At 32.2% G+C, this 144,179-nt stretch overlaps 1 protein-coding gene and 1 long non-coding RNA gene across 2 annotated transcripts; both read left to right on the top strand.

The window, feature by feature from the left end:
• Nucleotides 1–7,506: 7,506 nt before the first annotated feature.
• On the top strand, nucleotides 7,507–7,977 carry LOC135128473 (uncharacterized). The gene is made up of 2 exons (XR_010280418.1): nucleotides 7,507–7,709; nucleotides 7,760–7,977. It is a non-coding gene; the product is annotated as an uncharacterized LOC135128473 (long non-coding RNA).
• A 32,598-nt stretch (nucleotides 7,978–40,575) lies between these two features.
• LOC135128439 (inhibitory POU protein) lies at nucleotides 40,576–128,644 on the top strand. Its single transcript, XM_064055347.1, has 4 exons — nucleotides 40,576–40,678; nucleotides 89,168–89,224; nucleotides 104,196–104,369; nucleotides 127,309–128,644. Exons 1-4 carry the CDS (start codon nucleotides 40,649–40,651, stop codon nucleotides 128,059–128,061), a joined length of 1,014 nt encoding a protein of 337 aa, XP_063911417.1. The 5' UTR covers nucleotides 40,576–40,648; the 3' UTR covers nucleotides 128,062–128,644.
• The last annotated feature ends 15,535 nt before the right edge of the window (nucleotides 128,645–144,179 follow it).

The raw sequence follows: 144,179 nt of genomic DNA, 5'->3' as shown, positions 1-144,179 counted from the left end.
AACAAAAAATGATTATTTACGACTCAGCAGATCCAGAAACAGCACGATAAAACAATAAACAATAAAACTTCTGGCAATTAGGCGATTGTAAAATGTGTTCCTCAAAGTTCGATTTTGGGGTCGATCCTTTTCTTAATTTATATCAATGATTTATCGGTAAATATTCACTGTCTTCGCCAAATTTTATTTGTAGACAATACAACGATTTTAAATGTTGCAAAATCTGACATCGATCTTGCAGATGCAGAAAAAGTTAGTTCAGAGTCGGTCAAAAGCTGGTTCTCAACAACTAAGTTAATTGTGAATGACAATAAGACACAACACTTACGATTTACCACAAGTAACGAAGTTGTCACAAATTCTGTGAAACTATTAGGACTTAATGTCACAGAAAACTTGTCTCCAAGATTGAAAAAAGTTGTATATCAGATACGCAAGTTGAAATTATTTTGCAACCACGAGACCGTAATCACCGTTTACTATTCAAATTTTAAAAGCCTATTGCCATATGGTTTAATTTTATGGGGATCATCTAGCCAGAGTGAAAGAATATTTAAAATTCAAAAAAGTGCAATAAGATAGTTGTAAACTTATTTATTTTTCAAAAAATTGGTATTCTTTCGCTACCAAGCCTCTATATGTAGAAAACATTATTACAAATGAAAGAAAACGCAGATTCCTTTTTAAAACTCAGGTAAACATAGGTATACAACGCGTCACTGTAATTTCTTCCATTTACAATTTCATTGCATATATCGAACCCAGAAGTCAAAAAAAAACAATAAAAGACATTTTCTTGCTCAAATGTTTTTATACAAGTGACGAATATTTTGCTTCTGTTAATATATCATAATGCCTTATTAATTTTAATTTTATTATATATAGATCCATATACAGTATGTCCCCGGATTGAGTTCACAAGAGGAAAAAAAACTGTATTTTCTATTTTACAAAAAAATGATATAGGAATAACATTTTTTGTTTAATTCAAAACGAATAAATCTGCAACTAAAATTTCAATATTCCTGGTCTATAGTATTAAAATTAATTTTTTCATATTTCTAAGTTCTTCGTTACTTTCAGTTTTTTCGATTTTACGGACACAGCCTGATAACCTTAAAATTGTAATTGCTGATTTATTCGTTTTGAATTAAGCAAAAAATGTTATTCCTTTGTCATTTTTTTGTAAAATAGAAAATACAGTTTTTTTTTCCTCTTATGAAGTTAATCCAGGGACGTACTGTATATGCTCTTTGTTTATTGTGTAAAGTATTTTTTCATGTATTTTTTTCTTTTCATGTATTCTTTTGTTTATTGTAACAAATCGATAACTACCCGACTTGTGTATGCAATCTGTAGTGTCAAACATCAATAAACTTATTATTATTATATTCTTGGCAAAAAACTTGACAAAAAAACGTAGGGGGAGATTCTGGAAACTCCGATAATTTGCAAATCGCTATCGAAATTGCAAATACAATGCAACAACAATACATGTTGCTATGGTTTTGAATTTGCAGATCCTTGCAAGGCCTTATCGAGTTTCGAGAATCTCCCCCGTATTTTTTTTCTCCTGCACGAAAAAACGAAAGGAAAAAATTGTCTGAACATACACACATAAGGAAAAGAGTGCATAAAAAATAAAATAAAATACTACAAAATATGTAACAAAAGACGTCAAAAAAATTTTGAAAAAGCAAAAATAAGACAAAACTATCAAAAGATGAAAAAATGTTAAAAAAACAACACCAAATTTAAAATTAATGCAAAATTCTGACCTTGAGGCTTCTTCTTCTGCTACAATTTAGCGAATCCCCTCATCTTCATTTACGAACTCACTGCAACAAAAAAACACATGAAATGTTTGTGTACAGAAAGAAAAATACGATGCAATTCAACATTACACAGGTTTAATAAGTAAATAATATTAAAAAAATACTAATCAGGAAAAGTTTTGAAATTACAATATAAATTTTAAGCAAAATTTTACAATTACACCACGCGATTCTTGATGAAGATGAACAGAAAAAAATATATATAACAGATTCAAAATACACCTAAAAAAAATTCGAAGAATATTTTTCTAAAAATTCGCTACCAAACAGGCAGATGGAAAAGAAGAATTGAGATTTTCACTCCATGAACTGAGCAACGTCCAGAAAACAAGAAATGGAAGTTTAATAAAAATAACCCTGCTACACTACGTTAAGAACATTCTAATAAATATTATACACTAAGGGTGGGTTTTTCCAAAATGTAGTTAACCTCTGGTTTCGTAATTTTTAGTTAACTTTAACTCCAAGTTAACTAGCAGTTAATTTTGAATGCGTTTTTCCAACAAATTTGTAAATTTGGTTAGAAAACTAACAGTTAACTATGATTTATATTTGGTATCTATGGCAACGTTTCACAAATCTGTTGTTTATTGTGATAAATGTCATTCAAATTCTTCTGGTGTGATTATTTTGTACAAAAATGAGTAACACAGAGAAAACAAAGCGGTGTTCTAACTTTACGAAAGAAGGGGAAAGGATTTTGACCCAATTGGTTAATAAAAATAGAAATATAATTGAATGCAAAAAAAGTGGCCAGGTAACATGGGAGCAGAAGGCAAATACCTGGCGTACCATTGCAGATGAATTCAATTCCACTGTTGGGGGGCATTTTAAAGGGGTCCAAATTTTAAAATGCAAATACGCCAATTTAAAAAAAAAGTTGCAAACGTTTATCTTTGTAAGAATTCTTTTCTATCCCATTTTTCAAAATGGTTTATACGTTCCCTTAAAACTCTTTATTTTCGTACAGGCACCTCCTCATCGTCGCTATAAACGTTAATATCGACGAAATCCATCATTTTACTGATGACAGTTTTATCAAATCAAACGTCAAAATATGAAACTACTAGTTAACTGATACTTTGAGTTTTGGTTAAATGAAATTAGAAGTTAACTTTAAACCGTTAGTTAACGAAAATGGAAAAACACTGCAGGCCTAGTTAACTGTGAGTTAGGTTAAACCGTAAGTTAACTAGAGATGGAAAAACCCACCCTAAGTGAATCAAACATACGTTTATTCACGAGAAGATGTTGATATCACGAGCACGCAGTGCGAGTGAGATCATTTCTTCGAGTGAATAAATATGTTTGATTCACGCGGTGTATATATGTTTTTATTCCATTTTGACGAATTTTATTAATAAAATTTCAATAAATAAAAATTCGAATCGAGAAATCGTGTAAACTGCGAAACTAATTTTCGTGACAACCAGCTTAACAACCAGTTGTTTACATTTTTCTAAATTTGTGACACTGGCGGCATTTGTGTTTTCCTAGACAAAAATGTCTGGAATTTTGGAAGATAAAGACGAAAACGAAGTGTTTGTACCCTCAGCAGTCCTAGACGAAGCTTTGGAAGCTATCAATAAGGTGGTGCCAGCAAAATCCAAGCATTCATATGAAAAAGAGTATACGAATTTTTGTGAATGGAGGAAACGAAAGCATGCAAAAGGAGTAGATGAAAGAATAATTTTGGCTTATATTTCGGAACGGTCAAAAAATGCTAAATCTTCATCACTATGGTCGTATTATTCCCAACTGAAGAAGATGTTATCTGTGAAGGAAAATATTGATATAAGCAGGTTTGTGACATCGCAATGATTAATATAAGGTTTAAAATATTCATTATTATAGATTTCATCAAGTGTCAGCTTTCCTAAAACAACAGTCTGTAGGGCACAGACCAAAGAAATCCAAAGTGTTCACGCTCGAAGAAATGGAAAGGTTTTTAGATAATGCTTCTGATGATGAATATTTACTGCAAAAAGTATTTTTTGTCGTGGGAGTTTTTGGAGGATGTAGAATGGGTGAATTGGTGGCCATGCCAGTTGATGATGTTGAAGACAGGGGTAGAGTACTTGTAGTCCAAATTCCAGACACGAAGACTCATAAACCCAGAACATTTACCATCATAAATGGAAGTAACTCTGTTCCTGCTATTGACGTTTTTCGGAAGTACAGAATATTACGGCCTGAAAAGATTTCACACAAACGGTTGTTCATTAATTACAAGAACAAAAAATGCACGGTACAACCAGTTGGAGTGAACACTTTTTCAACAATTCCCAAAAAAATTGCCCAATTTCTAGGCCTCCAAAATCCACAAGAATACACCGGTCATAGTTTTAGGCGTGCGAGTGCAACTCTACTAGCAGACTCTGGGGCAGATTTAACAGTTGTAAAGAGACACGGTGGCTGGCGTTCGAATACATAGAGGATTCTCTGAATAATAAAATCGAAATTTCGAGAAAAATCATTGAGCGATCATCAACAATAATTGATAATAGATCTGCCTTGAATCCCGTAGCAGGCTCCTCTGCGTCAAATTCCGTGTCACAACAAGAAACTAATCATCAAGACATTATTTTGCCCATTCATCGGAAATTTGATATAAATTTTAATAATTTGAATAATTGTAACTTTTATATTTCACACTACAATGACAAAGACTAATTCAATGTTAATATTTTTGGAGAAGAAATAAAAATCTGTTCTTAATTGAAACGCTTTGATTTCACTAGTGAATCATGAACTCCTTATGAAGGTTACTATGGAGTTAATAGTCAGTTTAAATTGTCAAAATGGAATAAAGTTAATTTAACCGAAACCTCAATAAACAATTCCCAATAAAGTCAAACATTGAAAACCACTGTTTCCAATTAAAATGATTGTCTGAGGCGTTTTGCTGATTTAGTGAACTTCTTTGCGTAAAACGTAAGGACGGTCTGTAATGAGTAATCTTAAGGAGATAAAAATCAAAATGGGAGATAATTTTTAAATAATTAACATTGATAAAAACCTATTAGATATTTCAAATTATTTCAGTCAAAAAAGGCCACTTTTAAAGAATAAATATCTGACGAGATATTAACGTTTGAGTTCTTGTTGAAAGAGACATGTTTATCAAGTCGTTAAATAACAGTTTGTACAATACAGCTACTTCTCCCTTAACATTCGTACTTTTATATCAACTTAGAATAAAAGAACTGGAAGAAATAATACACTTACCCTTTAAATCCTGATTCCCTTTCCTTCTGCGCCGATGATTGCAGACTCCTTCCTCATGGGCACAACACAACACTCACTATTCACTTTAAGCCGAAATCAAATTATTTTTAACAATAATAAACCACTTAAACAAACTAATTTACACCGCACACGCCTTCAAGAAAGTTAAAACCGACTGCGACTGAACTCCTTCGCATAACACGAAAAATGAACAAAAAATTCTCGCCGATACCTTATCTTATCAGATATTTTTTGCAGAGTTTTTATTCATCGATGCATCGCACACTACCTGAAACCTAATTAAATTAAATACTGCAACATCATTCATTATAGCAGAACAGAATTTTGGCAGTGTGTGTCCGAATAAAAAATTATGAATTTTACATACAATTCGCCAAAAACAAATTAAATAACTCTATTTAAATACGTCCCTCAAAAATATTTGATTGTTCGGCAGTTAATGAGTTAATGAGTAATGACACTACAGAGAAATCAGATATTTTCACTATTTCTGTCAAAATAGGTACTACGGTAAAATAGATTCATACGGGGTGTTCCAAAGGTCAAAGGGCAGAAAATTAAACATTCGCTGTAGACTGTAGAAAAAATTCTTCAACGCAATCAAGTATACCTTTAATCTAAAAGTATTTTCAAACATATAGTGTGTTCCGTTTAACTTATATACTAAAGCTGTATAGTTTCGGAGCATCAGTTAGAAAAGTATAGTCTGTCAGATACTACAAGGTTATATGGCTGTATTTGTGTTGGTTTAATGTACCAAAAAGTTTTAAGCGGATTACTCAGCCGTAGATATTGAGGTGGCAAGATATTCAGACAAATTCTTGATTTATCACGCTAGGATTAAGCCGGTAACCAGCCGCTCAAAAGGAATTATAAGATCCCATTCTTAAGTTTTATGGGGCTATATAACCTTGTAGTATCTCACACACTATACCTACTGTAATAATATCCATCTAGATACTTTCATGTTTTATCGACGTTTCATAATCATAACCCCCAGAATTAAAAAAAGGGTCGAATATTATTTCGGCAGAACTTACCTCGCCCTTAAAACAAAACCTGCCTCTTTAAAAAATTATGAAATTTGATATTGCGATTTTTGATTTGTGATAGCGTAGCCCCTGGGTAACTTCGAGTAGTTATGTTTATACATCGAAAGAATTCGACTAAGTATATCACGTACAAGCATTAGCGGCCGCATAAAAGAAAATGAAATTTGATTGATTTTGTATCCTTAAACCAGAGAAGTGGACCGATTAATACAACATAACGATCGGAAAGTTTGACATTGTCACAACTACGGCCTTATTCTGTCATTAATTCATTATACAAAAAGTTTATTAGCACTGCGAAACAATATAATTTATTAGAGAGATCCCAACAGAATTACGCAGAACACGCGTCAATAAACAGTCATAAATTAATTGGTAATTGCTAATAGCAAATCAAAGATTATTTACTTATTATTAATCTTAAAAAAATATATTTAAAAATAGAAAATACTTATGGTCAAGAACGTGCTTTGTAGTCACCTGCACCTTGCACACATCAAACTTTGTTTGTAGTTAATTAAATCTTGAATTTGATTTGAACATTTAAAATACCTATATTAATAGTTCCATTGTATATGCTACGATTTATGTATTTAGTTAAGCTCTACAAATAGACACGTCACATTTTGAAGTGTTTTAGGTTGACACCCTCCTCCTATAAGCACATCAATTAGTGGAGACACTGGGACAGAGACGAAAAATCTATATGTGACTCGAAAATACCATTTAGAGGCAATGAAGATTTTAATAAATTCATTAGTTAAACGCTATAGTGATATTTGGAAATGCGATTTAAGCATTATGAAAGGCTTAAATATTTACTTCTAACGCGGTTATCCAATATAATTGACCAAGTCATTTTATTAAATAGTAATCTGTAAGTCAAAAGGGGTTCGAATTTTATTAAACTTCAACTCACAGTAAAATTGTCCGGAACCCACCAAAAAACAAGACCGTTAATGTTTTATTTATTGCTCGTACACATGCATATTAATGACAACATTAATTGTTAAATATCTACAAAAATAAAACCAATTTTAATAACATAGGTTAGGCACAAGCCGAGATTTGAGGATTCTTATTTTCACTTATAATTTATACAGGGTAGGTTTGCCCAATGTCTGACCTTCTAATAGGTTTTCAGTATACAGGAAGATACCGAGGTAAGAATGTTTTAGGTTTATGTCCAAATGTTTTAAATAAACTGAAAATATACATTTTTCAGGTTTCAGGGAGCTTGTTCTATAGACTGAATGAACCACTTTAATCATGGTCAAACCATATAAGCATAACTCCTGATCGAACGATTTTTATCAAAGTAGCCATGAGGCTTTGATAATTTATGTCAAACTTGTCTTGATTGACAAGAAATTTGGCATTACTTTAATAAATTGATAGTTTATTTCACTCTTCGATTTTTCAAAAACACAAAAAAAGGAACATGAAATACTTTGACGCAACATCGCTAGGAGAGTTATTTGGCTCAGTAAATAGTAACGACGAAATACAAGCTCTATTTTTTGTTGGTTTATGTTGTTTGGGGGCTTGGGTGTTATTTTCTTGGCTGATTCAGGTAAGCATTATAATAAAGAAGAATTTGTGTTTATCTGTTAAATTTGCTAGATACTGAGAACGATTCTTTGGATTTGGCCATTATTATTGGTAATCGGTCTTTTATTAGCTGTGCCTTCGTTACGAATTCCTCTGACACAACGAATTATTCCCAAGCAAGTAGATGACTTTATGCAAATTATAGACAGGAGGTATAATGGTTACAGGAACGAAACTTTAAGTCAATAATAACAATATTGTATGTAGCTATTAAAATAGAATCAATAGTATTAATGAGTTATCTTCCAAAACACACATAAATTATCGTTCGCTTTTCAGCATCCAATTTACAAGTGCAATGAACGCACTCATTAAACAAGCGTAAAGTTTTTACATCTACATTAAACGAGATCTATTCAAATAAAAGATTTAGTTTTGTGTGTTCCATAACGTGTTCATAGCAAATTATTGACGCATGATTTTGTAATATCACAGTGATAATTTTCGAACCGAAAACGTCATCAAAATTTCATTAATGAGAGTGTACCTTTTGCAATTTAAATGACCTGGCATAATGTAACCCTTAAAAATTTTACTTTCACATTCGACTCTATGTTCCACCCATTAATAGCACAAACATTGCAAAATTCAACTATGGTGCAGTATTCTTCCACAGTTTTCACTTCAAATTAAATTTTCATTTTTAGTTTTGTTGTGCGAATATCATAAAGTCTGCCATAAATGGAAAACGTGTTTAATATAATATCGCGAGATTAGAACATTTGAGTGTCCGTGGACACTGGTGCTGTACGTGAATCGGGTTTTTGCTAGAGCAGTAAACGGACAGGAGAGACGTTTTCCTAGTTTCACTTTATTGACCGATATAATTTGACGTTTTATGAGGATTGTATGCCCTTACCAAGCTCATTTCAACTTAGTAACACGAATCGCTTTATTAAAATTGTATGTCAAATAAAAATTAAAAGTGGAAAGTTGGAGTTAGTATTAGATAGCCTTAGAAAGTAATGATCCATCAATTTTATAACTTCCAGATGTAATATGTTACTAATTTGAATTTTTTACTTTTTGAGTGTAAGCGGAAGCCATCCGGCGAACGGCTACTTTCATTTTCTTGATGTTTCATGACCCCTACAGTATGAAAAAATAGGTCTTCCGTTTCGTCGAATACTGCGATTCATTCAAGCATAAATTATAAACAAGGGTCCAACAAAAATTGGTTTGAATGTGACACTAGTACACAATAAAAAAAATATATACATATAGAAATAATTAGAACCGAAATTTAAAATAAATTTAAGGCTCTAATAACATAATAAGGATAAAAATAATTCAAATTGTTGTCCTAATAATAAATAATTCGAACAAATTTATGGCGGCAAAGTCCCAAAGCTGTGTTCAACATCAGCATGTTGCATTTTAATTTTGTCGACATTTAACATGAACATCGCAGCGGTAGTTTTTTTCCAAAGCCCACACTTTTAAATAATTTTTCATGTTAAATCACCACCTCTACACTTAACCCCTCGAGTACCAGTAATATCTGCACGTTCGATGATTGGGGTGACCTTCCGTCCTATTAATGCGCGAGTTAAATATTGATGGCTTTTATCCAGTTGTCACCCTTGTTGGTTTTTGTTTTGATTAATGCTTATTTCGCAACATGGTTTTACGTAACGCAATTGATTTATGCGAAACAGTATCCATGCAGTTGAATCTGAATTTGACGCACATACTAACTGTTAAAGTGAGGTTCACTTGCATTAGTAGACTTGTATAACCACAAATGAATGAATGTGTATGACTGTATAATGTAAATATGTAGACATTTGTAGAGACATTTTTGCTACACAAGTTTTTAAATTTTTTTGGATGCTATAGTTTTGACCTTATTGGGTCTCATCAGTGCAGACCATTCTGCCTAGTTAAATCTCACTAACATAAGGAAATCTTATTAAACACGTGTAGTATGGCGTGAAGCTCCTTTTTGTATAAAAATTCTCCCCAAAGACGTGTGTGACACTATTCAGAGGGTGAGAGAACCGCGCTCTAAATGCTTTACAAATATGTGTACACTACTAAACGACAAATAAAGGAGTTTTTCACAGGATGAATTTCAAGAAAGATTTATTATATTTTGAGATGGCGTCGTTAGATCGATCTGTGATCGGAAAGAACAGACAAATGTTGGTTAAAGTTTTTTGAAGTTTCTAACAAAAACGTTGATAGTCAAACATCGTTAGATGATAATGAGATACGATAAACAGATGAAAAGGGGAGATCGATATTTGACTTTGTTGATCACGGATTTCATGGATTAAACTGTTCAATATTGACCGTTTCGTTTTAATTCATGGAAATTGATTAAAATTTTTTATTGCCACTCATTCATACAAGTAAAAAGTGGTAGCTTCACTAAAATATTAACTGTCAATTGGAATGCCGTACACAAGAAGTATGTGAGTTATTTACGAGTGCAATGATGAATGAGTATCCAATTTAGCCTAGAAGACTGACGTACTTGAAAATTTCCAATTATTAATTAACAACAAGAAATTGTAACTAAATATGTTCTCCATGTTTCATAGATGTATTTGAATCAAAAGAGGATGATGTTTTTTAATTTGAGGATCGCGATACTGAGCCTATTTTCAACACTGATTTATATCTTATGTCCCACTAAGCAGATTTGGAAAGTTTTGTATATGACCCTGTTCATTCTACGTGCTCGTCAGTAACAGAACAGTGTACATTTTCAAGGAACTGACTATAAGTCCAGACCTGTTTGAAGTGGTAACCACAAAGCTTGAAGTATTTTCCAATTTTTAGTAAATAACATCAACACAAAAACACAGCTTTTTTCTTGTCAGTTGAAGTTGTCAGATACACCATATTATTTTATTTTTTCAAAAATGTTGGGTGTATTTGTGAGCAATTCCACAATTAATCAAACTGTTTATAGGGACATAAAAAATATTCCTAAACAGTAATTATAAACTGTGCAAACAGCAAAAATTATGTAACGCTTAATATGTTATTAGGGAAATATTTTGTAAAAACTTGATGGTCGACAAAAAAAACCCTAAGCTCCAAACTCTCCAGTGTTCAATTTAAACTTACTTACATACTCACATCTAAACATTAACGTTAAATTTGGGCGTATGAAGTGTCGATGTTTGTTATTCGGTTTTTCTTTTTGAATGTTTTTTAACTAATACTTGCTTTACAACATAGTTTTCGCAGTAAAATTGATTTGGGCGAAACAATATGAACACAGTTTAGTTCGAATTTGTCGCGTGGAGATTTTACGACAACTCGGAGGTGGAAACAGCAGTTTAAACCTCCGTTGTTTTTCATGAAAGGGCATTTATGACGCCTTTTAATTACAGTTTGAAAAATCTATAACCCATCGAACTGCCACTGATGCTTATTTTAAATGAAGAGCATGCGAATCAACTCTAGTTCACTTATGAAAAAGAATAAAACAATGAAAAGTGAATTTACAGTTTAGAAGCTATCTGAGTACCTTAAGGCTCCTCCTTACAGTCATTAAAATCTGCCGAAATACGGCAAAACGCCACTTCCAATATCATCCTTACTATAGCACTTGAAGACTTGTGCGACATATCTACTTGTTCGTGATACAAAAATCTTCATGGAAATAGTTTTTATATTGCATTAAAGGCTTTCGTTTTTTTAATAAAAAATAAAAACAGAAAAACTTATTTTTCTCTTTGAGCCAAAACTATAACGTATTTTGGCTTAAAAAAATCTGACAGTGTAGATAATATTATTGCTCACTTGGGACTAATAATTATTTTTTCGTTAAACTATCCATTTTTTAGTTATTGTTGATTAAAGCAAGACCTAAAAAGGGCATTTTTTGTAAATGTAGGCAACCAAACATTTCCTTTCGTCAAGAACGAGCCAAGAAAGTGTATGATTTACGATAGGGGTTGGCCACTATTGAGAGATTAGACGGATTTAAAACCATTGTTGAGAAAATATGCAAATGAGGTGACCGTAGTGTGTTCTACCTGAAGGTTGTGGAATCGTACAATTATGTAGGAGTATTATATTAATCTAATTTCAGAATAATAAATAAATAACCGAGTTTGGATTTTTTACAAAACTGCCTAACTTGTTTCAACAGCTATAATTGCTGCTGATCCCAAGTTAGACCAATTTCAAAATTATCATGAATCAATGAATATGAATAGAATAGAATAAACTTATTCAAAGCAAATTATGAAGATTAAATAGTTATTAGGCACTAATCGTGTGTATGTACTGAATTACTTATCCTTATATCTTTATATTATAACTTCCTCTAAATTTAAAAATGTAGACTGAGATAGAAATTTCTGTAACCCCTGGAAATGGAAAATTATTTGGAAAAATTTTATTTAAAAGCCATGCTCCCAGAAATTATTGATTCACGATGGAGTCGAAATCAGCAACTTCGTCCTATAATAAAAAAAGATTTATGATTTACGGACCATTATTTATTTTTATATCATTATATTTATTATATTCTATCTCAGTCAAAAAAATTTACATACATTTTTAAATTTAGAAGAGGCTATAATATGTATAAAGAATCTTCATAGTGTGCTTTGGAAAAAGTTGTTCTATTATTTTCTTTTTCAGTGATAATTTTAAAATTTGTCTAAGTTATTTCACATTTGGAATCAGCAGCAATTATAGCTGTTGAAACAAGTTAGGCAGTTTTGTAAAAAATCCAAACTCGGTTATTTATTTGTTATTCTGAAATTAGATTAATATGTACAGGGTCATTATAAAATATTGTAGTCAACTCACCTATGAAAAACAAATGAAATTTTTCTCGTGCCGCTAATCACCAAAATGATTTGAACTGTTTTGAAATGTCACGAACGTCCAAACAAATCTGTCAGATGTGTCAAAAATTGAAATGCCCGGTTCGCGGTTTAATTGCATTTTAAATAGACACGAAAAGACGCCAGGCCAGAGCATTAAGGGTTGCAGTGTTATCGGGCATTTGTGAACGCCACTGCAAACATTTCAGTTTCAAAAATTGTAAATTGTCAGAAAAACGTTTAAGGGCTTTGTCATGAATTACACCTTGGAAAGTCGATTGGAGTTGAACAGAATAAATCATCTGGTCTGTTTTGCAAAGAAGCAATAATTTTTCAAATAATGAAATCCAAAAAGTGAGGTTAAGTTTGTCGAAACCAATGAACACGGTAATTATTTAAAAAATTACATTTTTATAGGTACCCTGAAGGTAAAAATTGTGAAAAATCAAGTAATGGACAATGGCAGAGCAAGTCTTATCACAGTTAACGAACACTATGAGTACCTAATGAGTTTTTGCAGTAAATAATTTTGCCAAAGTTGTGATCCCGCGAAAGTTCTGTTTGTAAATTGTAAGGAATCGTCAAAATATTGGTGCAGACATGGTTTGTGACCGGTGCTTTTCTCTTGAAAAAACACAACTGAAATCCTTGATCTTCATCCCTTTCACAATAGGTGAAAACTGCTATGTCCAAACATTACCTTCAGCTTTGCAGTTTCTAGATATCTGGAACATGCCAGATCTGCATAACAGGAATGTCAAAGAGGTTCTACCCAAAACACGCCCACATGGCCATCCTAATATAAAGATTTTTCAAAATTTCTATAAGAAAAAAGATGAAAAAACCAATAAAATTTCAGGAGCATAGTGTTAAGAGTTCTGTAGCTGATTATGAGATCTCTTGAAACAACAGAATGTTTAATAAAGATTTTTAACTTTCCTAATAGTAAAATTACAATTATTACTAAACAGTAAGTTGAAGTAAGTTTTAAATTAAGAGAATGCAACTAACACCGAAAGAAAAATGAAAGTTACTGAAAATAAAAAACTTTATTGCAGTACCTACATACACTTTCTACATCTAATTTTGTTTATTGATCACATTCATTTACTTGAAAAAGTATCAGGCCTATGAATCGTCATCTGCTAACCACACACCAACCTTCATTGCGTGTGATGGTGTTTCTTCAAAAGCGTGAGTATTTTCTATACACCAAATTCTGAAGTTCTGTCAGTTGACATAATAGCCTAACAGATGAAACCAGGCTTCATCAGAAAAGAACGACAAATCGAGAATCCCGTTATCGTCCATATCAGCTTGAAACCAACTACACTACCCAACGCGGCAAGGAAAATCAGCTGGTCGCAGCTCCTGAACCAACAAAATCTTGTATGGATGCATATGTAACTTCTCTTTTACGATTTTCTGACATGGGCTGTATGGTACTCCGGACAGTAAAGATTTTTGACAAAGCTTTATTCGGACTTTGTTCCATTCTCATCCTTAAATCTTCAACAACGTCTTCACTAACTTGAGGTCTCCCCGTCGGTTTTCACTTAGAAATGCTACCAGTGTCGTTAAATCTGGCCATAATTCGCCATATAGCGTCTTCAAAGATTCTTCATCAATGACAACAGAACATTTCACTAGATACTCGTTTTTAGACGCCTCCACAGAGTACACTCCATCCCCATCCTCATTTAACACCCCATTACGGTAATAGGCATGATGATTGCGCCAAAGAACTATAAAAATCATTTGTAACACTGACCATAGTTATTCCTCTCTGTTCATTACTTGAGATTATTCCACAATGATCTGTAGTTTTGATAAAAACTGTTTTTTGAGACACTTATTAAAGTTCTAACAAAGGGGAAGACAGCAAAAATGAAAACAAGACAAGTCAATTAACGCACAAAGTGAGGGAAAACGTACCAGTACAAACGAAAAAATTATTGACATCTGACAGAATTTGATGAAGCGTTGAAACAGTGCAGCCGCTAATGTCAACTAATGTGGCGCTAAAAATAAAAATTCCAATATTAGTGTAATCCTTTCCACAAAACTGAAAAAGGCGGCACAAAATGTCACCAAAATCATGGCCTTCTTCGACTACAATATTTTATAATGACCCTGTATAATACTCCTACATAATTGTACGACTCCACAACCTTCAGGTAGAACACACTACAGTCACCTCATTTGCATATTTTCTCAACAAGGGTTTTAAATCCGTCTAATCTCTCAATAGTGGCCAACCCCTATCGTAAATCATACACTTTCTTGGCTCGTTCTTGACGAAAGAAAATGTTTGGTTGCCTACATTTACAAAAAATGCCCTTTTTAGGTCTTGCTTTAATCAACAATAACTAAAAAATGGATAGTTTAACGAAAAAATAATTATTAGTCCCAAGTGAGCAATAATATTATCTACACTGTCAGATTTTTTTAAGCCAAAATACGTTATAGTTTTGGCTCAAAGAGAAAAATAAGTTTTTCTGTTTTTATTTTTTATTAAAAAAACGAAAGCCTTTAATGCAATATAAAAACTATTTCCGTGAAGATTTTTGTATCACGAACAAGTAGATATGTCGCACAAGTCTTCAAGTGCTATAGTAAGGATGATATTGGAAGTGGCGTTTTGCCGTATTTCGGCAGATTTTAATGACTGTAAGGAGGAGCCTTAAATATTGTGTATTTAGTATAGTAAGAAGTAAAGACGATTATCAGAATATTTAACGACAGGTGATATTCTAATAATATTTTAGACACAGTAGCAATAGAGTTCAGTGTAGTCTAAACTAAACTTCTGTTAAAGAGAATAGTTTCTCTTAAATCAAATTTGAAGTCAAATTTATGGTAATTTGCTAGGAAAAAACCTTTCTATTCAATCACATTAAATAAGTTTCGACGAATTTGTGTGCCATAAGCCAAAAGCAGTGTTTTTTTCATTGACTGCGTGCGCGTTCCTTACTGTGGCCTCTATTTAAACCTCCACGTTCTTTTAGAGGGTTCACGTGGAGTCCACCATTGAGAAAGAACAGAAAAACTAACTGAGAGGCTATGATCAATTGATCACTAGCGCGTGGCGTAGTCACTCAAAGCAGTTGATGGAATATATTAAACAAAAAAAACATTCATTTAAGACAATTTATTGCACAATCTAATTATATAAAAAATACACCTAATACAATATTATTTTAAAACATTGTTGAGTTTCTTCTTTGAACTGCCACCTTAATTTTCTTTCCCCACTTTAAATGGATGCTGTACATTTGCCCTTCATGAACGAGGTGACGCCACCAGTGGAAATGGGCGGTGATCTTCTTGTGGGGCTTCATCAGGCTCATTTCCACTCGATGACGTTCTTGGATGTCTAAATAACGCATGTCGTCAATAATCCCTTTTAGGATCTGGATTTTCAGATTTACTGGTACTGATTCCCTGAAAAAAAGAACATAGATATTTAAAAATAAGCAAATTGATATATATTTTTTAAAAATAAACAAATTGATATGTATACGTAAGTCCATATTATTCTCAATGTTTCTACTTACATCTCTGTGTCTTCTGGGTTCTCTTCCTGGAGTAGCTGTGGATGTTCTAGGTACATTCGTGTCACTGTGACTCCCAAGTACAACGAAGAGTTTATATATGCCTCCCCAATCTTTTGAAACACCCCCACCACTAACCCACATTAGGGCTACCAGCGTCCTGATTGGTTCTCATTATTAGGAAGAACTCTTTTCCGTTCAACCCGAAGAGGTATGGATGCATTTAGATAAGAAAAGGAATTCTTGTAAACAATCGTAATCACTAATCAACAATGCTCTTGCTCCACGACCTATTTTCCTTTTTTCCAAATAAAATAGTGTCCTTTCCTTGTTTTACCAGAGTAAATACCCTCGTTATAAAGCCAAAATTAACGCTTATAAAACACTAAGTTTGTAGGATAGTTGCAAGGAAACAAAGCACTGCACAACCAATTAAAAAAAGTGCTGTGTCGCTTGGTACATTTTTGATTAAAACATAATCCCAGATTTATTAAAGGCGCATAGTTCTTCTTCAAATTTTGGTATAAAAATAATTAAGACAAATAAAGTATTTTTTCCAATTTCTACTAATAAAATACTCATTCTGTATGTTAAATCTCGCTATTAAAACAATAGTTTAATCAAAAGGATGAATAGATTATAGCAACACTTTATTCACACTGTCATTGACAACACGAATAAAGTAAAAAACTAAAAATTCGCACTACCACTGAAATTTTCGTTGCTATGAATGTGTGGATATTCAACTAAAATTTGCAACGCCTGATTGTCCACCTCCTGTAAAACAATCCTAATGAAAGTCCAGGCGTATCGTTTGAATTTGACCGTGGCGAAAGTACAGGCAGCTTAGGCAATTTACCTTCTTCAAATGTTCATCATAGTAGTAATAGTACAATTAATATTTATGTATATGGATTACCTAAACAATAAATTTTTTGAAAAATTTTGCGAAATTGGAAAAAATCTTGTATGATACACATGAATAAACGAATTTTATCCACTCAAAAACATTATCACACGAGGCGAAGCTGAGAACTGTTTTTTCGTTGTATAAAATTCATTTTTATTCACTTATACCATAAATAGCTATTTACAAATCAGTTTTTGACATTAAATTCTGACTGTTAGGATGTTTAACTCATTTTTTGCGATTTGGCGCTTAGTACGTTTTTGGTAAACATCGTTCAATTAAACATACTTATAACTGGTTGCATATTAAACCTATCATATTATTCATAAGCCAACAAAGACATTTCAATAATCGAGGTGGTTTACAATAAAAAAATAAAAAAGGCCGACCGTTTGGAGGGGGTTAATTTAGAAGGTAAACCACCTCAAAATTATATTTCTAAAAATAAAAAAAAAGTGTTTGAATCACAGTGAAAATTTAATAGCGTGTTCATTACACGTATTAAAAACATATGCAAAAAGGCCGACAGATTGGTGGGGGTTAACTTAGAAGCAAACCATTCCAAAGTTGTATTTCCATAAAACCAGAAAAAAGTATTTGATTCACGCTGAAAATTTAATAGCGTGTTCATTATTCATATTAAAAATTATGTGCAAAAGGGCTGACAGTATACCGTGTCACTTAAGGGTGGCGTCTGGTTCGGTTTCGACCAATACTAAATACATTGAAAACATCGTCGTAGTTTCCGGAATTGCATTTTTAAAATACTGAAATCTCCAACCAAGTCAGAATCTAAGTAAACCTGCATTCTGCTACCGCATCACAGCTCGTTTAATGCCGATTTCTCGTTTCAATAGATTTTGATTTTTCGCGAGTTATTTACCTCAGTCGTGGATTTTTTAATGTTATAAATGGTATCAAAAGAAAGCTGACACTTTTCCCCAGGGGACCTCCTATCTCAGAATGCAAAAAACTTCAGCACTTTGTCAAAAAATGCATCAATGTACCGGTTAAAATGTGATGTAAAAGTTGTTCAATTTTATAATTTTTTTTTTGTAAAAACTGCGAACTAGATATGAATATAAATATGGAGGTCCCCTGACTGAAGTTTGTTAATTCGAAATATAATTTTTTTAAAGCGATATATCTCATATTTTTAAAATGCAACTCCGGAAACCGCGACGATGTTTTCAATGTATTTAGTATAGGGCTAAACCGAACCAGACGCCAGCCTTAAAACATGAATGTATGATGTATTAAAAAATGTCATTTATTGAATTCAATATATTGAAAAATATAGTCATCTTAAAAAAAATTCAAAACTCAAGTTTGATAAAACAGTTTTTTCTCCTGTCAAATAATGTTTATTACCCTTCTATTGTTTTTTTTTTCCACCTGATCTGTTCCTATTTTTGCTGTCTCTTTTTCTTGAATCACCTTATCTCGCTCCTCTGCAGATGTTTATTCATAAATAGAAGGGTAATAAATATCACCTGACAGAAGTAAATACTTTTATGGTAATCTTAGGATTACAGTCTCAAAAGTTAGGTCGGCCACTTCTATTTGCCGGGACTATTATATTTCTGTTAGGTACGAACTACTGATAAGATAACCTTTCTAATAATTATAATCCTATATTTGAACACAATGAGAGTTAGCCCACCCACAGCAGTAAAATGCCCCCTGAGCCACCTGCAAGTGAACGTTACCTCACTCTAATAAGAGAGATTAGAACTACCTACCTGCAGAGTTTGGGATCGGGGCGGGCAGGTATAATTCTCAGTGTAAAACTTTCAATGATTAAGTACAATTAAACATACTTGTAATTAGTTGAATATTAAACGTCCTTTATTAATTAGAATAAACATAATTACACAGCTGTCATGCAATATTTCTTACTGATCTCAAGTTGTGGGAAGGTTTATTAATTTTAAACAAACTCAGTACAACTTTATGCGTTTGGCTTTTAAAACCTATTATAGCATTATAATTTGTTGATTAGTGATTACCATTGTTTACAAGAATTTTTTCAGTTTCATGAAAACCGGATTTCTAGACCCCATTTTGTTAAAGTTGTCTCATATAACACTAATTATATTACGAGTCTCGTTCTTCGAGATTACATCGTAGTACCGCTACTTTGACTAGATCCAACCACAAGCTTTAGAGAATAAATTTAAAATTTCGGCTTCCCGCCGCCTGCTCCTATGCCGCACCCTAGCGGCTAATCGTCATAACGTTTTTTGTGCTAGAATAAACCACATGTTTGAGGATTTAATTCTATCAAGAAATTAATTGTTGATTCAAGAATTATTGTCCTTTATTGTCTTTCAGACGAAAATTACAGTAAGAGCAGGGGGGACGCAGCAGAGAAAGAGGAGGAGAGCAATGCGAGAAGCGGATTAAGAGGTTAGAAAGAGTGGTGCAGTGTCTGACGGACACATTTATAAAATCACTCGATGAAAATAACACGACGTCAGGACTCTATAGGATGAGACCTTGACGGGCGTCTAGGCTGGTGAATTTTGCACGTAGGAGGCAATAACAACCAGTGCTTAAAAATTTTCATCCGACATTAGGGGAAAAATGAATTAATGATTTGAGACCTTGACGGGCGTCCAGGCTGGTGAATTTTGCACGTAGGAGGCAATAACAACCAGTGCATAAAATTTTCATCCGACACTAGGGGAAAAATTAATTAATGATTTGAGACCTTGACGGGCGTCCAGGCTGGTGAATTTTGCACGTAGGAGGCAATAACAACCAGTGCATAAAATTTTCATCCGGCATTAGGAGAAAAATTAATTAATTATTTCAGACCTTGACAGGCGTCCAGGCTGGTGAATTTTGCACGTAGGAGGCAATAACAACCAGTGCATAAAATTTTCATCCGGCATTAGGGGAAAAATGAATTAAGTATTTCAGACCTTGACGGGCGTCCAGGCTGGTGAATTTTGCACGTAGGAGGCAATAACAACCAGTGCATAAAATTTTCATCCCGCATTAGGGGAAAAATTAATTAATTATTTGAGACCTTGACGGGCGTCCAGGCTGGTGAATTTTGCACGTAGGAGGCAATAACAACCAGTGCATAAAATTTTCATCTGGCATTAGGGGAAAAATTAAGTAATTATTTTTCCTTGCAGATGGAAATCAGTTTGACCCTGGTAAAGAAAATGAATCCGTCAATCCTCTAGTTGGGGATCCCGGGTTCAAAGAGTCAGTCAGGTGTACCTCGGACTCAGACAAGATCCTCGAGGAGATCAGATGCAGGCTGAGGAAGAGGGCCTAGTAGTAAAGGATGATGCCCAGTCTACTGAGGCAGCTGAGTCTAAGAAGCTAGATAACGAGGTGGAACTGCTTCTAGGAGAGGATCCAGGGGCTAAGAAAAAAGATCAAGTAGAGCTGCATGAGAGCTTGGTGTCGCGTTGGGCATCTTGGCTGTCTGACGGATTGCCGAAAGAGATTAAAGTCCAAGTAGTGGACAAATATCCTCGAAAGGGGAATATTTCTCTCGAGGCCCCAGAATTAAATAAAGAAATAGCAGATACTCTGAACGAAACGGGTGTCAGGAGGGATCAGCTATTTAACCAAGAACAGAACTTAGCTGGTTCAGCCTTATCAGCATTCGGACAAGGCATCACGATGATTTTAAAAGATGAGGAAGAACCCCTAGATCGTCTGGAGTTACTAGAAAAATTAGCGGATGCAGAAAAACTAATTACGCAGCTACATTTCCAGGTCTCTTCAGCTAGAAGAGCGTTTATCTCTCCAATATTGACCAAGTCAATGAAAAATCTGTTAAGACATCCAAGCCTGGGTCTCTGTTGTTTGGAGAGAGGCTAACGGAAAAGATAAAAACTGCAAAGTCAATGGAGAAGATCGGCAAAGAGATTAAAGCCTCTCCTCTTCCATCGACCTCTGGTACTAGCAAGAAACTAAGCAGGCCAGCCCCTAGACGCACTTTAAATTGGCGGGGCCCGTATGCGAGACAGGGGAACTCGTATCAGGGCCTAAAACAGTATCAGACGAAATTCCCCCCCTCTCAGCCGGTCAGCAAGAGTACATACAGCAATGTCTCGAAGTCAACCAGCAAGCCGCGGCCACTGAGGGATGCAAAGAAATAAAAATTATTTTCTATGTATTTTAGACTTGAAAGATGCATATTTCTTGGTAAAAATTGGTCCGGGTAGTCGAAAATTTTTAAGATTTAAATTCAGGGGTCAAATATTTGAATTTCAATGCTTGCCCTTTGGACTTTGTACAAGTCCGTATGTATTTACAAAGTTACTAAAGCCAGTCCTGAACTTTCTTAGAGAAAGGGGATGGTTATCGACAGCGTACATAGATGATACACTTTGCATCGGCAAATCTCGGGCCGTGTGCAAGAAAAATGTAGCAGTCACGACGAAAACTCTAACTGAGCTTGGGTTCATTATAAATGAAGAGAAAAGTAAAGACGAGCTGGATTACAAATCATGCCCAGGCGTACCGTATGGGATGCTGTATACAAAAATGTTGGAAAGAGAAAAAATGAAGGCGCTAATCCTAAACGATCAAAATTTTGATCGAAGGATGATCATTCATTCATATGTAAAGAAATATCTGGAGGGGGGCTGAAGAATATTCCAGTAGCAAAGAATCCGATTAGGTCATTAAATTATAGGTTAGAGATTTTCTCGGATGCATCGCTCACAGGGTGGGGTGCGCACTGCAACGGAGAAAATACTCACGGATTTTGGTCTCAGGAGGAGAAGAGGTTACATATAAACCAGCTGGAGATTATAGCAGCGTTTTTGGCGCTTAAGTGCTTTGCTAGGGAAGTCCAAAATTGCGAAATCTTACTTAGAATTTCGTATATCAATCGTATGGGGGGTGTACAATACGTAGAACTTAATCAAAGGGCTAAAGATATTTGGACTTGGTGTGAGAAAAGAAGAATCTGGATCTTTGCTTCCTACATCCCCTCGCGGGAAAACACAGACGCAGACAGGGAATCTAGAAGAGTAGATACTGAATGGGAGTTAGGAGCCCCCTTCTTTCAGACCATAGTAGAAAGGTGGGGGTTTCCAGAAATAGACTTGTTCGCATCAAGGAGTAATGCTAAGACCGATGTGTTCTGCTCCTGGAAACGAGACTCAGAAGCTCGTTACATTGACGCTGTTACAGTTAATTGGAGTAAATACCTTTTTTATGCATTCCCTCCCTTCGCGATGGTTGATAAGGTGCTACAAAAAATCAATTCAGATAAGGCTCAGGGAATAGTGGTAGTCCCTCACTGGCCTACCCAGCCTTGGTTTCCCTTATTTAAATCAATGCTATTAGAAGAACCGTTGTAATTTTCGCCCTCACCTAAGCTTCTGTTATCTCCTTGCAGGTCTCTAATTCACCCGTTAGCGGATCATTTTTCCCTGGTTGCAGGGAGGCTCTCCGGCGATCGTATCAACAGAAACTAGTGCCAGCAGAAGCTGTAGAGATTCTAATCTCTTCACTGACGGATTCTACTCTGAAACAATACAACACAGCCCTTAGAAACTGGTGGAGTTACTGCCAGAGTGAAAAGAGAGACCCCCTACAACCAGATATTTACCTAGTTTTAAAATACTTAACATTTCGATTCAATCAGGAGGCATCATACGGCACACTTAATTCAGAGAGATCAGCGATTAATCTGATAAGCACGATAGACTTGGGAGTCTTTAAAAACAGACCACCGACGCCTAAATATGACACCACCTAGAACACAGAGGCAGTTTCTAAACTGGGCAGAAGCACTGGGACCGCTGAAAGTCCTGGACCTAAAATCTCTCACCTTTAAGTTGGTATCTTTACTAGCCTTAGATACAGCCCATAGGGTTCAGACATTGTCCCGAATCAAAATAAGTGACATGACAGTTTCGAAGAGCAATGTGATCATAAAGATATCGGAGCAAATTAAAACATCTAGAGTCGGAGTTGCACAACCCTCGTTCAGTCTACCATTGTTTAAAGAGCGAAAGGGCACTTGCGTCGCCACGGTGTTGTTGAAATACGTAAAAAGAACCAAAGTTCTAAGAGGGAATGAAGACTACCTGTTTATTACATTTAAGAGGCCCTACCATAGGGCAACTGCGCAATCAATAAGCCGCTGGATAAGGTGCTGTCTCGTGGAAGCCGGAATAGATCCCAAATACACTGCTCACAGCACGAGACACGCAGCCACGTCTGCTGCAGAGGCGAGAGGTTTAGATGTAAACATCATAAAGAGTACAGCTGGATGGTCAGCCAGCTCACAGGTGTTCGCAAAGTTCTACAAACGCCCGATAGAACCAAGAAAAGAATCGTTTGTAGAGGTGTTATTCAATCAACAGGGTGAATAAGTCTAAAATAAGTCTAAGTAAGTCTTAAATTAAGTTTAGCTTGAATAAGGTGATTATGGCATTAAGCTCTGTAACAGGTATTAAGGAATAAGGACTAAGTTGGTTTGCTCTAAACATCTACGATGTAATCTCGAAGAACGAGACTCGTAATATAATTAAAAATCAAACGAACTTACCTTAAGTGATGTTCGATTGTAATTATATAAGAGTCTCGTTCGAGATGATTACAGCCCTCCCAAAAAACTTTTATCCTGAAAAATTTTTTTCCCACCCCTAAAGTTGTAAGTTTGGTTACAGCTTAATTCCATAATTTTGGAATGAGCTTTAAACTGTATGACGATTAGCCGCTAGGGTGCGGCGTAGGAGCAGGCGGCGGGAAGCCGAAATTTTAAATTTATTCTCTAAAGCTTGTGGTTGGATCTAGTCAAAGTAGCGGTACTACGATGTAATCATCTCGAACGAGACTCTTATATAATTACAATCGAACATCACTTAAGGTAAGTTCGTTTGATTTTTAATAGGTCATAATTAAGGCGTATAATATGCACACATTTTTGGTCAATATATGCACCACTTTAATAAAGATATGCAGCTAAATATGTAAAACATGCATATGCAACTACTAATACGTCTTACAAAACAAAATGACATTTTAATTAAGTCGTATTTATTGTAAAATACAGGCCTTGTAACATTTATTTTGCAAATTAAGAATTCAAATTATAATTAAATTAAGTAACTATATAAGAAAAAGCTGTATTTGTATTTTAGCTATAATTGTTATTAAACCAATGAATTATTAAATGATTTTCAAAATTTTCCATTTGAAATGATTGCCACGTATCACACAACATATTTTTTTCAATGAAAACAATTTCTCAACATCGACAGAGGTTATTGGAGCAAATTTTAAATTATCTATTATGTATATCTGGATCTATATCCACATTTACAAATTCTCCTTCCAAAATTTTACTTACAAGCGACAAGGCATTAAAACCTACATATTTTGGTATTTGCTTAACAAAGGTACAATTTGAAATTTTTTACAAAAATATGCATAATTATGCACAAACAACAAAATCTTCCCATAAAAGAATTCGCACATAAAGCGTGCGTTCCGATTATGGTCAAAATTTATTAAGTAAAGAGGTTAAAATATCAGGTATGTCATCACAAATATCACAACGATAAAAGCTGAATTTTTGATTCAATATTTCAATGTAACATCAGAGCGATAGATGAACAAAGCCGTGGTCAACGAAACAACCAGATATAGAATAAATTGAAAAGGATCCGACTAACCTCCAGTAATTTTGGCAAAATATGTAAAATGAAAGAGAAGACCCCATACCACAAATACAGTAAAAAACATTGTTTGTGTTGATATATCTGCAACAAATAATGTAAGGAAGGTTTTGCCTCGTCTAATTAAATTGGGTATGGAACATGAAGAAAAAGCTAAAGCAAAATTTGAAAATATGATGGGGATAAAATTTTTAGAGTGTGGTTTGTTCATAGACAGTAATAAACAAATATGTTTTAGGGGTTTCACGAAGCCATTCAGAATAGTTTTATTACTTTTTGTGCCTAATATAGTGAAAATGATGAAATTTTATTAAAAAAGTTTAATTCATACATGTGCCAAGTACGGGGTCAACTCCATATAGTCGGAGAGCCCATGACACATGTTTCATTAAGTATTTGACGCACTTTGTAATTTTACCTGGTAGTTCCAATAGGAAATAGTTAGGAGTAAATAATGAACGGTCTGCCTGACCTACCCTGGGACACCAGGCACTGCGCATAGGGAAAATGTGCGAAAAAATGTTCCAACAAAAATAGTTTTATTCATATTATTCATATTATTCATAAGCCAACAAAGACATTTCAATAATCGAGTTGGTTTACAATCAAAAAATAAAAAAGGCCGACCGTTTGGAGGGGGTTAATTTAGAAGGTAAACCACCTCAAAATTATATTTCTAAAAGTGTTTGATTCATAGTGAAAATTTAATAGCGTGTTCATTATACGTATTAAAAAACACATGCAAAAAGGCCGACAGATTGGTGGGGGTTAACTTAGAAGTAAACCATTCCAAAGTTGTATTTCCATAAAACCAGAAAAAAGTATTTGATTCACGCTGAAAATTTAATAGCGTGTTCATTATTCATATTAAAAATTATGTGCAAAAGGGCTGACAGTATACCGTGTCACTTAAAACATGAATGTATGATGTATTAAAAAATATCATTTATTGAATACAATATATTGAAATATATAGTCATCTTAAAAAAAAATCAAAACTCAAGTTTGATAAAACAGTTTTGTCTCCTGTCAAATAATGTATATTACCCTTCCATTGTTTTTTTTTCCACCTGATCTGTTCCTATTTTTGCTGTCTCTTTGGCTTGAATCACCTTATCTCGTTCCTGTGCAGATGTTTATTCATAAATAGAAGGGTAATAAATATCACCTGACAGAAGTAAATACTTTTATGGAAATCTTAGGATTACAGTCTCAAAACTTAGGTCGGCCACTTCTATTTGCCGGGACTATTATATTTCTGTTAGGTACGAAGTACTGATAAGATAACCTTTCTAATAATTATAATCCTATATTTGACCACAATGAGAGTTAGCACACCCACAGCAGTAAAATGCCCCCTGAGCCACCTGCAAGTGAACGTTACCTCACTCTAAGAGAGATTAGAACTACCTACCTGCAGAGTTTGGGATCGGGGCGGGCAGGTATAATTCTCAGTGAAAAAATTCAATGATTAAGTTCAATTAAACATACTTGTAATTGGTTGAATATTAAACGTCTTTTATTAATTTGAAAAAACATAATTACTCAGCTGTCATGCAATATTTCTTACTGATCTCAAGTTGTGGGAAGGTTTATTATTTTTAAACAAACTCAGTTCAACTGTATGCGTTTGGCGTTTTAAAACTTGCATTATAATTTGTTGAAATTGTTATAAAAATTTTGATTTTCTTCCAAAAATTTAGATATCTAAAGAAAAACTAAACATGGATTCATACACCACAAGTGTATGTACAGGAGTAATTTATTCAACTCATTCTTTTTTTTGGTGAGGATGATATGCCAAATTTTGTTTAGCGTTTTACCATCTAAATGATAGTCTTACTATACATACAAAATTTGATAACAACCGGTCCGGCAATTTCGGAGATTCTCAGTTTAATAAAAATCGGTATAGTGCTCCAACTGCTGGTTCGTTTTTATGACTGTATCCTATTGTGAAGAAGTTAAGTGTTCCACAATAGGCCTCTGCCGTAAGTAATCCAGCGGTCATAAACCATCAAGGGACCAACTGTCTACATTACACAGGGCCGTATGCGCCCGTAAACCTTTAAGATGATTTATGGCACGGCTATTTACATTTTCAATAGAGTTCCTAATACTTGCGGTATTTGAAATTGCAGTGCCATGAAAACGAAGTCAGAGTTGGACCACTATACACATAGACAGACAGGCAGACAGACAGATGGAAAAGGGAGACCACTTTTTTCTTACTCTAGGTGTCATGAAACCCCGAAAAAACATGAAAGCGACAAGATATCTGATGGATTCGATTACTATACTTCCTTAGGAAATAAAGACGTCAACTCATAACTAAGCTCAGATTAAATGCAAAATACAAATTTAAAGCATAGAAACATAGTTTTAGCGTTTTTAATAAACGCATATCCAAATAAATTTTCTAGAAAATTATTTAATCTGAAACATCTGAACTTAAAGATAATAATTATTATTATTCTGTAAAAACTAATATACATACATGATGACTTCCTACAAGATAACTAACGTGAGGGTAGACTATTAATCGATTAGTGATTACCATTGTTTACAAGAATTCCTCTTCTTTTCTAATTGCATCCATACCTCTTTGGGTTGGACGAGAAAGAGTTCTTCCTAATAATGAGAACCAATCAGGACGCTGGTAGCCCTAATGTGGGTTAGTGGTGGGGGTGTTTCAAAAAATTGAGTAGGTCTATATAAGCTCTTCGTTGTACTTGGGAGTCACAGTGACACGAATGTGCCTAGAATATCAACAGCTACTTCAGGAAGAGAACCCAGAAGACGCAAAGATGTAAGTAGAAACATTCATAATAATATGTACTTACGTATACATATCAATTTGCTTATTTTTTAAAAATATGTATCAATTTGCTTGTTTTTAAATGTCTATGTTCTTTTTTTCAGGGAATCAGTACCAGTAGATCTGAAAATCCAGATCCTGAAAGGGATCATTGATGACATGCGTCATTTAGACATCCAAGAACGTCAGAGAGTGGAAATGAGCCTGATGAAGCCCCACAAGAAGATTACCGCCCATTTCAACTGGTGGTGTCATCTCGGTCATGAAGGGCAACTGTACAGCATCCATATAAAATGGGGAAAGAAAATTAAAGTTGCAGTCAGAAAAACCTGAACAATGTTTGATAATAGTTGTGTAGTGGAACTTTTTTGGACGATTGTATTTTTCAATAAATTGTTTTAATAAATGTTTTTTTTTTAATATATTCCATCAATTTCTTTGAGTGACTACGCCACGCGCTAGTAATCAATTGATCATAGCCTCTCAGTTAGTTTTTGTAAGTCATCTTCCAAGAAACATTGGATGTCGCAAATACTGTCGATTGTCAAGTCCTTACCAAGTTCATATTTCGTTACATTCCCACCTGGGGTGCCTCGACTCCTTTCGTTATTTCCATTCCAAACTGATAAAAGCACCCACTGTACACTTCGCATAAATTTTAACTGACTTTTTAATTCTAATTTTAAAATCCGTGCATATAGAGACAAATATGAAGTTACATAAGCTAGAAAGTAGACATGTAACAAGTAAGGAATTTAGACAACAGAGAATTTTATACTGCAAAAATTTTTTCAGTTTCATGAAAACCAGATTTCTAGACCCCATTTTGTTAAAGTTGTCTCATATAACACTAATATGTTATAATAATAATAATAATAATAATACTTTATTCCCAACAGGTAATAATACACCCAGTCACAGGGAAAGAAATTAACAATAATTATGAAGTAGTGCAGTAAATACAAAGAAAAAGAGAAAGAAAAAGTATATATATGTATAAAATATTAACTCAAATAAAATTAAGTAAAAATAAGTCACAAGTGAAAACTTAATACAAAAACGCAACTTTTAATTCATGGTTCAACTACAATATTATGATCGGAGCAAAAGACAAAGTACATTATTTATTACAGTAGACTTTATAAATGGTTTGAATAACAGTACCTAAACTATGAGCATTTATGTCGCAAAATTTAGATATATGATTAAATAGTTCACACATCAGAATTATAGGTGATCTACTTAACACATTTGTTCTGGTTGCTAATGAGTAAAATGTTAAAAACTGTCGAGAATGAACACGAGGTAGAATGAAACGAATTTTATCTAAGAGAATTACACAGTCTATTTTGTTATTAACTAACTTGTGTAGAAAGCTGATTGTATGAATAATACGCCTAATTTCTAAGGACACAAAGTTGAATTGATTTAACTGCTGTGAGTGATCACACCCTCTGTCAGGGTATACCCCAGATGAACGATATGACAAAAATTTCAGGAACTTACGTTGGACGGATTCTATATTTTTTATATGAATTTCGTAAATTGGAAACCATATTAGTACTTCGTATTCAAGCTGAGATCTAACTAATGAGTACCTAATACAGATTGCAATGAGTAGAGATGTTGACAAAATCATTACAATTTCTGTAAATGAAACCATACATCCTGTAAGCTTTTGACACTATTTCTGTCATATGATCATTAAACATTAGCCTACTGTCAAAGGTGATTCCAAGCTCTTTATACTTTTCTCCACGATTTAGGGTAACTACATCGATATTATAATTGAAGATAATAGGTTCCTGTTTTTTAGTATACGAAACTACAAAACATTTCTTTTTATTTAGTGATAAACGATTAGTGTTGCACCACTCGACTACAGTATTAATGTTGGTTTGAAGAATCCTACAATCATCGATAGTGTTAATTTCAAAAAACAATTTCAAGTCATCTGCAAATAACAACTTTTCAGAAGATATATGTTCAACAATGTCGTTAATAAATAATAAGAACAAAAGTGGTCCCAAATTAGATCCCTGGGGAACTCCAGATGTCGGCGAATATATTTCTGAATAGAAGTTACGATATCGTACTGATTGCACTCTACCAATAAGGTACGACTTGAATAGTTTAAGTAATGACTCAGAGAAGCCAAATTGACGCAGTTTGTCTAGGAGAATAAAGTAATCGATCTGGTCGAAGGCCTTAGAAAAGTCCATATATATCGCGTCCACTTGACTTCTACTATCGATTAACTGAGATACGTATTGGGAAAAACAAGCCAGATTCGTCACAGTCGACCTCTTCTCAACGAAACCGTGTTGGTATGGTGTTATAAAAGATTTCACAGATGAATAAATCAGCTTATACATTACTGATTCTGATGTCTTCACAAAATTACATAATAAACTTATGGACCTGTAGTTCTTTACATCAGCTTAATCCCCAGACTTAAATATGGGAGTAATGCAGGATTTTTTCCAAAGTTCTGGTACCTGACAATCTTTGAGAATAAGATTAAATATTCTAAGTAAGGGAGTCACAAAGATATATGCACAGTCCTTGAGTAGAAAGCTAGGAATGCCATCAGGACCGGATGTAAATGTGTTCTTACAGTTTTTTAAGGCCAAAAGAATATCTTTTTCAGAGAGTGAAGTGATAGCAACTGAAAGCTGAGCTGCTGTTTCATTCGTAGTGGAAAAAGGAGCTAAACAATCGGACTTTATATAAACATTACTAAAATGATGAGCAAAAGCGTTAACTATAGCTTGTGGACATGATAGTTCTCTGTCATCATAGCGCATTAAGCCAGGAATACGTGTGCTACCTTTTTTGTTATGAAGAAACATCCAAAATGACTTAGGATCTATAGAAATACTATTTTCAATTTTGCGCATGTACATTCTATAAGCATTTTGAATAAGCACTTTACATTTGGAACGATGGAATTTAAATAAATTATAGTAATGAGCAGTTTTATATTTCTTATACAGTTTGTGCAATAAGTATTTAGTGCGTATAACATTTCTTATTTCCTGATTAAACCAGGGAGGATATTGTCGACGGTTAGTATTCAATTTGATTTTAAATTTAGGAACAGCAAGATCAAAAATTTCATGGAGTTTGGCATAAAAAAGAGAACAAATTTCATCAACGCTACCATCAGTATCTAGGAAATCCCAGTTGCAAGAGTAAAGCATATCATAAAGAACTGGAAAGTTTGCCTTTCTAAAGTCATATTGTTCTAGATTATTTATAGGGAAAGATTGATCAAGGGGAGTTACAGATTTTATAACTATACTAAGAGAAGGATGGTGAACATCATCGTCGACGAAACTGAAATCAGAAGCCTCTACCTTACACTCGATATTAGAGAAAACTAAGTCTAGAATATGGTGATATTTATTTTGCACATTATTATGCTGCTCTAAATTAAGGAAAGATTGGAAATTATTTAGAGATAGAGTAAATTGGTTTATTTTACCCAAGGTGAAATCCGGAATGTTAAAGTCACCACAAATCAAAATTTTACTATTTTCTTGAATGTCTATTCTACTTAGGGCTTCAAGAAATAGTTGAAATTCATGTACTGATACCTGAGAAGGTACGTAAATGACAATAAGAATTAACTCCTGCTTAACACTCAACAATTTAACTCCTACAACATTTATAGTCGGAACAATATCCCCTAAATAAGAAAGATCCAGAGCAGATGATTTCAATGTATTATTAATACCTAAAAGGACGCCACCTCCTCGAGAGACGCCCATCGCTTGAAGATCCCTGTCTTTCCGATAGACAACAAAATCATGCGGAAGAAGTTCAGTGTGATATTCTACTAATATTATTATTAGTAGAAATCTGTGGTTGCTCTTCAACACCAAATACGATTAAGTTTTGTTTTCGTTTTTGCCTTTCCATTACTTCGTTAACCATTTCTTCAAATTGATTGCTGGGGCTACGCTGGTTTCATGAAGCGCGGACCGAAGAGTGGCTAGTTGAGTGTCAAAGTCTTGTTTCAGTTTCTCTATGGCAGTGGTTATAATTAAGGCGTATAATATGCACACATTTTTGGTAGAAATATGCACCACTTTATTAAAGACTTGCAGCTAAATATGTAAAACATGCATATGCAACTATGTAATACGTTTTATAAAACAAAATGACATTTTTAATTACTTATTGTAAAGTACAGGTCTTGTAACGTTTATTTTGCAAATTAAGAATTCAAATTATAATTAAATTAGGTAAGTAGGTATATAAGAAAAAGCTGTATTTGTAGTTTAGCTATAATTTTTATTAAACCATTGGATTATTAAATGATTTTCAAAATTTTCCATTAAAAATGATTCGCGCTTGTCACGCAACTTATTTTTTTCAATGAAAACGATTTCTCAACATCGACAGATTTTGAGAAATTACAATTTTACAAATTCTCCTTCCAAAATTTTACTTCCAAGCGACAAGGCATTAAAACCTACATATCTTGGTATTTGCTTAACAAGGGTACAATTTGAAATTTTCTACAAAAATATGCATAATTATGCACAAACAACAAAATCTTTCCATAAAAGAATTCGCACACAAAGCGTGGGTTCCGATTATGGTCAAAATTTATTACGTAGAGAGGTTAAAATACCAGGTATGTCATCACAAATATCACAGCGAAAAAAGCTGAATTTTTGATTCGATATTTTAATGTAACATCAGAGCGATAGATGAACAAAGCCGTGGTCAACGAAACAACCAGATATAGAATAAATTGAAAAGGATCCGATTAACCTCCAGTAATTTTGGCAAAATATGTAAAATGAAAGAGAAGACCCCATACCACAAATACAATAAAAAACATTGTTTGTGTTGATATATCTGCAACAAATAATGTAAGGAAGGTTTTGACTCGTCCAATTAAATTGGGTGTGGAACATGAAAAAGCTAAAACAAAATTTGAAAATATGATCGGGATAAAATTTTTAGAGTGTGGTTTGTTCATAGACAGTAATAAACAAACATGTTTTAGGGGTTTCACGAAGCCATTCAGAATAGTTTTATTACTTTTGGTGCCTAATATAGTGAAAATGATGAAATTTTATTAAAAAAGTTTAATTCATACATGTACCAAGTACGGGGTGACTCCATAGAGTCGGAGAGCCCATGACACATGTTTCATTAAGTGTTTGACGCACTTTGTAATTTTACCTGGTAGTTCCAATAGGAAATAGTTAGGAGTAAATAATGAACGGTCTGCCTGACCTACCCTGGGACAACAGGCACTGCGCATAGGGAAAATGTGCGAAAAAATGTTCCAACAAAAATAGTTTTATTCATATTATTCATATTATTCATAAGCCAACAAAGACATTTCAATAATCGAGTTGATTTACTATAAAAAAATAAAAATGGGCGACCGTTTGGAGGGGGTTAATTTAGAAGGTAAACCACCTCAAAATTATATTTCTAAAATAAAAAAAAAGTGTTTGATTCACAGTGAAAATTTAATAGCGTGTTCATTATACGTATTAAAAAACATATCAAAAAGGCCGACAGATTGGTGGGGGTTAACTTAGAAGCAAACCATTCCAAAGTTGTATTTCCATAAAACCTGAAAAAAGTATTTGATTCACACTGAAAATTTAATAGCGTGTTCATTATTCATATTAAAAATTATGTGCAAAAGGGCTGACAGTATACCGTGTCACAGTAAAACATGAATGTATGATGTATTAAAAAATATCATTTATTGAATAGGTACAATATATTGAAAAATATAGTCATCTTAAAAAAAATTCAAAACTCAAGTTTGATAAAACAGTTTTTTCTCCTATCAAATAATGTTTATTACCCTTCTATTGTTTTTTTTTCCACCTGATCTGTTCCTATTTTTGCTGTCTCTTTGGCTTGAATCACCTTATCTCGCTCCTGTGCAGATGTTTATTCATAAATAGAAGGGTAATAAATATCACCTGACAAGAAGTAAATACTTTTATGGTAATCTTAGGATTACAGTCTCAAAAGTTAGGTCGGCCACTTCTATTTGCCGGGACTATTATATTTCTGTTAGGTACGAACTACTGATAAGATAACCTTTCTAATAATTATAATCCTATATTTGAACACAATGAGAGTTAGCCCACCCACAGCAGTAAAATGCCCCCTGAGCCACCTGCAAGTGAACGTTACCTCACTCTAAGAGAGATTAGAACTACCTACCTGCAGAGTTTGGGATCGGGGCGGGCAGGTATAATTCTCAGTGTAAAACTTTCAATGATTAAGTTCAATTAAACATACTTGTAATTGGTTGAATATTAAGCGTCCTTTATTAATTTGAAAAAACATAATTACTCAGCTGTCATGCAATATTTCTTACTGATCTCAAGTTGTGGGAAGTTTTATTATTTTTAAACAAACTCAGTTCAACTGTATACGTTTGGCGTTTTAAAACTTGCATTATAATTTGTTGAAATTGTTATAAAATTTTGATTTTCTTCCAAAAATTTAGATATTTAAAGAACAACTAAACATGGATTCATACACCACAAGTGTATGTACAAGAGTAACATATTCAACTCATTCTTTTTTTTGGTGAAGATGATATGCCAAATTTTGTTTAGCGTTTTACCATCTAAATGATAGTCTTACTATACATACAAAATTTGATAACAACCGGTCCGGCAATTTCGGAGATTCTCAGTTTAATAAAAATCGGTACACATAGACAGACAGACAGACAGACAGACAGACAGATGGAAAAGGGAGACCACTTTTTTCTTATTCTAGGTGTCATGAAACCCCGAGAAAACATGAAAGCGACAAGATATCTGATGGATTCGATTACTATACTTCCTTAGGAAATAAAAACGTCAACTCATAACTAAGCTCAGATTAAATGCAAAATACAAATTTAAAGCATAGAAACATAGTTTTAGCGTTTTTAATAAACGCATATCCAAATAAATTTTCTAGAAAATTATTTAATCTGAAACATCTGAACTTAAAGATAATAATTATTATTCTGTAAAAACTAATATACATAAATGATGACTTCCTACAAGATAACTAACGTGAGGGTAGACTATTAATTGTTGATTAGTGATTGCCACTGTTTACAAGAATTCCTCTTCTTTTCTAATTGCATCCATACCTCTTCGGTTTGGACGAGAAAGAGTTCTTCCTAATAATGAGAACCAATCAGGACGCTGGTAGCCTTAATGTGGGTTAGTGGTGGGGGTGTTTCAAAAAATTGGTTAGGTCTATATAAGCTCTTCGTTGTACTTGGGAGTCACAGTGACACGAATGTGCCTAGAATATCAACAGCTACTTCAGGAAGAGAACCCAGAAGACGCAGAGATGTAAGTAGAAACATTCATAATAATATGTACTTACGTATACATATCAATTTGCTTATTTTTAAATATCTATGTTCTTTTTTTCAGGGAATCAGTACCAGTAGATCTGAAAATCCAGATCCTGAAAGAGATTATTGATGACATGCGTCATTTAGACATCCAAGAACGTCAGCGAGTGAAGATAACCCTTATCAAGCCCCAGAAGAAGATAACCGCCCATTTCCACTGGTGGCGTGATCTCAATCATGACGGGAAACTGTACACAATTCATTTAAAATGGGGAAGAACAATTAATGCTGCAGTCCAAAGAAGAAACTAAACAATGTTTCATAATAATGTATTTTTATAAGATTAGATTTTTCAATAAATTGTTTTAAATAAATGTTTTTTTTTAATATATTCCATCAATTTCTTTGAGTGACTACACCACGCGATAGTGATCAATTGATCATTGCCTCTCAGTTGGATTTTGTAAGTCATCTTCCAAGAAACATTGGCTGTCGCATATACTGTCGATTGTCAACTCCGGACCAAGTTCATATTTCGTTACATTGCTACCTGGGGTGCCTCAACTCCTTTCATTATTTGCGTTGCAAACTGATAAAAGCACCCACTGTATACTTCGCATAAATTTTATCTGTCTTTTTTAATTCCAATTTTAGCATCGGTGCAAATAGAAACAAACATGAAGTTACATAAGCCAGAAAGTAGACATGTAATAAGTAATAAAGAAGTTAGACAAGGCAGAATTTTATAACGCTAAAAAATTATGAATATCATGAAAACTGGATTTCTAGACACGATTTTGAAAAATTTGTCTTATATAAAACTAATATGTTATAATTAAGGCGCAAAATATGCGCACATTTTGGGTCAAAATATGCACAACTTTATTAACGATATGCAGCTAAATATGTAAAACATGCATATGCAACTACTTAACATGTCTTATAAAACAAAATGACATTTTTAATTATTTGGTGTAAAGTACAAGTCTTGTAACGTTTATTTTGCAAATTAAGAATTCAAATTAAATATAATTAAATTAAGTAAGCAAGAAAAAGCGGTAAAGTTATCATTAAACCCATAAATTAAATGATTTTCAAAATTTTCCATTAGAAATGATTGGCACTTACCACGCAACATATATTTTAACACTGAAGTAGTATATTTTACGCCAAGGTAGTGAAGCCAGTCATTATAGACCAAACAAGATAAGAGCCCGAGACGCGAGTGGCGCACTACAAAATACAGTTTTGAAAAATTGGTCTAAAGAGTTTAGACAGTACTTCCGTCGCTTTCGGAAACATGACGACTGCATGCTTATTAAGTTTTTTTTTCTCATTACATTTTTGTAGCGCGGTATTTTAAAAAAAATTTGCGACGACGTCATCAAGATTTTTGCAAGGACAGAAATATCAGGTTGGATAGATGTAGTGTAATAATAAAAATAAAAGTACTGTGTTCCCAAATTTTCGGAAAAATGAATTGGGTCGTCTTGAATATTGATTTAAAATCAATAAAATAACGAAACAGTTTACTCACGTATGTCATGTATATTAGCAGAGGCGACTGAAAATCATTTATGAATAACCATTCTTAATTTAAGACAACAAACGGTAACGCTTGTTAAGATTGTACACGTGAGAGTCGAAAAGAGAAACTGCAAACAATACCGATTGGTCCTCCAGATTTTTTTATCTCTTCGACTTCCGCTTATTGTATAAAACATTGGATTTTATTTTAGTTTTTGATGGTGTAATTCACAATTGGTTCATTATAACTTGTCTATTCACGGAACCTACTCAGTGCAACAAAACAAATGCCCGTCTGTAATGTTAAAGTAAATATAAATAAGCATGCTACACCTATGTTTCAAACGAGTTTTTACTTTACAAAATTTTGTGTCTATCAAATTGGGTTGGTGCAATGTAGTACAACAGGGTTGTATCTCCAAATTTTCGGGAAAATAGAGTGAGCTTAACCAATAAAATAATTGACTCATTCATTAATTTTTTTGAGCGACCTGCTAAGCAAATCCAAAAAATATGAATGAAATGATAAATCACAAGTACAGACTCATCATATTTTGTACATTTTAGAAAGGATTTATTCGGCAAACTTTTGAGCTGACGTCATCTCATTTTTTGGAGGTGATAAGTAAATATTATTATTATTATTATTAATACAAAAATAAGGATGGAGGTAAATTAATTAATTAATTAATTAATTAAAGATTTATCATGCTTATCGTAACTGTAAACCATCTGCAAGATTTCAAAGCATTCGGTTTTGTAGATTCAAAATTAAATTGCGAAATGTTGTTTCATAATTTTGATTTTTTTTCAAAAATCTGGACGTTCCGGGTAAAAACTCGAAGTCATAAACTACAAGTGTAGGACTATGTTATTTTATACAATTTGAAACCCATTTACTATGTACAATTTTGAAGTGATGTCATCGTATTAATGGTGGGGATGATTAGACAAATTTTGGTTAGCAGTTTACCATCTATATAAAATTCCTAATATAAATACAAAATTTGAAAACAATCGACGCAGTACTTTCGGAGATTATCTGTCTAATAAAAATCCGGGACGGCAGACAGACGGACAGACAGACGGACAGACAGATGGACAGATAGACGGACAGACAGACGAACAGACAGACGGACAGACAGACGGACAGACAGACGGACAGACAGACTACTAGTGAATAATTGTAGATTACATAAGAAGAGTGGTAAAGAGCCTATTACACACGACCTCGAAGTTTACAACCACGAGCGCAGCGAGTGGCGTAATGCGAGGTAGTGTGTAATAGGCTTACCACTCGAGTTGTGTACTATACTTTTTCTACGACTACGACTACGACAACGAAAAAATAAAGTTTCAAAAAAAAAAAAAAATTAAAAATACAAAATCAAATTTTATTTATTCAAATTAAAATTTCAATAATTTCTGAAAGCGTGCCTCCAAATTCACTTTCTGAATCGCTCATCAAAAATATGTAAAATGAAAAAGAAGATCAATACAGCAAATACAGTAAAAAATATTGTTTGTGTTGATACATCTGCAACAAACAATCCACGGAAAGTTTTGTCCCACCCAGTTAAATTTGGTATAGAACATGAATAAAAAGCTAAATAAATACATATATTTTGATTAAAAATTTATCATGCTCACGGTAACTTTAAAACTTCTGCAATATTTCCAAGCATTCGGTAATGCATTTTCAAAATTAAATTGCAAAATGTTGCAATAAAACTTCGATTTTGTTTTCCAACAGTCTGGATGGGTAAAAACTCACCACGGGTTCATGAACTACATGTTTAGCGTATGTTATTTTGTATAATTTAAAACCCATTGACTTGGTACAGTTTTGAGATGACGTCAGAATAATGGTAGGGATGATTAGACAAAGTTTGGTTAGGGTTTTACCATCTATATGATATTCATAATACACATATAAGTTAGAAACGATCGATCCGGTAGTTTCAGAGGTTACCTGTCTAACAAAAATCGTCACTGACGGCGGACAGACAGACAGACAGACAGACAGACAGGCAGAGAAGCAGAAGGACAGAAACGGGAGAACTATTTTTAGGCTTCACGACACATCGAGAAAAATTCTAGAAATATTAAAAAACAAAAACTTATTCCTCTACAGTCTACACCCTTGTAAGGTCAGGAACGGAGTAGAGTGGAATGGTAGCGTAAAAAGGATGGAAATTAAAATGGTAGTGACTCCATTTCATCCACAATAATTTTGGTATTTTTGTATTTTTTGTGTAAACTAATAAATAATGTTACTAAGAGATCGAGGAGGATTCCATAATTAACGTTAACATTAAAAACTTCTTTCTTTTGTCTACAAGTAAAACTATATGACCAACAAGATAATTTGTAATCAATCATCTTTGGAATTGAATCCGTATGTCTTCCCTGAACTGATATGACAGATATTTTTGGAAGGTATATCGTGACAAATTATAATAATGTGATTCGGCTAGAACCATTGTAGCAATGTTACGGAAATTTTTGATAACCGAAGCAAGAACTTGTCAATAATATGGAAAAATTAACGTTGAGAACAGCAGAAAAAATTAACGACATAAACGATAATAATGCAGAGATGTGTCATGTGATTGATAGAGTTAAACGAAAAGTTCATTTACGCTTACAACCAAATGGACAACATTTTCAGGTTTTATTGTAATTTAATTTCATTTATTTAATGGAATTAATTAACTAGGTACCAATTTTCCTAGTAAATTCGCACTTATTTTACTAAACTTTCTAAACATCTCATTAAAAAGTGTTCGTTCTCCATGTTTTAGATTGTCATTATTTGACATTTATCAATGTGGTTTAATCACCGACATACTGTCTAAGGACGACTCGATTACAAATTATTCTAATTCGCCAAACACGTTCACTTTTATTGTGATCTTGTGAAAATAACACAAACTGTTTAGGTATGTTAAGTATGTTCTAGTATATAAGATTTTTAACTATATCCACTATGAATCTCGGTTCGTTGGATTAAAATATTTATTTATTGCTATGAATACTATTATTTGATTAGTACCGTCGTCGAGACACCAGGTTCAGCCCCGATTTCTATTCTACATTAAGCGCAATCATGCAAATAAATTACATAATGATATCTTCGAATCTTAACTTCATGCCTTTATATTATTATTAATAGTAGTTTTTGTTTGTGTAGTCTACATTAGTTAAATGTGTCAAATTAGTTTTATTGTTACTATAAAGATTTATTATTTAGTTTGATTTTAGAGTTGGCGTAAACATGTTTTATTATGTTATATAGCACAATATTATAGTGTAAAAAAACTGTATTAGAATATTTATATTGACAATCCATATTTACAATTATCTAGTTTTGTCTTGTAAATGAGTTACTGTGAGACGATGAAAGATAATAATAATAATTATCATTATTACTTCAAGTTTAGTGTTAAATGTTTTGATCGCCTAGAAAGCAAAATCAGTTAACTATATATAGCAAAGAAGTGCGACCGTTTCAATCAATATTAGTTATTTAATGGTTATTTCGCAAGATATTTTACAGAACGCAATTGATTTACGCTATACAATACATGCAGTTGAATCTGAATTTGCGGCACGCATGTCGCGCGGAGATTTTACGGCAGTGATTGGGGGCAGCCCGCGGACGGAAGCGGCAATTTAAGCCTCCGTTGTTCCTCATCAAAAAGCGTTTATGACCCCTTTTGATTACAATTCGAAAAATCCATATCCCATCAAAATGCCACTAATTTGTTGGAGGCGAATGCGGCCTCAGATATAGAAGTAGGGGCGGGCGTCGGGACGCCGCACATGCGCACCCCGCCATCCCCCGAGCGCCGTCAGGACTCCAATGGCAGGCGCCAGTTCGCTTTCAGTCAACCCTTAGAACTCTGGGGCGAATAAATCCGGTCCGAGGGTGCCATTGCCAAATTTTGCAGTACTGCCACAATGGCACCGACTGTCAGCTGTCTGCTCATGCCGGCAAGGCACAAGGACTAGGCACATGTGGCACGTCGCGAAGAGTTAAGACCATGCCTTTGGACGAGTCCGATTCCGGGTGCGAGATGCTCAAGGACTGTTAGTTTTTCGGTTTTTCGTTGCTATGATCGGTAGATTTCGGTAAGCGACTTGACTGTGATGTATTCGCCTGACAAGATGATGGGGTCCAAGGGACCCACGGGCTTGCACGGGCCCATCACCTCGACCGGAGCCTGTTTCGCGGGAAGATATTCGCCCACTTACCGGAGCCCGGAGCCCATGGCGCGCCGGTGTATGCCGAATCCGTCGGTAAGTTTACATCATTTATTATTAACTCTATTGACACGACTGTTTATATGAATGTATAAGCAAAGTGTGTGTTAAGTAGGATACCAAAATCGTGTAAATAGCGTTATGGATAACAAAATAACTTTCCATTTCGTTGCCTTTTATGCTAAGGCATTGCTTACACAACTTCAAACCCTTAATTCGTTTCAAAACGACACTATTTGCATTTTATACAAATGATTATCAAATAATCACATAAAAGACGCAAATTTTACACCTCTTTTTTATTTATTATTTTTATCTAAATGTTGCAATATAATCAGGAAAATGTAAAGTATGCTTTTTGATTTTTACAAAAACTATTTACAAAGTGTTTCAAAAACATGAAACAAACAAACGTCTAAGAAAAATATTGGTGTTCGAGTATCTCAATAGTTGCTGTCTTTTACATAGCACACATTTTTTTAAACTATAAATGATATAAATAATGAATAAAAAACATTGATGAAACCAAATTAATTCAATTATCGTACTACAAAAGCAGCTTGATTTTGATTTGTTAAAAAATATATTACTCTTGTTACTGTCAGTCCACTGCATCATTTGTTAAGTTAGTAGTTCTTGTGTGCGCTATACAGTGTGAAAAGTTAATACAACAATGAATATTTTATTTTTTTTTTTTTATGAAAACGCTGGACGACTTTAGTTATTATCCGTATAGGTAGATTTATTTTTACATCGACGCTGAAACTAGACCTGCTTCATCCCACAACTGAATGAGACAGATGTTACTGTCACAAATTATTCATAAGTAATTACAAGGCGTACATTTTTTAAGTGTAAAGTTGTTGACATTAAATATTTTATTCAAAATAGAGGATAATGGAATTGTTTTTTTATAGGTGTATTTAAAGTATCAGTTTTCATGAAACAACTCGTTTAAATTATTTATCACACAAAATGACTCTGCATTTGTAAGAATACTTATATTTCTGGTTAAAAATTAATTTGAGGTACGAATTGATAGTGAGAGTGTAAGGGAATGTCACATGTGCTTTACTTAACTCTTTCCCACAGTGTCTTTTAATTTCAGACCAAAATAAAAACGTGCTTCCTTTATTTAATTGTAATTTTTATTACCTATATTTTTTTAACAAAATGCATACCTATTTTTATTTCTCAAAAAGAGTTCTAAAACGGCTACTATTATTATTATAGAAATAGATAAATCAAAAATTTACTCTGAAATGGTTTAACTTACAACCACATCTACTCTTGAATTATATTTTTTATGTTAAGCACAAAAAATCGTGATTTTGTTATAGTGTTACACAAGATTATTTTAAAATTTATTTGCGTCGCATTAATGTAAAGGTGATTTATGTATTTGTATCATGCAAAAAGAATTCCAATTAGTTAAAACAGAACTGGCGAATGTGTAAAATTAAGAAATATAAATTTACCTAACAATTATTTGCAAAGGTTCTTCAGAGTTTTTTTTAATATTATTAAAAAAATTGTCAATATCAAATTACTAATCGGAGTTTATTGTGTTGTTTTTGAATAAAGTAAATAATGTACGTGTTTTAAACTTCTGTGTTTATCTTAATAAAATTTATTACGATAAATTTTTAAGCAAGTAAACAGGTAAAAAATAAAAAAATAGAATTTTGGACGACACGCGTGTGGTCTCTAAAATATATAAGATTCGTTCTCAAAAAAAGCAAACAGTTTTGTAGTTTCACCGTATTGTAGTATATCGAGTTAAAATTTACATAGTGGCATTTGTGAGAAATATCATTAAAGATTTTAGCTAGTAAGATTTCAGTTAATTAAATATTATTCTATGAGATATTATACGAACAAGATCATAGACGAATAAACTGTTAAATTAAAAGTTAACTTAAAAAGTCATGAATGCTAATTAATATTTAATGTGATCTAAATAATACATTTTCTAGGGCGAAAAAGCAACTTAATTTTTAAATTTCATATAGATGCACCGTCTGCGTAGATTATTATTTTTCAACCAGAATTTTCGTGATAGCTATTTATGGTTCTTTGAATGTATTATATGATATTTACTTTTGAAATCTGTACTAAAATTACAGTTTATATGCATTTTCTTACTAATAAATTTTCACTGAATGGAACGGAACACCTAAAATATTGTTTTTATATTATTGTTTATATCAACAAAAAATATTAAACTGTTCGACACATTTCATGAAATCTCATCACTAACAAATTCTGTTTGGTTGGAAAAAGCATACATTATTATTTTATGCAATTATCAAAAACGTACTTTTTCGGTCAGTCCTGAAAATCAAAAGTAGTTGATTTGTGTTTAATGTAGAAACGAACAACGACAAAAATGCTTCGAAAAAACATTATAAATAAATTAATGCAAACCAATTTTATAAAATTAATTTAATGTTGAAACGACCGTGTTAAAATTGTATCTATATGTAATTCGTTCGCGAACGGTCTTTGATGTTCTCGAATGGTTTTTAAATATCGCTACACCTGGTCAAAAAACCTTATTCAAGTAGTGCAATTATTTTATTATGTATTTAATATTTATTTATTTATTAAAAATATATATTTCAATATACGAATAATTGTCAACACTTAATTTCCTTACTTCGGAAACACATGTATGTCGGAATATATTTTTCATAACATATTTTTTGCATAATAAAATAAAACATTGAATAAAATTTGACCATTAGATCTGTTATTTTCTTAGCGAAATTTCAATGAAAGTAAAATTTAACTAACAGAATTCTGAAATTAGGTATTACAAATTGTACAGACACAGAGAATACATAAATTATGTAATGACATTTTAAAGTAAACGAAATTGACTGTCTAACAAATTTGTAGCAAATATGTACGTCTAAAAATGTTGCACACTAGTTACAGAATGTAGATACCAACACACATGTGCATTGATTTGATATGGAATTTGTAGTTGTGACATCGGAATAAGAACACACACAGAGGCATGTATTTTGCGCAAGAGGTTAAGTCAGAAAGCAATAATAAAAATAAAAATAGTTACTGAAAATAAAAAACCGATGGGAAAGATTATAGTAATGTACCGTCCACGAATCGATAAGATTAGAACTCGGTAGCATTGTTTCATGTATTCTCATTTCATTATATTTATAACAGCACTTTCTAGACGACGTGTAGTAAACCAATTTGATGCCGATGCGATGATGCAAAAACTTGTTAATTTATTACCAAGTAAAGTACAATAAAATACTTGAGAGCACTTAAAAAGTTGAAATTTACAATTTAATTCCATTTGAAATAATGCCCCTCTATTGCAAGGATGGGGAAAGGGAGTGAGCACGCACTTAGTGGGGCATAATAAGTTAAAGAAGAAGAGATCGTAAACATGGGGAATTATTCCGATGAGCCTGTTATCTTCACTGTTTATTGGGATTACGCCCTTAATTTATTACGGAGAATTACCCCGCCAGCCATTTAGCATAGCAAGAAGTGTCTCGCTGTAATTTCATCATTGTTAAGAGTAGAAAATGCACGCCACAATAATACACGGTTATGTCTAGTGGATACGAAAGCTTTACTTTTAATGAGGATTTTTATGACTCATGTGTGGTGTAGAATAACTAATGAAGACCGTTACAACCACAAAATATTTATATATAGTTTTAAGTCTGATTAGTTTAGACGCAAGGGTTAATAACGTGCCACCAAGAAAAAACGACGTCAAGATAATGGTCGAATGTGTTACTCACCACCGTGACCATCAAGTTTAGCTGCCTGTAGTACAAGCATTTCATTAGAAACTTACTGCCAAGCTTCAGTTTCGCCTCAAGTGCCAAGATTTTTGCACTGTGATAGAATCTTTGCGTAAAACGAGTATCCTGCAGGTAATTATTTTAAAAATTTTTGACCAAAATCGAAGACCGAATGTACACTTGACGTCGTTTTCAGTTTAGAATTTTAATGCATCTAAAATACACAATACAACAATACACAGTGAGACACTGAAATTACCTTTATATAATTAATATAAATGCCACTATTTTCTCCTTTGATGCGTTTGTATCAAAATTGTAAGGGACAGTGTTAGAGATAATGCATAAAGGCGTTCAAAACCACTTTTGACTTTTCTTTATCTTTATTATTTGGTTTTCAAATAACGAAAAAACTAAAGATTCTTTTCAGCATTTTTCATCACGTATTTTTCAAAATCAATGTCTCTATTTTTTAAGAAAATTTCGTACCGCAGCTTTCATCACCGTTTTCACCTTACAAAACCCTATGTGCTACTAAGGAAACATTGGCATTTTTTTTGTCGTAAATGCATATCTCATTTTCAACAAAAGAAATCGACATGTTTTTCACTTAACAATGTAGAGCTTTATAAGTCGAAAACAGTGGTGAAAACCGCGTTCCGAAATTTCCATAAATAAATGAGGGATTGATTTTTAAAAATGCGTGACGAAAAATTTCACCAAAATTAGGTAAACTGTTTATATAGAGAAAGCTTATCTACTAGTCAAGCGAAATGACCTTTAAATCATACATTCATTTCACAGATTTCGTTTGGTTTATGACTCAAAAAAATACTTGCAACATGGAAGTATATATTTACAAAAGAAAAATCCCTAGTAAGATCATACTATATGGTAGTACGAGGGCAGAAATTCTTTCAAATAACTTAATCACAAAGGAAAACTCAAACTGTTTACAATGTAATGATATATGTTTTGCAGAATAAAAATACTTCATTAAGGCAAAATGGTCAAAATGTGAAATCGTAGTGGAGCGTGCAAATAATGACAGAAATTTTCTTGTTCGTATTTTATTTATAGACAAAATAATGTCAATTTTCCTTAAATGCTGAAGCCAACAGACAAAATTATCTTATACAAGAATATCAAAAGTCAACATTTGGTCATCTGATTATCGCACTATTTTTGTTAGCAATTCATCATTTAACCGGGGCCGTTTATTTAAATTGGAGGAATAATTGGACCAGCGATGTTGAAAATGAAATTTGGCAACATAACGATTGTCCTGGGCATTTTACCCGGAAATCGGACTAGCTATTCCCAAATCATTGAATAGGTCGTGGTGGTGTAATTTGGTGGCCTGCAAGGTCACCAGATTTGAGTCCAAATGATTTTTGCTATTGGGGTTATTTGCAATACCTTCTGTATCACATAGAACCTACAAATATTTTATTTTTGTTCGACAGTCAGTGTAGATCTATTTGAGCATCTCATCCTATATTCTTTTTTGTATTTTTTCGTTTTTGGAAAAACTTATTTCTTACCTGCATTATATATATATCTACTAAATTGTTAGTAAAAAAATCTCCCTAAATCATCTTCGGTACTTTCATTTCATTCTGATAAAATTTTTAACTCATTATGATTTAAATGTCTTTTCAAGTGGCTCTCACATGCATACATTGAATTTTGTTCTTCAGTAATCAATAATAAATAATTAAATGATGATATATAAAATGCAAGATTGGGTTTGAAACCCTTTAGAATATTCCCGAAATACATATACGGTATAACATCATAACAGGTGTTCAGTTGAAAAAGTCATCAAGTTGGCGTTGCTTTTGATAGAAGAAAACGTTGTGAAAAACGTGTGTGTTTTATTAATCTATACTGTTGTGTATAACTGATGTGATAGAGTTGCTCAAAGACGTTAATTTTATTGTATAAAAAGATATTTATGTATTTTTTAAGTTTCACATCAAATGAAAGGTTCATTTGATGTGAAACTCATAACAAAAAAACTTTTTTTTAATAAACTCTTTTCGATTTTTAAAAACAAACATAGCAAATATTTTTTGTATATTTTGGTAGGAAAGAATTTGCCGAGTACATATCAAAATGAAATAAACAAAAATATGCAGTATTTATTTTTATTGATGAGTTTGGACAATAAATTAGCCTTTAGATTGAACTATATACTACACTGTATATTATAAGCAAATGAGAATTTAGAGTCATGAGTGAACTAGTGCGAGTGATACTGATCTCACGAGCTTATAATGGCATTGCATTCACATATGATGTACGACGTTTTATGCTACAGTAACAGCTTTTACATAAAAGTAAGATGACTCCAAATTGAATGCTTATTTAACCTGAAAAATTGTAATGTCGTATTATTTTGATTTTATTAAAGGCACTTTACAACAAAATGTCGGTTAATATTGCTACAATTGATAAACTAGATTGATAATGGCATATTTTAGGTTACAGTGTGATTAACACTAATTTCAATGGTGGTAGAAGCAAAAACTCCAGAGTTGTTATTTCTATAATACATATTAATTGATGTAATCTTCATCTACTGGTATGTAACCTCTGTGAAATCTTAAACACCACCTCTGTCGGTGTATAGTGTAGCAGAAGTTCGCCTATAGCAGTGGCCTGTGTAACCTTCCGGATTTGACAAGTTTAAATAAGTTGCTATTTGCTTTCCTAATACTACAAATTAATATTTTTCAATCCGTTACACCTACGAAGATCTATGTAATATCTTATAGTCTTAAAGGCCACGGTATAAAGTTGGTATCGAATTTAAATACTTTATATGTTTTCATTAAAACGCTTGTATTATTATTAATATCACCAAAAATCAAAGATAAACATTATCTCGTGCTTCCATCATAAATTATTTAATTTCCTTTGGTGTCAACGTTTTGGAAATTTCCACTTCATATTCCTCAAACTCTCAGAAAACGAACGTATCTAGCATATTTTTAAATGTACCTTAAGTGGTGCGAAAAAATGGGACCCTAATTTCCGTCTGTCTATCTGTCTGGCTGTCCACCTGTCTGTGTCGAATTTGATTAGATATATAATCTCTGAAACTATCCAAATGACTATTGTCAAATTTATATGAATGTTAGTTAGGAATATCATGTAGACGGTAAAACGCTGACCAAAATTTGTCTAATCATCCCCATCAAAATGACATCGCTTAAAAATTTTCATAATAAACACCATTTTAATTTCATAAAATAATGTATTTCTGTACTTGTTGTTTATGAATCAGCCTTGAGTTCCCCTTGCCATAGCTTTTCACAAAAAAAACTGCTTCAACTATAACTTTTGATTGGTGCATAAGCGGAAATAACGATCATTATCCCCGTAATATTACTAAAATTACTACAATAAAACTAATAGCATTTTTTGTTTATTACAACTACATGGAACTTAAAATAACCTTTTGACAAATTTTCACAACTTGTGCTATTTAAAAGACTCACATTATTATAATTTTTCTTTTTTTGTCTACTAGATATTAACAGTTGGTGAAAATCAATCTCACTAGTTCTGAATTTTTTCAATAAAAGACACACGGAAATATGTCTGTCCTTCATACCACGTGACACTTCCGGTCAATCAACAATTGGAAAAAACGCCGATTCTCAACTCTCCCTCTTCGTCTAACATATACAAATACATAGCTTAGAGCTTTCCATTTTATGATCGTTCGCTTAAGTTGATACTTTTCTAAATATCTACTTACTTTAGCAAAAACCTAGAGAACCTTTTGTTACAATAATTCTCAATCGCCATGCACTGTTCTCACAAAAACTCGATTTGTCTGTCGCTATTGCAAGATCGTAAGCAGTCGGATTTGTAAATGCGCAGTAAACGTTTTATTGAATATTAGACATCGCTCCGACTAATTGCACTATTTTAATGTTACTGGCTTCGAAACAAAGACATCTAACTGTCGAGCGTATCGTTAACGTGGGTTTTTTACTTTGTCGTGCTATGAGGCAATAACGTCTGGCGGCACAACATAGAAACGGAGCTTTTGCAGTACAAGTGGCAAGCTTTCAAACCGCAGATCGACTCAATAAAGTTGGAATCGTTTGCTGGGGATCGAACGCACTTCAGTTTATTTTTATTATTGAACTCTACGGCGTCCTGAAAGAAAGAACTAACGTATAGCCGCAACGTTTACTTTATTCGCTGTTTTGTAACGTCGGTGATTGATCACGGTATGTCGAACATTAATTATGTACGAATGCAAAAGTGTGTCATTATTAGTCTAATATTAGATTTAAAATAAATATTTCAATAGACTGACACACTGAGAAGTATGCACTTTTTTCTCCAACTACTTGAAAGTGAGTTGACGTACAAAAAAAATATATTTAGAAGATGTTCACTTGAGGGCCAGTATGGAAATAATTAATGACGGGCAAACTGCCTTGGAGCATTTATGATAAAGGTGTCAAAAATTATTGTTCTTATTGGTTTCCTTGCATTATTTTTTACGTTATTGATTTAAAAAAAATACTGTTCAACAAAAAATAATTTTACCTGTATTTATATTTAACAGTAACAGTAATATTTCTTTTAAACTTTTTGGCTTTTGTAGGCACAAACCACAATGTTAATTTGATTTTATCGTGACAATGATGTGACAAATAAAATGAATCTATCAAATACGGCATAACTATTCCCAAGTGAAACCTAAAATTAATAGCCTGCTGTGGAAGACTGATCTCATAATAGCATGCAATCCAGGATTCAAAAAATAGCCACTGGATAGAGAAAATACAATCATGACAGAAATTCTGTGAACCTTACTAAAGGGAAAATGAAATGATGTTCAAGAAGAGCACAGTTTCGCGATATTTTTGTAAATTAAGATTCAGAAATGAAGCAAATATGAAAAATGTTCTAGCATCATGTTTTGCGTGATTTTCAATATAAAACAGTTGCCTCATTTTTCACGACACGCGTTAATTAAATTAATGCTTTATACGTAAAATGATAATTTAATTTTTTAGGAAACAAACATGTTACAGCCCAGGTCAGTGGCTGTCTTATTTTTTCGAGTACAGCTCTGTTGATACGTTAAATTAAATAGTAGTTTGTAACTTCTGTTATTGTACAGAAATATTACATTTGAAAATTATATTTCTTCTACAGGAAAATAATAATTCAATAATATTATTTTATATTATAAGTGAAAGAAATGCTATATTATAAACACCTGATACTAATCTCACGGATTTATAATCACACATGATACAGAACGTTTTATCTGACAGTAGCATTTTTACGTAAAAATAAGAATAAGATGCATCCAAATTGAAAGGTCATTTAACCTAAAAAATTACTTGTTAATAATATTGAACTTTTGTCTCCTAAAACAGTTATATAAACTACCCCAAAACGTAGTACGGTAACATAAAAGAATTTTATACCGTGCACGTTTTTTGATTTTCTAATAGATTAAAGCACCCAAATGACGTCAAAGGGGTTCGTTAATAGCCGAAAGTGGTTCAATGTCAAATTAAAATTTCTCGTATTTCGGGAGGCGTAAGGACTGCACTAACTTCTTCATAAGACATTTTAACTTACAAAAACTCGAATTGATTCGAATTACAGTTGTTGTGAACATTCGAACTTCAAATATTTCGTGGTTCGTGTCACACCAACCCATCACCAATCACGACAAAATTCCCCAGATTTAAAAAAACCCAAATTTCAATTAAATTTTGCCAAAAAACGTGCGCGGTAGAAAAAATAGTATAAATAACTCGTTCATAAGGCCATTGTGGCACTCATCTTTTATATAACTTTCGGCTTCGGCGATCGTTCTATAAACTTGGATTCGTGCCTTAATATTTGCCTTATGAAGCTCGTTTTTTAATATACTATAATTGCAAATGTTAACTCATTATTGAATGAAAATATTACAATATGATACATTAAAAGAAAAAAAAAATACACGGGGTGCAATTTAAAAAAAAAAGAAAGAAATGGATAAGAACAATTGGTCCAAAGTTAGTTCGACAGAACTTTCCCCGCTCTTGAAGTACAGTCCAACAAATTCTGCTTCTTAAAAAAAAACATGTTTTCTGATAATCTTTATATATGTATTAAAAACCAGTGGTGTAACTGACACCTTAAACCACCTGCGCCGTGGGGACGCAAATTCCAAGGAGGTTTTCCGTTCCGTAGACATACGGACAATATGAAATATATTCAAAGTAAATAACCACCGGAAAAGAGTGTATTATTAACAGTGTACATGCTTAACTTCGATTATTTATGTTTATACATCGGAAGAATGTCACGTAGATATTTGTTTAATTTGAATTAAAAAATTACAAAAGGACTAAAATTATTAATTAAACACAATCGAACAAAAAGTTTTGAATATGATTATTATTATTCTTATTTGAGGTTGAGGTTCTTAATTTGATCAATAAAAAATTGGTCGAAGGCTATAAGTATAATCCGACAAATCCAGCTCTTTAAATAAATTATAAGACTTAATTTTACGATTTGTGATGACCTTTGTAAAGTAAAAACCAGCGGCATTAATAACCCCCCCGCAGCCCCTGCGCTGTACGGAAAATGTAGAATACATTTAAAGCACATAACTAACGGGATAAAATGTCCTTCAGCACTAGGTAATGGCAATCTGAAATGTTTATTTATGTTTATATATCAAAAGAATGCCACGTAGGAATTAGTTTGATTTCAATGAGTTTGTCTTAACAAAACAGAGGACTAAAATTAATAATTAAACCACAATCGAACAAAATATTCAGAATATTACAATTCTTATTTCATCATTATTACATAAAAACGTGCGTATTCTTCACATTTTCGAGAAAATGGGGTAACTCGTTCTTAATTTGATCAATAAAAATTGTATTACCAATGCAACAAAAAAAAGCTAAAGGCCAAGTTCGGCATCGAACCCACGACCGCAGGTCTCACGGCTTCGCTACAGGTGGCCTTCTCCCTGATATAGCCACTACGTCACGCAGACTTATATCCCTTGTTGGTAATAAAACTATTATATCTTGCAAATGTTTTTGCGAAAATTTGAACGTTTAGCGAAAAATCTGAAAGCGGATTCGTACACTACAAATATAGGAGTATATTTTTCTATAACATTCAAATCATTTTAAAATAAAATTCATTGAAGTGACGTCATCAAGTTGTTAGTGGGGAGGGTTAGCCAATCTGTCCAGCAGTTTAGTAGCTGGAGCGCCGTAAAATCTTTACAGCACGAGATTTGTATAACGTTTTTTTAGCCGATAAATAGGTAATTAATAAAATTAAGTTGAATACTTAGAGGGCTCAGGATTGTCATTCTGTCATTGATAATTGAGGTTATGACAACCACAATAAAATAATTTTTATATTTTTAATTTAAAAGTGAAAAATCATCTTGAATAAACAAATAACTTTGTAAATAATACTTTGGTAGATAATCTTCATTATGGCAAAAAAATTTTATTTTTTAAATAAAAGTGTTTCTCGATTTTTTTACCGCATTGCTGCAATATTTCACGCATTGTTGACGTAAAAATTAGCTTACAGTTGGTGTGTGCACGATTGTAAAGGTTGATTCGCAATTCAAGAGGTCAAAAATATATTTAAAGCAGATAACCAGCGGGGAAAATGGTCTCTCGACAATAATAACTTCAAATGTTTATATTTATCCAGCGGAAGAATGTCACGTAGAAATTTTTTTATTTGAATGAGTTTGTCGCCTCACAACAGAGTACTAAGATTATTAATTAAGTCACAATCGAACAAAATGTTCTGAATATTATCATAATAATTCTTATTTTTTCATTATTAAATAAAGACGTATTCCCACATTTTCGAGAATTTTATTAAATTTATTTTATCTAATAAAAAAAAGTCGCCCGTGAGTTTCAGTTGGTCGATCCTGGGTCGTAAGGCGAAAACATTACCACTGCGTCACGCTAGCTTTAACTCGGTTACGTGCTATGTCCGTAAAGAACAAGGCGAATTAAACATTAAGCAAATATAATAACAATAGACAAAATCAACATAGATTCGTAAACCACAAGTACAGGAGTATATTATTTCCTGCAATTTTGGTAGTGTTAATTGTGCAATATAATGAGCAGACGACATCATATTGTTGGTGGGGATGATTAGCCAAATTTTGCTTATCATTTTACCATCTGCATGATATTCCTAATATACGTAAAAAATTTGGCAACAATCGGTCCAGTAGTTTTGGAGATAACGTCTATAATAATAATCGACACAGACGACAGAGAGACAGAAAGACGGACAGACCGACGGAAACGGGAGACCACTTTTTTTCACACTCTACGGGTCATGAAACGTCAAAAAACTGGCAAGTCTCCCGATGGTCTTGATTAAAAAGTAAAATAGTTTATATTTTTAAGAACATAGAAACCAAAGTCTAGAAGGTTTAAATATCATGCATATTTGCATAGCAACAATGTTACGAGTGTTTATCTCCCTAAATTAATTTTTCACTTATGGTATCTCGTATAAAAACTTACAATGGCAGTAAATTAATTATATTATTATTGTTTTAAAGAAAGTGTCCACACGAAATTATTAATTACTTCTTCTTTTAACAATGTCTTTTTCTACAAAGATTTACATTGAAAATTTGTATCTATTGCAGTTAAAAAAATATAGAACAATATTTTGAAGTGATTAGGAAGGAATCAATAAATAAGTTACAGTTAGTTCACACCTAAAATTATTACAGATAATACCTTTGGCATTTTTGAAGAATTTGTCTGCAAAAATTTCCTATATAGAAAATGGGCAGTGGAACAGCTGAATTTGTATATTTCACGAATCGTGAGCCATTAAAGAAAATTTGAAATAACAAATTTTATATAAATGACTATTACTCCGTACTTTTCCACTCCGACTTGGAAACATCAACTACTTTTACTCTAAAATTATGAAATCTGGTAAATTAGGTAAGCTTATTCACAATGGTTCTCTGCGATGCTCATTGCGACTCCGTGATAAATAAGCTTGTTGTTATAATAAGTGCACCTGAACCTAGCATCGGAGCAATTAACCCTCAGATGGCTAACTCAATAGTCCAAAGAAGGTTAGTTTTTCTTCTGAATTTTGATAATTATTGATTTAAAATTAGAGTGCTCAATATTTGCGTGTAAAACGATACGTCTATTTCGAGTAGCGCCTCTACTGTCCACTTAATTAATTTTCATAATAAATGTTTTTGCACAATTAAAAAATTTAACCATTTCCGAGAGGCAACAAAGAAATATTGCATCAGTAGTCTAAAATTTCTGTCGTTAAAATTTAACAGTAGAAGCGTAATTGTATCTACATATCTGTTTCCAAACACTATATGGCAACCAGATATACCTACCTCTTCAACCGTAAAAAATATAGGTTTACGCCGTGATACCGAAAACAATATACGTCATATGTGTAGTGTACTAGATTAAGCTTCCACATTCAAAATAAAAACAATGGCGTTTACAGAATTTCAGTATCTCTATTCGTTCTCAAATTATTAGGCATTGAAGTTTTATCTGGGACATCTGCATAGTTTCTATTATACAATTATTTTGTATATACTACTAAACTATTTATTATGGAAAAATTTTTAATCAATGCGATAAAAGTAATTTTGTTTGCAAACAGGTGTGAATCAGAACCACTTCTATACTTTTACTTGCGCCAAAATAATCATGGAAAGTTATGGATTAAACAGTTGTATAGTCATCTACCCAAGGACTAATAAAGTTAATGTAATAGTGCTGCTAGTATTTTACTGATGTAAAATAGGCAAGTGATAACATTTACAGAAAATCGCTATCAGGATTTATTTAAAGCTACAGTTAGTTCGACAACACTCAAAGTTGCATATCATTGCCATTTATTGCGGCAAATTACAAAACCAAATGTAACCCTCGTTTACCAATTACTGTCTATGAAGAAAATAAAGTGTGCATTAAATTTAATGTATCTTTGTAGCCAAATTAAACGACTATAAAGGACTAACCGAAAATAGGATTAAAATCGTAATTTAGATTTTTTGGAATCATCGAAAAAAGTGGAATCTATTTTAGTGTTGATGTAACGAGGGATCAAACGATCCGGGAACATAACTCGCAGAGAACTTCCAAATGTGCTCAGATTCATTATCATCTGTCACATCTGTCATTTGGATTTCCACTTCTTTATTCGTGCAAATTTACATCACATTAGTTACAATAACCTTACTTTTGTGTGTCGTTATCAAACTAATTTTTTTATTTTTAAAACATTTACGTATAAGCAATTTGATTATCAAAAAGAAAAGAAAAAATAATGCGTTAATATGTTGAGCTGTTGGTATATGAGGTCATTACATTCGTATGTTTTATCAAAATACAGAGATTTTTGTTATGGTCTGATGTCTAAAGATTTGTCTAGTCGTAAGAAGTTTGTGACAATGTGAAGAGAACCGTGTTTGTCAACATCGCGGTAGGCAATGCATCATTGATGGGCCATCTGAGCGTTGCGATCGTACACTCATGCATTACTTACCAGATCTAGTTAGCAGAGCTTCCGGCACAGCTTTGGCGCCAAAAGCTCGTATATATTGTATTTCAATAACGATGGTGTGAGAATTTCACAGCATTTTAAATAATTTTGTTTCGACGCAATAACTTATTCAGGATAGTTAAAAAATGACACATACGTTTTCAAAAAGAAATAGTTAATATAGTTAAAAAGACCACAGTCTTAAATACCACGGAACTTTTGAACTTACAGTTATTGGTCATGTTCAGGGAGCATTAGTTGAGGCAACTACTCAGATAGAATTCGCCGGTAATAGTAAATTCACGAGAGAATCCCCAAGGATCAATAAATTGTGGCTAGCAAGAGCCCACTAAAGTTGTTAAATGAATTTATGGCTACTCGACGTCAGACACTGGTCATTACTGAATTTATAGTCGGAAATTTATTTTTATATGGACAAATTTATTTAAGTATATTAAAGTCTATATCTGAGACGGGATATACCATCCAGCGTAAAAATGGAAAAAAATCTATCTAATATTCTTTCACGTCATAAAAAAGCGGTACAATTAAAAACTTTTATGAAGCATGATAGTAATTTAAAATCGAAGTTGTATTAAAAGCTCTGTCTGAACTTTATGAAACAAGCTTAATCATTACTTACGACTCGATCCAATTATTCTCCAACTTTCAATGTTTTCTCTCTTGATGACTGTTAATTATTTTTTCGTAATTAAGTTAAATATTAATATATACGCCTATTTCTCTGACAAGAAATTTCACATCGATTTGTTAATTACCACGCAAACCACGTTAATGATCGTTTTTTTGGGTTAGAATTATGAAATTAAAGATATACCTAGTCACCGCACAGGATAATACAACGTTTAGATTTTACTGAAGGAATGCAATTTAATCTGATTATTTTCTTCCAACTTGCTTCTTGACTTTCTATTTAATTTTAATGGGTCAGCTTAAAAGATTCTCGTGCAGACAAGCAAGATTTAAAATAGCACAACCAAAAAAGTTTGTTTTGTGTAAAAACAGCCTTAAATGGCACCAAGTAAAAGTATTTACTTTTACTAATTACCGGTTTCATATTACAATGACATCAATTTTTAAAGAAAGGATTAAAAATGTTTAAATATTAAACATTCCACGATCGATACAATTCCCAAGAATCGACAAGCGTTCATTGCTTCTTTCTTTCTCGAGATCGAACACTTTTCCGCAAAAACTGTCGGTTTAACTCGGTCGAAAAACATAAAATTAAGGGAGAATTTCATGCAAGTTCGCTATGATGCTGATAATAATAAAATAAAACAATAGCGTGAGTGGAGCGGGTCTAATAGCAGTAGGCCATGAGGGTTTAAGTGACGTATAATCAGGTGGCAGCACTTGTGGCTTTTCCCACGCTGCTCCGGTATTACCAACCTATTATTAATATATTGTTAACGGATGATAATTATTTTCTCCCATGTAGTTATTTCGGTGGGTTAATATTAGTGTATTTGCGGAGCGAACATTCCACTTCTGATGATTATTCTTTTCGATTATGACAAGTCAGCGTGATCGCTGAATCCGGACGTGACGTAACAATTAAAAGTGTAACAAATATTTTAACTGATGACATAATTCTATAGATCCTGGATTAAATAACTGAAGGTGTCGATTCGAAACGGCTACACCAGGTCAACACACTAACAGAGAATAGCGTATAGTTAAGAAAACTGATGCTGTGAAGCGGCAAAATAATTGATTTCGTAGCAGGAGCTTGAGTAAATATAGGTGGCAAGTTCAGTTCGTCTATGTATAAAGAGTTACTAATTAAACAGATGTCAGATCAGTGAAAAAATGTTATTTGTTTGTTAGAAATATCAGTTCTTAAATGTTAAAAAACAACACCGAATTTAAAATTAATGCAAAATTCTAACCTTTAGACTTCTTCTTCCCCTATAGTTTAGCGAATTCCCTCATCTTCCTTTACGAACCCACTGCAACAAAAAACACATGATTTTTACTTTACTTTATACATACTGATTTTTAATTGCCACACAATTCAACATTACACTGGTTTAATAAGTAAATAGGATTTTAAAATCTACCAATCAGAAAAAGTTTTGAAATCACAATATAAATTCTAAGCAAAATTTTACATTTACATCACGATTCTTCGTGAAAATGAACAGAAAAAATCTATATAACAGACGCAAAATACACCCAAAAAAAAGGAATTTCGGAGAATATTAATTTTCCTGTAAATTCGCCAACAGAAAGGCGGAAACGAAAAATCGATATTTTGACTACATGAACTGGGAAATGTCCAGAAAACAGGAAATGAAAGTTTAATAAAAATAAATCTGCTACACTACTTTAAGAACATTCAAAAATTAATTTAACCGAAATTTCAGTACAGAAAATTTAAATGTTTCACAAAACAAGAACGATAAATATAGAACGGTGAATAATATTATTAATTGCAGTGATGCCTAAAACGTAAAGACGTTCCGTAACAAGATAAAAATTAAAACTGGATTTAATTTTTAAACAATTAATAATAATAAAAACCTATTAGATGTTTCAAATATTTCAGCCGAAAAAGCCAGTTTTAAACCATGAATATCTGACAAGAAATTAACGTGTAAGTTTTTGTTCAAACAAACATATTTATTAAGTCGTTAGTAATGATTCGTACAATACAGTTATTTCCCCCTTAAGATCAGTATTTTTATATCAATTTAGAACGAAAGAACTGGAAGAATTAAGGCATAATACATGGAATAATAGACCGATACACAAAAACCTAACAGCAATACTTACCCTTTAAATCCGGATTTCCTTTCCTTCCGCGCCGATCATTGCAGACTCCTTCCTCATGGGCACATCACAACACTCACCCTTCACTTTACGCCCGAAATAAAATTATTTTTAACAAAAATAAACCACTTAACAGACTAAATTGCAGACCACACATCCCCCGCGTGCATGCGTGACACGAAAAACAAACAAAAAATTCTCGCCATATCAGACGTTTTTTGCAGAGTTTTTATTCATCTATGCGTCGCACAATAAAGAATCTTATTTAAAATACTGCAACATTATGCTTATGCATTACCACAACGTAATTTTTGCCCTCTGTGGGTCAATAAAAGATGATGAATTGTATATACAATTCTCCAAAAACAAATTAGAAAACTTGATTTAAATACGTCTTTCTAAAATATTTTATTTTTCGACAGTTGATGACAATAGAGAATTCAGGATTTCTCACCGTTTCTGTCAAAATACTCGTGTAAAACAGATTCATACGGGGTGTTCTAACGGTCAAAGGGCGGAAAATTAAATATTCGCTGAAGACTATAGAAAAAATTGTTTCAAAAAAGAATACACGAACTCGAAAATATTTTCACATTCCTTGAAAAAAAGATAACTACTAGGGTTGAATCCCCAAGATCTTTTTAAGTTCTTTCAAAAAAGAAAGATCTACGAAGTTATTTTCAGTTTTAAAAAAGACATTTTTTTTTAATTAACATACCACGGCCAAAAATTTGTTGTTCTTCAGAAAAAAAACATTAGAGGTCTCTAATATTCTTTCAAACTCTTTAAAAATGATCACCAGGGTTCTTCTAGAGTTGTTTTTTAAAAAAACTACAACACCAGGAGCCCAAAAGATTTTTTCACATTCTTAAAAAAAAATTCTTGGGGTCTTTAAGATTCTTTCAATTTTCTACAAAAATTAAACCGAACAGGAGTTTCTTTCAGCAGAGAATACAACGGTCCAGAAAATGTTTTCAAATTCTTAAAAAAGGATACTAGGGATTCATAAGATTTTTTCACTTTTTCAAAAAAATAAACCATCAGGTGTGCTCGAGATTTTTTTTATTTTTTACAAATATACTCCACCAGTGGCCTCGAAGATTCTTTTAAAGTAAAAGGCACTAGGGGCGCTAAGATTACTTCAAGCTTCTTTAAAAATACAACAAAAGGGTCCCCAAGGTCTTTCCAAATTCAAGACAAAGATCCATGAATATATTTTCACATTCTTAAAAAAAAACAAATTTCTTTTAAAATTAAAATACCAGGGCCACCAAGATTCTTCGACATTCTTCAGAAAAAGATAAAGTTTCATAACATTCTTCGTAAAAGAGTGAACCAAATTTTTTAAAATTTTTGCAAAAGTACAATACTCAGAGCTCCAACACTTTTTTCACAGTCTTAAAAAAACACAAAAGTTTCCTAACGTTCTTTCAAATTCTTTCAAGATAAAACGCATGTTTTCACATTCTTAGGAAAAAAGATACTAGGGGTTGGCAAGATTTTTTCACTCTTTCAAAATAAAAAAAACCAGCCGCTCTTATACAATATCTTATAATGTCCTTAGATGCCAAACTGTGTTCGTCAATCACACAACAAAAACTCATAAATTTTGACACAAATGTCAACGCACTTTGTTGGTATTTTTTTGGTCAAAAAAGAAAACAAAATCAAAAGTCAATAAGTTGTTAGTAGGGATGATTAGAAAAATTTTGGTTAGCATTTAACCATCTGCATGATATTTCTAATATACATACAAAATTTGACAACAATCGGTACAACAGTTTCAGAGATTACGTGTCTAATAAAAATGGATACAGACACCAGACAATACTTGCCGAGATAAGACTGATTTTGGCAAATGAGATACCCTCTAAGAGAAGAGAGGGTGGGTGGGCGGTGTTAGTATTTGCTAAGATAAAACTGATATTGCCAAATGACATACCCTCTAAGAAAATGAAGGATAGAGAGTATATCATTTGCCAAAATCAGTTTTATTTTCGCAAGTATTGACCCCGCCCACCCACCCGTTATTTTCTTCGAAGGTATGCCATTTGACAGTCAGTTTTATCTTAGTAAATATTAGCCCCGCCCACCCACCCTCTCTTCTCTTAGAGGATATCTCATTTGCCAAAATCAATCTTATTTGTCAAGTACTAGCCCCGCCCACCCGCCCTTTATTTTCTAATAGGGCTAGTACTTCCTAAGACAAGACTACTTTTAGCAAATGACATATCCTATAAGAAACGAGAAGGTGGGTGGGTGGGGCTAGTACCTGCTAAGATAAGACTGCTTTTAGCAAATGACATATCCTATAAGAAATTTAATTAAATTATTATCAGAAAAGACACTAGAGGCTCCAAAGCTCTTTCAAATTATTTTCAAGCAGCAATACCTAGAATCTCAAGACTGTTTGAAATTAAAAAAAAAAAGTTAATCCGTCATTTTCCAGACACCCCGTGTATATTTCTAAAAAATCCAAATCAAGTCTACGATATTTAAAAATTTTGACTTGATACTTTCAACACGTGATATTTTTCAACGTACTTTTTGTTAATTCATGTTATATTTCTGATGAGAAATAAGTGTTCATCCGCTCACAGAAAGTTCAAAAAATGTTTATCTAATATTTTTAAATTGAAATATTTCCTACGTTAAAAAAATTGTAAAAACTTTCTTGCTTTTCGCAATCGTCAATATTTTTGATTTTTTTACGATTTTTAGAATGATGAGCTTTAGAACCATTGTAGGAAAATGATAACAAAATTCCTGGGGTATTCGTGTATTTTTAAAACAGGCTAATTTTATATATTTCCAAAAAAAAAAAATCAAAATCGAGACCACAGTATATAAAAATTTTGACATGATGCTCTTAACAAGTGATATTTTCCAGTGTACTTTTTTTTTAAATTGTGTTATATTTCTGACGAGAAGTAAGTGTTCACCTTTGACCCGTTTACAGAAGTTCAAAAAAATTGAGCTAATATTTTTAGATCGAAATATTAACTATGCGAATTACAAAATTTGTAAAAAACTACTACTATTTTTAAACATCCAGTCATCATAAAAACGCAGTTAATAAATTGGAAAAAAAGTCGCTGAAGCTCTTTCTATATATGATACGATACAATTTAAAGTTTGTTTTTAAAGTTATTTTTTTTACAATAACTCGCAAAATTATCAATAAAAAATGGATACCTATATTATTAAGTCACAAACCAACGACTATAAATTTTAATATACTTAAATATAATTGTATGAATATCATATTGTGAGGTTATGTTATTATCTTGCTTTCTTTTGGTTTGGGTTGAGTCAAAACCGTTTTTTCTTTCCACTCTCTATATGTAAATTAAAATTACCTGTTTCGGACTTTACAAACCTTCATCAGACGATCTGTCCTATGGTTGTCACTTATAACATAACTATTACTTGGGGTCAGTAATCCTTAATTTTAATCTGCATCAATGTGTTAAGTTTAATAATAATAAGTAACAACTGTAGGACAAGCCTTCGGTTAATTTAAACACAGAGTGGAGATAAGAAACGTTTTTTAATCAATTCAAACCAAAACTATAAATTTCAAACAACAGATGACGGCTGTAATTTTTTAGCGGGGTTGATCAGATAAATTTTGGTTAGCGTTTTACAGTCTACATGATGTCTTAAAACAAATTCAAAGTTTCACCGCCATATACTGAGTAGTTTCTGAGATTACTTACTGACAGACCGCAGACGATAGATACACAACAAGCAGGGACAGACAGACGGAAACAGGAGTGCTACCTTGTCATATTCGTTTTCGCCTGTCTGTCGTTTGTGGTATGTTTGTCGTTGCGCCTAGTTTTATTAGGCAGATAGTCTCCGAAACTATTAGACTGATTGTTGTCAAATTTTGTAGATATTTTAGGATAAAATTTCTTGTGGTATCTCTTAGACTAATTTGAAATTTAATGGTTCTAGTTTATTTTCATTTATTCTTTGATAACCTGCATAAATACAATTAAAAGTAGTAGTAGATACTAAAGCAGACATAAACCCGCTTGCCATGCACCTGCACACCTAAAATGAGATCTACTTAAAAATATGTAAGTATTTCTAAACGACGTCTCATTTTTTTGCATTTAATAGTAGACAAATTAGCGCCTTACGATCTGCACGATTTAAAATTTCGGAGTAATCGGCTTCGTAGTTTGGAAGGTTGATAACTCTATAATAACATCACTATTGACCATAGGTATATGACAAACAATAAAATGGGGATTAAACGTTTTTGTATTGTCGAAAATGTGAAAATTAAAAATACTTGATATAACACGTTTGTTAAAATTGTCTTTGTTTCTTTAGTTATTAAGAAGTGTCTAATTTAAACAAAATGAAGGTAAATCAAATTCAGCAAAAACAGAACTTTGCATAATTAGTGCACCTCAAAATCCTTATTTATGTTATTTTTATTCTTTAAGCCACAAAAAAACTATGGTTTATTGTTTTTAAATGCAAAGAGAGGAACATTTTAGCTGAAGGTTATATAATGTTGCAGTAAAGCAAAGTTTCGAGCAATCGATTACTTATTGCTCATATTTTGTTGTACCGAGTGATTCAGTCTCGAACAATAAATTGCCAATAATTATGTGTCGAACGAAACCAGTATGTCTTTTTATCGGTCCACAAAGATTCATTTCCCGATTTATTCCGACCGTCACAATTGCGTTATAAGCCGTACACAGGCGTGCAATTTAGTTCTTGTAACCGTGTGAGTGCCCGAATAAGCGATTAATTAAAATAAATGACGCAGAGGTGCAGGGAAATGATACAACAATATTTTTCTGATGACAAATAACGCAAATATCAATCAAGTAAATTCGTGGGAAAGAGAGAGGAACGGTAGGGTGAAGTGAAGACCGCGACTGAAATATGAGTAATTGATAATCGATATAGGACGAGTTGTTCGAGGAGGTGTCATTATACCAACCGTTCAAACATTATTACCCTCCAGTACTAGTCCTGTAATAACAGTTCTCCGGACTTTGAGTTTTTAGTTTTCTTCCCCTGTTGTTGTACGTGTGGATATAATATACGGATGAAATTCGTGAAGTTCGATGTCTCATCCGAATGATATTGATATTTTGGTGGACATGAACATGTGTTAATAAATTATTATCTTTGCTTTTAACTTGTAATACATGACGTTTATGCATAAGTTTAAAAATACATGAATAAGTTACTGCCATTTTATAGTATACACATTCATGTTTTATTCGCGGAGTGTTGTCGGTAAATTGTTTTCGCTGTAAATTTTTAAAGAAGTTTTAACAATTAGGTAATAGCATCGTTGCGGCTTGACGAGCGATACTTTTAAAATGTCATAACATATATTTTGATGTCTATGTTTGATTAACATTATTAGCAATTAGCGAATTTTCAGTTTTCGGTTGATTTTCCGAACTTAGTTACCTTGAACGACAATTTCCATGTGTATCTAAATATTAGTAATATCGGCACAAAAACTTTTCCAAAGTATGTGTTGTTTGTTGAATACTGAAATGCTATTATTTTAAATGGATTTTGCGTAAGTTTTTCACAACAAATGAACTAGATAGAATATTAATTCAATGATCGCCTGGAATAAATGGAAGTATTATTATAAAATATTTCCGAGAAAAAGTAGAACAGAGTTCTAATATGATTACATAATAGATAAAGGACAAGCAGAAATACCACCGGTAGCGATAGATAAAGTTAAAAAACACTGAGAATAACGAAAAGTGGACGATAGTATAGAGCGGTATTTGTACAGAGCTGCCAACGCCAACGCCCTAAGAATATTATTGCTGGTCTAATAAATTTATGGACACAGACATCGGACTTCGTGGATAAAAAACAACACATCACAAATTTCTGTAAGAATGCGTATAAGAAAGCTTAGTAATAAAAAATAGTTTTTCAAGAAAAAAACAATTTAAAACCGCGTGTAGAATAAACAGATTGTCAAAAGAGAAGTGTCCATCTGATTTTCATAGATTTGCAGAAATTTCACGCTAAGCGTCCATTAGCAAAATTGTCGAAAATGCTCCAAAGATTTTTTATACAGGGCATGACGATCTAAATAAAAATAGATCGAATCAGAATTAAGTCGTTAACATACTGAGACGAACTAAAGAGAAAAATGAAACATTAACGCAAATTTTTGAAAAATAAAAAATTAACTGTGAGTTATTTATAAACAACGATATTACCGTGCTATAAACACGTCACAGTGTTGACATTTCCATGGCAACGGAAAGTAAAAATCACGCGTGCGGAAAAGTGGATCTCCCGTACTAGTGCAAAAAATATTCATATTTGACCCAGGTCAAACAGGTCAAGAATTAACTTTAAAAAAACGTTATTTACAACGCGTTTGTGGACACGATAAAGACGGAACTGTCAACTAAAAAGCATTCATTTATGAGATAATAATAAATTTACTTCTTGTAAATGATCAATTATTGTTATTCATTGCTGATAAACTTAAACGAAACGGAACAGATAGACTCCTAGGGCAAAAAACATAAACACCGAAGTATAAAACTAATGACCCATAATAAACATAAGGCATATAAAAGAAGAATCTATAAAACGGTACTGGGAAAAGCTCGAGAATGAATGCGAAAGTTAACAGAAGTAAAGAACAAAATGGAAATAGCTATTGGAAAAAAATATAGAAGTAGAATGAAACAAAAAGGAAACTTGATGAAAATTGGAATCGGTATATTAGAATCAGTAGAAGTAAAATTTTTGTATTATTTATATACAAAAGTATACTAGGTATACTGGCCCAAGAGAAATGGAGAAACGAATTAAACTAGAAAAAGTCACCGAAGCAAAATCACTAACATTTGATGCAGAGGAAAGCGGAATATCGTTACAAAAATAACAAATTATAACTATGATTCATGTTGTTCATTATTAATTTCGTGAATGCATAGATTAAATCATACTGTATACTTTGCCGTTTACTAGATGTCAGTACAGAATGGTGGGTATTTTTTTTTTTGTGTATACGACTAGCAAATTAATACTTTCAATCAATAAGAAACCACGTATTAATAAAAAACATTTTAGAAGGACAGTAAAATGGTAGACTTGGAAGATTTATTCGCCTTTGATTATGGTTTAAACAAATATATCGACTACTTGGAAAAATCACTACATTTTATCAAAGAAGAAAACTAAGAATAGATTTAGATTACACACATTAAGAATAAATAAATAATGGAAAGATATTAAAGCCTATAGAATACATTACAGAATATATGGAATACAAATACACTAATAAGTGTAAGGCATCACAATTCCATTAGTACCAAAAAATTAACAGTAATGCTTTTTTATTGTTTATTATTTAGTCGGTCGTCTGTTGCAGAACGGTCAAAAATTTTGTATGGTAAAGAGACCAGCTCAGCAAATTTATGAATTCCATTCCCATATTTTATACAAATGCAAATGCAATCCTATTACTGCATTGGTTAGTTCTATAAATGTTCCTAAAATATTTTTCTTTTAAAAAGTCTCAAATGCAATGGTTAGAGTTGCATTTAATACATTAAATAATAAGTAATTCAAAAGAAATTTACAGATTGTCAACAGCAATTGTGGAAGTCACAAAATTATTGCTTGGGTCTTTCCAGATTGTTTGAAAAGGGCGGTAATTATTCCGGTTTACAAAAAACTACTGTCTAACTAGATAACTATCCTCCAATATCATTGTTACAAAAAATTTTCTAAAATCTTGGAGAGATTATCATACATTTAGTTCAAATTTAGAAAATATAGTTCCAGGACATTTCGCCTTAGTTCCTGTTTATTTTTCAGATTTTCTAGATCTGAGTCAAGCGTTTGACTGTGTTTGCTATGGTGTTCTCATAAGAAAGCTTTTGTGTTATGTTATAACTTTCACCCCTGCAACGTGAAGTTAATTTTATAATATTTTAATTAGTAAATCTCACTGTGTCCGCATCAATAAACATTTTCTCAGGATGCTAATATAATTTATGGTTTACCCCAAGAGCCCATTCTTAGGCCCGTTCTATTTTAATTTTCATTAACGATTTTTCTTCCTACATATTTGATGTTCAGATGATTCTTTATGCTGATGAGACCACTTTAAGTAGGTTGGTTTCTACGTTGGAACAGTTTAAAAAAAAGTGATATGTACCTCGTTAAATAAGGGTCAATACTGGTTTGAAGCGAATAGATTAAACTTGAGTAAAAGTAAACGAGCCCTGTACCATTCGTTAAAAAATATTTATTGCTAATAAACTTTGTAAAAACTTTCTAAAAACATCCTTTACTTCGTATAATATTTAGCAAGATACTGTTTACTGAATTGGCTTATTTTGCTTTAATACATCTTCTTTAGACTATGGTATTATCAAATGGGGTCATTCCACATCAAGGTACAGGTTTGTCAAGTTACAAAGGCGAGCAATTAGAATTGTAGCGAATTGAAAATATAGAAATGGTTTCCAGGGATGCATCAAAAAAAGTAATATTTTCACTTATCCACTCTGTTCATTTATAGAAGTTTATAATATATTATAAGCCATCCCATATCTTATGTTAAATTAAACGCTGGTCACTACAGATATCTCTTATAATATGTTAAAATTATCAAAATCCAGAAATGGCACAAACTATTATTGTATTAAATTCTAGAACAGAATTCTAAAAAGGTTAATGACTTTACCCAGAAAAACTTGGTCTCAGTACACAGTGCTGTGTCAGCTTCACGGATATTATTACAAAGTCGTTTCTGTGTGTAAGAAAGAAATAGCGTCGCACCTAGAAGAGTTCCCTGCGGAAGTCCGTTTTAATAATATTCATAACTTTACTAATTGTCTTTGTAGTAGACTCACCTACCTTGATTATGATTATGTGTATTTGAATCTTTAATACATCATGAATGGAACAGACAAATAAACAAATATACCTACTTTATGCATAATGCTTTCTTCATCTAAAAATTACTGTCAAAATGGGCAAAAGCACCTTTACTGAAGTTTATAACTATCAGAATTCTATTTCACACGTTAACATTTTGTTGAATTTTTTGTGCTGTTGAGAGTTCATAATAAGTTTAGTAAATACAGAAATATTTACAATAATTGTTTTTTGGCGAAATGAGACCATGTCGATTTTAGGTAGGAAATGTTGAACAAAATAGGTATTGAGACAAAATCGGTGGCAGTAAAATTATTTTCCTATACTTCTTTAGTATCCTAATTGAAAGTTACTCGTTTCCTTGTTTAATTACGCCTAATAAACTGAATGGAACTTTGCTAATTTGTAAATTTGTTGGGCTAAAACTTTAACGGGACAATCAATTATCGTAAAAAGTAACTAACATTCAGAATAAGTCATTATCTATAGCTGTTTTATAATACAGGGTTTTTAAATATTAATTTATACATGGCCATGGATTTCAAAAATCCCGCTTCGTTGAAATCATGTCTCAATATGACAGTTCTCACTTGTCATTATGTCATTTGTACCTGTCATTTAAAGTCATTGCTTTTATTGTTCCAACGTTTTTCAAATGTTAATTATAGTAATTCTCGTTGATTCAAGCTGAAAACAATAAAACAGTCGTTTTCAAAACTCTTGGTGCTTGCGTACGAAGATTTTGTTTTTTTGTGCTAAATGGTTTATTCTGTTGAACAAGACACTTTCATTGTTGTGTCTTATTATCGCAATGGCATATTGGGTGTATTCTGTAACCGCTTGTAAGCAAGAATATCTGGGCAAGTACCCTGAGACAAAATGGTGAACTTTTTTAACACTTATTTACTGTAATGTTTAATTACAATAAATTTATTTCTTTTTATTGTAATGAGTTAGTTTAATTTTTATAAGATATGAAGCATTTAGGCAACAAGTTATACAGATGCGTATGGTATTTGTCGTGAGTCCTTGGGCATTTAGTAAAATATATATAAAGTGATAGGCGGCACGCTTCCATGACCTACTGCGACCCTGTAATTATTTATAGAAACCCTATGTATTTTCTACCTTTATTTTCCTTCATACAAATGCAGAATCATTTCTTAAAATTTATAAAAAAAAAACTTTTATAATACATGCAAACGAAATTTCAAAAGCCTTAGAAAATTTAGTAAAACACATCACATTTATTAATTTAGAAACCAGCTTTGTTGCTATAGCGGAGATAAACTTGAATACCTCTGAACTCGTTTAATTTGAAAGCTACAACTTGTAAAGAAGTAACTGTAAACTGACGCATTTATGGGGTTAGTATGTGGAAAATGAGAAATAATATGCGAAACAGTAAAAATCTAAAACTCATAGAGAATTAATATTAACGTGATTAGAATCTTTGGAAAAAAAATTGTAATTAAACCGCCTACACTATAGTATTCGAGTTCTTATTACATCAGTTTGTACCCTAATATTATAAGAAAATATCATATAGGTATGTTTTGTTGATTTTCCTATAATTCGCTATTACTTAGAGAGATTTAAACCCAATTCATCATCAGGTATGAAATCGTCAATTCAAATAAATGATCATTGACGAGCTAAATTTAAATTTTAACTTAAATTAAACAAACACCAGTAAATTCGCACCGCACACCCGGGATGACTCAATTATATTATGTATTGATCTATGATTCTCTTTCATCAAAAAAATACTTCAGAGATGTAGTGAAAACACTCGGAACGAATTTATAGTTAAATGTCTTAACACAAACTTTTGAAATATTTTTAACATGTACAGACATCTGGTGCAATTTTAAGTGCATAACGAAATTAGTGTAGGTTTTTATTATATTTCACATGTCCAAGGGTAATGTAGTTATTGGTTTGAACTAAGTTATCCTTTCACTTCAAGTCCCAAATGTGAATCACGTATTCGATTCATTCGAGAAGTTGGTCGATGCCAGCACAACTGAAGCCCGAGCTACAATTTACTTCATGTTAAATAGATGTAAAAAAGCATACTAGAAGCTGTCGTCCTGTAATGCATACTAATATTTTCACATTCGTGAGACTTGTTTTTGCTGCTAATGTAATAGAAAGTGAGCCTGGCACACTATACATATGTACGTAACAGTTTATAAATTATATAGGTATTTCGACTATGATGCTTCCTCGTCTTCTACAAGTTTGTCATTTGTAAAAAAATATAAGTTAGTAACATTTAGAGCATTTGATCTCTGTTCAATAATAGTATTCAAGGAAGCTAAACCACCCTCTTTTGATCTATTAAAGTCGTCAACAAATTATACTTAATAATTATTTTTTATAGAAAATTCCCCAAAATCGTCGAGTGTTGCATGATAAATTTTCCATGAGTATTATTTACAAACTTTGCGAAAAGCTGTACACAAAAACTGTTTTTGTAATTTTTTTCCGCCACTGTGATGGATTGGTAGTAGTAATTTCCGTTAAGCCTATGTTGTTGTCAAACATTTTTCCTGATGTTTGTTTACCTGCCGGCTTCGATCAATTTTGATCGCCACAATACAGAAGAAAAAAACATCCATTTGCAAACAATACGTCCACGCGAGTACGCAGACTTTTCATTATTTTTTGTTGGCTAGTTTTTGTACGTTGGTTTCACACCCTGAGAGCATAAATGGCTATACTTTCTTGCTAGAGGAGGTATAAGATTTTTCTCTGTGATAAAATGATATTATATAATAAACTGCATCTCCTTCCATGTTCTAAGTCCCTGAAAACAGTTCAATCAACCAGAAAAATGTGACAGAAAAATATCGTAAAAAAAGTCTCACTGTCTTCTGTTTTTTCGACTTGAACATCATAATTATAATAGCTTGAAATCGCCTCACACTGACAAAGTAATGTATCTTAAAGGTCTCTGTCATATTAAATAATCGTCATTAGCAGAATTTATGTAAATACTTACTACTTAATTTTATTAAAATCAAAATATACCGTAAATTAATTCAAAATATGTCCATTAATTTTAACGGGAGTATTAGTTATACAGTTTTTAGCAGAGTCGATTTTTTTACAAGTCGTCCGGAAGAATTAATGTTATTGTGCAGATTATTGTGTTAGAAACTGGTAGATTTGGAGTTACATATTTGCCAATATTTCTAGTTCATGGTAGAATAATAATATACATATGCACGATTACTACATATTTATTTTAATATTTTTAATGTATATTTTGAGTTGCTAGTATTAAACTATATAGCCATTTTTAACACGTATCAGCAGCTAAGATTACTACTGATCTCAGAAAGCAAGTGTTTAATAAAACCCTAAACGTATGGGTAACTTCGGGTTTCAATGTCAACATTATCTGAAATATTTACACCATAAATGCATGACTTTTAAAGTTTAATCAAAGACATGACAAATATTTCCAAGGCCATTTCTAATCTGAAAACTTTTTGGTCACCCGTTATATAATAATTAATGTAAGATACTAATTAAATAGAAAAATTTAGGTATGACTTCGACGTGGTTTAACTGTAATTATTTTGCCTACAGGTCTCTTACTGTTGTAACCAAGCAGTTCGACAGATGTTTTGTACAACAATTTATGTTAATACCAAAACAATGACGCCTAATGGAAAAACGTTATTTGGTACTTTGTCTCACGTTGTCAATTAGAATGTAATCTATATTTCAAACATAAACATGATCTGTTCTATGTTGCTACCTGTTTATTGCATTAAGCATCACTTTGTATAACGTGCGACGAAATACCACTAATGCAGTATCTAATTTAAACAATCGTATTTCTTCTCTTGTTTGTGATAATTTTATTTTATCTCTAATTTAATCGTGAGATACGGCAGGTTTTTCACGCATTTTAATCACGAAATACTCGATGAAAGCAGTGATGAATAAAGAATGGGGCCACTTCGAAAATTGAATAATGAAATGGTCCCTTAAATAAGCGTTGCATTTGCTGCACGACGAATATATAAAATTTATGAAAAATATAAATAGTTCATGTCAACACAGTAATTCAAAGTGTTCTATAAAAATCTCTGGTGTGTACATAAAAGATTCATGGTGAGTTCGTTCCAGTGGTAGCGAATAAAAAGAGTATCGTGTCATCGGCGGCATGTCGCGGTCGACCGTTGCGCGCTACGCCGCCACCGGATTATTAACATATGGCCATTATTGTATTAGAGCTAATTACCTGATATTTCATTAGCGTGCGTGTCGCCATCTACAGACATTACATCACGCGAATTATTACATAACCTTATTTTTATTGAGCGGATCGCGCGCATTTCCGGACGAATTATTACACCCATTCTTCGTTGACACGGAGTTTTGTAATCGTCCATTATTCATGATAAGTAATGAATTCAGTGATTCATTCATTCTTTAAGAACATTAAATAATTATCTTTGCTTTGTACATTTTTTATCCGTTTCCAGCTTGTTTTTGTCACACTAAACTTTATTGCATTTTCATTTATTGAACCGTGGAATATTATAAAGGTTACGAGCAGTAAATAACTTTCAGCTAGATGATTGACCTGTGGTGATGGTATAGTTTACAACAATGACAAAAAAATAAATTAACTCTATCGCATTAAGTGTTACTTTTTGTTGTCTGGACAATGATATATTTGGATTACAACGTGCGGTGAAAGATAAGTTTAATGACAAATTACGTTGCCTCTGTTTTCTTTTCCTAAGAACACTAATCACTTCTTCTTTAAAAATCAAAAATATATACTTACCGTTATTTTTTATAGGATGTGATTTTAATTTAATGATAAAAATTATCAATTATGTCATATGGAGAAATTATAGGAAAAGTTTGTAGATTCATCAATTTATCAACAATTTCAATGCATTTTTTTAAATCGTGGTATTTATTAACATTTATTGAAATTCCATCACATTCTAAATGTATTTTCCGTTTAATGCAGTTTTTGGCTTTCTAATTTTTCTTAATTTTCTTACAGTAGCATGATTTTAGAAACCACCAAAACTTGGCAATTGCGTTAAAATTTTCAGGAATCTTTCATACTCCTATTATTTTTGTTTAAATGTAGTGGTTAAAGCATCAATATTTTGACAAATTAAGTGTCGACTATAGCTGCGAATCCATTTTGTCATTAAGTTTTGCCCAAGACTTTACAGATGGATTGATAATAATAAGCATAACCGCTTGCTTAAATGTTAATAAAACTTATGTACTCATAATTTTTTACTTCCCGAGCGTAAGCTAAGGAAGTATTGTAATCGGTCGTGTACGAGCTGCGGTGCAAATTTTGCTCAAAAATCAGATACTCAAGTATATGAATAATTTTGACCAAATTGCGATACAAATTTTGCTCAAGTATCAGATAGTCAGGTACAGTTAACCGAACTGCGGTGCATTTTCGTTCGGGGTTGGGCGACAGGGCACAATTGCGCCAGTAGTACCTGTATAATCTTGGTAATTATAAAAATAAATTCTGTGCATAAAAATGAAAAACGATATATTGCAAAAGATGTACTTCGTAGACATAGAATCTAGAATTATTCAATTCAAAAATAATGAAATTTCAAGGTATAATTTTGTAAAATGTGTCAGCTACAAATTTGCTAATATCATGTCATAATTGTAGATAATAAGATAATATTTACATAGTTATATTTTAGTTTACTTATTTTATTGAACAATTTTAGACATTATATTATTTGGAAGAGCATAGATGAATAACAAATAGAGCTACAATCGCTATAATTTACTACTCTAACTAATAAACATTAACTATAGTGATTATACAAACCTATGTAAGTACGTGATCTAGGGGTCGTTCTTCAAATAAATATTTATAAATAACGAAAAGTTAGTAAAGAAAGTGAAGTGAGTATTAATGGGAATGAAGAAGGGGTGGGTGGGCGGGGCTAAAACATGCTATGATACAACTGAACGATAGTAACAGTAGTCCGGTCTCATTTATCCGATAACTCCAACCGTTTTTCCAGAATCGCCCATTGATATATAGTAATTTTTAAAAATTTCAAAAAATGGTCATTTCATTTCAAATATTTCGAAAATATGGCTCCCTGATCCTAAACACGTTATATTTTGGATATCACCACGTCAGAATCTATAGCTGGGCGGGACTAAAATTTGCTAAGATAGAACTGAACAATATTAAGAGCAGTAACTGGAATGACGAAGGGACGGGTGGGCGGGGCTATTGCTTGCTTATAAAACTAGTTCCGCCCACCTGCCGTCTCTATTTCACTAACTTGTTCCTTCTCCTTTTCAATTTCGACACATTTTCGACGATTTTCGAAATTTAGCTAAATCAATTTTCTTGTAGATTTCGGGCCTCAGAAGTCACTTCCATTTCTTCGATAATTCCAACAGTTTTTTTCAAAAAATTCTCATTTCATTCCAAATATTCCGGATATATTGCTCCTTGACCCCAAACACGCTATATTTTTGGAATCAGCACGTCAAGATCTATAACCCTGAATTTTTTGACAATTTTTAGACAACTTTTTTAAAAGTGAAATGTTTCCAAAATTCTTCAAATTTCGACCCATTTTCGACGTTTTACGTAATTTAACTAAATACATTTTCTTGAGATTTCCGGCAGCAAAAGTCACTTCCGGCCTCATCTCTTCGATAATCCAACCGTTTTTCCAAAATTGTCCGTAATTTTTAAAAATTTCAAAAACTTAATAATATTAAGAGTAATCACTGGGATGAAGAGGGGGTGGATGGGCGGGGTTATTGCTTGCTTATAAAAGACTCTGTAAGAGAAAGTTAAACTTAGTTCCCATTTTCACTCTACAAAAGAACATATAATTAACCCCGCCCACCCACCCTGCCTTCATTTCAGTGATACATTTTATCTAGCTAGAGTCATAGATCGACTTGATATGAACAAAAATAAAATTGTTAGAATGAGAACAGCGCGGGTGAGGGGAGCTAGTATCTGCTAAGATAAGACTGATTTTCGTATATGACTTACTTTATAAGAAAATAAAGGGTGGGTGGGCGGTAGTAGTACTTGTTAAGATGGGACTGATTAAAACTTGCTAAGATAAGACTGAACAATATTAAGAATAGTCACTGGAATCAAGACAGGGTGGGTGGGTGGGGCTACTGCTTGTTCATAAAACTAGAAAAAAGCTTAACTTAACCCCGTCCACGACCTTTGTGCATTTCATTGATTTAATTTATTTAGTTTAAAAACGAGAAGTGAATTATATTTTTAACATGTGAAGAATCTAAGAATTAATAAAAAGTTGTGACTTGAAAAAAACGACGTCGCAGTCTTTAATAAGAAAAGATGGAATTAAATTTAGTCCAGCTGATGGGTGGGTGGGCGAGGTAAGTACTTGTTAAGATAAAGCTGATTGTGGCAAATGAGATACCCTCTAAGAAAATAGAGGGTGGGTGGGCGGGGCTAATACTTGATAAGATAAGACTAATTTTGGTACTTTTGACATTTTCAACCATTTTTCAACTATATCGGAAAATTAGTTGAAGATATTTTCTTGTAGAAAATTCGTTTTCGGCTTCGTTTCTTCGGAAATTCCTACTGTTTTTCCAAAATAGGTACAAAATTTTCCACCGCAGTTCGGTCAGTGTCTGTAAGATACCAGGTAGTCAAAAAATTTTGAACAGCAATGCGGTCGAGGATTAAAAATCCTCCGCAGTTGGGACATGCCTTTGTAATCCAATCCGTCGGCCGACCTTCTACTTTTACGTTTCCTCGACTTTTCATGGCCCCTAGAGTACGAAGAAATAAGTCTCCAGTTTCCGTCTGTCTGTCCGTCTATCTGTCTGTCTGTCCGTCTATCTGTCTGTCTGCCTGTCTGTCTGTCTGCCTGTCTGCCTGTCGGTCCGTCTGCCGTCTCGATTTTTGTTAGACAGATAATCTGCGAAAGTTCTGGGCCGCCAGTTGTCAAATTTTATAATTTATATTAGGAATATCGTGTAAACGCGAACCAAACTTTGTCTAATCGTAACATAGTCCTACACATGTACTTTATGACTCCATGTTGAAATTTTACTAGAAACGTCCAGATTTTTAGAACAAAATCAAAATCATAAAACAACACATTTTGCAATTTTTTGGATTTGCAGGGTGACTCAAAAAATTAATGAATCAGTCAATTTATTTTAAATAAACCAGGAATTATGAAACTGAATACTCTGGATTCTTGCAGACGTTTTAAAGTTATTGTAAGCATGGTAAATTTTTATTTAATATATATATATCTGTTTATTCCCCCCAAAGAAGAAAGAATTAATGACGTCATCTCAAAATTTTGCCGAACAAATTTTGTCTAAAATATGCTAAGTATGATGAGTCTATACTTGTGATTTATCGTTGTATTGATATTTTTTAGATTTGCTTATACGGGGTGTCTCATAAAAATTAATTTCTTAGTCAATTTATTTTATTGATTAAAGCAGGAACGGCTCACTCCGTTTTCGCAGAAAATTTTTGAAATACAATACTGTTTTAGTATTATATTGCACCAATCCAAACTGATATACGTTTCCTTACAAAAATGTTGATTACGACATCACAAAATTGTGTAAAAAAAACTCGACTCGAAATTGCTGGATATGTGTCATTGTACTTTAGGTGCGAAGGAAGTTCTGTCGAAACAACGTTCGACCAATTTTTTTAATTGCATTTGTACTGAACCATCTTGCCTTGTTTTTTTTTGCATATACTATATCTTTTCTAAATATCTATATACATAAATATTAAATAAACCAAATATTTTGTTTGACAAAAAATTATTATGACAAATTTCAAAATTTTACATAAAATTTCTACGACATACTCAAAATTTGGTAATTTATATAAAAGGTTTGTTTTGTTTAAAAATTGCGGATAATTTGAAAATATGCACTCCTTATCATTTAAACAGGAATCAGTTATACTCTGTCCAGATTAGCGTTTTTTTTTTCATTTCCCGTGACAATTAGAGTGGGTAAATATTTTGAGATTTAAAAGACCTATCTGGAACTGTTGTGTTTATTTTAACAGTCTGTTAAAAATTAAGTTCCAATTCGTATTCTGTAAACTCTTAAAAACTTAATAGAGCTGTTCATTTGACCTGTCTATTTGTAAAAATTGAAGTGTGTGTATATTGAATATCCCTTAAAAATTTTAACTTGACGTTAAAATGGCAGGTATCGGCTCTGTTTTCATTATTGAAGCTGAAAATGAGGACAGAGGAGGAACATATTTTTTAGAATTAACACTTTATTTTGTTCTATGAGTTAATAGTAATTATATACCAAGGGAGAGAAGACACTTTTCTGGCCCGAGCTGAATTATTTCCCGAGATCCGAAGGATCGAGGGAAATTAGAAAGCGAAGGCCCGAAAAGTCTTTTCCCCCGTGGTTTATATATTTACTTTTTTCACTACTAGCACATTTGTTAAAGTTTACTTGAAATTCCAGCTTCCTAGTTCTACATTTATCATCAATAATGTATAAAATGTGACAGCTTATGACCATGCCGACATTATCAATTGTTTTTATTATCTACTAGTAGGAGAGATAAATCCATTATTGGGTAAGGTGCAGAATATTAATTTGTCAAGTATTAAACACGATATATAATGAGGTAGTAGCGAAAAAAATCATTATAATTATTTCGTTTTAATAATATGATATTTATGTTTTTATTTTTTTTATTTTCTTATTTTTGAAGCGCCCTTTCAATGTTATTTATAGCTTTAGCAATGTTATTGTTAGTCTTTATCAAAGCTTTCAGAAGATGTTGTTGTTCGGACCAGTTGACATATTTTTTTTATACTTGTACTCTTAATAAGATTGGTCGGAATTGTAATCACACAAAAACTGACTCAAACAAACTTCAACTTTTTGTGGGTGTAATGGTCTTTCCTCAAAATAATGAGGATTTTCTCCACCCCATATCCTCTCATTTTGCGAGTTTATATACCTTGATAGATAAACAATTGGAAAAACAATAAACGAAACGAATTTGCGAAAAGAAAGCAAAGCAAAATAAAAAAAATCACATGAAATAAAGAGTGAGTGAATAAATAAAAATACATATTATAAATATCAAAAGTTTGTTTTAAATTTCACACCGTCCGCAAAATTTCAGAGAAATTAGCCAAAAAGCCAAACATAAATAGATTTTAAAACCATTTCCCATGCAAATGCAGTCAAATACATATGGTAAGAACACAAGACAACATTAACATGTTATGAAAATTTATTTAAAATATTTTTTTCAATTGACATCATATTGTTATAATAGTTATTTGCAAAATCCATTAACGGGCGCATTTACATCAAAGCACACATTAAATAAACAAAATTCTTCAAAACATTTGATGAATTTTTGATAACGTAACAACAGGGTAAATGTGTCCGGAAACGCGTTTAAAACATACAAAGAGCGCTAATGAATGAAATAGAAGAGGGTGAATAATGAGATCGTTCAGGCATAACATAACCTGACATATGGCTGCATCACCACGAACCAGATTTATATCATCCCTACAATATTCACCCCATATGTTTAATAGAACCACCTGTGCTTTAATAGTGTTAGCAGGTAGCCCAACCTGAATCCGCTTCCCCTCCTAACGACATATTGATTAGAAAATAATTAAGATGAAAATTGTGTCGACACCTACGAGTCAGTGCAAAATACATAATAGTTTTTTGAAATATAACGGCTAAATTTGTTCATTAGCTTTAAAACAGAAAAAAATGGATGGCATGTTGTTTTAAGTAAAATGCACAAATATTTTTACTGTCGTTGCTGCATTAAAAATATACAGTGTAAATGTAATTGTTATTAATTTTAGCTACTAAAATTTTCATTAATATGCCATGAATATAATATACAATTTATAAATAACTTTTTAATGTGTCTAAAAAATGTGTTTTTGTTTGAAAATGACATCACTGATACTACCTTCTTCATAAAATTGACTTACTCTTCTCGACGTTTCCATAATTAGTTGTGTTAATTTGGTGGAGGCGCCGGGTAAAAGTGAGTAGGGATTTTAATCAAATATACCATACAAATCTATTAAGTGGTTATGAAACGCAAATGTTTCAAATAGCCTTGATACTCAGTTGCTTCTCATTCCAAATTAGACAGGAATGTCGAAAAAAAAGATCGTTTGCACAGATTTGCTTGTAAACATCATTAGAGATAAAAAATGTATAAAAACAATTTTTTCTCAAAACAGAAAGTTAGCGATTAATCCTCATCGTATTTTTCGAGAGATAGCGGTTTAATTTTTATTTATTTATTTTTAGCTAACTTAGTAATTATTTTAAAAAGTTAGATAAACTTAACATTCAAAGATTAAGTTTCATATACACTGATTCCAATTTCTACGTATTACGTTTTACTAAATTTTTATTTTATGAATTCAATTAAGCTCTTTTACTGACACATATAATTACAGATTAGGAAAATTTAAACCCTTAAATAATCTTTGCAAATACACTCACTAAAACGTGAACTCTAAATACCTAAGCTTGTTTAAAGATTTTTTTGTACGTTCTATTAAACCGAATTAAGATCCATTAAAATGTTTCATTTAAAGGAGTAATATTCGTGTCCTTATAAAAGATTGATGATGCCTATACCTGTGAGAAATCTTTTAATGTAGTGGAGTTATATCTCGAAGTATTTTCTTTCACAGCGCGCACCATAGACGAGATTACATCTGCAGCTAAAATATGTTATTTCGAGATATGGCTTTATCGACTGTGGAATTTTAATTCTTAAATAAACAAGCGCACAGTCTTCAAACAAATTTTCAAATATTTTTTTCCAAATTGCAGCAAGACAACCTTGTGACGGACCTGAAGGTTTTTTCTTCAGACTTCCATGCGAAAGTAAGTTGTACTTGCTTTATGTTTTTGACATGTAAATGCTGTTAAAAGCATTTATTTATGCTTTATTAAGCACTAGAAGTGGGTTATATTTTCAAAATATTACTATAAAATTTGGTGAATATTAATTGTAATTGAAAATAAAGTCCACTAATAGCGTTCACTTTTTCACAGTACTTGAAAGTAAATATGCTAGGTGTTTACACAAAAAAAATTTGTAGTCGACAATACATAGTACAACAAAATAAACGTTTGGTTTATCTTATTGTATGTCTGTCTCATAAAATACTGGTTGTTGAAGGATGTCGTTGGTATTGATAGTACACTATGTGTTGCACGTGGTTTATCTAGATATGTTGATGAAAGTCCATGCCAATGACATCGTGCTGTTTTATTGATCTTAAAACGGATTTGCTATCGTCTGAAGTAATGGTTATGCGGTATTTTCAGATGCTCACTTGACGTGTTCATTCAAAAATAGTTCGTTCTGGAGGTTGTTTGGGGGTTATATTTTAATTTTTGGTTAAACTGATCGCAAAAATGAGTCTTCCGTCTTCATCTGTCTGTCGTCTGTCTCGATTTTATTAGAAACATTGTCTTTGAAATTACTGGAGTGATTGTTGTGAAATTTTATATGCCTTTTTTGGAATATTGTGTGGATATCAAAACGCTACCTAAAACTTGTCTGGTCTTCATCACCAACAATTTGATGACGTTAATTCAAAATTTTCAGTAGTAAAATTTGATGACATTGTTTTTGTCATTCCACAAATTTGGAGATGCCATCTCAAAATTTTGCTATGTTTTGTCTACACTCGTGGTTTATTAGTGGATTCGTATTACTTAAAGCTCAAAAAAAAGAATGAAGCATTTTATTTTATTGGTCAAATCAAGAACAGCTTACTTTATTATTTTCGGGAAATTTGGGGAACATAGTAATGCTATGTTATTAAAAACTCACTCGAAACAGAGGCATAGCACGGTTTTTACCTGCAGTTTACCACTCCACGGTTCACACATATCTTTATTTTAACTTCTAGGGGTTATTTTTGTAAAAAAATTGAAGTTTCAACATAAAATTTTATAATTATCTAGAAATTTATCTGTCAAATTTACTAATTTTTTAAGAATCCAAACCAATGTTGTCACACCATGAGATGGTTTGTCTCTTTTCTATTTGCCCTATAACATTTTTTGAATGATATATTAATTATATTGTAAAATTTGATTACAATTAACACTAATTCAGTTATAATCTACTAGTGATTATAATTAATATGACAATTTACATATCAATTGTTTACTTAAAGTTTATAACATTTTGCAAGTTTCTGTAATTTTTTACAACATTTTTGACTACACTTTTCATTCAATTTTATAATATCAATAAAATTGAGTCAAATTTAAAAAAAGCGCCGCACTCTATATTGAGGAGTAGAATCGTTGAGCAATAAATATGCCTTTTATTTTTTTAAGGTCTACAGGGAATAGACAAACGGATTGGGCGAATATCGACACGATCAAAATAAAAAATTACCACAGGAATATGTATAACTCAAAATATTGAACTCTAAACAAACCTTAAATTTTTCAAATCAAATTGCTAGTTTTAAATGTATTATTACTCGTAATTTTACGTTTGAAAATGATATCGTCACACATAAATTATTTTGATAATTACTTGTATTAATATAAAAATGTAATAAAAAGTTGGTCGAAAGCTGTTTCGACAGAACTTCCCTTGCACCTAAAGTATAGTGAAACATATTCAGCATTTTTAAGTTGAGTTTTTACTTTACAGAATTTTGTGATGACGTCATCAAAATTTTTGCAACATGTATATCAACTTGGATTGGTGCACTGTAATACTAAAAATGACAGTATTGTGTTTACAAAATTTTCTGGGAAAAACGGAGTGAGCCGTTTCTGATTTACTCAATAAAATTAATTGACATATTCGTTAAGTTTTTTGAGCCACCTGTATAAGGAAATTTAAAAAATATTAATGCAATGATAAATCACAAGTAAAAACTCATCCTATTTTGCACATTCTGGGTAGACTTAGGAATTTAACTCGTTACTATGGCAATTTGCAATTTAACACCTTTAAATTTCACAAGTTTTTACAAGATTAATAGGGGCAAAACAAAAATACTAGACCCGCCCACCCGCCTTCTATTTTCCCAAAGGATATGTTATTTGCCGAAATAAGTCTTATTTTAGCAAGTACTATCCCTGCCCACCCACCGTTTACTTTCTTAGAGGGTATGTCATTTGTCAAAATAAGACTTATGTCAATAAGTTCTTAGAGGATAGCATTTGCTAGTACTTGCTAAGATAAGTCTTATTTTGGCAAATGATATATCCTCTGAGAAAATAGGGGTGGGTGGGCGGGACTAGTCCTTGCTCAGATAAGACTGATCTTGGCAACCACCATACCTTCCGAGAAAATAGAGGGCGGGAGGGCGGGTGGGCGGGGCTAGCACGTGCTAAGATAAGACTGATTTTGCCCCTATTAAACTTCTAAAACCTTGTTAAATTTAAAAGGTGTTAAATTGTATATTTCCATAGTTACTAGTTAAATTTGTAAATGTGATATTTATTTTTTAACAACTCAGTCATTAATTTTTCTGAGACACCCTGCATAAGCAAATTTAAAACAATTTTGTAGGGGGAGCAAATACATTTTGATTAAAAATGTACCATGCTTATGACAACTTTAAAACATCTCCAATATTTCAAAGGATTCGGTTTTGCAGTTCTTGATTATATCAATAAAATAAATGCACGCATTCATTAATTTTTTGAGTCACCCTTTTTAAGCAAATTTAAAAAGTATAGACTGATCATATTTTGTACAATTTAGATAGGATTTATATGACCAAATTTTGAACTAACGTTATCAATTTTTTGGAGAGAACAATATTTTGATTAAAAATTTATCATGCTTATCATAACTTTAAAACATCTGCAAGGTTTCAAAGCATTCAGTGTTACAGATTCAAAATTAAATTGAAAAATGTTTTATAATTTTGATTTTTTTTTTTTCAAAAATCTGGCCGTTTCGGGTAAAAACTCAATACGGAGTCACAAACTACATGTCTAGGACTATATTATTTCATACAATTTAAAATCCATTTACTATGTGCAATTTTGAACTGATGTCATCATGTTATTGGTGAGGATGGTTAGAGAAATTTTGGTTAGCGGTTTACCATCTACATAATATTCCTAATATAAATATAAAATTTGACAACAATCGGCAGAGTACTTTCGGAGATTATCTGTCTAATAAAAATCCGGGACGGCAGACAGACAGACGGACAGACAAACGGAAACGGGAGACTTATTTCTTCGTACTCTAGGGGTCATGAAAGGTCGAGCAAAAGGTAAAAGTAGAGGGTCGGCCGGCGGACTCGATTACAATACTTCTCAACCGTAAGCGAAGGAAGTATTGTAATGGAGTCCGCAAGTGTTAGCAACCATAACAATAACTGTTGTAGCATTAAACAATAATTTATATTAAAAACTTGGTCGAAGTTTATTTCGCTCGCGCCTGAAGTACTGTTCAACAAATCCCACCTCTTTGAAAAATTGTTTCCGATTTTTGTTTTGTGATAGTTTCTATAAAATCAAAGCCATGCTTGACTTCAATTGTTTATGCTTAAACTTCGAAAAAATTCGTATTTTCAAATAATAACAACTATAATAATAATATACAAAAACACAAGAATAGGAGTATATTATTTTAGGAAAGTTAGATTTATTATACAAAATTTTGAGAGATAGTCACGTTATTGGTGAGGATTATTAGATAAATTTTGGTTTGTGGTTTACCATCTACACGATATTCCTAATAACATATACAATTTGACAATAATCGATTTAGTAGTTATCTGCCTAATAAAAATTCGGACAGTTGGCAGATAGACAGACAGACAGACGAAAACAGTAGATCTACTTTTTCGTACTCTAGGGGCCATTAAACGTCAAGAAAACATGAAAGTAGCCAGTCATCCGAGGGATTCGATTACAATGCTTGCATGAAGTCAAAATTACTTTACTTATGCATTACAACTTCATGTGCCAAATTTTGACAATTCTACCCGAAATAAAATGTTTTTATCAGCTATTTCTGAAACATACCATGAAGATGAATAAGATTGAAAGTTTGAAATAGTTTGAACATTGGATATTCATATTCGCTAGTTTTTAGTTAGACATGAAGTATTTATGAATTATTATGCACGAATACGGCGCTAAGGTAATTTATCGCAAAATACCTATTATGTCCAAGTTGATAAAAGTAGCAACGACCGGCTAAACATGCACCAGAGGTAATATTATTTGACGACTTATAGTAAAGCAAATTGAACTGAATGTCGTAGATCATTTTAGTATTCTCTTTCTCTCTCGCTCTCTCTCTCTCTCCCTTTTAAATATAAAATTTAATTTTAGTTGTCAACAAATCCAACAAAAGTAAATGTGTCAGCCACTGGTAGGTAATTTTAAGGGTAGATATAAATTTGATTATTTTCGAAACCACGGTTGAAAACATAACATTTACTAATATTCCACAATTTTATTCCATAACAACTGCGATAAATTAGTTGCTTTCTGTAAATAACATATTCATCAAATTTGAGCGCACAACAATTATCCACTACACACATAAACCCATAAAACATATCTAAACACCTACACGTCAGAGCAACTTCAGATTGTAAAGTATCGAAAAAGTCGAACGGTATATCCCCAATAGCGTCGGCGCCCAAATGGTATCATACATCATCAAGAGGCGCGCAACAATAACAAACGGATTTCATAAAAATTTAGATCAAGATATTCAACTGAAATCACAGATAGTAAAACTGTGCCATAAAAGCTCGACCCGCCCCTTTCGTGCCTCAAGCCAATCATCTAGCAAGCTTTATCGATCGCTACGTCACTTCCTCACCCACTCCGGCCGCCATTTTACCCCTACTACCGTGAAAGCTCGTAACCCCCACTGCCGCGTGCTCTACAATGTAGATGTTTATACAGATTGAAGCTTTTTTGTCCACGGGAACAGGTGAATATCGACGCTGCTATAAATTGCCTGTTTGCAGTTCCTTTTTGTGAAACATCGTTCCATAAAATTGTTCTGTGCACCGATTTTGCCGTATTTGCATTACGGATATATCATTGACAACGGATTTCGGCACGTTAAAATACATATAACCGTTCAACATAGACGATTTCCGCTGTTTTGCTTGTGCCAGCGTTTGCGTAAATAGCTTTACTGAGAGAAATAGTGAAGGTTTTTTGCAGAATTCTAAATGTCTGTATTTCTCATTGTAATGTAATTTATTTTGAAGCAAACACAATTTTTTGCAAAAGAGGGACGGTTTTGCCGGAAGAGACACCAGTTTCATTTTCGTTAAATGGAGAACCCATACTGAACTACGTCTTTAAAATATTGTAAAAACATCCTGCTTAAAAACTAAAGAAAAACAAGAATATTATTTAAACCAGAGTAACAATGTAACTTTTTTTGGTAAATATTTATAATGCCTTTTAAGATGACGTCGTATACCCTCCGAAGAGGTTGAATAGTTTGTTTAATTTAAGTTATCAAAATTGTTGATACAGCAGTTTCGAAGATTGGAAACCTAGGAATATATGAAATTAGATATTTATAGAAATGTCCGCAGTGTAATAATTGCTTTAGTTGTCACATAGGAACTAAATATAAAACAGTTGGACCTCAGCTTACACCTACTGAAAATGTCAAAATTTTGTTAAAACTGAGCCAAATTGTACACATTTTTTTATATAATTCGACAAGCATTTTTTACAGTAACATGTATTTAGTTAAAAAAAAAATTGAACAAAATTTCGAAAAATAGTACAACGAACATACATACAATAATGTATAAAATAAAACACTAAAGTAATAATCGAATAGATAACATATTAAAGTATTTCCACAAGCACTGTGCATACCTAGTGCTAATGCTACAAGTCAGGTTCGACTGCAATATTTTAAATTAATTAGGAAAATATAATTTTACACTTACATTTGAAAATCTTTGAATGTTTGTGGATAATACTTAAGTTGCGACCAGAAAAAGCGTCGTCAAGTTAGCGATGGACTAGCAAAACTAAATATATTTCTAATCTCTTGTCTACGCTACTCATTATGTGAATTGAGCAAGACTGTTAAAAATTAAGTACCAAAGTAGAATTTTTGGTAGACAGTGAAGTTTGCACCGTATTTCAATAATAAAGAGACAAAAGTTTTTAAACGAAAAACTTTCGATCGGAGTGCTTTAAATAGCGCAAAAAATGTGGCTTTCATCGTGCTCTGAAGCATTTTTTGTATAGTGGTCCAACTCTGACTTCGTTTTTATGGCACTGCAATCTCAATTACCGCAAGTATTAGAAACTCTATTGAAAATGTAAATAACCGTGCCATAAATCATCTTAAAGGCTTACGGCCCCATACGGCCCTGTGTACTCTAGACAGTTGGTCCTTTATGGTTTATAACCGCTGGATTACTTGCGGCAGAGGCCTATTGTGGAACACTTAACTCCTTCACAATAGGATGCAGTCATAAAAACGAACCAGCGGTTGCAGCACTATACAAGTAGTTTTTGTGTCAGTATTTTATTTGCTAACATACCATTTATTTTAATGATGACTTTTTTTAACGTTGCACAGAGCAGTAACAAGTGCAGATTGTGATATTGGTATATAGAGGATGTTTACTAAATATGCGGAAAAATCTAGTGAGATTATTCCTTGGATTATTTTAAGACTTTTTGTTCCTGGATAATTTTCGGAAAGACGCTTTGTATTGAAGATACGGAGCGAAAAAGCTTATCGAAAAAAAAAACATTTTATTAATTCATATTACGGATGTTTAATCTAAAAAACTACTCGTCACGGATCAGATTTTTTTTCATAAATGCCACAGTTATTTCTTATTGTAGTACACACACCCCTCAATTATGTGGTTTCTCAAATTTTCTTGTCCTCCATGGGCCCCGTACATTCCACCGTAGTTTTACTTTACTTTTATCGCCCTGTACTTTTGAAACAAAGCGTCTTTCCGAAAATCATTCAAGGACTAAAGTTTGTTAAATAATCCAAGAAATGACCCTCTAAATTTTTGCCGCAAATTTGGTAAACACCCTGTATAGTAAAATAACTGAGCTGAGGTCAGGTCAGGTCAGGTCAGGTCAGGTCAGGTCAGACCGTAATTAATAAGAATAAAATATAGATGCTCAATATTACAGAAAAATTGGTCGAAAGTTAGTTCGACAGAATTTCCCTCTCTCTTAAAGTACAACAAAACATATCCAGCTTTTTCGAAAAATTACAAAATTAGATTTTGCGAAATTAATTTCTTTTACGAGAACCCCTATTAATTAAAAATACGTATGTAATGTTAAAGTCAATGTAAAGAAGCGTGCTATGCGTGTGTTTCAAGTGAGTTTTTCTTCGATAAAAATTCGTGATGACTACATTAACATTTTTGTAAGTACATCAGTTTGAATAGGTGTAATGTAATAGTAATAATAATAGGGCTGCGTTACCAAATTTTCTGGAAAATGGAGTGAGCCGTTCCTAATTTAATTAAGAAAATGTTCATTTATTTTATTCACCCTGTATATGTAAGCAATTCTAAAAAAATGAATGCAATTAGAAATCACAAGTATAGACTCATCATATTTTGCAGATATTCGATAGGATTTATTCGACAAAATTTTGAGATGACGTCATCAATTTTTTGGAAACATTATGATTAAAAATTTGCCATACTTACAATAATTTTAAAACGTCTGCAAGATCTCAGTTCCTGATTTAATCATTGATAGATAAACTACAATTATGAATTCATATTTTGCACATTTTAGATAGGAATTATTCGGTAAAATTTTGAGATGACGTCATCAATATTTTGGAAAGGATAAACCATGATTTAGCATGATTACGATAACCTTAAAACATTTGCATAATTGCACATGCGTCTAATATAGCCACAAAATTTGACAACATGCGGTCTAGTAGTTTCGGAGATTATGAGATGTCTAAAAAATTAACACAGACGACAGACAGACAAACGACGTATGAGTGGAAACAGGAGACTACTTTTTCGGATTCTAAAAAAAAAAAAACTACCAGACCGATTGTTGTCAAATTTTACACATATTATATCCTGTAGATAGTAAAACGCGAACAAAATTTGGCTAATCGTTACCACAAACAAATCTTCCAACTTGACAATAGTAAATCTTATTTAAATTTTATATAGTAAGATATTCCTGCACTTGTGATTTATGAATCCGTGTTGAGTTTTCACCCTAGACGTACAGGTTTTTGGAAAAAAATTAAAATTGTATCATATTTTTGAATTTTGAAACTACAACTGACCGCTTTGAAATCTTGCAAACGTTTTAAGGTTATCGTAAGCATGGTAAATTGTTAACCAGTTAATGTATCCCTTTATCCCCTCTCAAAAAAATTTATGACATCATCGAAAATACGCAAAGTACTTAAGAATTTATACATGTGATTTACCAAGGCATTATGTTTTTTTACTTATACAGGGTGACTCAAAAAATTAAAAAACATTTTTTTATTTCAGTTTTTAAAGACGTTGTGTATAAAAGCCAATACTTACTTGAAATTTGAAGTAAATATTAAATAACTTTATGCATAGTCAATGATTTATACAGAATTTTATTTACGTGTAACTCAGTACGTGACCTAAAAATTCTATTAGACTAGTTTTTTAGTAATTATGTTGCACTCGTTATCAAGATTAATGCAGTCGTAAAAAGTGCAATTTTTATTATGGGACTACTCTGCAAAATATCGGATATGACAATAACATAATTTATTTTAACATTGTTTTACAAGAGTTTGTTAAGAGTTATTAATAATATTCTTTCTTTTTAGCGGTTTGTATTATTCATTTAACTTACAACACCGACTGTGTTGATTAATAGTATAAACACAAATATTTGAAACACATTCGGTTTTTCACTTTGTACTTCCTAGATACAAATTCATACAAATTAAAGAAGTGCATTATGTATTATATTATTTTTAATTTTTGGCATAACTTATTAACAAATCTTTAAATTATACTCAAACCACTGTCAGTGCAGTGCAACATTTTCCCAACGGCAGTGTGAGTCCGAATTAAGTTTGTAACAAATTTTTTTCAGATAGACCTCATAAATAATTTATGATTTTATTCATTGTTATAATAATTATTTATTAAAGCTAACAACAAAAACGGAACACGCGATCAACACATGAAAATTATCACACAGACAATCGTAGTCAATATTGTTTAGTACATTTGTGTATGAATGCATGTATTTTTTTGCTCCATCTACAAAAGCTAATTTCTTTAAGAACAGTGTAATAAAACTGAAAATTGTATCACACAGTTGTTTGCAAATTATTTACACTTATTATCTGCAACATTACGTATTTCATTATTGCTCAGGTGGAACGAACCAAGTATCTAGAAGTATCTAGAAATTAATCAAAGAAATTAAAAAATTTCTTACTAATATATGACACTTTGTGTTCACTATTTTTGATATCCGTTTTTCAATATGGTAATAAGAACTTTTAATAAACATCAGTATATTATTTAAAAAATATTTAGGTAAAAAAATGCAAAGTCTGGTTATTCAAAGCAAGTAGTTATGATGAAACACTCTATATCTAACACACACATATGTCGTATATGTACTCTGCTATAAAAAACTTGTTAAAACTGCCTTTTATACTATCTAACTTATCAAATGACGAGAAATGAAAGAACATTCCAGTCCTTATTTGCTCGAATTTAATGTAATTAAGCTGTATAACAGCCATTCTCTCGTTTCATTTCAACAAATTTAACATCAAGTGAAAATTTTCAATGCCTTTCTGCATAATTTTCGCAATCTCATAACAATTAGCAATGTCTTGAAGGAAACTTTAAAGAGAATTGCTAAGTACCGTAGTAGCCTTTCCTAGTTACATTTTATCGCAACCCCTTATGTTTTAATTGAGTGCATGAATCAGTAATATGTTTCTCACGTTGTCTTAAAGCTTGACATCATCTGTTCTTGTCTTAATCATCGATCGCGTTAAAACAAACGTAAAAGATGATGCAGCTGAAACATCCAAAGCTTTAAGATTGTGCAAATACAATTAAACCGAATTTGAACAAATAAAATAACTGCTGCTTTACTTAAAATATTTGTTATTTAAAAATCGTATAGATTTGGAAAGCAAGAGGTTCGATTTACTGGATTGAGTTGAACAAGCTCGTAATTCAATAATTTGAATCAAGTGATTACAGGAGTGTTTTCGACACGTGCATGTAATTTCTGGTGCGTTGTTGGGGTTAGGGTGCGGGTAAAACTTTTACATGCGATATTCACAAGAGATTAATGATAAATTTCCCACTACATATCACGTTTTATGTTTCAGAGTCGGATATTAGAAGATGCCTCAATTATGTGCAACTCGTGGTCGCCGAGACATAACGTAAGTTTTATCATTCTTATACGCTTTGTTCATTTTTAAGAAATTATATATTATCATGCTGTTTTACAACAAATAAAATACTAGTGGTGTATTGTGTACCGTACTGCTATATTTATTAAAGAGACAAAACATTAATTAGTTGTGTACAACGAAATGGAAAAATAATCATCCAGACATTCAAAATCAGATTATGAGAGCGACAATCGCACTAATACGATAGGGAGAAAACTCGACGAAAGTATGAAACAACAAATTTAACAAAGAATTATCTAGAGGTGGATTCAACTGAAAATAGATGAAGAGTTATAGCAAGAAAGACAAGCGATAATCATTGTAATTCCATTGCTGCACATTGGGGTAGCTGGAGTAGATTTATCATGGGTCTCAACCCATTTAGAGGTTAGGTTGTACACACCCCATTTATCTCCGCTCCGAGTACAAATTATCCTAATCTGTTAATGCTGCGTCCATTGTTTTAAGATCCCCTCAACTGGCAAATTCTCTCGAAACACACACCATTATTTCAACATCAACAAACAGCAATATAAAATAATAATTATAAATGCATAAATATTTATAAATATTGTTAAGTTTTAGTCAGATGTTACTGCCGACAGTTTATGTTATTATTGTAAAACATACTGAATCAAAATTTTGCGCACTGAGAAATTTATGAGAGTAAATATGTTTCTTACTTATTTATTTCCGCTAAAGATTTCACTGCCGAAGACCCTACAAAAAACGGATTTTTATTTTGGGCAAACAGTCTTAAGTCAAAACTATTAGTCTTACCAGGGACAAAGTTTTTCAACATTTTCAAAAATGAGTTTGTTTTTAATTTTATTATAATTTAAAATAAGTTAGCAATATATTATATTCAACGATTTGCGTGCGATATTGAACTAATCTTATCATGAATGCCTAATTACATATTTTCTTGATTTAGAATACAAAAATGCAGATTTCTCGTTTCCGGCTATGTTCTAGAGGGTGTTGGTCACTTGCGCTCGGGGGTTATTTTAGCCAATGTGGCAGGTCTAATCACCAAAAAGGTCATAAGACACTTACCCGCAAATAGGGGATTATAAGGGTTCTCATTGCTCACAGGTACCTGTCTGATAAGAAGTCTCCTATATTATAGTTCCATGAGTTTCATAATCGAGATAAATAGATCAGCAGATCTGCTTTTGTAAAAAATAGTTCTTACATATTTGTAAAAAATAAGTAGTTTCTCAACGTTTTATTTTTTTTGAAATGAACCTATTGAAAATTTAAGAACAATAAAAATATTTTAAGCTCTATGGACATATTTGACGATTAATAAATGGTCTATAATTGTGTGAAAATTAGATCATTTCTGACCGTGGTGCGCAACTGATCCGCGCCACTTCTACCTAACGTCTCTTTGTTCTGTCTGTCAGCAAAATCTGTTTTTCTTATGTTTATTTTGGTCAAAACACAATTACATACGCCTTAAATAGGAGTATTTAAAACAGAGACAAGATGCCTATTATTTTACACAGGGCCATGGCTTTTCACATATTTTTAATAAAATACCCATGTTTAAATAATTTTTAAAAATACACATGATATTATTACCACAATTCTTCAAATAGTATTTAAAAAAATAAACTGTGCGACAAAAATTCACAATTTTGCAGCATTGTACTTTTAACATCGAAAATTATTTAAGACTATAACCATAAGAAGTGACAAATATAATAGTGTCCAACAAAAAGGTTTAGAATGAAACTTCTGTCGACAAATATTATTCTTATTCCTTTTATCCTATTCTACTTTAAAATACTAAAAGATTATTTAAGCTTTGTTTTCAATAAAATAAAACCAAAGGCGAAAATTGATTTGCGTTAAGCACGAAGGTTATTGACAACGTTTATGTTATGTTTCAAATTTATGTTTTGCTTAAATACCAGATAAATTGTTTTCGAATATCATTGGCATTTGTTCTAAAATATTTTCAGTCTACATTTTTACTCCGTGCTGTTTTTTTTTTTCTACGAGTATAAATTGTGTGTTGAATCATTTTATTAAAGAATCTATGAATCAATTTTAAAACTGTCAAATATATACCCGTATTTTATGTTTCTTGTAAATTTAACCGAACGGATAACAACTTGTAAATAGTTGACCTTTTCATTAATTAGTCGTTCTACTAAGTTAACGTCACCAATTTTTTTCCTTGAGGCTATTTAAAATACAAAGTTCATTTAAACTGGCCAAACGCAAAACCTTAAGCAATAAAAACACCCTTATAAATAAATCCAGAGCCACTAGACATAATGATGAATATTACAGAAAGAAGGTTGAAAATATGACAGAAAACGTTTGCCGGGTTTGGACTGTCAAATTTGAAAAGGGTTACCACGTTTCGCCCACTTTCGAAACGGGCACCTTCAGGGACAAGAAGAACGAAAAGTTAGAAAGAGAAGAGAACAACACTAGAGGTAAATCTCTTCTCAATTAATTCTTGGAGATCAATGACGTTATTTTTATTGACCACAGAATTGGTGTATGAATTTTTTTCTGAAATGTTTCATATTTTGTGAATTTGTATTTACTCTTTAAGTAAATTTCACACCTAAAGTTGTCATTATTATAGCTTTGCGACAGATTCAGCTTTAATTCTAGAAGCTGCGTTAAGGGAATTTTTATTGTTACTAAAGCGAAACAAAGGCAGGAAAAAAATTTAAAATAGGCTACAATTAATTTATAACATAGCGTGGAAACTATTTATGGAATATATTCAATAATTTAGAAGCTATTGATATTTCACAAAAACTTTCGAATAGTTCAATAATTTTCTTAATCCTGCTTTCTTTTACTTCCTTTAATGGAATAATATACTATTCTTGTAACTTTTACTATGATAACTGTACAAGTATCTAGTATCACTTTAAATATTTCTTGTGTTAATAAACAACCTGAACTAAGTAATTTATTATCATCAAAGTATTGTAGAAGTTTTTGTTGCGTAAAAATATGTGTGAAGAACTCAGGGACACCAAAAATGAAAAACACTAAGTGCAATTTTTTTTCAAAAATATTCAATATGGTATTCAAAAATGGAGCAGAATGTATAGGGCATCTACGAAAATAGTCGTAGATGCCCTGTGACTCCTTCGCCACCCTCGTCAACGAATAATGCAGCTTATTAGCGGCTCTTTGTTGTGTTTGGCAGGCACGCTTCTCATAAACAGAACCGACTTACCGGTTTAGAGACATTAGTTATGGTGCTGCTTCTTCGCAAACGAGGAGTTTGGAAAAGCCAAAATCATAAAACCACTATTTCCGTGGGTGACCTATACATGGCATTTTTTTTAGAACATACAAAATATGACGTCACAACTTATTTATTACAAATAAGTGAATAGTGCCGTAAAAACCAGTTAAGACGCCAATTCATCCGTTCAAGCGTTTTTGTAAAATATTAGTAGTTTTTGAATGTTGTGTAATCGACACAAGACGTTTTTGGTTCTCATTGTCCGATTTGAGTTGTAGACGATAAGAATGGTAACTTGCTCCTCCAGCTTGCTCAGCTTAAAGGCGTTTTTGTTTTCACATCTTATTTGAATATAATAAACAGTAGGAGTATATAACAGTAAATTTTTATAGAATGTGTTTTGCTTAACTAGGAAGTAATAAAAATTCTGAACTACATCAGCTTGTTGTCAAGAGATGAGGTTTTCGTGATCAAGAAGAATAGCAAGGCTGAAGCAACAGAAGCTAATACATCGTTATTATTTGGATGTAACGTGAAATTCGTAATTAAAATATTAATTATACAGTAGCTAGGACAAAATAACGTAAATTGTGTACGAAATTATTTGACTGAAAATAGACGTTTTATAAACCGTGAATGAGGAACCAGACTTGGGTTTTACATGATTTGCCTAACGACTGAAATTTTGTATGTCTGTTACTTCGCATTTATGTTAGCAAAATTAACCTTCTTTACTAACCCGACGGAATCAAGGGAGGTATGTAACAGAGGCCACTTGAAAAGAGAATTTCGTGTTTTCAAAACGTTTCATAGCTCCTAAAATATGAAAAAATAGGTCTTCCTTTCCATTTATCTGGCTGCCCTCTGTATCCGAAATGACGAAGATATGTATCAGATAATCTTCAGATAATCTTTCAAATTAATAGTCAGTGATCACTGTGAAATTTTAGGTTTACATTGGTATTATTGTACACATAGTGAAACGCTAACCAAAACTGGTTTGGTTTGTTTAGTTCTACCAAAAATTTGACCATGTTATCCCAAAATTTTGTTAAGTACAAAATAATATGTTTTGTAAAGTAGTCCAAGGGCTATAAGGTTATATGACCATCATAAAAGTAGTTGACCGCAAATAAATACCCCTTGTGTGGTTCGCATTCGCACTAAGCTTACCCGTTGGGAATAAATCGTTTTCTAAACATTTCTTGCTTAAATTTAGATATTTAGTGAAAGCCACCAAAATGACAACAGTGGGTCGAGCTGCAGTAGACACGTTAGTTACAACCCTAAAACCTTTTCTATTGTAAACAACTTAACCTTTCTTGGACTACTATATATGAGTTTTATTTTTAAACTTAAATATGTAAGTGTTTGGAAACAAGACTACAGATAATTTGTTTGAAATTTTGTAAATCACCAATCATAATTTATTTGTTCAGCTCCTTCAAAATGTTGATGAGTATGCAGAAATATAGAGTTATTTGACAATGGTTAAGCTCAATTTTTCAAAAATGACTAAAAAACGTTATCTTGATTTACGTGCTTTATTTATTGACCTTTAGATTTTTTTATTGATGTTTCTGAAGGCTGCTTCGAACAAAAAAGAACTAAATAGATAAGTGAAAAAACTCTGTTCATTTTCATTGACAAAGAGAATTTAAAAAGTCTTAAAAACTACTAAGGATATAACTATGAGATTTAGGAAACGGTACAGTTAGCCATCATTAAAACAGTTTATTTGGAAATATTTTAATACAACTCGATACATTCATTCTAATCTGTTTGAATATTAACTGACATCTTATATATTCATAAAAAAAAATCGGTGGGGTTTTTTATATAGAACTTTCCTCGCTCTTAGAGTACAGTCCAAAAAATCCAGCATTTTCGAAAAATGATAAAATTTGATTTAGCGATTTTGTTTTGATTTTATGATGACCCTCAAAACTTAACAATATAGGCTTTACCAGCCACAGTGCAAGAACAAAAATTGTCGAAGGTTATTTTCACAGAACTTCCCGCCCTCCTGAATTACAATATAACATTGCCAACTTTTTCGAAAAACTATAAAATTTGATTTGCCAAATTTTATTTTTATGACAACCCCTATAACTTAAAATTAAGATATGTATATGTACAATGTTAAAGTAAATGTAAAAAAGTGTGCTACGCGTATGTTTCAAATGAGGTTTTCCTTTACAAAATTTTGTGATGACATCATCAACGTTTCTGCAAAGACACGTATATCAATTCGGATAGAGGCATGTAATTCTAACACTAAATAGTATTGTATTGCTAAATTTTCGAGAAAATGGAGTAAGTCGTTCCTAAAATAATTAATTTTTTGAGTCACACTGTATAAGCAATTCCAAAAAATATAAATCACAAGTATAGACCCATCATATTTTGCACATTTGAGATAGGGTTTATTCGGCAAAATTTTGTGATGATGTCATCAATTTTTGAGCGGTAAACATATATTTGGATTAAAAGTTTATGATGCTTATGATAACCTTAAAATTTTGACTTTAAAGTTTCAAAATTAATTGCAAAATGTTTCACAATTTTGATTTTTTTTTAAATCTGGATGTCTCGGGTATCAACACGGATTCATAAACTACACGTGTAGGACTATGTTATTTTATACAATTTAAGACCCATGTACTATGTATAATTTTGAAGCGACATCAACACATTGTTGGTGGGGACGAGACAAAATTTGGACTGCGTTTTACCATCTATATAATATTCCTAATATACATACATATTATCTATCTAATAAGAAATAGACACAGACAAACGGATAGGCAGACAGACACGTGGATAGACGGACAGACAAAGGACAGACAGTTGGAAACGGGAGACCAATTTTGTGGTAGTCTAAGGGTCATGAAACGTCGAGAAAACATAAAATTGGCAAGTCGTCCGATGGACCCGGATTACACTTGGAAAATAAAAAGACACAATGCTTCATCGACCGAGCTAATTGGCCATTTCGGATTTTTTGTAAAAATTCATAAACGAAAGTACAGGAGTATGTTATTTTACAAAATTTAAATTTAAATTGTATTTACTGTCCAAAATTTTGAGATGTCTTCATCAAATGGTCAGAGAGGATGATCAGACAATTTTTTGTTAACGTTTTACCAAATGACACGATATTAAAGTACATATAAAATGTAACAACACTGGAAACAAGAGTTTCAGAGATCGGTCTAATAAATATGGAGACAAACGGCAGACAGACGGAAAGGAAGACGTATTTTTTCATACTCTAGTAGTCAAAACTTCGAGTAAACAAGAAAGTAGTCACTTACTGAATGGACTCTACTAAAATCTTTTTTGACTGACCATTACAAATCTAGTCATTTTACGTGTCCAATCAGGTCCATGAAGTGTTACTTTTTTGTACTGAAATGTCAAAATTACTTTTTTGGACTCGTTTGTCGCTTTTTTGGACTCACTTCTCACTTTTGTGGATTGACTTGTCACTTTTTTGAACTCCACAATTACTGTATAAGAACACATAACGATACCAATTTTGTTTTTAGTAGAGGAAAAGTAGCACTTTGGTTTTTATCAAATTTGCAGGACTTTTCCTCCAACAATGAAAAATACTTTCTAACTTCAAAATTACTTACATAACTAATAAATTTTTGTATGGCCGCCTAAAAAACGTTGTCTCTACGGCTTTGATACACAAATAACTATTTGGATAAAATTCCTACAGCAAAAATAGTACTCCTCATTACCACTTCGTTTACAGTGTACAGTCTAACACATGAGGATATAAAACAGTGACTATTGTTGAATATTAATAATTCTGGAACTTTGTAAGTAATTCAGTCAATACATGTTTTGTACGGAAAATTACACCATCAAACGAACCAACCCACATTTTTGGAACAGTAACGAATAAAAACTAAAACACAATTTGTGAAGTGCGACGTTTTACATTAATCTGACAATTTAGTCATCCAGTCCTCATTACAAGCGTACTTTTGTTGATAATTCTTACGTATTTACCTCTAGTAAAAAGGAACAGGTAATTGCCCTTGAATGCTCTCCATTGTAACAACATACTTTAAATTCAAGAAGCCTGCCATTGCAAAGAGGTAAAATTGTTGTGTGCCTGTTTTTACCTACTTTACGCCACTTAAATATAGTCGACTACTCTCAAATTTATCCCTTATGTGAGCGAAAGTTTCATAAAGGTATATTGAAAAGGAAAAAGAAATGCGCTATTAGTCCATTACTTAACAAATTGCTTCTCGCCGTCCCTCCAGAAAAGCTTCCATTTAGAGGGCTACAATTTTACGAATCTGGAATCAATTAGCCAGCCATAACCCGTCACTTAATAAAACTTGGCCGGATGTGGCAGTATTGTACCGGAAACGAGAAGGAAAGCTCGTAGAGGGGAACTCGCGAGCCGTTCTCTAACAAGTGGGGCCGGCCTGAATTATAAATGAGTTGTAAGAACTAACTTACGCAGCCCTCTGCTGTTTTTATACTTCCGCGACTCCCTTCCACCCCACGGGCTCAGCGAATTTCGAAATTTTAAGCTTTATATTTGACGGTAATGCGAAGAGTACGGTTGCTTCACAGACAACTTTCCACATAGGAATCCCTTCTTGGATTATACTTATTGCTTTAATAACAGTCTGAGCCCTAATGGTTCTTGATGGAACGACTTGCTAACAGCGCCCAATCATTATGCGCTATAATCGAAATTATACCGAATTCATTATATCGACGGAAACGTAATTTGTGGCAAGGCTCTTTATAGGCGAACCATCGGAAACCACATTAAAATAACTTACGGCAAATATTTGTTGTCCGAGCTATTGTTATCGCATCGCAACTAAGAACTTTGGCAATTAAGCTAAAGGGAGAAGTTTAGCTTTCCGACGTTCCGAAAAGGCTAACTACCAGCTTCATTAACCATAAGTAGTCTTTTTATTCGTCGACTGATATTAATGACAACAGATTAAGGAAGTAAATCATTTTGAACTCGTCATTTTTTAACAACAAACTTTTAATCAAAACAAAGAAACATAACGGTGCGAGTAGAACTCTATATTCCACCGCTGTTGCTACCAAGTTGTGGTTTGAATATACGCTGCAAAGTTTTCCTCTTTGGATTTACCGAAATAAACCTCCGGGGTTTCATGCAAACTTGATAGTCAGTTTCGTATCTAAAGTCGACGCTTTTATATGTATATTCCGTCGGAGAGCATGTCACTTTTGGTGAAAATAAAACGTAAAATTTCACTTATGTTGTCAGGTTATAAGTCACATGTTGCCGAACGGTTACTGCCATGTCAAAATATTAGCCAGGTTTACTAAAACGCACGCAGGTACTGACGTTTGAAATATAAAAAACAAAACGAACTGAAAATAAACATGGAAATTAGGAGGAATTCCTAATTCAACGAAAACATCAAGTTTCTCGAATAATCATAGAAAGCAACACGTGTTTTACACCGAATTTACTTCCTCTGAATACAAACTTATTCACCTTGATGGTTTTGTCCTACTTTTAACTTATAGCCATATATTTCCTTGTTCCTTACACGTAAAATCTAATTTTTTTGATGTACGTATTTGTTTGTACCCATTATTTAAATATTATTATAAGCATACTTTATTAATGTGAAAGTCCACAAACCAGCTACCTTATTTATTTTTTCATAACATTTTATCACTAGATGGTAGAACGTAAAATACTGTCGGCCTCTAATTTTAAGTTTTTAAATAAACCCTTTGATTTTAACGTAAAAGGAAAGTCTTTTATTTTTGAGACGGTGTGCTTAAATTACAACCTAAGTACTATTACATGTCAGCAGAGTGTAATTAAGCTTTCAAAAAATGTGTGACCAGCAAAAAACGTAATCAAACTTACTTCAAATTACTGTTTAGTTAAAACATAAATATCTGTTTAGGAATGCTAGAAATTTGATAGTAAGTAGTATTACTCGATTTGCCGCAACCTATCCGAACTGCGGTACAAAATTTTTCAACTGCTTCATACCTTGTTAGAAAAAATACTACAATTCATGACTGAACTGCGGTAAGATTCTCATTTGGTATTGAGCGCTCTCACCTATATTAGGCCTCTAAGCGACGAACAAAGTTATTTAATACTTAAAATTTTGAATCAAGGGTGGTGTATGTTTTTTAATTTAATTAATAAATTAGTAAGTGATGTGGAGATGCTACACATGTTTCGAAATTTAGTGTCAGTCAATTCACTTTGTTTGTTGTTATGTTACCGAGGTTAAAATACGGGGTGTTTGGAGAATAGCGGATTAACTTTCCGCTACGCTCTTAACAATCAACTGGTGATTCTGGAAAAAATAGTAAAAAAAATATTAAAACTGGTTCTTTTGCTACGTTTTACAACTAAACAACACATTCATTATCACAATAACTAGTAAAAAAACTGTTAGTTAATATTTCTTTCGCCTATGATTATGTTTATTTACTATTTTAGTTAGAATTCACAAAGATATGGTTGTGTTGTTTTTATAATAATTTGATAAAATCCGATTTGACAACAATGTTTGTCTGATATAAAGCGAAGGTACAAATCAGCAAAAATCGAGTAAGCAGTAAAAAAAATTGTCAAAATTTTCAAAATCCTATGTTTAAAATGTTCGCAGTTAATTTTGGGTCCCCTGGTGTTTTATTTTCGGATAAATTTAAAGGAATCTGGTGTTTTGTTGCTGGATAAAGTTGAAAAAATCTTTTGAGCTTTTAGTGTTTTACTTTATACGAATCTGAAAAAATCTTGACTGCCGCAGGTTTGGTGTATTATTTTGGGAGCCCATGGAGATTTTTTTTGTAAATTATTTAAAACAATTTTGGGGGATTTTACTGTTCGTTTTTTTTTGGAAAATTCTGACCTGAACTGTTTTTAGGTTAATTTTGAGGCCTTTTTTTTTCAACAATTTAAAACAATCTTGAGGTTCTAGTTATTCCTGTTCTGTTTTCTTAGAGGGTATGTTATTTACCAAAATCGGTCTTATTTTAGCAGCTATTAGCCCCGCCCACCCACCCTCTTAGAGGGTATGTCATTTGCCAAAATCAGTATTATCTTAGCAGGTACTAGCCCCGCCCACCCGCCCTCTCTTCTCTTAGAGAATATGTCATTTGCCAAAATCAGTTTTATCTTAGCAAGTACTGATGACTAACTAACAAAAAATGATTAAAATTTGGAAACATTACGAGCCTACTTATATACACAAGGCAGGAATTTTGAACATTTCCAGTTTTTAGTTGATTATGCTTTAATGGATTTTTCTTTTGTTGTTTTTGTTTTTGTTTATAATTTATAAATGTCTTCTTAAAATATATTTTTTTTAATTGATTTATTAATAATAATGGACAACGATTAATGACTACTGGTTGTTATTGTTATTGTCCTAAAAAAAAATAATAATAAAAGGTGGATTTCAGTCGCCATCATTACTAAGAAATCAGGAAGTAAGCCGGAGGTATTCTCGCATTAGGTGCGTACAGTGTTGCCAATTTTTCTTTTATAAAATTGTAATCCACATCATAAAGAATTTTTTTATTATTTTCTAGACACCCGGTATAGAAAAACGAACTACTAAACACATGTACACACACATATTAATAAATTGTGATGGTATTGTTATTGTTAAGGAACTACTAAACACATGTACACATACATATCAGTAAATTGTGATGATATTGTTATTGTTAATGACCTAAGTAGTTTGAGTCTAACAAAATTTGGTTTTCCCAAGATTTAGGTTTATAAATTATAACACAATAAATGATATTTCTACCATCTTCCGAATTTATTCAATTGCCATAACCCCCTGTATCCCTATAGGTCGAGAAGGGAGCTCAATTCTGTCAAAAGTATCCATGTACCTAACTATCTGCTATTTGAATAAAATGTGGACCGCAGTTCGGATAAGACCAATTTGCCAGAAAGTAAAATAACTTATATTTCTTTACTTTGGTTCAGATTATTGTTTTAGTTATATATTTATTGCAATCCAAAGTGCTAGAGTAAATTTTATAATATTCTTGAATAGTTTTTATTTTATAGATTCTTTAATCCTAATTTATTTTGCGAACATCAGTAGTAGTTTTGAAACTAACTTGATTGAGTGCCATAGAAGTTAACCGTCTTTATGTTGCCGTTCCCAAAGTTGCTATTTTTAAATACCACTTTTCTAATGAGACATGAGTTATATTTTCTGTAAACTGTCTATAATGAATTATATAAAAGAAACTAAACTGTTTATTGCTCTACAACTAAGTCAGCATGATATGTATATTTTGTAAATTGAAAACTCTTACATTTTAGGTAACATATATACAGTTATCCCAGATAAAATTCCGCGTTTCTATATCTTGAAGATCGTATGGAAATATTGAAATTTTGTGAACGCCATTATTTTTAGCTTGAAGAGAAAAGCTTATAACTTACTACATTGCAAGACGGGACGCACACCTATATTTTTTTAAATTGCAGCGTGACGGATTTTGACAGATCATTAAATTGCAATTATTATTGGTATAAAACACATTTTTCATTTTCGGTCAATAAGAAAATAAAATTTATGAATAAAAAAATCGAATTAGAGTGAAATAAAACAACTACCACTTTACTTTACAAGCAGCATTGTCGTTCTTCGCACTGAACACAAAACTTCTTATTAGTTCTTAACTTGTGGCGGTTAATCGAGTATTACGTGTTAAAAAGGCACAAATATTCCTATTTTATTTTTTTTTATGTGTCACCACGAAAATAAATCTGAGGTCATTAAATCTAAATTCAATTTTCATAATACTTACATGTTTTTCCGAATTAAAAATTTCAACCGTTTTCGGCAGTCAATAAAGAAGTTTTACAGCAGTTCAAGATTTCTAACCCTAAAATTTGACATTACTTTATATTATTTAGAGTTAAAACTAACTAACTAACGTAAAACATATAATAAGTGTTATATATCATTGTAATCGGAATTCAATGACATATCAAAATCCTTTAGAAAAATATAAATTTGGGCCATGACCTCAACGTCATATTTGCAGTGTACTAAATTAAGGTTCCTCTTTCAAGCCAGTAACAAAGGCGTTTACAGAATTTCAATATTTCTATCCGTTCTCAAATATAAGAGCGCGGAACTTTATCCGGGACACCGTAATAAATAAGTAATTTTTAAGTTAATTGTATATGTACAAAGTTATAATTTTAAGAATTTTTAAGTATAAATCTTTTGTACTGTATATAGGATAACCATACATTAATTTAAAAACGAATAAGGATATAATTTCAATTGATATTAAAATGTTGTAAGATCAGTGGGTTTATCAGAACCACTAACAACATTTCCATTGCAGTTTTCGATGGCATTTTGTCATTAAATTTTGATTTTATGGACACGTTAACGATTAAAATAAAATATAATACAAAAAAATTCAAAAAGCAAGCAGTTACATAAAACCGACTTCGATAAAAATGATAAAATGTTTCTTCGTAATGTGCTTATGATAGTGGCATTGCTCTAAAATTGTCTAGACACAACTTCTCTCGCCCTGGAAGCACAATCTAATAAAGAAGTTAAGTTTCCGTGTAATTTATTCCGCTAAAGGATAGGCAACTCAATAAAAATCTAAAGACTGCAGTGTTAGTATTTTTAGGTATCATCAGAACAACTTATTTCAATGGTTGTCTGGTGTCCGGAATGTGTTTAATCTTATATGCCTAATAAGACAAACAGGCTGATATTAGTGGGACATACAAGATCGGTATACCTGTAGTGACTAATCACTAGTGACATCTTCTATATTTCACTAACAAAATTTAGGTTTCGTTTTTGAACGAGGATATGGATTTTCTTAATAAAATTTTGTAATGTATCATTTTAATAAAAACAGCAGTGCTACTAGAATTTCAAGAATATGGAATAAACGGTTTATCATACCTATTAAATTGTTTCTTTCTTTCACTTTTCTAAGACATCCTTTATAATCTATTCCTATATGTTTGTATAGACGCATATTTTTTGAGCTATTGAAGTTCCATTAAAATTTTAAAACATCACTAAGTTTTTGGAAGAGACGAAGATATAAAAATGCTGATCAACTATTTATCATGTGCACAATAACCTGAAAGCGGGAACAAAAGTTTAGAACAATCGGTTTTGTATACTTTAAGATAAAGTGTAAAATTTCGTAGAGCTAAAAATAAGTTTGGATTAATAATTTGCAGACTTCGAAGCATATTATTTTGCAGACTTCAGGTAGGATTTATTTTGCAAAACTTTGTCGAAATAACGTCATCACACAAAAAAAAATTGTCGACGCGATTCGCCAACTACGTTGACATTCTCTCGACAAAACTAAACTGATTTTTTACCATGATATTGTTAAAATAAATCTAAAATTTGATTTATCTAATAGCATCGTCAAGAAATGACAAACTACAGACGGGCATACACATGACAGAGCTACTTTTTCGTATTCTAGAAGCTATGAAGCGTCGAGGAAACATGAAATTAGTCGTTCGTGAAATGTATCCTGTTTATAATATTTTCCTCGCTTCCGTTCGAGGAGTAAGCATGTTTGAAATAACATTTTAAATACCTACATAATTACTTAATTAAATAAAAGCAAAACTCTATATACTAAAAATGCACTAACAAGATCAACATTTACGTTTTTCATAAATAAACATACACTGGTAAAACCTGAACAAATAACAAAATGCGGGATTTTAAAATTAATAGTCCAATTTTACGCTTTGCCGAATTTAAAGACCTCTGATTGGAACAATATATGAAATCTGTTCAGTATATACTAATTAACAGCGAGTCACTTATTTTTATATTGCAGTATAGTAGTTGTACTAGTTGTATAATGGAAGTATTTATTATTTTTACAGTAATCCAGTTTTATATATTTTTTTTTGTTGGAAACTAAATCAATTTTAGACCCAGGTAGGTACCTAATAAGTTTATAGGTGACAAATATTCAGAGATTATTTATTTATTTATTGTTTATTGAAGCCGTGTTTTGTGCCAAGTTTTTTCCTTTAAATAAAAATAAAGAGATGTAAAAGAGAATAGTGAAAAGGCATTCAAACCAGAAGCAATAATTAAATTATGAGTTATAAATCCACCATCCTACTGTAGAATAGATTTTCTCTCTACACAATGACGGAACAGATTATCGCTTGTCATCTTAAAATGTGAAATGTTTCATGTTCAAACAAACAACATCCGCATTTAAAGCTCATAGATTTACAGTAAAGCTGATTTTATTGCATAAAAGAAAATCTTATGAGTCGATAGAATCGTGTCGCATCAACAGGTGAGAATTACGCTAAATAAATCAAACATAGCGCATAGCTTTTGAAAACGACGTGCATAAATTTTTAATGTGTTAAAGAGCAGACGTATCACTTAAGTCCTTTATTTATAAAGCGGGCGTAATTCCTTAACCGGTGCAAAAGTTAGTGAAAAAATCATAAATAATTTACCATATCATTTTATCATAATTCCGACGCATAAATTTTGAAGTAGTCTGGCTTGAGTCGGGTTTACGTTGCTGAGCGCTGGCCTAATTCAATATTTACACCACGATTGCCTGTTGTGTCTTATGCGTGAGGTATTTTTGTGTTTTGTTGTTCTGCTTGCTCGAGGCCTGCTCTAACCGCACGGTCATTACGGTAATTTGCTTTTTTAGGGGGACTTATTTTCGGGACTCAACGATGGACTGATAAGCCGTGCCGAAGCGCTAGCCGCCGTCGACATCAAACATCAGAGCACGGGAGGACCTGGGGGTCTCCCCCAACTCAAACACGACATGATGTACCACCATAGCATGGGGGCGCCGCCGCCGGTTAGTAGGCCGCATCAGGTATTGAATTAACACAACTAGGCTTAGAATTAGAATGTTTTTATCCTATTTATTTTAAATATTATGTGTAAATGGTGCATGATTCCCAATTCACGTAAAAGATGGAATGATAAAGTTGTAAATTATATTCACATTCTGGTCAGATTATCTCTAATAAATATCAATTTTACACTTTCAACAAATGAAACATTGATAAACCGGTTGAATTAATTTTTAATTTGAAGGACTCGGTCGCTATGTGCTGGTTAGTGAATGTTTGAAGGTGGTTTTACGTAAACTCGTGGAAATATCCCTGTTCAAAACACTTAGACTGTGACGTTTTTTTAGTGCTTTCTTGGATGTTACGGATAACTTGCTATACTTAGAAACATACCAATGCAAATTGAAGAAGTTCAAAATTAACTGAGTAACTATAAGTTTTATTCTTTAATTAGATATTAATTTTTAACACAACTCTAAATCATCAACACTACTGTCATCATCTTCACTATTACTATCATCTGAAACGGAATTAACATCGATAATGACATGATTTGTTTGACAATTACCCAGAATCTTTTCTGTTTGCCATGCCGAATCTATGATTTTTTCCGTGTGTTTAATATAATTTTCCCAGAGTATATTGGGATATTGAGAACTTGGTTTATTACATTTTACATTCCGACCATACCATTTCAATTGCATTACAATGACAGTGGTATGGTGGAAGTCTTAGGACACAATGTTCATCTTTTTGAGCATAGTGATCTAAATGATACTATTTTTCGGAAAGTCTATTGCGTACAATATTCAAAATTTGATCTTTTATCGCTTTTTCAGAATAATCTATCTATCTTGTGTTTAACCATGGCACCACTTTTTTCTTTGTCTAACTCTTTCGAGGAATTTCTGCCTACAAAAGCATAAATATAAGTAGAGTGTACTTATCAAAAATAAAATGAACACGAGAAGTCTACTGTGATAAGTTACATTATACATTGTAATAACAGACGGTTCCGGAAGATTAGGTATCAATTATTGCTCCTTAAACTACTTTTCAAAGCTTTCCTGGTTCATGTTATCACGTTAATAGCCAGATTTTGTTTTTGCCTTAAAAATTAGAGACGCTTCTTCAGTAAATCCGTGTTTATTGCCAGTGGAACTACATATATCTACATCCTTCTTCCGTTTTTTTAATTGCAGTTTATGTTGAATCGTCTTGCCATGTTTTTTTACATATACTTAGTACCTTTGCTAAATATCCATGTTTCATCCAGAAAAAGGGGTTTCTATAATTTTGGTGTAATGTGGTGCTGATATTCGCCCAAAACTTTCGTTTTTCTTAGCTTAGTGCATAGTTTTTCCATTGAAAACAATCGATTTTATTTTTATATTTAAAACCAACTTTTATAATCCATGTGTTAAGTGCCCTGGGTCCAACTTTAAAGTCCGTTATCTCTAACATAACTCTATCATGAAGCGACTTAATAGTTACGTGTTCGTTAGATGCAATCACTTTATACACAATTTCCCTGATTAACATTAAATCTACAAGATTTACTCGAGTTTTTATATTACTGATAGTAGATAATTTTTTTTTGTACTCCGTACCACTTGAACCTGTATTTTTTAGTAAATTATGTAACGATTTTTCAGAAATTTTTAACATTTCGGCCGCCACTTGTTTTTCTTTTTTTCTTAAATTGAACAAGATCATGGTTTTTTTCTGGATAATGCAACACATTTAATACATATAACTGAACGTAAAATGTTAAATAAACCAAAGATTCTGTTTGACAAATAATTCTGATGACAAATTTCAAAATTTGACATAAAATTCCTACTACACACTCAAAAGTTGGTAATATTTTTGTCTCACACAATGTGTAAAGGAAAGGAAGAGAAAAAGTTTTACCTGGGATATTTCCACCATTCTAGGGAGTTGTGGCTTTTTGTTTGTCTTTTAAGTTGTAGTTTGCACACCTGCCATTTAGTTGCTATTTTTAGATTCACTGTAAGAAAGCAATTAAGAGATAGGAGTAATTCAAGTGAAAATCTTATATTAAAATCAACTATTTCATCTTTCTGTATTGAGCTGTTTGGATGAGATGAAACATTTCTAAATTTTGGAAAGATAGATAAGTTGTGAGTTTACCATCAGGTAAACTGTATCAACAGCACCTGTTATGAAAATAGCATCTGTCAAATCATAAAAGTTGTATCCACTCTAATATTAAAGTCAAAAAGTTGTTAGAGGCAAAATTAGCGGTTTGTGTGTGGAACAAGAAATATTGGATTATTGAATAGGAAATTCTCGTGGATCAAAATAGCTCCTCCTAGTATTTCAAACGTTATTTTGTTGTTCACTTTGAGAAAAGTAATTTTCCTGAAGTCGGAGGATTGAAGTAGGTAAGGTGAAAAAATATTTCAACAATTTAAACCTCAAATCATCAAGAAGGTTATATTTATTTTTTAGGCAATGTTGTTTGCTGCAACAATTTTATTAATAAAATTTTTTAAACTTAATTCGAATACCGAATTGCATTGCTAATTAAAAATTGTACAAATTTTTAAACTGTTCGATTTGCTCTACAAAAAAATGTAAAATTTATTTTTCTGACACAACTTTAGCAAGAGATCAATTGTATAGAATGAAAAATTGGTCGAAGATTACTTCGACAGAACTTCCCTCGTCCATAAAGTACAGCTTGTCAAATCCAGCTCTTTCGAAAAATTAAAAGATTTGATTTTGCGAATTTTATTGTTTTTTATGGCAACTATTATAAGCTAAAATAAAAATATGTATCTAATGTTTGAGTAAAGGTTTGTTTTTGTGTTGATGTCATCCACATTTTTGCAAAAACGCATATATCAGTTTGGATAGATGCATTGTAGTACTAATAATAAAAGTATTATATTATTGTTATTCTTGAATATGATTCATTAATCAATAAAATAATAAAACAATTTAATCACGTTTGCCATATGTAATAACAGAGGTGCGACTGATTACTCAACTGAAAATCATTTATGGTACTTGTAATTTAAGACAAATAGCGATAACACTACTTATTAACCTGTAGACGTGAGAGTGAAACAGAAACTAAACTAAAAGATGTTTTTTACGAATTGCAATAACCGGATCACAATGCCCACGGTCCAGACTTATTTATTGCTCTTGGTTAATTATAACTTGTCTAGATCTAGGGGACGCTCAGCATCCCCTAGACTTCCCCTAGTTACCTGATTGTCTAGGGGTTATAAAAAATCGAGAAAATATGAAAGTACCAAATTTCCCGATGGACTCTATTACTGTACGTCCTTAGGTTATCCTCGATAAGAAAAACAACTTGAAAGTGTTTATGTTTATACATCGGAAGAATGTCACGTAAAAATTAATTTGGTTTGAATGAGTTCGTCCCGTCAAAACAGAGGATCAAAATTATTAAGTAGTAAGCTACAGTCGACAAAATATCTTGAATGTCATTATTATAATTCTTATTAAATAAAGACGTTCGTATTTTCACATTTTCGGGAAAATCAAGTGACTCGATTGATAAATAAAAAAGATTAATGCAATGATGACAAGTAAAAACTCATCATATTTTGCAAATTTTAGGTAGAATTTATTCGGGAAAATTTTTGAGATCAATTTTTTGGGGCCAATAACCAGATTTATTTTTATTAACAATTTACCATGCTACAATGACTTTAAAACGTCCGCAAGATTTCAAAGCATTCAGTTTTGCAATTCTTGATTTATTCAATAAAATAAATTGACTGACTTATTAATTTTTTTGAGTCATCCTGTATAAGAAAATCTAAAAAATATGAATGCAGTGATAAATTACAAGTACAGACTGATTATATTTTGCACACTTTAGCTAGCATTTATTCGGCAAAATTTTGAAATGACGTAATAATTTTTTTACGGTTGATACACAGATACATTTTGATTCAAAAGTTAATTACAAATTCGGTCGACGGACTCGATTACAATACTTCCCGAGCGTAAGCGAAAAAGTATATACGAGACGGCAATAAAAAACATGATCAAAGGCAGCCGTGGATTTTTGAAAGTTTGTACAGTCGTTTCCAAAAGATTTCGGACAAAATGAGCTCAATCAAAGCAATAGGAATGCGATTTTCGTGTCAATGTCATTTGCCCGAAATTTTTTGGAAAGGACGGAATATGATTGGTTTCAAATTAACGGTAATCTGACAAGATAAAAATTCTATCGAACATAAATCTTCATAAATCCATGGCTCTCTTTGACAGTGATTTTGTTGCCTTCTGTACAACTAAATTATCAATATCACATTCTAAGCGCTTCGATTAGCCTCGCTTCAACGATCCCACCTCGATTAAGGATGCTAAAGGTTTAAACGAGCCACACAAGTCAATTTAATACTTACATTGACACAGTACAGTCAATCCGTCATTTCACTGGTGGCAGTCATTTACAAAATTTAAAAGAATAATGGTAGTTGGTTCTGTATATCTTTTTTTTTAAATACATGATCAATCAAAAAGAAATACATATATTTTCTACATCTTATCAGCAAAGTTTTGTACATTTCGAAATTAATTGGCTCGTAATTCGAATTTTGTTTTTCATTTTTATAACATACAACTATAATACAAAAAAAGTACAAAAAGAATCCGTAGGAGCTAGAGGCCAAGTGAGGAAGTACAGTCTTATCATCAGGTATACTAGACGCAAACATTTAGTGTGTTTATGGCTTCACCCCAATTTAACTCCCTTTATTATAAGTTAATAGGCAGTCACAGTCGGATGTCTTAAACCCGGTTACTGATAACTTATCTGTAAAGACCTTTTCTGGTAAAAGCACAGGGCAGTACTGGCTCGGCCGCCCTTGACATCAAGCATTTTTGCATCTAGTGTAAAACTTTAGACAGTAAAAATTATTATTATTTAGATTAAGCAAGGAAGGCACAAAAAACAATATCAATTTCTCAATTTTTAGTTTCAATTAATGGATAACGTGAACAAATTTATTAGCTTAGCTTAATAAGGCACCTCTATTAAACAAATATTGCATTTGGGCTTCTTTCGACTTATATACAAAAAACTTCAAATATTAACAAGGTAGAATCAATATAAATATTAGCAGGGTTGAAAATGAAAATGTAGTAAGTATTTGTTACAGAATAATCAAAGTTCTTGAAATTTTTCTCGTTAGGTTACGTTGTCTTAATAAGGTTAGAAAATGTGTCAGAAACAAACATTTCAACTTTTTGTTTACTTGATTGAAACATATAGGTACCTGATAAATGAAATGGAAAAGTAGCCAAACAGCTCGTAGAAAATGTTGGAATAATTAGGTGTATCCAATGAATCAAATACAAAAAGCTACAAGTATCATAAAATCAGTTTGTTGAAAATGAAAAAGATATGAGTGTCTACTTTACGTCGAAAAATTAATGAATGAACAATATACAGGGCGATTCAGGCCACTGCTGTATAATTTTAACGGCTATTATTATATGGCAAAAAATTAAGTTAATAATGCTAATGAAAGCATAGTCAATTATTTAAAATATCTGCTTTGTAAAGTATTCAAACGATTTTTTAATAATAAAATTAACGATAAGGGAAAGTAGTTTTGATAGCTTAACAAATTTAAAATTCTGAAATCTCTATTTATGAGAAATGCTCATAATTTTTCAGATTACGAAAAAGCAGGTTTCGCGTTTCCGTCTGTCGGTCTGTCGTTTGCGTCGATTTTTATTATGTAGATAATCTTTGAAACTACTTGACCGATTGTCGTCAAATTTTACGTGTATGTTAGGAACATTTCGTGGATGGTAAAACGATAACCAAAACTTGTCTAATCATCCTCACCAACAATTTGTTCAAATTTTATAAAATAACAAACTTTTTACTTGATTATTTTTACGCTAGGCATACAAGTTTTCGCAAAAAATCCTTTTATAAGTGGGGATGAATATGACGATTCTGTCAAGTTAGAAGTTGGAAAAGTTATTATAAATGGAATTTAAAATGTTGCAAAATCAAATTGTATAGTTGTTCAAAAAAGCAGCATTTGTTGGACTGTACTTCCGGGGCGAGGAAAATTCAATCGAAATAACTTTCGACTATTTTTTCGATTTCATTTGCCAATAAAATTAGGCGATAGAGTATCCAATCACCCTGTATGTTAAAACCAGTGCCGTATTTTCATAAATTGTCTCTTGTAATTTTGTCATATTGCCATTTAAATAATAATCTAAAACTTATCAGACATTATTTTTAGATCAAAAACATTCAATTAATCCATTCAAAACATTTCAACTGTGGTTTTCGTGTACCTGTAGCAGAATTAAGGTGGATGCAAGAAACTAAAAACGACAAAATTTAAACTAAGAATGAATTTTTCATAAAAGATATAACAGGGAAAGGTAAAAAGTACTAAGTCAATTTTATTTCATCAGTTAACAAAGTAAAAGAAAGTAGAGATAGGAAAGCGAGATAATAGATAAACAGCAAAAGAAAAAACAAGAAAAGATAAAAACCAGGAGACAAATGGGGTAAATTTATTAAATCTAATTAATTTTAGCATGTGTAGTTATTACTAGTAATAGTAATTCCAAATAAATCAGGATCAATTTAGAGCGAACCAATAAAGAAAAAACTTGTCAAATAGAAAGTAATCCTGTTTGTTTTATTTTGTCAAGAGTATGGATTAATAAAACACAAGTGACTTTTGCTGGGTTTTCTTCTATCAAAAAGCAACGCCAACTTGATAATTTTTTCAAATGAGCACCCGTTATAGGGATCTGAGGTTCGAGAATAGTGGTGCAAGGAAAATATGTCAAAATTAGTCAATTCTCTTGTCAACTGAAATAATATTTGTCGATGACGCTGTATTCTGTAATAATCCAGAATTTCACGAAATTAAATTAACGGTGAGTAAAATACCATATTTTAACACAGTCACACATAGAAGGTCTTTTATAAAATCAGTTTATTTTAACTCTGAATGATGTGATAAAGTAACTGCACACAAAAGATTCAGTAAAGTTTTCCATTCAATTCTTCAGTACATTAGTACTTAGTTAAAATATTGCTACGAAAATGCACATATTTTAGCGCATAAAAGCTAGAAAACTAATATATAAACCTAATACATTGTAAAGACTTTTCTTTTAACTAAAACTTAATTCAACTAACACTGCATTCTATTATTATTCGCAAACTAGCATATTTTTGTTGGCCGATTTAGTAAAATTTGTCAGATTGTTGATGTTACTAAAGTTTTCCACAGCGATGGAAGAAGTAAATCAATAATAATTTGTCGTAGTTTCTATGAAAAGAAAACCAACGCCAAATTTGTGTAATTTATACCTAAACGGTTAATAAAAGCAAAAATTGAATTTCTTACAAACCGCTCCATTACTTCCAGTATGTTACACGTTAAAACACAACGAAAAACCAACGTCACAACATTCACAAATAACGTTAAAGGTCGATTAGATACTTTTTATCGTAATTATCGGTTAATACTCTGTTTCATCTTCACGAAATAGAACTCAACAATACTAAATTATTTCTTTGAACATGCTTTTAATTAAATATTCATGCCGTTCTATTTTGTAAGGAACAAACACACCCCTTTGAAATATCTTGGCATTGATGACGACAACAAATTGTGTTAGACTGAACGTATACTTATAAAAACAGGTCATTCTCCTACAAAATTAATTTATTCCAATAGAAGCTATCATTTCCTTTCCTGATGGCTCCCCAAATTATACGCATAAACAGGAAATCAAGAAAAATCAAAACGAAGTTTTCGGAATAATACTTACGACATGCAGGACTGTTTGTTAGTACTTAGTTATTAGTTAATACAATAGTCGTATACAAAAAATGCTGCCTTAAACTGAGTGTAACGTAAGCTTTAGCAGAATCCTGTTATAAAGTGTTCGTTATTGATATTTGTGTAGAACTTGTGAAAAAGGAGATAATTTTTTACGTCAGCAGTAATTGTCTAATATGTAACAGGAAACTTGTATAGAATAGTAATTACAAACTACTTGTTGCATGAGCTAATTACTAGGATGCTCATTTGTGTACACAGTTAAAAAAAGTCTCAATTTATGATTTATTATAGAAATAATTGATGTAAATTGACTGATATGAAAATTTTATCTATGACGAAATGCAAACAGAGGAGAAGTATGAATGAAAATTCTTAATTGTTCAACTTAAATTCCGATTTCACACAAATAGCTTGTAATAAATAATAAGTCTGTCTGTTGATGGCTGAGACTTTTACCGAAGGATATTTATTAGTGGATGGTTTTATTAAACAATATTTTACTAATATAAAACAACTCCGTATTTATTTAAATGACTAATAAAAATAAGAAAATATGTACATACTTAAATAATTCATTAAAAAAATTAAAATAAAAAGTAGATCATTTCATAAGAACACAATTGCCATTTTTGTAAATATTAATTAACCATAATGAGAACTCTACTTATTGACTTCTGTGGGTTTTTCTAGTGTCACATATTAACTCAAGTTAACAATACAGGGTGTTTCATCGCTTTGATCAATCGAAACAGTGAGCTCTAAACATACAAAATTAAGTCATTCGGAATTAATATAATAAAGACAAACTAAATGTACAAACTAATTTTTTTTATAATTATGGATGTGTTATGCTCTAATTTTGAACATATTGTTGAAATTACGACCACCTATAAATTTGTATCTGATTTGATGACGTGAGCTTGTAGTTTTTTCAAATTTATGGCGGTTTAAAAATTTTTGAATTGTAATGTTCGCATTATTACATAAATTTTAAATTTATTAAGATAAAGGAGATGATTTCAAAAATGGAAAATATTTTTTTCACAAAAAAATTGCGTATGTATGCAGCCCAAAAAATTTTAAACTGTGATCAGATTTTAATTTATTGTTTGTAATATTAACCACTTAAATGTCAAATTTTTACATTAAAAAAGTATTCATTTTAGCACTGGTCACAGCTGATGGGACACCCTGAACATACTACACGTTCTACGAATATGGTAGGTTTTACGAAATATTACTCTTAACATGTAGTTTCATAATAATTAATAAAAGTGTAGAATCTAAAAGTTATTCGCTATCGCTTTAATTAAAAAAATATAATAATAACTACAAATATTTCACCACAGGGTTGAAAACTTTAATATTTTCAAAAAATTGTATGAAAGTGGTTTTTACTATGTCGAAACATTGAACAGGCACAGTACAATATAAAAAAACTGATCAAAATTTTCTTTTTCTTGGATATATCAATTTAGAAAGTATTAATTTGAAATAAAGATTTGTTTACTCACTTTTGATAAAAATAAATATATTAATTTTAATATACAGGGTGAGTCAATAAGCAAGAGCTTTTGATATTTTGATAGTTATTATAGAAAAGAAAAAAGACAAATACCAAATACAGGCTGTCTGTCTGGCGTCTCTCCGCATTTTTATTAGACAGATTTCTCCAAAACTACTGGACCAATTGTTCTCAAATTTTGTATGTACATATGTAATATCATATAGACTGTAAAACGGTCATCAAAATTTGGCTAATCATCCCTACCACCAATGGCATGACATCATCTCCAAAAGTTACAACAATATACTTTTTTTAATTTTATAAAATTAGATAATTACTCTTGCACTTGTGACCTCATTGTTATTTACCTATAAGTTCAGTTTAAATTAACAACAAGGAAATGATTTTATATTTACATTTGAATGAATTCTCTCTGCAGAAACATTTTTCGTTGTTTCATGACTAAATGCAAGAATATAAAGTGTGCATCTGAAAAACTTAAAAAAGGACGGTCCAAACGTCATTTAAAACAAACAGAACTTGAAACGTGCGAGATGTAATCATATTTTTCCTAGTTCAAATATGAAACAGAACAAAATTTATGATATACCTTTGCGTTGTAATCTGCTGTAAAAAAGTTAAAAACGCAAAATAGATATGCACTGCGTCAAAAAATTGAACGGCACTCGCTATTAAATTCCGTGTATTGTGTCGTACCCCAACAGAATAAATAACGATAAACAAAACGAAATTGTCGTGTTTACTACAATATTTTATAGTCATATTCCTCTGCGTCATGATTGCCCATAATTTCATGTGTGCATGCAATAAAAACGACACAGTGTTCAGAATTTTATATATCTTGTTTGCTTTACTTTTTGTATTATATTTATCATTTCACGTGTTTGTTTTTTACAAAAATAATGCTATAACAATGTCGCTGTTTGATTGAAGTTACGGTGAACCCTTTTCATGCGGCTTTCATCAACACAATAATACCGAATTTTTTCCACGACAAAATTCAATTCCAAAAATGATGATTACATTTTTAAATCCCCCCTTTTTACACGGCGCGTTATGATTTTATGCGTGAAGTTTCCTGTATCATTTTTTTTATTTATACTGCATCTGACCCATTAAAGGGCGAAAGTATCAACCGACATATGTGGGTCTATATCAGTCCAATTCTCGGAGGTGTGCTAAATTAGATCATGAATTTTCGGGATTATAGCAAAAAGTTATCTGAGTCTGTATTAACATTTGGGGCGGGTGTATCCATATTTACGAGACATTAGTTGTGGATTATACGGATCATTTTTACCCTCTGTAGTAAATGCATGGGGCGGTCGTAAAACGGGATCAGGATGTCGTTAACTCGCTTCAAAACGTGATAAGTGTATTTAAAATTTTTGGCTCGGTAAAGTCAGCGTAAACGAAGCACACTTTTTATCTCCTTAACGTACGTAACAAAAATTTGTGGGAATTGGTGAAGTCGTGTAACGATGTTCATCTTTAATTTATTTAGGAGATCATTTTACATAATTAACATACATATTTCTTGAACTTTGATAACTAATTTATACTGACATTAAAGCTCCAAATCTAATTTTAATCTAACCCGTCACAACTATCGTCGGTAATAACAAAAACCATTGCTATGTTTATACTATCTCAAGTAAAATGTCTCGGTATTTTTCATATTAGGATCAGATTAGTTGTTCAATAGATCGGTATACGTTTTCTGTGAAGATTTAATTTAATCCATGTATTGACTGCCATAGTTTTTTCGTTTCTCCAACTTTAGTGATGAAAATTACTTACTCCGCACTAGTTTGTAAAGTTAAGAACACCTACATATTTTTAAAGATTTGCATGCTCTATGGAACAAAAAAAGTGAAAAGATGCAAGAGATGTTTGATCAACAGTTTTCAAGATATTTGCATTTTTTTGAAGATAAAGGTCACATTGAAAAATTCGCAGCTGCACTATTTTTAAAAATGAAAGTTTGACACTTTGCATGAAACTTGTTAATCAGCAACATACGTATAAAAATTTAACAAGATTTGTTAAACTTATTAGTAAAGGATCATTAAAGGTGCACATTGTCAGATTTTCATGAATTGAAATTGGGCTTTCTGTATTTTTATAGCATTTTCGAACTTGTCTCGATATCAGCCTCCATTTAATGCCCGTTTTTTGATTTATTGTAACAAGAACTCTTAAAAAATTCAACAAACTTGGTATTAGAAGAGGGTTTATATAGAGACAAAATGTTATACAAATATTATAAAATTCCATTTGATAATTGAAAAATATGAGAAAACTGAAAATTTGGAAATCTAATAAGCCTGTATACATAAGTTAAAAACACTGTTCGGGTTTTCATACATTTATCAAGACAAGGTAATTAATCTTTAAATATGGAGAAACTGAGAAATTTTAACATCCCTAGAAAATGATACGAATATTTTGAATACTGTTGATCATAAGACTTTTGCTTTTTTTTTTTAATTGTAATTTAAAATAAGTAGGTGTTTACGTATACAGAAATGCAGCTATGAAGTGTATATTAAAAAAAAATAGTTCTATCTGGCAAACTGTATCGGAAATTTTTCAATGATTAATGGGGGAATGTGCAATTTTTCTTTGTTAGGCCGTCATCTACTGAGTTTAAAATGAAATATTTTTATCCATAAAATTGTTCAATAAATTATGTTGTATTTGATAAAAAGAAATTATTAAGGCTCATCATAAAAGACTGTCGTCAACGTGGCTGTGAAAATATATTAATCTTTTCGTGATGCCACTCTATATAATATGATTCCAAGCAATTTAAACTACCTGTTTATTAATTATTAAAGTTAATATTATTAGTTATTAAAGTCACTATGTTAGTATAGTTTTCCCAGTTCTAATTCGGTTTTATAATGTGTAAAAGTTAACTTCCTTAATAATAGACTATGGGACAGTCATAAATAAGGATTTAACCATTGTACTATATAATGGTAACGGCATGGCTAAAACCTTACTTATGACTGTCCCATCAACGGCAGTAGTACCTAATCTATTATTAAGGAATTTAAATTTTCATTAAACCGAATTCGAACTAGGGAAACTATACATACTAATATATTGGGAATTGTCAAGATATGTCATTATATTTGAGGTTATCTTTAAAAATATACAATAGATCATTCTGTGAGTACTTAATTTTTTGATTATTTTTAATTATAAAACCTTTGAAAATCTTCCCCATTTTGTTTTAAGCATAGAGCCACTTTTCTTTTCTCGTCTAAAAGCCTTCCTTCCAAAGCAAAAGGATTTTCAATGTTCCAAAGTCTATAGTTTTGTGAATTAATGCATTTAACCGATTAAATGAAATCTATCGTGGTTCCTGTTGTTTTGAAACCACAAAATTGACAATATGCAATACAACAAGGATAACTAGCTACTTTAAGATTATGGACTAACGATACTTTATAGGAATCGATAACGATTGTTCATTCGAAAAAGTCATCAAGTTAACGCTGTTTTTTTGCTAGAAGAAACCGTACTGGAAAACGCATGTGTTTTATTGATCCATACCGCATTAAAAAGTGAGGTTAAGTTGTACCAGCTGTGATTGATTAAATTTTAGGTTTATTGTACACATTCTTCATAATATTTACAAACATCAGTGCCAATTTGATGAGTTCAACTGAACACCCGATATGTAATGTTGTTTATTTCTCTAGTATATGCTAAGAAAGTAAAGTAATCGAGTCCATCGAGCGACTGGCTACTTTTATGTTTTTTGACGTTGCATGACCCCTAGAATATGAAAACAAAGGTCTCTCATTTCCGTCGGTCTCTCTGCCGTTTGCCGTCTGTCGTCTGCCGTCTTTCCGCGTCTGTGTTGATTTGTATTAGATGGATAAACTCCTAAACTACCACACCAATTGTCAAATTTTGTATGTATATTAAGAATAATGATATGACGTCATCTCCAACTTTTACAATAGTAAATGTTATCCAAATTTTATAAACTAACATACTCCTCCACTTGTAGAGTATGAATCCATGTGGAGTTTTTACCTTGGGCATCCAGATTTTTGTAAAAAAAATCAAAATTATATAACAACATTTTAAAATTTAAATTTGAAATTTCAAAACCGAAATCGTCATCTTACTAGTTTGTCAAATAAATGTTATTTAAATTTTATAAAATACTATACCCCTGCGTGTGTGATTTATGAATACATCTTGAAAAATTAATCTAGATCTGCAGATTTTTGAGAAAAAAATCAAAATTGTGTAACAACATTTTGCCATTTAACTTTGAAACTGCGAAACCGAACGCTCTGAAAAAAGCATTGTAAATTGTTGTTCAAATTTTATCTGTTTATCCCCTCCTATAGAAGTGGAGACGTTATTTCAAAATTGTACCGAACAAAAATTCTAAAATATGCACAATATTAAGAGCCGGTTTACAGAAGCTGAATTAAATATTTGATTGCGATTAAATTTTGAATGCGGCGTTAACGTACCACATGACCGCCTCTACGCCAATCAGACATTCCTAAACGCCTTATCAAGTGCATGATTAACTTAATCTCAGTTAAAATATTCTATAAACTGACTCTAAGAGCTTATACTTAAGTTTTAGCAATGCATTCATATTTTTTTGATTGCTTATATAAGGTGACTAAAAAATAAACGAATGCTTTATTGTCTAATCCATTTTCCTGAACATTTGAGAATACAATATTGTTATTAACAGTATTACATTGCACCTATTCAAATTAATATACGTATCCTTGCTAAAATGTTAATGACGTCATCAAGGCATTTTCATATGGAAGAACTCACTAGAAACATATGCATCCATGCGTCATTATCTGTACTTTAAAACAATGCACACCTATATTAATTTTAGCTCATAGGGGTCACCATTAAAAAAATACAATTCTCACAGTTAAATGATTTGAAGCTGTATTTGTTCTACTGTATGTAATTTATGGGTGAGGGAATTTCGGTCGAAATAACCTTCCAGCATTTTTTTTTAATTTTCTCACGAGTGGTGTACGGAGTACTAAATTTTCAAGGGAGTTTGCTTTTATGTCATCTTTTTTTTCTAATTGTAAACGAAGTCTTTACTAAATGGAGGCCTCTCTAGTGACTTCAGTATAGAAACATTTCCACTGTTGTTGAATCGGTTCACTTATTATTTTTACTTACTTAAGTGTTTAAAGATCGTTTCTCGATGTTTACATTAGGAAAGTTCTCCAGATATTCATGCTTGAACAGAATACCCCTATTCCCTGTTCGCATTTAATCCCGCATATAATATACAGGGTGAGTCACTAAGTGCGCCCCACTCGGTAGTTAATTAATTCTTAAAAAAAGAATAAAGGTCAAGATGTACAGTTGTATACACTATATACTAAAATTTTTGGCCACAATACAGAGTGTTCTGTCTTTAAGATCTAACATACAACTTAATTTTTTCAAATAGAATACTCTATATATTGTTTTATAGTCTGAGTGACATTATTACCAAAGTTTATTTTCGAAATGATCCATCCAATTTTCTTGAATTTCTTCAGCAATGTGAAGGTTCACAAAAAAATTGCAATTATTTTAAAATCTAGGTCACAATATTATTCGAAAAATATACAGAGTGTTTAGAAAAAATTATAACAATTTTCAAAAATATTGATATTTCAGTTTTTTCAGATAAAATACTTTGTATTTTATTAGTATTTTATTACTACTTCTTATCCTATTTTATTGTCTTTGTTTTTTGTTAAGTGTTTTGCATATTTAAAGTTGATCGTTATTGAGGTTTTTTACTTTACTAACGGACATATTGAAGGAAAAAAAAACAAAAATTAGGGTGAGATGCAGTAATAAAATCGAGGTAATTTTGTTTGGAAAAACTGAAATACCGTTATTTGAAAATTGTGAATTTTAATTTTTTTATCAACATTTTGTGGATTAAAATTTTATTTAATATCGGTACCATAACAAAACGCGTACCTCTTTTTATCATTCCATACAATATTGTAACATAGGTCTTCAAAATAACGTTACTGCGATTTTTTTTGAACCCTCGCTTTGGTAAAAAATATTTCAAATTTATTTAATTTCAAAAATAAACTTTGGTTATAAAGCCTAAGAAGAAGCTAATAAGAATAGGTGTGTAAACATACACAGGGTATTCTATTAAAAAAAAACTAAGCTGTGTACTATGCATCGAAAAAACAACACCCTGTATTTTCGAAAATAATTTTAATGTATATTACTCAAAGAACCGTACAGGTTTAGTCCGCGATTTTTTTTCTGTCTAATAAATTAATGAGATATCGAGAATAATATTGATGTTCATCGTAAGATACAATAATAAACGTAGATTTTTGTTCTAAAAATTAACGTATCTTCAAGGTGTTTCTAATGCAGAATTGTAACCAAAGCGTTAGCTCATTCATGGTTTTTATTTTCATTACATGTTAATTGTTTGGTTTTTGGCGATGCGTTGTACCACCTGTTTTACAAGTTTCCTTTCTACCCATATAACTTTCGTAAAGTTTTCACCGTTATGATGATCTTTTGTACTCAAAGAAAACCGTTAGAATTATCTGGTAACTACACTAAAACTATAAAAATGTATGGCAGAAAATCTCTTTTCTTTTAGAAATATTAAAGAGGTCTAATGAGAAGTGTAAAAGTTTTTAGCTAAACCCTAGAATCATCATCATTTTACTGTAGACTGTTAAAAAGTTTGACGGTACCACTTCTTGAATAATGTTTGAATTAAAAAAATATTTTATTTTGTTAGTTAGCAATTTTTATCATGAAATAGGATCCATATCCTGAAAGAAGTTTGACTGATGTATCAAAGGACCACACGTTTTTTTTTTTTATTTATTTGTAATTGTGAAAAAAGTTTGAAGAGTAACTTCATATACCAATGTTTTAACAGTGACCCGTGTCTCCTGAAACGTTCAAAGTACACATACAACCATTTGCCAAAAAATATGTTTTTATAATAGTTTTTTCTGCTTCCTAAGTTTGCTTTTTAAACTTATGGAGAAGTTCATAAACAACTTTCACATATTGACAAAAAGAGCATTAATATACGGAGTTCGGTTTCAGTTTCCACAAAAAACCTAGAAGACGTTAAGAAACTTTCTTGCGTTTGTCGCTTATTTTTTGATATGCGTATTATACTATTGATATTGAAGTGAACTGAATTCCAGTCTCATATTTTACGTTCGGAATCAAAGTTTGCAAGGCACGAACAATTTTTTTTTATGATACGTAGTCGTCAGATTAATATTCGTGACCGAAAAAGCGTATATATTTGAATTCAATGAGGTTTAGATCGGTAAAACTGAATCGCTTATTCATCAAAAAAATATCTAAATTGGTTTTTTGTTACATAAATAATCAACAAGTAAAGGAATATGTTTTGGATACGACGTAAGCGACAATGAAACATCGCTTTCGGTTGCTCTTATTATTTCATTATCATTAACATGAAAAAGTAAATATCTCCGGAAATGTTATTTTATCGAATGTCTTAGAAATTGTCATAACTTGTAATAAATTCATCGATAATAATAATCGTAGAACAGTATAAATACTTTCCTTAGCGGAGTATTCAATATTTAATCTCAGTTACCGAAAAGGTGACACTAAGCAACCACATTTACCCAAGGATTATCACTCAATCTAAAAAAGCAGTTATTAAAAAAATATAAAAATTATATACTCAATGATACAAAGCGTTAGTAGACACACATAAAATTAACGATGACATCAATAAAATTAATGTTTTCCTTATTTCTGAAATATTTAATCATATTCATTAATCTTTTAATTACATTGCATGAACAATCAATGGTTTAAATAAAATAAGCGGATTTATTATTTCAAAAATTATAATTAAATATTTATTTCGTGTTTAATGTACTCGAGTTTCGATCCCATTTGATGCAAATGCCAAGCTACCCACAGGCTTCCAGTCTGGAGTGTTATGCCTTCCGAAAATCCACTGTGTTCCACTTGAACTTCTAGTTTTTTTCATAGAAAAAAATGTTGTCCCACCTATGAGTCTCTTGTGTTATTTTTATTTGTACAGATTTGTAAATGACGGTAAATAATCACCTAAATTTGAGTTCATAAATGTTTGCAGAGAAACAATGTTTAATTACAGAGCATTGTCATTGATTGTCAACATACTTCCCACTCTAATTGACAAAGTTTCAAGAAAACAAGAATTATACCAACTATACTTCTAACGATCAGTTCTGATGACACAAGCAATATCTAATACGTCTTCATGCCATTCAAACTCACTAAACTTTAATCAATATCCCGCGGATCAAAACATCGTCTAATCAGATAGGTTAGCTCCCCGCGCTTATTTTGCGTAAAACAAACAAAAAAACGTTCAAATAAACTTTCTAATCTAAAACCATTATCTTCCCCAAAAGTCTAAAGCAAAGAAACAATGCCAGGCCAAACAGAACAAAACAAATACTTGAAAAACAAATGCTAGTGTATAGCATTTTGACAAACGACGGCCGTGTAGTTGGCAAACATACGACAAGTGCGGCCCCAGGCCGCACAAAACATTTCCCGGGGGTGTTGTGTAGGCGACCCCGGCTGGGGGCAGCGCAACCCCCCGACCGTGTTCTACACGTCAAATGACCACTTTACACCAATGTGAGGCCTAATGATGAAATATGGGACTGCTGGGACCCGTTGAATCATTGGAATTCTGTACTACAGAGGATGGATGGTCACCAAACGCGCTTATCTATTGTTATGTTGGGCGTTAAATGTAATAAAGTGACTTTTACTGTCGACCTTTACCATATTTTTAAGACATAAGGCGCGAGAGTCCATCTTTTATAAGAGTCGTAGTTTTATAGGTATATGCGCCATATTTATCGATTAGGAGTGATATCATAGATAGTCGACTTGCAAGCACATATCTCAACAAACACGACTTTTAGTTACTCCGGCGAAATCGAGAAAGAAAAATCTCTAATTCGTTTTCCGTATGTAGTCGTAATGTAGACTACAGGCAACGTTTTATTGGTTTAACAGCTCTGTGTAGTTATTATTTACGAAATATTTGATCCATTTTCTCGAGAATGTAGAATTTTGTTGAAGTTAAAACTAGTTAACTTACAGATTGATTTTTAACACGAGATATTTTCGAAATATAATTAGACTGGACCCTGTAAATAAGCTACAAAATTATTACAATCCGAAATTTTCCAGGTATTTTTTTGTAAATTATGTAAAGATTTTTCAGAAATTCTTAACATTTCGGCCTCCAGTTCTGTTTTTTTTTTTTTTCTTAAATTGCACAATATCATAATTTCTTTCTAGATAAACCATAACCTTTAATATAACTTGTTTGGTTTGATCACTAAATCGTGTCATTTTTCAGAATTAGGTTATTTAACGTTACACCATAGATTCTGTTTAACAGATAATTCTGATAACAAAATTCAAAATTTGACATAAAATTTCTACGATATGCACAAAATTTGTTAATTTTTTTTTCACACACGAAGTGCATAAGATATAAAGAGGAAAAGTTTTACCTGGGGTATTTTAACCACTATAATTTCCATTTACCCACTATTCCGGGACAATTTTATTTTATTGAGTAAATAATAGGGTATCTGCACTTCTTAGAAACTAGAGACATTTGAAGAAACAAATCTGCATTAAAGTCAAAATGGATTTCTGCTACTAAGTAGTAACTGTGAACTAAATAGAATACAGAATTCTTCAGATACTCCCGTTTTCAAATTGCTGGTTGCTTTTCCAACTCTACAAACATTTTGTTTAGACTTTCTTTCCTTTAATTGAGGTACTTAATATAATCATTGCATCTTTACATGTTTAACAATATTTTAATCACACCCAAAAATATTCTGAGATGTTTTTATTCTACAACAATTTAGGTGAATTTCCTTTCTTAATTTTAACATTATTGCCACGTGGACGAGTGTGGAGTAACTAGAAAGTACCTAATAGATATTTCAAGAAAAGACAGTAGTTCTTTACAAATATGTAGTTTTCATGAATGTAGAGTCGAAAAAATCCGGATTTTAAAAAAATAAAGAATTATTTTTTTGAAGAAACTGTTTCCCTGGAGCAGTTTCCTAAACCATTTTATCAGAAAAACGAGATTTTTAAAAGATTTACGAAAGCAAGAAATCCGTGAACTCATTCCGTGTAAACTCTTGCGGCAAGCCGGGACACAATAATCGATTTTTCTGTGACAACATTTATAAAAAAGTTAAGTAAGTATACTAAAATAAATACTTAATTAAATTATCAAAAATTAAGTAACGATTTCCTCTGATCTAAAGAATGATACATTTTATCTTATATTTTATTAACAGCTTGATCTTTGCGATAACATCACATAGTTAATACAATATGAAATATGACAGCTCAAGTCTATAAATAATAGAATAGAAATTTATTTAAAATAGATATTGACGTCGATGATCGTCAAATAGATACGGACATCGATCGATTTTTAATTAATTTCATAGTAAATCCGTATTACTTACACCACACAAAAAAACGGGTCGAACTTTATCGTGAGGGAACTTTCTTCGCGCCTGAAGTACAGTCAAACAAATCCTGCTTCTTTGAAAATTTGATTTGTGATAACCTCTATTAAGTAAAAACCAGTAGCGTAAATAACGCGAATTCACGCAAATTCCAAAGAGGCGCAGTCCGCATAAGCGCGGGGTATATAAAATATATTTCAAACAGATAACTGATGGGAAAAAGTGTACTCTCAGTAATAAGATGCTAGCCTTCGAGTGTTTATGATTATACTTGGAGAAAATTCCATCAAATTGATTATTCAAAAAGATGTCATAATGTGGTGGTGCCCCATCCTGTTGGAACCAAATTCTGCGATCTAAATTTTGTGGATCAGGAAACGTAGCAATTAGACCGGAAGCACCGCGATTGTAAGATGATCTAAATATCGATCTGCTGTTAAATTTCCGTAAAAAAGTAGGGACCAATGAAGCTTCTATTTATTATCCCTCCCAAACATTAATTTTTTGGGTAGGTTAGGTGTGTTTTACTTGAACCCAATTGTCGTCACAATGTCTGTTAAGATCATCTTCTGATAGTTCATGAATCAGTTAAAAGGTTTGAACAATAACAATAATAATAATAAACAAATACAGGCGGATTCATAAAGCAAAGATAAGTGTAGGAGTACACTATTTTATGAATTTTAGGCTGTGTTTATTGTACAAAAATTTTGAGGGCCAGCACGTTGTTGTCGCGGATGATTAGACAAGTTTTGGTTAGAAAAAACGGATAGACGGAAACGGAGACCTATTTTTTCGCACTCTAGGGTCACGGAACGTCGAGAAAACATAAATCAAGCCAGTCGCCCGATGGAATCGATCACAATATTTCCCTAGCTTACGTACGGGAACTGAGAATATTTTCTACGAAGTTATATCAGTTGATGTTTTTGCACAAATTGTTGCTGCCTGAACTAAACAAACCTCGTCATTGCCTACTGAACTCGATCTTTCACTCTGACTGGATAATTTTCAGTCTCGAACAAAATAGTACCTATTGTTATTAATATCCTTCTAAAATAAAGCCTATTTGTTTTATATATTATATCTTTAATTTTAGTGGTTTGGAAAAAATCGTTTGCACATCTGCACTGAAATTCAGACTTAAATTTTCATGATAAAAATGCAAAGAAATGGTCTAAAGTTGTTTAAACAAAACTTCTAATTAAAGTAATTTATTGTTTTCCTGTTATGGTAATCCCTACGACTAAAACCTACAGGCAAAAGATCATGCTATGCGTATGCTTCAAGTGAGTCATTCTTTATTAGAGACAATTAATATATCACTTTTGATAGGTATTTTGTTCAGGTGTTTCAGTATTGTGTTACCAGAATTTCAAGAAATAAATGATCTAAAGTTATTTAGACAAACCATCCTTCGTCCCTGAAATATAGCCCAACAAATCCAGCTTCTTCGAAAAATTATACAAATTGATTTTGCGAAATTTTGTTTATTTTTTGATAACAATTTTAAGCTTAAATACATATGTAATATTAGTTACAGTGTAAGAAAAAATTGGCGTATGAAAGGACCGAACCCGCGACCGTTGCAATATTGTCACGCGTTCAAACGAACTCCACTATGACCAGTCGTTGAATGTTTGCCCCTTATGTTGTTGATTTTCTGGGAAAAATCTGGATGCCTTTGTTAAAACTCAAGGCAGATTAATAAACTGCAAGTACATCTTTATTTAGTTGACTAGCGTTATTATTAAGTATGTATACACTTATAGTACAACTAATACAAAATTTAATTACTCGTTTACATATAAATTAAGTATATTTACATATAAACTCTGTCTACTGATAGAAAAAAGAAAATGTATGTTCGTTACAATCCGAAGTGTAGTTTAACGTTCAGTGTCAGTGTTTAAACTCATCACACAAAAAAATACTGGTGCCATCAACATCGATTATGTTAGGTGTCTAATGCATTTATTTCTATGTGTCTGGAGCGATTCTGTCCACTGATAATCAATCACATCATGGAAGTGATCACGAATGACGAACATACATGTTTGATGAGGTGCGTGCTGATTGCTATTGGAAACACGCATAGCTATTGGACGATGTAATTCTGCGTCGATCTGCTATACCTATTATCTAAAATGTACTGCAACAATCATTTTTCTGTTCAATTGCTGATAAGCTTCGTGTATTACAAAATTGGATTAGGGAATACACAGGCACATTACACTCATACTGCCGGTGCGCACTATTCTAACTGTGAGAATTATCTGAGAAGTAACGACCAGAACTTTATTACTGAAATGTTGCAGTCGCTGAAATGAAAGAGTGTATAATAAATTTGTAGCAAGCATGTTTGGATATAAAGTCACAAAACAAAGGAAATTTTGTCAAAGTAAACTGTAAGTGTGGAATTCTAAAGTTCAGTTTATGATATATGAAACTATTTAAAAAGATACGAATTTTGTCCATCATTTTAAATTAAGGAAATGTTCGTAGATCTCTTTATTTACCGCGTGATCTGAAATGACCGATTCTGTTGGAAATCCTAATTTAATTTGCAAAATATATCCAAAACATAACCTAAATTTATCTAATGTCACGATCACGACTCACGACTGACATATCTGTCACACAATTACTTCCGTTATGCCAACATAAACACAAGAAAAGTTCACATTTTTGTTTAAAAAGTACTGACAGCCATTTCTGATTACGCGGTATTATATTAATTACGCTTATTATTATATATTCATAATTTTTTTTAATAATACTTTTGTGAAACATGACTTAGAACAAGTGTCCTTCTAACTTAAGTCCATCACCTACAACATATTTACTCTCGTATCGTAATATCCTGCACCACATACAACAGCAAATGTAAATCGAATTTCGTCTTTAATCCAGTTTTGAAAACAACTTTATACCCAACATTTGTAACAGCCCACGACTTGTTTATTTACGCTCGATGGAAATGCCGAGTGAAATAAATCATTCCTTTTATTTTCAGATGGGTCACATGGACGGCCTGGAAATGTTAGACCCCATATCAACGTCGTCGATGACGACCCTGACGCCCATGTCCGAAACATCAACCCACATGCACTCGTACGGCATGAATCATGTAATGAACCACCACCACCACGGCGGCCCTTTATCGGGCCATAGCGCCCCCGGCCACCACCCCGGCCACCACGGGGGTCACCCGGGCGCCCACCACCCCGCCATGGCGGCCGCGGCGGCGGCGGCAGCCGTGGCCGGCCTCCACCCCGACGCCGACACGGACCCGCGGGAGCTCGAGGCCTTCGCCGAGCGCTTCAAGCAGCGGCGGATCAAGCTGGGAGTGACGCAGGCCGACGTGGGGAAAGCGCTCGCCAACCTCAAGCTGCCGGGGGTCGGCGCCCTCTCGCAGTCGACGATATGCCGCTTCGAATCGCTCACCCTCTCCCACAACAACATGATCGCGCTGAAGCCCATCCTGCAAGCGTGGCTGGAGGAGGCCGAGGCGCAAGCCAAGAACAAGAGGAGGGACCCAGACGCGCCCAGCGTCCTACCAGCCGGAGAGAAGAAGCGCAAGCGGACGTCGATAGCGGCGCCGGAGAAGAGGAGTCTGGAGGCCTACTTCGCCGTGCAGCCGAGACCCTCGGGGGAGAAGATAGCGGCGATAGCGGAGAAACTCGACCTGAAGAAGAACGTTGTGAGGGTTTGGTTTTGTAATCAGAGGCAAAAACAGAAGAGGATGAAGTTCGCGGCGCAACACTGACCGGATGTTAATTTCGGGTTTCCTGTGAATTAGTGAACATTCATTAACGGCTGAGTTGCGGACAAGAGAAATTGCTGGAATCCCTGCTTGTGTTCTCTCGGCAATATTCTGGCAAATATGCTCAAAGCACTGTATATATTAGAAGAACACTTCGTACCTTTAAGGGGTTCTGAACGAGGAACAGCTTCAAATATGTATGTGAATGGGTCGTTCAATTTTTTTAGAGGTCTAATTTTAGGCTGCGTATTGAATTACGTTATTTAGTCCAGGAGAAAAAATTAGGTACGTTTTAAAAGATATACTCACACAAAAAAGTTATTAATTATGTTACAATGCGATGCATGTTTCTTTCAGAATTTTCAGTCAACTCTTCGTTTCAAAAAATATAATTATTAAAAAAAACTAATTACTTTACTCTGGTATTAAAATAATAATGGGCTCTGTTAAGCACTAAATTAAATTCTACCTAACAGTGATATTTCTCACTTGTATGAACTTTGATTACATGAACAACATTGTAGTAAACTTTCACTGAGGAGCTTTTGAAACATGTTACATTATATTTCAATAATGTCGCGTAATAATCAGGGATAAACATTCTGATATTTTTACTTATAGATAGTGAAATTCTTGCAATCACGATATTCTAGCTTTGACGATGATATCAATATTCTAGTTAACATTTTGTTTAAAAGCTCTTTAAATTCAGCGCACTCCCAAAAATACGTTGTAAACGAATTGTGGAAAATTTCAAACAATTGGGAACTAGATAAGTCAATTGCAAAAAATATCGTAACAAGCGAAAATTAATTGGCATTAATATACTAGGTTGAAGCTGTTTCTTTCTAGAAGTCCCGTTGTAACATACTTCATAGTACAATTTTTATACAAAGTTAATAATTCACGTCACTATCCTCTAGGCTCTAGAACTAAGTCATTGTAAACTGTAAATACTCTAGTCAGTTCGCAGAATAGTCATTGTATAGTTCAATGGACCATAATAGCACACAACAGTATTAAAAAGAAATTTTATCAGTATTTTGGTCTCAAAGTGATATTATTTGTTCGCGTACGAATTATTTAAAGTGCAATATATTTTAGGCAATATTATGTATATTTGATGCTATGTAAATATTTTTGTTAAGTTATATTTAATAGACTTTGTTCCAGTGTAAGCAATAATATACCTTAGTCATTATAAAACCCGCGCTCACCCTAACAGATGAACTTAAGAATCCTTGTTACAGGGTAAAGAAAACATATCACGTTTACAACAAAATACCTATGACATATCAATGAAAAATAAAAGTCATTTACTTTAGTCGTATTTATGTATAAATTATCAAGGAATGACTTCTCTTTTTGCCGTAAGCAATAATACTGTTCGTGTATTATTTGAAACTTTCAATTTTTTTTTCAAGATTTATATGTAAGTACGACTGCTTGCATTTTGTAAATAAAAAGACATTTGTAAATATAGTCCATTCCAAAGAGTGTTAGAAACTTTTTAAATATATATGATAGTATAAATTAAATTCAAAGGTTTCGAGACAACTGAACAATTTTTAAATGATACTGTGAATAACCGCTTCCTATATAATTTTATTTTATTGGATTGTATAAATATAGGCCTGGAAATGGTAAAAGTTGTACTTTTTTATTGGTCCTATTGTAAAAACTTTCTATAGTTGAGTCATGTAATAACAGTACAGTCAATAAATCTTGGTGTTACACTACGTGCTGTTTTATTCAGACGGTACTTGAGGTTACTCTTTATTCATTTATTTTTATTTCTTGTTTATCTTTATGCCCAACGTATGTGGTTTTATAAATAAATAAAATGAATTTTGCATTTATATTTTTTTATTTTAACTCGGCTTTGAAAATATAAGTTCTAATTTCATTCCCAGTGGAAAAATCTATAAAAATGATTGAATTAGCGACATCCAGTTATTCATTATACATTAGGTAAAACAAATTATTAGTGTTTGAAAAATTCTAGTTCAAGGTAAGTATAATGTCTATATATAAAAATTTACAGTTTAGACATAATTGGCGTGGATGTTTTTTTTTCACCATTTTGGTAGTAATTTTTTTCATGCAATTTTTTAATATAACTTGCTTCATATTCTCTTGTGCAGTTTACTGCGAATGGGATTGTTTAGTATAAAGTACGTACCTAACTCAGAAATTTAGCTTAAATACTTTGCCAAAACTTCATCACTCATTGATGGAATTTGAATTTTAGCTGATGACATATAAAAAAAAGGGTCAAATAAGGTAATTATTTATAATTGCAGCCCACACATTAATCAAAAAAACAGGTTAAAGCAGTGTTTCAACGGGGCATAAATATTTTGCGCCATTCCCATGCCGTTACATCAATTATGTAAATCGAAACACTGCACTAGAATCAAATCAAACTCTTGAAAAGAGTCACAGTTTAGGGTATTTACAAATATTGCCACCGAATCAAGATTTGTCCAAAAAATAAAGACACTTTATCTTTATTGTTTTTATGTTGTTATTAAAGAATAAAGGTATCATCCCTTTTCCCACTACTTTTTCTGGAGGATGGTTCATTTATTCAAATTCTGACTGCCGTGGATAAATTTTTCTCACAATTCTGACCTATCGCTTTAATTAAAGTACCTATTTAGCATTTTTAATCGAGGTAATAGGCACTTGAAAATTATAATTATGAAAACTTATAAGACATAATTATTTTTTAAAAGACGATAATTAGAAGTCAATGGGATTTAACTGTTTTCTTCGCTTGTCTTTTCCTCGTTGATACTACACGTCGTCCACTTTTCAATTTTTCGGGTCACTGATGTTGTAAAATCATAGAAATTACAAGAGAGCTAAAATTATAACTTAAATATTTCTTATAATTCATACTATAATTTTAGCAGTTGTAATTTTACAATTTTATTAATTTTTGTGCCGAAGGATTATTTATAACAATTACTCACTGCTAGGTGAACTACAGGAGAATTTGGAATAGTAGAAATAATAAACTACTCCAAAATTAAGAAATCCTTGCAAGCTATTTCTCAACTAACTACATAGTTCTCAGACTTATGTCAGATTCTCTGTTCTAATAAAAATATCAAAATATAAACGAAAATGAAAGAAGATATCTAGTTACATCTATAAAATCCACCTAAGAGCGAAGTTTCCTTAAAGTTTCCGTTTAAGAAGTTGTACGTTATTCTAATAACTTCTGTGTTGAGGAAGTTCAACTTGTTGAAATCATATACTAGCTAACAAAAGTTTATTCAACTCGAATTCAAAATATTTATGCATCACACAAATAAATAATTGTGCGGTTATCGATCGTTAAAGCATTCTTTGTCTTATCGTAATTCATTTTCTGTCTTTCTATATATTTTTTTAATAATAGGACAATTTTGAACTCACCTCTATGCAGTCTATTCTTACGAAAGGTCTTCATTTGAATGTTTCTCTCTTAATTAACCGGAATCCTTCATTAGTTAAAAGATGCTTAACAAAAAATATTTCTAGGCTCGCACAGCTCAGGTTCACCATGTTCAGTTACCACTAAAACAATCTATAGATCATTCACATTCATTTTAGGGTGAAGAGTTATAAATTACTTATTACACTACAGTTCTTTATATAAGCTTTGAGCTTAAGATGGCCGTGTAGATACAGAGAATAACTATAAAGTTTAAGGTGTTTCTGTAAATTTTAATTCCTATACTTGATCATTTTAATGTAACCACCATTCAAATGTGGTTTACCTATGCCTAATGATATAATTAGAAACATCCCACGTGACGGACATGTTAGATTTGAGCGGTTATAAAAACTTGTTGAGGTTTATATATTAATCATTCGTTATAAGATATTCAACTAAATTTGTATCTCGGCCAGATCAGGTCACAATAATCTATCACTTTCACTTCCTTTAGTATGACATATTTGAGTTGGGATTCGCGTTATAGGTGTATCCCTAGTAATTCTTAGTTGACAATCATCTTCCTAAAGGTAATTTACTAATATTGTGCAATTTAAACTAATCAAATCAGAAATCTTATCGTTATATCTTAGACTATAGGGTTTTTATATTAATTCTAGCTCCCGTCTTTTACTGAAAACTTATTTTTTGTTACAGGAGAGACGAAATTTACGTCCCAAGTAAGCAACTTCTTGTAAGAAGTCAATCGCCTCAACGGGGGTACGAAATATACTTACAGTTTACTTCGCTTCTCCCCTTTTTAATAAATTTTTACAATTTCAAATAAAAAAGAGTTGCCTATAAAGATGGCTTGTGGTTAGGTGCCGTAGTCGAAAAGGGGCGATCTGTTCATCACAACCCATTGTTTCTGATCTCCTAGGTGGTAGGGCACAACTTTTGGAAACCAGTATGGTCCCGGCATCATCAAGATAATCTTCACAAGTCTTGCTAGGTAGATAAAGAAAAAAAAGTTAGTGTTAGTTTTTTAAATTGCATCAACTCTAAATTGGTCGACTATCACATTCCATTACTTCTCTTTTTCGATAGTGTTCGATTTCTTCATTATTTTTTCTAATTTCGTAGCTGTACTAAGAGAAGTTAAAATCTGTACCTTTTTGGAATCTGAAATCAATTTCTTTTTTCGCTTGATCTTCAAAATCTAAAGTCTGGGGATTTTTGCTAGGAAAAGGGAACTAGATGTAGGGGGATCAGCAATTGCCACCTAGACTAGGAGAAAGTTTGCCTTTGTTTGATAACTCCATCAGATCCGGAAAAAATATTTCTCGGTAACCTACCTAAGATGAGTCTATGGAAAAGGACTGATATTTTGTCGTTCTGCGTCGCCCGTTCAATTAAGCTCAACGTTGGGAATAATAGAAGAATATCGTTTTTAGAAGAGTTCACTAAAACAGTTTTGTTGGTCAATTTCTCTTCTCAAGAATGCGCCCTACGAGTGGTACGAATTAGTGTGTGTGGAAATCTAGACTAAAATATGTGTATTCTAAACCGCCAACAGCGTAATCACCAGAAGAATTGATTCACCCTGTAGTAACTGGACTGTTTTCAAAACCCGGCACCAGGAACTTAGTCCTAGACGAGTCGTTTCACCTGGACTCCCTTTATGTCCGCTACAACCGTCAGCCATTAAAACGGTTAGTATAAAACTACCCTAGCTCTAACTTTCAGGACTATAAAGAAGGGCAGTTCCGCACAGATTTTTACGATCCTGCGCTAAGGATTTAGTCCTACTCTGACCAACTGCCCTTCAGTGCCAGCTTTGCTGTCTTAAAAAAGACTCCACCCTTATCCACAACTCTAGGGACGTTTTTGGTACAGGTTTATTTTCGGGCCTAGAGATATTCCGATAACAAAATAAATAAAATATAAAAAATCTTCTCCTAACTGGACTAGGTTCTTTAATAATAATAAAATGTGGCACTGATTGATTTCAATAATAAGCTTTATGTGATAACAATACAGCGTGTTATTGAAAGGTACGTACAAAATAAAATCGCCAATTGGTCTCGAAGTATGGGTGCTAAAAGTAAAAAAAAGTTCAGATAAAAGTGTTCTCCTTTTAGAGAAAAATATTATTAAAATTTATGTCCAAATTCGTTGTACGCCTCTAAAAAAAGATCATCTTTCGTTTCTACAGCAACATTTAGTCTTTACAAAAGCTTTATTCTTACAGTTGCTAGGATTTACTAAAATAAATTAATTTTACCTATTTATCCTTCAGTAACGTCTAAAAGGGTTGGATAAGGGTTAATTTTCCGCTTATAATTTTGATAACACAACATAAGTTTTTTAGATTTCTTGGACTTCGCGACGAACTGTCAATTTTGTTGTACGTACCTTTCAATAACACCCTGTATTAGCTAATTTCGGTAATTTTAGCAGAACATACCTATACAAAAATATGAACAGTAAATTTTAGCGTCATTGGCATTAGCAAAAAACAACAATTTTAAAATTCCAACAAATAATTAATAGAAGGTTAAATGGATGGAGCTTTATGCAGTACCAAAAATTTATAGAAGGAGTAGAGGATTTGATTTAAGGGAGACCGTTCGCCTTCTACTTATCAAAGTCCTTAATTTATATATCTCTTCAGCGTCTTTCAAATAAAGTAGTACACATGTAATAACTGAGACTTGTGTCTGCTTGAAATTCGACACAAGCATTTCTGATTCGTTCAATTATATTCTCATGTGTTGTTGGTTCTTGTTTGTAAATTTTGTCTTTGAGATAGCGCCACAAAAAAGATCTAGCAAATTGAGAGATCTGATGACCTAATTAGGATGAAAGGTAACGCTCCTGCAGCTACAAATTACAACAGGCACCCGTTAGGATTTAGTTACCATTACTAAACAAATTAATTAAATTTCCGCAATGAACTAGAAAAAAAAAAACAATGTTGTTATGTACCCGATTTTCCATTCGACACATATTAGAGATAGGAGAAAATTTAGCAACATGTTCTCGAAGGAACTACATGGAAAATGTTGTGATGACGGGGCACTATACTCCTAGGGCCTGCATTGAAATATATATAACTGAGACGGAATAATACGACAGTCAACGCTGTTTTTAACGAGCGTAAATAAGAATAATGCATAATACTTTTTACAGTTGTACACAAAACTAGTGAAGCTAACGCGATTTAAAAGGTCAAGTTGGGGATAACCGATAGGCGGATAAAAACCATCCTACGATAGGATAAATTTTTAAGTAATCTTCGTATAATACGCTCTAATTGATTTAAATGAATGTTATAATAAGGACACCAAATTATACATGCACTGTATAACTTATTTACTTTCGACACATGCACTGAAGTGTCGAATAATGGTGTCGCAACTCTGAAAATTTCCAGAGTTTCTTATAATAAATTCCAAAGTCTTTGTGTAGTCACTAACAAGTTTATTAATATGATTAACCAACGACAGCTTACTGTCAAAAACAACTCCAAGGTCCCAAACTATTTAAATGACATTACGTGACACTTCTTTTTATTTAATAAAGTCTCTTCAAATCACCATGCAAAAATTCAATATAGGTTCCGCTGCAGTTTAATGCAGTCTCCAATTCTATTTATTTTGTTGTACATCTTAATGTCATCTGCATAAAAAGAAAATTCAACACCCAACTCATCTTGAATATCGTTGACAAACAGTAGAAAAAGAAGCAGGCCTAAAGCAGAGCCTTGCGGCACCCCTGATGAAACACTGTATGTCGAGAGTTACATGCAGGGCGTTTATAAATGATTCTAAGGGCGTAGTTGACCATGGATTTCAAAAATCCCGCTTCGCTGAAATTATGCCCGTGATTATGCATCATTATGACAGTTCTCACTTGTCACATTAATGTCTAATGTCATTTGTAATCTGTCATTTAAAGTCGTCATTTTTATTGTTTTAATGTTTTTCAAGTGCGAATTACAGTAATTCTCGTTGATCCAAACTCAAAAGAACAAAACAGTCATTTTCAGAACTCTTGGTGGTTGCGTACGAAAATTTTGTTTTTGTGCTAGGAAGGGAAGACTGTGAAAATGGTTTATTCTGTTGAACAAGACACTTTCATCGTTATGTCTTGTTATCGCAATGAGACTTGGTAAACGAAGAGTTAGTGTATTCTGTAACCGCTTATAAACAAGAATACCGCGATTTAATAATAATTCAAGAAACATCGTTAAAAACCCACATTAAAGATGTAATCAACAGATTTGTTCGAACTGGCAGTATCAACAAAGAGAAATCTCGTTGAAGACTTCATCTGAGGAAATTGTTGATGATTTGAGACGACTTGAGCAGAATTGAACAATTGAACAAGATTGACGAAAGTATTGACGAAAGGATATTACAGAACATTTTTGAAATTAAAAAGAGAGTGAACATGTGCCTTGCATAGAATGATGAACATTTTCAACATTTACTGTGATGTTTAACCGCAATAAATTTGTTTATTTTTATCGTAATGAATTAATTTTATTTTTTAAAAACATATGAAGCGTTTCGGAAACCAGTTATACACGTGTGTCTGTGGTCCACGCATGATCTTTGTCATGCGTCCTTGGGCACTAAGTACGGATCTCCGTAGAGTTAAATCTGAGAGGCGGCACGTTTACATGACCTACTGCGACCCTATAATCATTTATAGAAACCCTGTTTATCCAAAGCAGTGGACTTACTGCCTTCTGTCGCTAAGATACGACACAAAAAATCGAATTAATTGAGGACAAAATTCCAGAGCATAAAATTTATGAATTAATATACCGTGATCTAGTTTATCAAAGGCCTCGGCAAAGAAGATTGCCGCTTGAATGTAAAATTGTTTATAAATCACTGCTTCAAAAATTTTTGCAAAGTTGTTAATAATCGATACAGGCTGATAATTTTCAACGGCAATTCTATTTTTGTTTTTATAAATAGGGATTATTTTAGAGAGCTTCCAGCGATCTGGATCAGTACTCGAACCAATGCATAAGTTAAAAATAACTGTTAATGATTTGCTTAAAACAGGTGCACAGTCTTTAACAATAAATGCTGGTATTCTATCAGATCCCTGTACATTATTCGATTTAATCCCCCTGATAGCATCCAGAACTTCCTTTTCATCAATTATAGATAAGGCTATGTTAACATTTGTATTACTGTATGCATCTTTAGTATCTTCACAGCTGGAACTAAGAACGTATGTTGACTAATAAAATTGCACAAACACACTTTCAATATTTTCAGTCCTGAGATAGTGGTATCACGCAGGGTCATATGTATATGATGGTATCCCAGTATATCGTCTTTTGTGCCTAATAGTAGTTATTACTACTTTTTATAGAGCGTTTGTCATCGTCTTGTTCTCGGTTGAGCTGACCCCTTGTTCGGTCGGACATTTACGTGTAGTCACGTTGGCCGAACGGTCTAAACGTTAGATTTAAGGTCTGATTCTCGAAAGGGAGCGTGGGTTCGAATCCCACACCTGGCAGTTTTTTTTGCGTTTAAATAAAACACATTTTAACGTTATGTTATTTATTGAGGAAATATAGAATACGGCCATTTGTACATATTTTTAGCATTATTTAATGAACAGGAACATTTTTTATTATTAAATATATGGTTATCACATGCTGGGATTTCTTTAGTCAATTTCACACGGTCTTCTATGGCTTCGAGATTCAGCACTGAACATTTAACGTTTAACCACAATAAATTTCTTTCATTTTATTGTAATCAATTAGTTTTATTTTTTTAGATATGAGGAATTTAGGCAACCAGTTATAGATGCGTCTGGTATCTGTCGTGAATCCTTGGGCATCTAGTAACATTCGCATAAAGTGATAAGCGGCACACATCCATCACCTACTTCCACCTTATAATCATTGATAGAAACCCTGTACTTCTCCCATGGAATGGTGTAAGTGCTTATTTTTTAAGATATTTGAAAGAGTCAGGTATAAAAAATCACCATATCACATCTATTTATTCGTGGTCGTCAAGTACAGAAGTTTGTGGTTTTAGATCTGTTAATCATAAATCCGTTTTGCCGAAAGAAAATTTTCATAGTCGTAGAGATGAGTATATTTCTCCCTGATTACAGATGCATCTTTAGAATAACTGAGACATGCCACCATAAACTAATTCGCTAATTTTAAGCAAGTGTTAGTCCCTCCAAAACAAATATTTGTGGCCCTAATTGGATAACTAGCAACTGAAAGTAAGTAGTTATACTAGACTGAGAGGTGCTGGTTTTATCGTCTACGCAACAAATATTTTGCATATTATAATCGCTTATCCATTTTCGCTTTTATAGTTGTAAGTAGTCTAAACTAATGGCTTAAAGAGTCACAATTAATGTCGTAGTTTCCCAAAATATACAAGTAAATTAAAACAAAAAATAATAAAAACAGGTTGAATTATTATTTTCTAAAAACTATGGTCTTACACGTAAAAAGTGACCATTCATATTTTTATTCTATTTTAGAACCATAATCTTATTTATAAGCACCCAAATGCGGGCTTAAATTGGCCTTTTTAGCACAAATCTGTCAAAAATTGCTAAGCAACAATTGACTGTTCATTTACACTAATCAATTAATTATTCAAACACGCTTCGATATTCAACGTTTTTCTTAAGTTGGAAAAACAGTATTTTATCAAATCATTACCTGACCGACTTCAAATTCTTCTAAACTTTCGTTTGAATAAACGTTTTCCGCTTCTTTAATTTACATTTTGAAAAACGAATTATCAAATAATCAACGTGGTATCCATAACAACATCAAAATAATAGCCAGCTATGTATTAAAATTCGCATCGGCACAATTCACACATTCTTGCCGAAAATACTCAATATTTCGTTAAAAATAGTTTAGAAACTAAAATAGAATAAAACGTTGTATGTACCACGTGCATAATTGTCGATTGTGGCACTCGGGAAATTAAAAGCCCTCCTTCGTCGGGCTTTAAACATTCCCTCGTGCCACAATCTCCCTGATTATGCCCTTAATACATAAATAACTATTAAATTTCCTTTTAAATGATCAGCTTTCTACTAGGAAAAAAGACCTGCTGTTAATTATACGATAAAGAGCTTTCCGAACTAGTAGATAAGGCGTAAAGAGGCGCTCTAAGAAAATCGGATAAATCACTACTTTTATTTTAAAATAAGAAATATTGATATAACACAAGAGGTGCATTTTTATTGAAAAATCGTAAACTGTACAAGTTTTTTAAAAAAACTACGTAGGTGAAGTTCCATGACTTGTGATAAATTTAGGTGTAAGGATGCAGATTTCTGGGATCGATGATGAAGGGGAAATATCGCAAGGGTGGCCAAACAAAATTATGCACTTGACATAACGAGTCGGCCAATATGAGCGTGAGTGGAGTCAGGTGCGTGCGTGACACTGGTTCGCAGTCCATTATATCCTAAATGCCACCCCTCGACTCGTATCTCTCTAATTTTACTTGTAGAGAAGTTCATCATTTCTTACTAAAGTCGTCCGGATTAATAATTAACAACATCGAGCAGTCCATAGAGAAATTATTTTTTCTCCAATCGATAGAAGGTGGGTGTTTAGTTTTGTGTTAAAATATTCAACGAGGTATTAATCTGTATGTTAAAGAATCAGATCGATATATTTGCCATAAGTCTCTCGTGATATTAGGCTGCTTCCTCCGGTAAACTGGAGTGCCAGAGTTTCCGGGCACTACTTCCTGTCCGGAAGCGCAGGTGTCCCCCCCTTAAGCAAACACGCCATATATCAAACCCCCTACAAGCAACTTGTGCCGATATGACAGGCTTTACCTCTCTAACGTACGCACGAAAATGCTAACCACATTAAACCGGAAAATCCACCGTAATTATTTTGTCAAGAGCTTATGTGAAATAAACACTTGTACTTTTGACAGCTGTGTTTAGAAGTTAATAATTATATGGAAAATTCAAACAGTACCGTTCCATTGCTACGGCAGAAAAATAAAGATCCTGATACATAATTAGCGTGTCTTAATACGTGTTATTACAACTCCATTTGCATAACGCAACGCACGAATAAATTCTAATGAAAAGACAAACATGATATGTAATTATTACTACACGAGTATTGCACCAAGCTTTGAAGAAACAAATGGCACTGAATTAATTATGAACTGTGTTACTTACGAACAACCGAAACCTACGTATTAACTCGTCCGTATTTAGAAACGTTCTACTCACGTCTGGCATATTTAGGGATAATAAAAAAAAAATGTATCATTATAAGCTCTAAAACGACTTTTTATTATGTCTACATAACTCTCATTTAGCAGAAAACTGTACAAATAAAAATTTGCAAAATGCAAAAATTAGGTTTCAGAGCTTTTTAATCGCTTTAAGTAAATTAGATAACCTTCTGTAAAGATACCATTTTCGTTGTTTCGTAGGGGCTTCTGAATGACATTAACTTTTCTAAGGTGGGTTGCATTATCAATAGTGGCGTTATTTACCAAGTGAGTGTTCAGTATGGTTTTGGGTTCTCTAAATTTTGCATTATATTATTCGTCCTTAAACAATTTTATGTAATAGAGTTTTTTTCGATACTGTACTAGAAATTAATATTTGGGCTCTATTATACCTAATTCAACTTAAAAAAAAACATTTCAGAAGAAGAAAAAATATTGAAATATTTTTATTTTTGAGGTCTGTGTTGTAATATTTTGTAGTGAGATCAACAGAGGTACGCGCTTTGTCATGGTATCAGTTAAATACAAATTTAGTATACAGAGTGTTTATAAAAAAATAAACTTTACAAATTTCAAATATAGATATTTGAGTTTTTTCAAACACAACACATTGTGTTTTATCACTGCATCTTTTATTTATTTATATATTAATATCGATATTTGAAAATTTTTAAAATTTATTTTTATAAACACTCTGTATATTAAAACCCTATTTTATTTATAGCACAATAAAGCGCGTACTTTATTTCTCTCTCCACAAAATGTTGTAACCCAGCTTTTAAAAATAACTCCACTGCAATTTTGTTTGTTAACCCTTCCATGCTAAAAAATTTCAACAAAATTGAAATAATTTGGCAATGTCGCATCAGAATTTCCAAAATAAGCTATGTTTATAAAGCCTAAGAAGAGATCCATTAGTATACATAAAAATATATATGTATGGGGTGGTATTCTATTTGAAAAAATTTGTCGAAGATTACTTCGATAGAACTTCCCTCGCCCATAAAGTACAGGTTGTCAAATCCAGCTCTTTCCAAAAATTAAAAGATTTGATTTTGCGAATTTTATGGTTTTTTATGGCAAGAAACGTGCTAACCGTTTGTTGCAAGTGAGTTTTTCTATTATAAAATTTTTTGTTGATATCATCCACATTTTTGCTAGGACGCATTCATCAGTTTGGATAGATGCATTATAGTACTAACAATAAAAGTATTGTACTCTTGTTACTCTTGAATCGTGATTTATAATCAATAAAATAACGAAACAATTTAATCACGTCTGCCGTATGTAATAACAGAGGTGCGACTGAAGACTGAACTAAAAATCGTTTATCGTACTCGTAACTAAGACAACTAGCGATAACAGTTATCAACCTGTAGACGTGAGAGTAAAACACAAACTAAGCTAAAAGATGTTTTCTACCAATTGTAACAACTGGATCACAATGCCGACGGTCCAGATTATTTTATTGCTCTGACTTTGGCTTATTTAATAAAACACTACATTTTATTTTGATTTTCGATGTTGTAAGTCAACTTTGCTTAATATTATAACTTGTTTAGATCTAGGGGAGGCTCAGCATCCCCTAGCCTCCCCCTAGCTACGGCCTTGTCTAGAGGTTATGAAATATCGAGAAAATATTAAAGTACCAAATTGCCCGATGGACACCATTACTGTACGTCCTTAGGTTATCCTCAATAATAAAAAGTGTTTATGTTTATACATTGGAAGAATGTCACATAGAAATTAATTTCATTTGAATGAGTTCGTCCTCTCAAAACACAGGATCAAAACTATTAAGCAGTAAGCTAAAATCGACAAAATGTTCTGAACATCATTATTAATTATTATTATAATTCTTATTAAATAAAAACGTTTGTATTTTTACATTTTCGGGAAAATGGAGTGAGTCGTTCTTAATTTGATCAATATAAAATATGAATGCAATGATGAATCACCAGTAAAAACTCATCATACTTTGCACATTTTGGGTAGAATTTATTCGGCAAAATTTTGAGATAACGTCATCAATTTTTTGGGGGTAATAGACAGATTTATTTTGATTAATAATTTACCATGCTTATAATGACTTTAAGACGTCTTCAAGATTTCGAAGCATTCAGTTTTGCAATTCTTGATTTATTCAATAAAATAAATTGACTGATTTATTAATTTTTTAGTCACCCTGTATAAGCAAATTTAAAAAAATATGAATGCAATGATAAATTACAAGTACAGACTAATCATACATATTTTGCACATTTTAGATAGGATTTATTCGGCAAAATTTTTAAATGACAATCAATTTTTTGGGGTTAATAAACAGATAGATTTTGTTTAAAAAGTTACCATGCTTACAATAACTTCAAAACGTCTGCAAGATTTCAAAATATTCAGTTTTGCAATTCTTCATTTAAACAATAAAATAAATTGAGTCAGTCATTAATTTTTTTAACACACCCTGTATAAGTAAATCTAAAAAATATTAATGCAGTGACAAATCACAAGTACGTACAGACGCATTATACTTTGTACATTTAAGATAGGATTTGTTCAGCAAAATTTTGAGGAGACGTCATCAATTTTCTAGGGGGATGAGCAAATATATTTTGATCAAAAATTTACCATGCTTATGATAACTTTAAAACATCTCCAAGATTGCAAAGCATTCGATTTTGTAGTTCCTGATTAAATCACGCGTTCATTAATTTTTTTAAGTCACCCTGTATAAGCAAATCCAAAAAATATGAACCGAACGATAAATCACAATTACAGACTCACCATATTTTCTTTATTTTAGATAGGGTTTTTTTGGCAAAATTTTGAGCTGACGTCATTTTTTTTTGGAAGGTATAAGTAAATATATTTTGATTAAAAATGTATCATGCCTATCATAACCTTAAAACATCTGCAAGATTTCAAACCAATCGCTTTTGCAGATTCAAAATTAAATTGCAAAATCCTAGTAATACAGTACAACATAAAATACAAAATTTGACAATAATCGGCCGAGTGCTTTTGGAGATTACGGACAGATAGACGAACAGATAGACAGACGGACAGACAGACAGACAGACAAACGGAAAACGGAGACCTATTTCTTCTTGCTCTAGGGGTCATGAAAGGTCGAGAAAACGTAAAAGTAGAGAATCGGCCTATACAATACTTTCTTCGCTTACGCTCAGGAAGTAAAAATATATCTTAGAAAGAGAACACCTGTATAGTTGAAAATAATTTCGGTATATGATCCTCAAAGAACTAAATAACTTTCGTCTTAGATTTTTTTCTATTTCTAATAATAAAATTAATGAGATATCGAGGAACGTGCGCGCTTAGTGAATCACTCTGTATATAATGATAAGTACGATGAAATGATATATTTATTATAGTCGATAAGAAAACTTAAATATGTTAAAAACAAAAATCTAATTTGTAAGCACCGCGTGTTTATAAAATTATAGCAAGGAATAATTTTCTTATTTTTTATTTTGATAACTAATTTTGAAAGTGAATGTAAAATATAGCAGTGTCTTTTAGAAACAGATTTTTAATAAATTCCTAGTTGAGACATCATTTAATTTGCTTACCAAAAAAAAGTTATTTTATTGAACACTTTTTCTCTAATTTACTTAATGAATTTGACAAAGAAGAAAATACGGAAGATCCTGAACTCCGGTACAGGTCGGGCGTTCACTAATCCGATACCTTAACTCCGATTCGCGGTCATCTTCGCTTTTTTGGGAATGGCAGTCGATTAATCTCTAAATCCAACCTTAAAATTTGACGCCTAAAATTTTATTTTTGTAAAACAATTCGTACCTGTAGACTTAAAATTAGAGGTGTAGTGAGACTTTTAACTTGAAGCTTATTAGAGATACATATTTTGAAACTGAAGTCGTCGATTTTTTAAAACATATTTGAACAATGTTGGTTCGATAGATAGTCTGTTTGAAAAAGCTGAACTGTCTTCTTGAGGATAAATTAAAGTACGTCTAAAATTTCTGAGTTAATTAATTCATTCTAGAAAAGGAGACGTCTACTCTCAAATTCTACAAAGTGTGAAAAAAAATAAAATTTAACCCTACATTTCCCTTCTTTTTACACAAATAAGCACATTTAGCATTTATTTAGCTTTAGCTATTTTTAAGTTTATAATAATTTAAATTGATTTTCAACTTATTGAACTAAATCTTCGAATCTTATCAATTTATATCAATTAGAAAATAATAATATCGCCAAAATTTTTGGCAGAATCCTTTTCTAAATCGAGAAATTCACGACGTTAAATTAATAAAGATTGCAGACTTATATGCTACACCTCAATCTTTCTGACCTGGACATTTGCTTTAACGATTTCCCACCAGTTTTTTAGAAAAATTATATTTTAAAATTAAAATAAATATTTTCATTAA

This window comes from Zophobas morio, unplaced genomic scaffold (assembly GCF_036711695.1).
Source record: "Zophobas morio isolate AGI-343-1 ecotype UQ-CSIRO unplaced genomic scaffold, CSIRO_AGI_Zmor_V1 ptg000012l, whole genome shotgun sequence".
NCBI lineage: Eukaryota > Metazoa > Arthropoda > Insecta > Coleoptera > Tenebrionidae > Zophobas > Zophobas morio.
The sequence above is the reverse complement of the archived record's forward strand: the minus strand, read 5'-3'. Positions and strand labels throughout refer to the sequence as shown.

Excerpts from the sequence above, each read along its gene's own strand:
- LOC135128439 (XM_064055347.1), top strand. The coding sequence starts at position 40,649 with ATGGCGCGCCGGTGTATGCCGAATCCGTCG. Across the intron at positions 89,225-104,195 it reads CGTGGTCGCCGAGACATAAC|GGGGACTTATTTTCGGGACT; the intron begins GTAAGTTTTATC and ends TTGCTTTTTTAG. Across the intron at positions 104,370-127,308 it reads CGGTTAGTAGGCCGCATCAG|ATGGGTCACATGGACGGCCT; the intron begins GTATTGAATTAA and ends TTTTATTTTCAG.